This window comes from Sprattus sprattus (assembly GCF_963457725.1).
Source record: "Sprattus sprattus genome assembly, chromosome: 8".
NCBI lineage: Eukaryota > Metazoa > Chordata > Actinopteri > Clupeiformes > Clupeidae > Sprattus > Sprattus sprattus.
The window spans coordinates 1,278,730-1,422,908 of record NC_137927.1 but is presented as its reverse complement, the minus strand read 5'-3'; the positions used below and the strand labels follow the sequence as shown (position 1 = coordinate 1,422,908).

Below are 144,179 nucleotides of genomic sequence, written 5' to 3'. Positions count from 1 at the left end.
AACGGACATTTGACATATGTAACGTTACTCAAACAATAACACAACTTGAAATGGATTCCTTGGAGGATGTCTCCGCGCGTTTAATTCTGAGAAATGTCCTACAAACAGAGGAAGCTAAGACTCCAGTAATTCAAAGGTAACTAATGTGGAATAGGCTAACGTTCGCTAGCAAACGTACAATATTCAGTCAACAGATAACGATAACGTTGAATTTGCTCCTCGTTCGACTTTCAGATTGACAAGGTCTCAAGCCCAGTCCGCCAAGACAAATCGAATGTCAACAAGGAAAATGGGGCGGAGGGCATCTGGAAACGGGAGCCCTCTGGTCGCACTACGACACAAACTCAAGCAACAGCTACGCGAGGTGAGCACCATGACAGAAAGACGGCCTAATGCAATATCTGGCAATGTTATTGAAAGTAAAGGCCCTTGCTTGGTCCTGCGTTAGTGTCACATTGTTGCGTAAAATGGCGCAGGCACAGATTTGCGGGGGGGCATCCTCTAGTGGGTTTTAGGAGGATAAATTAACAAATTTAGATTTAAAATATGGCACAAAAATAAACATATTGAAGACATCTGCTGAGATTTTGTTTTGGATTCGTGTGAAGCAGGAGCACCCTTACCTGGGAGAGAAAGCTTATAGGTGGTGGGCTGGACCCCCGAATTGAGAATTTAATACTTACCGTCCAGCTGTGAAGCCCATTTTTTAAGGATGGATTCATAAAAATACACCCAACTGTATTTGCTTTGTTTCCACCTTCGTTTCGTGCACATTTGGCGAACATATCGTTGTAAAGTCTCTGTTTTTTGATCGGGCGAATTTTCAGGGCAACTATTTGAGACCGTGCGTTTCAATGACAACAAGACGTAAGCAACCTCGGGTGTCGCTGTCTGGAGAAATAATTCTTGCTGAACCTTACCAAATACTCTTCTCTCCAGGGGAGATTGCAACTGGAGTGACATATTTTAGATAAGGCACATTATCTATAATATGTAATACATTATTACTGAATGTTAAAACACAATTTTCTCTACTTTAAGTCTTGGAGTAGGTGATGTTGCCTCATCTTTGCGTTTCCAATCATTTTCTATGGTTAAAAAGTAAAAACCCCTTACCTGTTCTAAAATCAGCGCAAAGCACGGACTCGCGGGGCTTATTGCTTTTCTAAAACTGTTACTACACATATTTGATATGGTTTCATAAGGCATAGCCTTAGTTCAGACCAGAGCCATGGCTCTGCTTCAGACCAGAGCCAACTTAATCTATTGATAAAAACACAAGCACACAAAATTCACTTGACAAAATTGAATGTATTTATTAAATGGGAACTTAATTTGCATTATCATACATTAAGAAAGTAATTGACTTTTTAACCATAAGGCTATGCCTACTCTAACATGATGGGTGGTCCTATCCCTTAAACAATGTAACAACATGAATTCATAACATGTATTGCATACACGTGGGAATGCTAGCAGTAGCAAAATGGGACAAAATTAAGTGCTGTATGCATTTAGTGCCTGGAGAAAAAACACCTGTAGTTCAATTTTCAAATATACTTTGGTCAAAGTTCCTGCAGTGTGCCCATTCATGGCTGAACCTGCAACCCTGCAAAGAGGGGGAAGTGGCCCGAAATGCCCTAGAGGCTTTAAATCTGGAAGAAGACCAGGACTCTGTTCCATTTTCCCTACCTACCGTACCTACCGTACCTATACTTATACGCAGTACACAGTACACACTCACTAGGTACGCAGATTCTCAGCAGGTGAGTGCTGCTCCAAATCTAATACTCCGTGGTGCACTTACCGGAAATTACGATCGCGACAAGCCCCGCGTTCGTCTTTTTCGAGCTGAGCGGCTCTGCCTGGGTCCGCCTCTTCCGCTACGTTGACAAGATGGCGGCCGTTGAGAATGGACAGTGTACCCTGCTTCCACACTCAGCGTTTTGACCGTTATGAGTACAGATACGGGTCCTTTGGGTATACTTCTTTTCGACGCGGAAATGGGAAATCGGAAAACGGAACACCCTACATACTCACACTAAGGATGGTAGGTACGGTAGGTAGGGAAAACGGAACAGAGGGCAGGAATTGCCAGCTAATATGGCAGTAGGATACCACCGCAAATGCTACATGCTGTTCACCAAAGCACACATTGAAAGAGCACGAAAGAAGAAAGAAAAGGCAGCCAAGGACAGTGAAGGTTTGTACTCGGAGTATGATTTCCTTTTCGCCTGTATTATATGAGGTCTGTGTACCCAACAGGGTTTGAGCAAGTAACTCAAGACATTGACATGACAGAGAAATGGTGTAGATGAAACTCCTTCATTACTGAGACATTAAGGTCCATGGCTTCCACACTGACACTGCTTGATCACCTCAGGGTGGAGGTTTCTGGATTTCCCCACTCAGCTGCAATGTTTTTGTTCCTGAACGTAAAGGACTTCGTTAAAAATATACAATAATATAGCAGGGGATACAACAGGGGTGAGGAACAATTCATTTTAAATGTCATTTCAATTTTTTTATAAAGCCCCAAGGGCTGTACTATGGATACAAAAGGATTTTCCCCAAGCACTTTAGGCCTATATTGAACGTGGTCACCTTTACAACAGACCCCACCTTCACTAGATCCCCTGAAAATAACTTCGTTGTATTGTAACTGCAATTTCAAGCATTGCTTTACAAACCATGTCATATTACATGTGAAACTGCATCACAGTAAATGCATTATGTTGGCATGAGTTTGTTGTCTACATGTTGTCTGTGTTGCCATGTGGTTTACTCCCAGCTGGTTGCCTCATATGCATGAAAAAAAAATAAACAATTAAAATATGAAATAGCCTACCGAGAGGAAGTGGCATATATTGCACCAGTCAGATGGGCGAGGGATCTGATGGATGTCATGTGGGGTCTTGTAGCCTAAGATGCTACCTGTAGAGATATTATTTGACATAAGTTAGTTCACAGAAGTGCTACGCAGTTGTCAATGTTTAAATTGTATGACTGTCGTAATTAAGCTCGTCGTTTGGACTAACGGGAGGAGAGACTTTGTCGGAGAAAATTGTTCAGTAGACGCCTGGCCATGTTCATATGAGGAGAGGGGATCTCGCTTCACGTCTATTGTAATCAATGTTTCACACCCTATAAATTAACAACATGTAGCCTTAAACAGGTTTCATTTATGACAAGAAAAATAGTCATGTGTTGAAATATCCACTTGAAGTTAAATAATTCTTACCTCAAAGCTGTATCTCCGCTATTTTCCAGTGGGAGATGAAGTCGATGTGCATTTCCTGGTGTGACGATACGACAACGAGAAACGCAATTGGTTGAAATACCCCAATCCGCGGTTTTGATTGGACGTCACGCCGGAAAACTTTTGATGATATTTTTGAGAACTTAATCGTAAAATACTATTAAATGTGCAACTTCCGGCGTTGGAAACAAACGGCTATATGTTTCTTATTATCTGGTTCAGCTTCCTTAAAAAAATTAGCTTCACAGCTGCAGGGTAACTATCAACTCGAGAACTAAGCAAGATAGACGGTCTCAGCCCACTGACTATTAGCTTAGTTACTACCCTTTGCCTCCACATATTTATGTGAGGCCTCATTCTCTGCAACAGACTGCGTTTAGCTTTACGCTTTGCTGGATCCATGGCATTCTTTCAGTAGCTACTGCTAGTCTGGCTAGTAACTCTCTGCGACTGGGTGCACACATTAGAATGTTTCATGTTTGGAACATTAACATTACTTGAAGACATCTCTCAAGATCGCGTGATAACAAAATAAACATGAATAAATACCCCATTCAAATCGGACAGCTTCTTGTCTGTATTTCCAAATATATTGCGTGCAAAATGTGCATTTTAGATGTTTATTTTACAATATGAAAATTCTGTACACTAAGAGAAAAGTCAGTGAGAGCACTCGAGCTGGAGCCGAGCCGCACGTCAGGTTCGCCACCCCTGGCCTGTGGTATTATAGTACAGGTAAACATTTAACCTATAATCCAACTCCGGTACAAAAAGGTGACGTACTGTATTATTTAGAATATCACAAGCTAATAAATAAGCCAGCTAAGCAGGTAGCCAACCTAGCCAACTAATAATACAGTGACACAAATTTTAGGATGGATGGTAACAATCTAGAGAACAGTAACGTAACGTAGCAGTGGGGATACCTGCTAGTAACGTTATATTTCAAGGGATGTGTGTGCATGTTGCTGCTAGTATTTCACAGTCACTGTTGACACAATGATGATCCTGATGTAATGCTATGGCTTTTGTATCAAATCGCCAGGTTATTGCGCTCAGGTTGTGCCTTGTGCATACCTTGATAGCGTATCATACCTAGCGATAGCGAATTTCGCTAGCTAGCTAACTGCAAGATGCTTTACTTTGGTGCAGACATATGTGTGTTTGCAGCTATTTAGCTGTCTAGCGAAATACGCTATCGCTAGGTATGATAACTATCTAAACTGAATGGGGTCTCCCACACTGTTTAATCCACAGCCGGCACCTTTCCACCTGTGTTTTGGACTTTAAAAATGCGGGGGGAAACGGCGCCTCCATGGTATCTCTCAGGGTAGCCTACCTTGTGTCAGATAAAAGTCCACTAGGCACACTGTTTAACTATGCTGCTCATACCTCAAAGTTGTTCGACCCTACTCTCTTAGTAGCGGTTCCTAAGGTAGGATTGAACAAGGGCCGTTCTAGGGAGGAGTTTTGCGAACGGTCAATTGTGACGTCGGTGTAGCTGTTGGGTAGTGTAATAGCAAGACATATTTGCACTCCACATAGGTACAGGTTACACTGAAGTATTATTGTGATGCATGTTTCCTTTTCATTAAGAAATGTTTTAATGTTGTATAGCCTTTTTGGAGATACACCAACAAATACAGTTTGAGATTATGTATGGATGCAGTTGAATATAGATGGCAACGTTGTTGTCTAAACTATGAACTAAATGTCATAAAGAAAGAAATTATTTTAAATGAAGTTATGGTTGAAATAGGATCACTTCTTTATTGTAAGGGTAAGTGTAGGGTAAGAATGGTCATGCAGTTGGACTCAAATGTAGGTTAATTTTAATGAATGTACTGTACTGTATGTATGATCCACGTCTCATATCCACAAAGAAATGCTTTTACACACGGTCCAAAATACAAATATAGTTGACATTATGTGTGTGATTCAAAGGTATACAGAGACCATAAATGGACATGCAGTTGGACTCAAATGTAGGTTCATTTTATTGAATGTATGTAATGTACTGTACTGTGTGACTTCGATGATGCTAGCTTTGACAGCCCACTCTCAGACAGATCGTAATCTAATTATGTCCTTACAATGGGAACACAGTTTAAATACTCTGACTGGAGATGGCGTTACTATCCCCCACCCGAATTCAGTGCAGGACTGGGAGGATAACATGACGACGTGGGCCCAACATAACTTACAGCGACATTTGTGCGTATTTCGTGGACTCCGTTGCCTAACGCAAACGATAAAATAGAAATATCTCGCGAACTATGAATTCAGAGAGAGAGTTGTATAGAGTAAAATTCATGCGTTTTGCATATGCCATGAATAAGTGCTGTAATCGCAGTTACATTTCAACCATGCTTATGAAATGAGTTTGCCAAGTTGTAAGTCAAATAAGTGCAGAAATGTACTGTAAAAATACGCTATACTAATAAACTATATGAATATTTTGATGGATTACTATTCCCTGTCTGTTAGATGACTGTACAACTCTAGACATTACTTTGAAACTTAATATAAAGAAGCTTATATAAACGAATAGATCAAATCAATCACTGTCTTAAGATTACCTGAGCAAAAGTCTGTATCTGTTCACCAAGAAGAATTTGAATGCGGACCTCCTTATCGTATCCAACGCTATTCTGAACTTTGAGTGAAGGCAGGATAGTTTTAATACCGCTAATATTGTTTGTGACGTAATTTGTGACGTCATTTCGGTGCTACGGGAAACGATAACCCATTAGTGCCTACGGGAAACGGTAAAATACAAATATCTCGCGAACTATGAATTCAAAAATCTTCAAAATCAAGGAGGCACAGGTTCATGACATGCGTAAGCTACATGCGAAATCTCATAACTAACGTAACTACCGTCAGGGAGATACGCCCTAGACCAGGGGTCTTCAACAGGGGGTCCGCGGAGGTACTGCAGGGGGGTCGCGAAATCTTTGGTTGATAAGACAATTTTTTTTAATATTTCAAAAAAAATAAAAAAAAAAAATTCAACCAATCCCTTTAAATTTACATTTACATAAATCCAACATACTATAACGAACGTATAAAATGATCGAGAAGACGTTATCTTTCAGTCCAATCGACACATTCAGCTACCCACAGGAGCTCTCTCAAGCTGGGCACCGGTTCACTCACAGCACCTTTCATGCAAATACGACAGCACAGGCACTAGCCAATCAGATTGCGTTACTGCTCAAGTCTAAAGAGCGCAAGATCAAAAATAAAAGATGGCGGACCAAACTCCATAGCTGGTCTTGTTTGTACCTAGAAATTGTTAGTTTGAATTTTTTTTGCTTAGATTTAAAAAAAAATAATAAAGAGAAATAGACAATGTACAAGGTCAAAAAACATTAATTGTAACTGAAAAATAAGTCTGAGAGGATTTGCGAGGAGTATGAGCCCCCTAGCTAATGTTAGCATGCTACTACCTACAATCTTAACAACTTGCTAGCGGTGTGATTGGTTTGTTGACCTGTCAATCTCACTATAACATCTCCAACACAACTCCATGCGCCAGACTCCTCCTCCGTCATCCGTTGGATCGTGTCAGTCAGGAGTTATTGAAAAGAAGATACATCTCACTAATGTGGGAGGATGTGTGCCATCGACAGATGCTTAAGGATTCACTGTCCCTTGTTTTATTTATGATGAAATAAAAACATATATCTGTGAATTATTTTAATAAGTTGTTATTTATTGTTAGCTCAGAGTTGTTTGCAAGATGTATGTTTATAAATGGCAATGGCACGGCCACCCTGTACCTTTCATGTTGTTAAATGTTAAATTCAATTCAATGTTAAAAAATGTTAGGTTAAATTCAATCTTAAAAAATAAAAATATTAATTCATTAACATTTTTATTTTTTAAGATTGAATTTAACCTAACATATTTTAACATTGAATTTAATTTAACATTATTAACCTTTGTGTTATTTGAATAGCTTAGTATTGAATACACAATTACAGGGTCGCTATGTTTATTTGGCACTAGGCCCAGTATATTATAAACAAAATGTTATGCAATTTATATTGTAGGGGGTCCCTGCTCATCTCGCCATCAGTTTGGGGGACCCTGGCCTGAAAAACGTTGAAGACCCCTGCCCTAGACTGACAGACTGACACACAGAGATTCCTGGATTTATAGATAGATTCCAAGTTGCTCGAAAACTCACCAAATTTGGCAGGGACGTTATGCCGGAAAATCTAAGATCTTTCGCGTTGATGTTTTTTTTTTTGGGGGGGGGGGGGCTGTACAAAAAATGTATTGACGCCATGGTGGCAGGTCAACAGGAAGTCGGTTATTTTGAGTGGAATATGCGGTTTTCTGCGTTTTGACTGCGTTTTTGTCTGTTTCCACACCTCGCATCTGATCGAACTTCTCCTACAGATTTAATGGTAATGTCTTCAAACTTGGTCAGGATACTCTTAAGCCATGGGGGATCAAAAGTTAGTATAATCTTTTCCAAAATCTGAAGGGTGTGGGCGTGGCAGACCCTCAAACTTTTACGACTCGCCAGTGCTCGCCACGAAACACAGACACTTATAACTTCTGCGTACATTGTCTGATCCTGACCAAAAGTCATAGGGTGGACGCTGGACCCGGCCTGAACGCGTACATATGCCCATAGTGACATTCACCTATAGCGCCACCTCTTGGTGTTTGGAATCGTCACTTTGTTTCCACACCCCGCGTTTGATCGAACTCCTCCTACAGATTTAATGGTAATGCCTTAAAATGTGGTCAGGTTACTCTTCAACCATGGAGGATTAAAAGTTAGTAGAATCTTTTCCAAAGTCTGAAGGGTGTGGGCGTGGCAGACCCTCAAACTTTGCCAACTCGCCAGTGTCAGCGTTTTTTACTGTTTCCACACCTCACATCTGCTCAAACTCCTCATACATATTTAATGGAAATGCCTTCAAACGTGGTCAGGTTAGTGTTCATTTATGGGGGATTAAATGTTAGTAGAATCTTTTCCAAAGTCTGAAGGTTGTGGGCATGGCAGACCCTCAAACTTTGCCGACTCGCCAGCGCTCGCCACAAACCACAAAGCCACTTAGAACTACTGCTTGCATTGTCCGTTCCTGACCAAACGTCATAGGGTGGTCGCTGGACCCGGCCTGAACGTGGACATATGCCCATAATGCCACTCGCCTATAGCGCCACCTGTTGGTGGTTGGAAACGTCGCTTAAATTCTTTGCAGTGTATTGTTGTGATGTTTTGATGTACGTGGCATTCTCACGGCTTGCTCTGCGCTTGACGGACGGCTGTGCGGTCCACGTCAGCCGTTGACCAGCGCCTTCCCCGACGTGCGCACGTGCTCGGGCCCGTTCATCGCTGCTTGCAGCTTTAATTGTCATTGTTTTTCGCATAAAACTAAATTTGGAGTGCTGCTCCTGTTGGTGCGACGAGGGACAACATATAACACAACAACAACAACATATAACACAACAATATTACAACTATCTTAAAACGGTACGAATAGCTTAAATATATCTATATCTATATTTAGAGTTCAACAAAGTGATGTAGCAAGTAATGGGTTGCTACGCAACACCTGAAACTTTAAAGATCTATTTGCCTGAAGAACAATTTTTTCTAGGCGGAAATCACTAAACGACAACAAAATCGTTAAAGAGGTATTTTGGAGGAATGTCTTCTATCGTTTTGGCGAGTAACTGTATAATAATCCGGATGATGTATAGTTTGGAGGTCATTATCTAAAAATAAATGATTGGATTTCAAAATAAGAGTATACCGCGGTTGAAACGGTATAGCCAAATCTCTCCCGGTAGACACATTTCTACCGTTGCTCGGTATATACCGTCATACCGCCCAGCCCTAGTTGGTAGCAGTGACCGCTATCCACAAATTATCCCAGATTCTCAACACAAAAACATTTCCAGAGAGGGCCCCTCTGCACTCTGATCTGATTTTTGCGGTGAAAGTCTCGCAACGGCCAGCGGAGATTGGGAGAATCAGTATCATCTCAACTTGTTGTAGGTGATTCTTTAAAACAGCAAAAGGAGGTTTAGCTGAATACATTAAATTCATCCTGAATGATCAAACAAATACTTCCATACAAAGAAATACAGAAATAGAATTTTTTACCATGTAGTCGGTTTTGTTGGGTTCTTTAGTTAGAAGTGTTTGCCATGAGCTTCTCTGCCTACGACCTGCACTCTCTCTCTCCTCCTCCTTTCTCTGCTCCTCTCTAGCTCATCCTGCCCTCTGCATCTCGCAGTGATACCTGACCAGCCCTGACTTTATCACATGATACCTGAACTTGAAGTTCCCACTCGACTGTGAAATGGCGTAACACTAAGGCAGCATGTTATGTGCAGCTAATGCTACTGCAGGGCTATCGGCCCAATGGAAGAAACACAAACGTGTGTTGTTCTCGTGGCTTGAGGCCCAATTCCATTAGACCCTGTTGGCCTGAAGATAGCTTGCACCATTAGTGAGATCACGGCTATTTTGAGATTGTATTGAAACCAAGAAGTGCTGATCCAGATACTCAATTAGCCCCCCAAAAAACTCTTATCACATCTTTAAACACCACAAGTCTTTTTTTAGCTTCACAACTTAATTGCAAATGGGTTTTCAACTGATTAACTTTCTAATTATTTAATTTACATAATTATGTGTTAGCCAACATATTATACCACAGCTCTAATGGTTGCAGAAAATGTGGTTAATTTGCGTATTTGGCTATGAAATGTTTAATACAATGTGCTTTTTGTTGTTAACGTATTAATTTTTTTTTATCAGCAGTTGCTTTTTTAATTTTATTTGGCGTCGGGATCTCTGCACAGTCTTCCTTTGAAAGGGAAAACGTATCATGAAAAACTATTTTGCGCATCCCTTCGACACGAATAATAATAATAATAATATAATTCTGTTGTCAGCTTTTTGCACACTGTTAAACAGGTTAATGTTTGTTCCCAGGATGCATCGAGTTCCTCAGCCCCTCGCAGCAAGCGGAAAGAGGCACCAGCTGCCAAGCCTCCGCTGCCGCCTCTAGAGGATCCGGGTGCTACACCTCGTGTTTTATTGAGATGCATCATGCAAACACGTAAGGGTTAAGAATGGCAACAGTAATACAAAGATGTCTTTGCTTAGATATGTATGCAAGTAATATGTGTGATTGTGTAAGACAGAAGTCGACAAACCCATGGTGTCAAACCAGCCAGTTGCAAAGAAGGTGAAGTCATCACACGGCCCAGCCACAGAAGAAGTTAAGCTACCCCCCACAGAGTCCAGTATTTATTATGACACTCAGAGGTAAGATATCACACACGCCCTCTCCACAGAGTCCAGTCTTTAATATGACATCAATAGGGCCAATAGTTTTCCGCGTCAAAAAAAAGCGAATTCCGTGTCACGTTTTTGGTGATTCCGTGTTTCCGTGTTCCAAAAAAAAAACAGCCGTAAAATGTCTTTCTGCACGTTAACTGTATGAGAAAAACTGTTGATAGTTATGTTGCCTAGAAACGCTGTCTGCGTGCGTGCAGCCCCCTCAGTTAAGTTAGTGACATGTTCAGTTTTACGCCAAGTAGTTGACCATATGTGCCTTATACATTTCCAATGCTTAAATCATCATTGTTTGACCTGTATGTGATGCATTATGTGCATAACTAATGAAAGTAAGGGTTTTCATGAAGTTGCTACTGTGATAGATCGTGTATTAAATACCAAATTTTGGGCTACCTGCTATTGCTATAGTGGTGATTAGCATGCTAAGCGGAGATTTAGCTATGTTCTGTTCTTATGTTGATACGCTGTAATAAAGATGGGTTCAATCCTGTTAAGATTTCGACTGGATGAGATATGAATGAGATCCATGTTGCCTAGTGTAATGTCCACTATTATATGTATCTAGTAATATTAGTTGTGTAATTGTTATTGTGTAGCAATAACTCATGTTAATGTAATTCAGTGCAGTGCTTATTAGTCCCCATAAAGAAGACTGCTTTGGTAACTCAGTGAATAATACGTGCCCTTCTTAGATTGTTGTTTGCCAGCCATCAACAGAACAGAAGACTTAACATTTTTTGTTTTTAATGTGATTGGGAAGATGAGCAAATGAACGTGACTACCGTTGAAAAGGGGGGCGTGGCCGGAGCAGAGTTCAGCGCAGACGTGACATTTTCTGACTGCTTTTGTTCTTTAATTAATGTTTGTTCATTGTTGCGATCGTTGTTGTGTTTATTTGACAGAAATTCAGTCTTACAGGGTAAAATACAGGGGGTTTTGGGCGATTTTGATGCACAAAATTATGTTTCCGTTTGAAAAGTTGCAATTCCGTTTTCAATGGTCCATTCCGTGTCAGATGGTCCATTCCGCGTATTCCGTCCATTTTCCGTTTTCGCGGAAAACTATTGGCCCTACATCACACACGCCCTCTCCACAGAGTCCATTCTTTACTTTTTACACTCAGAGGTATGACATCACACGCCCTCTCCACAGAGTCCAGTCTTTATTATGACACTCAGATATAAGGCAATTATTGAAGCAAGAGTGATCAGACCGAGCAGTCTATTATGAATGTTAGTCAGTGAATAATGACCCGTTTTGAAGGCTTTTGATGTAGTACCTGGATAGGCCTTTCCAATAGCCGGTGATTAGTACAAGGTGACCTCGCAGTTTCACTTCTGGGCATTACTAGCCGCTAGCCCTGGGTGAAAAAAACATAACGATACATACTGCAATAGATATTTACACATTAATGATAAGATCATATAATTGATACATGGTTAGTTAGATACTGTGCCCCCTGTTATTGTATTATATTGAATCATGGTTGATTTTTTTCATTTACATGTTTTATCTTCAATTCAGTTCAGTTTTATTTGTATAGCGCCTAGGGCTGTAACGATACACCTACCTCACGATTCGATTTGTATCACGATTCTTGACCCACGGCTCGATACACCCCACGATATTATTATTATTATCATTATTTTTTTTTTTTATTTCACATTAGAATAAGTATGAGCTATAAAAAAAATGAAGAAACAATTTATAACCAAATATTGAGGTTTTTATTACTCAAAGCAATGCTGTTGAAAAACATTCAACAAACTTCTGAAAAAGTAGGCTTGAACATAGCCTAAAAATATGAGGGAAACAACACATAAATAACCAAATAACTTAAATAACTTAAACTATGATGGCAGTGTATGGCCAAATGTGACAGACCCTAACTGCCACGTATTTTATGAACAGGTCCCAGGCTAATCAAATGAATGAATATCGAGGAGGCAAGAGTTTAGCAAAATAAAACGTTTTATTTCTGTAGTTTAATAAATATCTGGTCACTGGTATTTAATGACATGACAAAAACAGTTCTCACACACGCACACCCTCATACACTGCCATCATAGTTACCCACGATTACCCGCGATATACAGGCTACTGGCAACAGTAACACGCCCACCAAAAAGAGCTATAAGATCTGGAATAGCCCAACTCACGCACACGAACCAGAGCAATCAAACGTGTTACAATGTTTCAGAACACTACACACATTAGTGAATAGCCGCCACACTACTACACCACGTATTATGGTATGCACTTCCACACAATGCGCACACTTGGGAACCACTACAAACTGAACGTTAGGGTTACACAGTAACCCCGTACATCACAAGATGGCCGTTAAGTAACGAAAGCACACACACGCATTCATACAAACAAAATATAGAAAGATCCAAAGAAAGTAACATAAAGTACTGGTGGCTCTCTCGCAGCCTATTAACTCAAAACAATTTAAGTACGGGAAAACAGTGGTCAAAACACGACGCAGTGTACGTCTTTCTTCTGAGGGAGCGTTAGACCATCCGCAACCAAAACTCCGGAGAGGGAGAGACAGCTACGGAGCAATTAACGCACACACTTCTATTCTCCGTGCAGAGCAGTCCTCCAGCGACAAACAATCCGGCAACCACGCGCCAACAATTCATATGGCCGATTCAAATGTCATCTGAGGTAGCCATTGCGCACAGCACACGTGTAGGCTTACTAGCGAACCAAACTTTTTGTATCACGTGACCGCTGAGGGCATGTCGCGGTTCTGCCTCCTCGCATCGCGATGCAGGTTCGTGGCCCAGAGTGTCGCGATTTCTCGGTTCGATCCAATATCGTTACAGCCCTAATAGCGCCATAACAATACAATTGCCTCTAGGCGCTTTACAGAGCCCAGAGCCTGAACCCCCTTAGTGCAAGCACAATGGCAACAGGGGCGAGGAAAAACGTCCTGTTAGGCAGGAAGAAACCTTAAGCAGAACCACGGCACATAAGGGGGGACTTATCTGCTTGAGGTCGGCCAGGTGGAGATAGGAAGGGGGGAAGAGGGAGGGTTGTGTGGCAGAAGGAGAAGGGAAACAATAGGGCTTGTACACAGCCAGCATTTGGTCGATGTACGTAGTATACATACAGACATCCGGTGGTAAATACATGATACAGGCAAGACCAATTTAGTGGGTATATACTGTACTCATAGGGTTACTGTTACAGGGGTAAGGGATGTAGGGACACAGAAACATTTCAGTGGTGGCAATAATGTATATTGTATATAAATGCTAGCATAGGGTATGGGGTAGAGTAAGTGTACGGCAATGCGGTGGCGGTGGGTGCAATTGGCTGAGGGTTTCTACAGGTAGACCAGGTGGAGAGACCACAGCAGCGTCCCATGGCGGAGATAGTCTAGATTAGGAGGGAAAGAAAAGGAAGAAAGTGAGTGGGTAGAGTTCAGCTGTCCATATGCGTAGATGAGGAGTGGTGAGGGTGTTTCCACTTCCAGCAATTGGAACATGCTATAAGGGAGAGAGAACATTTATGTTAGTAGACATCAATTTCAGAAACAGATAGGGAGATACCTGCAGGGTACCCGCGAGGTCTTAAAAACTTGAAAAAGTCTTAAATTTAGTATTCATAATTTAAGGCCTTGAAAAGGTATTATATTCTGTCAACAGGTCTTAAATTTCGTCAACAGGTCTTAAATTTCGTTCATCAAGTCCACATTTGTTTATTGTTCGTTGTGACAACGAATCTTAGTACACCCAAACGTCGCATCCAAAATACCAGGCAACCTGTATATGACTCTAAACTGGCTGAAATGCTGACACGATATAAAGGTTAAAACTAGCTAACGTTAGCTATTCACTAGCTCCGCTAGCTAGCTAGACAGTTATCTAGGACACTGCCCTGTCAGGGACAGGGTAATGCTAGTTAATAAGCTTCTGCTATCACAGGCAACAGTGGAGCGGGGCTTTTGGGTGATTAAAGAAATTGAAACGTCTAACATTAAAGAACACACTGTTGTACAGGGATGCAACAACAGTTTCAGCGACTCCCGTTTTTTTTCACGGCAGTTTGGGTGACTTGATTATAATTTCATCAACACTAATTCTGGATTGACTCCACCAAACATGTAAATAAGATGTAAGCAAATCAGCAGCGATTATTTCCCAAACCCTCGAAAGCTGTTGCAATTGGGATTTTAACTTTACTTTCTGTTTGAAGATAAGGTAGCATAGTGTTGAAGAATGGGTTAGTTGAAATTGGACAACTTTAAATTAATATATGAGATTGAACAACATAAACCCCTATACAGATAAAATAAACTAACAAGGATAGCAAAACCGATTGATAACGGCAGAAAGGCGTGCAGGACAGGACGTCAGATCACAGTGACACAGGCAGTTTTTTCCCCATTATATGTGAAGGCTGAGATATTCATAACACTTTATTCAGTCTTACTGGTGATCCTTTTGTAATACCAACAGGTGCACTTCGTTGTTACCTATGTACTGTTCTCACTACGTGTTTAGCATTACATCGCATTACTATGTTTCTTGATAACAGCTGTTGCCATTTCCATTTCCAGGAGAGGAACATTTGAATGATGTCAAAGTAAAAGTCCAATACTAAACAGTGTTTGTTTCAATAACAACAATACAAGTAATATACTTTTAACAGCCTATTTTGCTACATTTTTGTAGTCCCGGTAATCTTTTATTTGGCATGTTGGTGAGGTAATTTAGAGGACCATTTCTCAATGGTTTTGTTATTTAATGAATGTTTGTTTATTAATAACTTATTTTTAACAAATAACTCAATTATAATTACAAAGAGGGAAATTCGCAACTCTATCACAACTTCCACTTGCTCCCGCAATTTAATTGCAACAAACACCTCAAAAACACAGCAACTTTTATGGAAAAGCTCCCGCTATAATAAGTTGGCTGAACTCCTCATACTGGATGAACAGATTGCTGCCAAAAGCGCAGAGCTCCAAAGGCTGTAGGATCTGTTGTATTACAACCACACACAGGTTCACCCACAAACGTATCCAGACACGCATGCACACACACACACACACATGTACACAAACACACACTCACACGTCCACCCCTCACAGTTATTGTTTTAAATGGTTCTGTCTTATGATTACATTTTTTGATTTTATTCATATGCATATCAGGAAAGGTGCGATGTTGGTCTTAAATTTCATCTGAAGTGGTCTTGAAAAGGTCTTAAAAAGTCTTAAATTTGAGATGAAAAATCCTGGGGGTACCCTGTGTTTGTGCGACTCGAGTCCGAGTCTCAGACTCGAGTCCCCATCTCTGGGCGGTGCTGTAGGCCAGTGTGTCACCTGACTTGAAGGCAGCATCTCTCGTCCTGAGCAGCAACCTGACATTACCGTCAAACCACCTTGATGGTCAAGGGAACACCTTGATGGTTTTGGTGCTCAGTATTGTCTCGGTAGCCTGACGATGTCATACTCATAATTCTAGTTAGAATATGAGTCTGAGACTGAACCATTGGGCTGTGATTATGGGGCGTGTTTCAACGAACCAGGAAAGAAAATTCCTTCTTGAATTGGATACCTAGAACCAATCAGAGCAACAGTATTACCATCTGATAGATTAAACTTTTACCTGATCCCGTAGGAAGGTACGGCAAAAACATCTTTTCAATCGACAAATGCCTTGATTGCGTTTCTCTGTTCCTCTTTCAAAATGAATGCGCTGTCAATATCTGTTAAGATATGCCTTCTCACGTTACTTAATTAGCACTCAAGGCTAGAAGCTACCATTTGTTTCAATGTTTTTTTTTGTCTACGCGTTAGCATAACCTATCAATAATGGTCTAGAGTGCTTCAGTTAAGACCTACAATCCTCGGCAACATTCGTGTTGAACATACACAACTAACCGAGTCAATGTAGACATAAAAAAAGTCTTGTAGATAGCTTAAATCATATAAAATATGTCACACTAAGCTCCCGAGACGGCGCCATCTTTGTTCGATGTATATTCAATCTATCTAATCAACTCAAGCCTTGGTTGGTCATCTGTCCACCAACGTATAAAGCCCGCCCTTACAATTTGATTGGTTTAGATTGCTTTCTCAACTTTTTCGAAATCTTAAATCTCTCCCAACTAGCTCGACTCCAGACTGAATCTCCCAGACCAAAAATTTTGTGGGCGGAGTTCAGGCTGGTATCCAGGCTACTGTCTCGGCGCAAAACTGAATGTAATTCAGGACGTTAGAGGTGTACTCCTTCAGGTTGGCTCCCTGCGAAAATACCTCCCATACTGTGCTCTCAAAACAGTCCTGTAATGATGTAGCAGCCTCCTTACTCCATACCTTCACAACTGGTTTGGATCTACAGACAACTGGTTTATAGGATGGAATCAGTGTCAAGGAGATATGATCTGATGATCCGAGGTGTGGGGATGGTGCAGCTTTATATGCCCTCTGTATATTTGTATATACTTGGTCCAGTGTGTTTTTATCTCTGGTTGGAAAGCATACATTTTTGTGGAGTTTTGGTAACACTTTCTGGATGTTGGTTTAGTTGGCCGTGTTCGTACCTTTGTTAAATTACATGGAAAATCCTATTGGTTTGTTAAGGTTTACTATGGGCAGGGGCGAAGTTTGCCACCCGGAAGTAAGATATTTGTTATTGTGACGTCATGCTGAATTGTCGTATAGTTGCCCCATTTTGAGATCTGACAAACATCTGATGGATGGATTTTTTTTTTTACCTTTTATTTGCTTGATGGTAAATTTTAGATTTCAAAATGTCTTGTGTTCCCTTTTGCTGTTCTGTAGGTGTCACATTGTTCATACCCCATTGTCCACTAAGGCAGGGGTTCCCAACCTTTACGACTCCGAGGCCCAACTTTTCGTATTTGTAACAGGTCGGGGCCAAACCGGCACCCCGCTTATTTTAGCAAATCTACAGGTGCATCTCAATGAATTAGAATATCATCAAAAAGTTGATTTATTTCAGTAATTCTATTCAAAAAGTGAAACTCATATTTTATACATGTTCATTACACTCAGACTGATATATTTCAAGTGATTATTTTTTTAAATTGGATGATTATAACTGACAGCTAATGGAAACCCCAAATTCAATATCTCAGAAAATTATAATATTACTGAAGACCAATAGAAAAAAGGATTTTTAACACAGAAATGTTGGACTACTGGAAAGTATGAACATGTACAGCACTCATTACTTGGCAGGGGCTCCTTTTGCATGAGTTGCTGCAGCAATGTGGCGTGGCATGAAGGCAATCAGTCTGTGGCACTGCTGAGGTGTTATGGAAGACCAGGTTGCTCTGATGGTGGCCTTCAGCTCTTCTTCGTGGTTGGGTCTGTTGTCTCGCATCTTCCTTTTCACAATACACTATAAAATATATGGGTTTTAGGTCAGGCGAGTTTGCTGGCCAATCAAGCACAGGGATACCATGGTCCTTAAACCAGGTACTGGTACCTCTGGAAGTGTGTGCAGGTGCCAAGTCCTGATGGAAAATGAAATCCGCATCTCCATAGGATGGTCAGCAGAGGGAAGCATGAAGTGCTCTAAAACTTCCTGGTAGACGGCTGTGCTGACCTTGGACCTGAGAAAACACAATGGACTAACACCAGTAAATGACATGGCACCCCAAACCATCACTCACTGTGGAAACTTTACACTGGACCTCAAGCAACTTGGATCCTGTGCCTCTCCTCTCTTCCTTCAGACTCTGGGACCTTGATTTCCAAATGAAATGCAAAATTTACTTTCATCTGAAAAGAGAACTTTGGACCACTGAGCAACAGTGCAGTCCTTTTTGTCCATAGCCCAGGTGAGACGCCTCTGACGTTGTCTCCGGTTCAAGAGTGGCTTGTCACAGGAATGCGGCAGTTGAACCCATGTCATGGATACATCTGTGTATGTAGGCTCTTGAAGCACTGACTCCAGCTGCAGTCCACTCCTTGTGAATCTCCCTTGAATGGGCTTTGTTTCACAATCCTCTCAAAGATGTGGTTATCCCTGTTGCTTGTGCACTTTTTTCTACCACATTTTTTCCTTCCATTCAACTTCCCATTAATGTGCTTGGATACAGCACTCTGTGAACAACCAGCTTCTTTAGCAATGACTTTGTGTCTTACCCTCCTTGTGCAGGGTGTCAATGATCGTCTTTTGGACAACTGTCAAGTCAGCAGTCTTCCCCATGATTGTGTAGCCTACTGAACTAGACTGAGAGACCATTTAAAGGCTCAGGAAGCTTTTGCCGGTGTTTTGAGTTAATTAGATGATTAGAGTGTGACACCATCAGTCTTTAATATTGAACTTTTTCACAATATTCAAATTTTCTGAGATACTGAATTTTGGGTTTTCATTAGCTGTCAGTTGTAATAATCAAAATTAAAAGAAATAAACACTTGAAATAGATCAGTCTGTGTGATCAATCTATATAATATATGAGTTTCACTTTTTGAATAGAATTACTGAAATAAATCAACTTTTTCATGATATTCTAATTTATTGAGATGCACCTGTATATTCCATAAGGCTAATTGAATCTATAATCCATTCATTCTAATTAATAAGCAATTGTTATGTGTGAGAAAAAGCAACATCAGCACCTGCCACAGGTGGAAGCCTATAAAATAAATAAAAGAAAATCTAACTCTAGATATTGCATCAAAATTGTATTGTGCACCAGAAAACAACATAAATACACACAGAGAACTTATTTGCAGTAGGCCTAGGCCTATTTGTGCAAAGCAAACAAGCAAGGTAATCAAACCAGAAAAGACCCAAAAGATAGCATGTACTCAAAACAAGTGATGGGACATGCAAACAAGACCACTCAGCTAGGCCTAATTCAAATAGGTGATGCTTCAGACATGCAAATAAATAGGTTCAAAAAGGGCAATATAATGATTAGAATAATTTAAATAATGATTTAAATCTGTGGCTGCAATCTATAATCAACATAAATAGCACCAATCATTCCTGGGCAGTCGTTTGAGTTGGTAGCTGTCCACAGAAAAGAACAACCACTCCAATGATAACGCACAAAAACAGCACTAATGCAACTTTACTTACGTCCGTCGAATCCTATACATTTACAAGTAATCCCTTCAGACAGCGTGTATTTTAGGCACTGTTGTTTTAATGGTATTTTTTTCGTGCTCTCGCCGTCAAGCAAGGAATATATGCGAAACACAATGCTGCCACTCAACGGTAAATCGTAACAATTATCCCCTGAAGCAATTCGGAACACCTCAGTCAGCCCACCGTCTTCAACTATGTTGAAGAGCCGACAGTCACCACCACCAACCCAAACTGATACAGCCTTGATAACCTTTTTACGGACTGGTCTAGTTATTTTCCTAGAAACGTCGTGGAGTGTGGGATGGCAACCATCTAACCTGGGGTTGCTTTCTGTCGGGTGCTTTTGCATTAAGGTGATAACTTAAAGACGAGTTGCTTCTGTGACAGCTAAGTTCAGCTTGACAAATGCTACATACAACTTTAGATTTGTCGATTGCATCTTTCACTACCGTCTCGGTCACTCCTGCCTAACTGACTGCAGGCACAACCTGGTTTAGTGTCAGTGGTCAACGCACACCGGAAGTAAACAAAGTTGCGTCAACTGCATTCAAATATTTGTAGATGTACGCGTTAACTTTGACGCCCTCAATTTATATTGTTCTCAATTTAAAATAAGTTACTCGCTCCGCGGCCCACCAACGGGGGAAAAAAAAATCTGAAACCTTTTCGCGGCCCATGGATAGTGCTCCGTGGGCCGCGGCCCATGGGTTGGGAAACCCTGCACTAAGAGATATTTGCTTTGGGTGCATAAACTAGTATATGAAGACATTATGATGATGTAGACTAGATCTTGTCTTGTAGTCCCAGCTGGAGCCACCTGTCAGATACTGCCTATGACCTTGACCTATAACCTCCCCTCTCCTGAGTCCTCAGGTGCTACTACAGTTAGTGACCGATGTATAGCAGACAGCACACATACTCATACTGCACATCCAATGTATGTGTATACCAATCATGTCTTGACTGCAGTGTTGAGGGCATCCATTGATGGTGGTGTGAAAGAGTTTTCAAGTGTTGAATAAATAACATGTGTGGTGTCTGTAGCTATCTTTGCTTCCTATCTTATGATTGTTTCTTGGCGTATTATTTGAACTGTGTGGTGTTGTCTGCATAAGCTTTTCTTCCAGGTGGGTGTTGGATGACAGCAGAGTTGATTTGAAGCTTGTCTTTCACAGAGATCCAGAGGCCCAATCGGAGCTGGACTTGTCAAACGTTACCTTGGAGGTGGTGCAGCCTGTCACAAAGGGCTTGAGCCGCAAAAGAGACCCGCCCCCATTGAGTGTGTCCTGTTTTGAGAGACAGCTTGAGCATCTGACAGGTAGATGCAAAATACATCACAAACAGTGATTCCAAATTGACCAGACACAGTGACATGCAATGTACAAATGGGGACATCTTTTCTGAAATCTTCTTACTCATTGCAGCATACACAAAGACTTTGATCACTTGGTGCACATATAAACACAAGTGTTATTCTGTATTGTTATTCTGTATTTATGTATGTCAGGTTTTCCTAAGATGCACACACTGCACACATTTCACAAAAGTTGCCACCCATATCAAAATGAATAGCAGGGTTTATAATTTTGGACAATGTTAATTGCTAATCTGCACAATCAAATATGGTGGAGTAATCAGTTTTGAAACTACAGCAAAGTTCGGTGTTGCATAATAAATGCTATTTTACATACACACTCTTTTTTTTTAAACCATTGTTTTTGATTTTTACCATTGTAGCAAACTACAATCTACACGAGTTGGTGTTTGACTTTATAGCTACAACTCCTAACATTTCTAATGAAGGAACCCGTTCAACGACAGACTACTAGTATTGTTCGGTGTTTGGCAGGAAGAAACGCTTCCAGGGAATCTGATCGTATACCCCAGTTGTATAACTGAACAGCTCTGCTAGCACCCTTTCTTTACCAACATTACTGTCAAAACTCCTGAGAACTGCTGGCCATAGTTTCAGTGACCCCAGGGCAATTCTGTTCAATTGTATTTATATAGCGCCAAAACCATAAAATTGTCTTACATGTAGCCAAAACTTGCTTTGTTAATAAACAGATGTTACTCGCACTTCACGCTGAAACATCAATTGACCGATCGCGAAACTCCTCCCTAGAACGGCCCTTGTCCAATCATACCTTAGCAACCGCTACTAAGAGAAGAGAGTCCGACAACTTTGAGGTCTGAGCATTATGGTTAAACAGTGTGCCTACGGGACTTGTAGGTATGACATAAGGTAACCTGAGAGATTAGACGGACACGTCGTTTTTTTCCGCTTCCCCAAAGCCCAAAACACAGGCGCAAAGGTGCCAGCTGTGGAATAAACAGTGTGGTCACCCCACGCCCAACTCAATGCATCGCAAAATACACATATGTCTGCTCCAAAGTAAATTAAGTTGCTTGCTGCCAGCTAGCTATCGCTAGGTATGATGGCTAACTATCTAGTTGAGAGAACATCGCCACACAGTTATGGTTCATGGCAACTAGTATTATTACCATCGGAACTACATAACTTGTTTGTCCAACCAATGTGTTAATGTTTACATCAAATTGTTAATGTTACCGTCAAAATGCTAATGTTACCGCCTGTAAAATTGCACGATGGAGCTATCGTAGCTGCCATAGCAAACGCCAGCTAGTTGCCAGGAGCTTAACATACTGTATCAATGTTGAACAAAACGTACCAAAAGGCCATTATGAAATGTTTTCATTTAAATCTTTGTAGCATTTTGTGAATGGGCAACCTACTCCTGGGTATCTCAAGGTCTGCATAAGGCACAACCTGAGGGCAATAACCTGGCGATCTGATACTAAACTGCTACGTTGCTGTACTGTTCTCTAGATTGCCACCACCCTAGCTAGCTAGATAGATAAATACCGCCCGAGAGTGAATAAATAATAATAATACAGAATCTTTGTAGGTTATTAGCTAGCTTGAAATAGTATACAGATCTTACCCAGTGGTGAAAGAACATGACTAGTTTACAAGGTTGTGTTGGTTGCATTTCATGAAGAGGTTGTGGGGGTTTCTCATTTTTATTGAGACCTGTATGCTTTTGCTTCGATTATTGTTGTGTCCCCCTTCGTTGTTAATCTTAATATTTGGATATATCCTTCCACTGCATATTGCAGTCCCTTTTGCCTTGATCAGGAGGATATGAGGATATTGCGGAGGTATTACTGCAAAAATCATGACTCCGACTGACAGCTATAGCGCTTGTACCCGTACTCGCCATGGCTTTTAGGTTGAGAGTTAAGGGAATTGTGTCGGACGTAGCAACAATAACTAGGGGGGGGAGCCCTGACGATCGGTCAATCATACGGACATGGACATACTTTGGTCAGGGGCTTGTGTTTTATCCACACACGATCAGCATCGTTATCACAGTCCCCCCTTTTCATTACCTTAGTAGGCAAGCACTACTAACAGGTCAGCTAACCAACTTGAACCTTAGCTAACTCGATGTCTGTGAAGACGTCAGCAGTGTTGGTCTTGCCTGTAAATGCTTCATTAAATTTGGCATTGAGTCCTTGGATAACGACAGTATTTTCACGGCGGAGAGGCATAAGGTGCACTGCACTGTTATGTTCTTCCCACTCTCAGCTTTGAGGACAAAATAGTGTCGATATTTACCCAGCCAGGGAAAGCATTTTTTTAACTCAAGGTCATCATACGGACTTGTGGTTTTCTCTGTTGTCTTCTTGTGACGTGTTGTTAAGTGTGCATGTGGAGGAGTTTGAATAGGTACTGTCCAGGGTGTGAGGGGTCTGCAGTGAAATTTACTTCTCGTTTCCTGACTCTGGAGGTGGGCAGGTTGGCACCGATGATCTTTCCTGCAGACCTGATTGTCCGTTGGAGTCTATTCTTATCCAGTTTGGTGGCCGATCCAAACTAGACCGTTATTGAAGAGCACGGAACAGACTCGATGACTGCAGTGTAGAACATGATCAGCGGCTCCCGAGGCAGGTTGTACTTCCTAAACTGGCGCAGTAATGTGTAACTACACAGTAATTTGTATGTCAATCTGTCAAGATATCAAATCAATTCAATTTTATTTGTATAGCGCCATAACAATACAATTGCCTGTAGGCGCTTAACAGAGCCCAGAGCCTAAACCCCCTTAGTGCATGCACAATGGCAACAGGGGCAAGGAAAAACTCCCTGTTAGGCAGGAAGAAACCTTGGGCAGAACCACGGCACATAGGGGGGGACCCATGTGCTTGAGGTCGGCCGGGTGGAGACAGAAGGGGGGGAAGGGGGAGGGTTGTGTGGCAGAAGGGGAAAGGAAGCAACAGGGGTTATACACAGCCAGAATTCGGTCGATGGACATAGTATGTATACAGACATCCGGTGGTTAATACATGATACAGGCAAGACCAGATTACTTTACCAATAGGGTTACTGTTACAGGGGTAAGGGATGTAGGGACAGAGAAACATTTTCAGTGGCGGCAATAATGTATATTGTATATAAATGCTAGCATAGGGTATTGGGTAGAGTAGGTGTACGGCAATGCAGTGGCGGTGGGTGCGATTGGCCGAGGGTTTCTCCAGGTGGACCAGGTGGAGAGACTACAGCAGCGTCCCATAGTGGAGATAGTCCTGATTACAGGGTACCCGCGAGGTCTTAAAAACTTGAAAAAGTCTTAAATTTAGTATTCATAATTTAAGGCCTTGAAAAGGTATTATATTATGTCAACAGGTCTTAAATTTCGTCAACAGGTCTTAAATTTCGTTCAAGTCCACATTTGTTTATTGTTCGTTGTGACAACGAATCTTAGTACACCCAAACGTCGCATCCAAAATACCAGGCAACCTGTATATGACTCTAAACTGGCTGAGATGCTGACACGATATAAAGGATAAAACTAGCTAACGTTAGCTATTCACTAGCTCCGCTAGCTAGCTAGACAGTTATCTAGGACACTGCCCTGTCAGGGACAGGGTAATGTTAGTTAATAAGCTTCTGCTATCACAGGCAACAGTGGAGCGGGGCTTTTGGGTGATTAAAGAAATTGAAACGTCTAACATTAAAGAACACACTGTTGTACAGGGATGCAACAACAGTTTCAGCGACTCCCGTTTTTTTCACGGCAGTTTGGGTGACTTGATTATAATTTCATCAACACTAATTCTGGATTGACTCCACCAAACATGTAAATAAGATGTAAGCAAATCAGCAGCGATTATTTCCCAAACCCTCGAAAGCTGTTGCAATTGAGATTTTAACTTTACTTTCTGTTTGAAGATAAGGTAGCATAGTGTTGAAGAATGGGTTAGTTGAAATTGGACAACTTTAAATTAATATATGAGATTGAACAACATAAACCCCTATACAGATAAAATAAATTAACAAGGATAGCAAAACCGATTGATAACGGCAGAAAGGCGTGCAGGACAGGACGTCAGATCACAGTGACACAGGCAGTTTTTTTTCCCATTATATGTGAAGGCTGAGATATTCATAACACTTTATTCAGTCTTACTGGTGATCCTTTTGTAATACCAACAGGTGCACTTAGTTGTTACCTATGTACTGTTCTCACTACGTGTTTAGCATTACATCGCGTTACTATGTTTCTTGATAACAGCTGTTGCCATTTCCATTTCCAGGAGAGGAACATTTGAATGATGTCAAAGTAAAAGTCCAATACTAAACAGTGTTTGTTTCAATAACAACAATACAAGTAACATACTTTTAACAGCCTATTTTGCTACATTTTTGTAGTCCCGGTAATCTTTTATTTGGCATGTTGGTGAGGTAATTTAGAGGACCATTTCTCAATGGTTTTGTTATTTAATGAATGTTTGTTTATTAATAACTTATTTTTAACAAATAACTCAATTATAATTACAAAGAGGGAAATTCGCAACTCTATCACAACTTCCACTTGCTCCCGCAATTTAATTGCAACAAACACCTCAAAAACACAGCAACTTTTATGGAAAAGCTCCCGCTATAATAAGTTGGCTGAACTCATCATACTGGATGAACAGATTGCTGCCAAAAGCGCAGAGCTCCAAAGGCTGTAGGATCTGTTGTATTACAACCACACACAGGTTCACCCACAAACGTATCCAGACACGCATGCACACACACACACACACACACACATGTACACAAACACACACTCACACGTCCACCCATCACAGTTATTGTTTTAAATGGTTCTGTCTTATGATTACATTTTTTGATTTTATTCATATGCATATCAGGAAAGGTGCGATGTTGGTCTTAAATTTCATCTGAAGTGGTCTTGAAAAGGTCTTAAAAAGTCTTAAATTTGAGATGAAAAATCCTGGGGGTACCCTGTGATTAGTAGGGAGAGAAAAGGGAAAGAAAAGGAAGAAAGTGAGTGGGTAGAGTTCAGCTGTCCATGTGCATAGATGCGGAGTGGTGGGGGTGAGGAGCAATAGTTCCACTTCCATCAGCGATTGGAAGTTCCACATCTTATTGCTCTTAATTCTGTTATTCAAGTTTAAGGAAAGAGTACAGAACACAGGACAAAAACATGAAGTAAAAAAATAAATAAAATAAAATAAAGCATATTACTACTATTTAAACTTCACTGCACAGGTTTCATGCTTCTGCTGTTCACTCGTAAAGCTCTGCATGGAACCAGAATATATGAACACACACACACACACACACACACACACACACACACACACACACACACACAAACACACACACACACTTCTGCTGTTTACTCATAAAGCACTGCATGACACCAGAATATGTACACACACACACACACACACACACACATACACACACACACACACACACACACACACACTTTTGTTGTTTACTCATAAAGCACTGCATGGCACCAGAATAGATGTCAGAGCTTCTCCAGTCCTGTTGTATTATACATATTCCCTTAGGACAGCTCAGCTGTTTTAATCAAAGTCTATAATATAACAATATACATATTACGTATATTATTATACATATTCCTTTAGGACAGCTCAGCTGTCTTAATCAAAGTCTATAATAATATACATATAACATATATTATTAAACATATTCCCTTAGTGCTGCTCAGCTGTCTTAATCAAAGTCTATAATATAATAATACACATATTCAGGGTTTTTCCTGCAAAGAGAAAATTTGGGCGCGTGCCTAAGCCGTTTTCCCGAGCGCCTATGAAAAATCCCGAGCACCTAAGCAAAAAAAAAAAAAACTGTCATCCAATTCAGCTTAATGGTGTTTTGAGCACTCACGTTGAATTCAAGACAGCAGCAGATCCCGCCTCCCACCCCCTCAGCCAATCATTGAACCGAGGCTTCTCCAAGTTTGCCAGACGTTAGTCACGTTAGTTTGATTTTTTTTTTTTAAAGCAGCTAGCGAGCAGTTGCATACATTATCTAGCCAGCTAGCAGTTGCCTACATTATCTTAAAAAAAACAATACTTTGATAGTAAGCTTAGAGTTTTATTTAAGCAGTGTGTGTGTGAACCTATATATCCTATGTGTGATGGTAAGAATACTATTAATGTCATATATACAATAACTGACTTGTGAGAGCTATCCAAAGACTGGTGGCTGCCGATTTAGCAGTCAACCTACCTTACTCTGTACGTTTAGATGCTTTACAGGTAGCTGTAAGCCATAAGATGCCTGGGAAATATTTATTATCTATAAATAACAGCTCACCTTTATCTTTTTAACCAGATTTGTAAACAGGTCGCGAATCAACAGGCTCAATAGGTGTAATATGCTACCTTGGTTAAAAATCGAATTACGGTAGAGTCATGCTAGCATTGCGCTAAATAATTAGGCAGCTAACATTTAATAAGTGGTGTTTACATAAAGTCACTTATTGTATATGGCATAAATATTATTCTAAAACACCTTCACTAGTTGTTTTAAGCAGATTTGTGAGCAATTCATCACGTATGCAATGCACGTCAGCGAATATGTTCTGAATAGTATGTTTCAAGTAGGCTACAGCCGAACTCTCGTTCTGTTTTGATCAATAGTAATCGAGTTGATAAGTCTGATCTATACGCAACTGTGAGGTGCGCGAATGGACAGAGCGGCCAGCTTCCAATCACTTAATTACTCAACCTGCGGATGCATCCTGACTTCATCAGTCGGCAGTTTCAATACTCATGGCTTTCAATTTATTAAAATATCTGCTATGTTGAGAACTTACACAGGTGTAGGCTATTACTTGATTTGTCTACGCGTTTGAACGAGTACCAGTAGAACGCCGGGCCTCGGGAAGGCAGACAACAGCATTGGTTTATCAATGAAAGCTCAACTCGTTTGTGTTGCATCTCGAATATAATAATATTAATATTATTATTGATAAACCGGTGCGGTTGAAAACTGTCGTTCCACTGCGAGGGCCAGCTCGACGTGCACGAATACACCTGTACAAATGCACATTAAATTTCCACTCAAAATGCTGTCAAAAGTTTGATTATCGATTTCCAACGCAGCCTCCATTGGTGAAAATAATGGTATGTATAATAAACATGAATAGTAATAATAGATACACTTGACTTTCATAATTTGTGTGTTCAATTTCTGACCACTGGTTAGTTGTAGATTCTATTGATATAGATTTCAGTAATTTGCATATAGTATATGAGGTAGCCTAAACCTTGATAATCTTTGAACCATACATGATAGCACCATGGGGCTTGGACTATTGTCAATATATTAGCCTATCTATTTAAATTTAAGTGGAAGCAAAATGATAACCTCAAGCATAGCCTCCATTATTTATGAAATGTATTTTTTTTTTTTTTTTTAAACATTGATTTCTGCTGATAGGGTACACAGACTGTGCATGCGTAGCACCGAAGAGCCATTTTGACCCAGGAAAAACCCTGATATTACATACATATTAATGTCCAATATGGAATAGCAAAGATTATTGCTTTGCAGCATTTGCAGCACCATTATTTTAGTTTTTTTATGGATAAAAATAGAAAACATTTAAAATGTTTATATCCGTCTTTTGTCATACATCTTTTTCTCACAAAAATATGCCGAGAAAAATATGTGATAAATCATGATTAATCCACAGAAACCTGTGTTTAATTTGATTGAAAATTGTAATCGTTTCACAGCCCTAATTATTATACATATTCCCTAAGTGCTGCTCAGCTGTCTTAATCAAAGTCTATAATAATATAAATATTACATATATTATTATACATATTCCCTAAGTGCTGCTCAGCTGTCTTAATCAAAGTATGCTAGCTGTTCCAGAGTCCAGATTATAATCCAAGGTGTCCATTCATTTGCCGTTCTAGCTCCTAAACTCTGGGACTTCAAATCCCTAAAAACTGATTTTTATAAACTGCCCTTATTTCCAGATCTCTGTTAATTAATTATTTTATTGACTGCATTACTTAATTTTGACTCTTACATCAGTTTATATATCCAATATGTTCTCGTATATTTAATTCAATTCATTCTAGTTCTATTTCACATATATTCTGTGAACAATGGGCCTTATTCTCGACAGCAGTTGAGAAGACTTTGAGAAGGACTTTCTTCTGATCTCCACCTCGGTAGATTTAGGAAAACATTTGCCATTCTCCATAGTTTTCTCATCTGGGATTTCTTCTGAACTTCAGAAGACTTTCAGATCGCGAAATAGCAGTCGTAACTCTGCCGGAATCTTCTCAAATGCGATTCTTCAAATAACCGCAAGATGGCCGACGTGGCCATCTTGTGGTTATTTGAGGAATTGCATTTTTAAAAACTGGGTTAATGGATGAATTTGTGAGAAACCGTTGGTGATTGCGTTCACGTCAACTCTACAGACATCCTCGGATTAAAATAATTATAATAATAAGTACGAGAATATTTGTATCATTAACAATTACGTTCATTTATAGTCATGATTCTACGAGGCATCGTGATGTCATTAAATAAATAAAAGGACTACACCAGAATGCTTATCCAGACTATTCTCAATTGTAGATCCACGTTGGTGGAATGAACTGCCTCGTTTTTCTATTTCTTATGTAAAGTAGTATTTATTGTTACACTAGGTCTCTATAGCTTAACTGTTCTCTCCCTTGTACGTCGCTTTGGACAAAGGCGTCTGCTAAATGACTGAATGTGAATGTAAATGTACACGAAACACTGCACATGTAAGTGAATAAATAAATACACACTTAACCGAATCGGGTTAAAATAGCCATAGTGGAATAGAATGGACACATCCTGCAGTACCTCCATGTCTGCACCGGTTAAGTTAAACCTGCGTTTTCTGCTTAGACATGACTCGCTTTACGAGGCTTTCGTTTGGATTCGGGAGATTCCGACGGCAAACGTTTCTACGGTTGAGTGCCCTAATAAGGAGCTGGCGGGGCGTGTATGTATGCAAATCCACTTTCACGAGAACGCGCATCAATTTAAGAAACTAATCCGGAGGAACCCAGCTGAGAAGACTTCGGCTGTTTATGAACGCATTTTCAAGCGTGCGGGAATGCAGCGAAAGCGTTTCCCTTACATTGTTTTTACGAAGTCGTGTAAGAAACATTTCTGAAGAATTACAGAAAATGATCGAGAATGAGGCCAAATGTTTTGGATTTACTTTTGTTTCCATTCTGTATGTATTATGTAAAGAAATTTGGGTTACTGCCAGAAAGGAGTCATATATAACATTATTATAATAATAATAATAATAATAATATTAATATCTTCTGTTCCTGGAGATGAAAGCCATTCTAGCACAACTGCTTAAAAGGTGTTGACCCTTGCTATATGGTATTCTTATTACTCTGTCACTATTTATTTCCCTTTGTTTGCAGAAGAAGAAGCAGAGCCTGATGTATTGCAGGAATCCTCTGCCTCAAACAGGTAGAAATAATCCCTTTCATGATGCACATTCAGAGGCACTGGAGAATAATATGACGTTGGGATGTTTCTTTTAAGATTATATTTACAAAGGTGTTTATCTCTTAGACTCTTTTCTCTTCACTTGATTATCCAAGCAGTGTTTAAATATTAGTCATCTGTGACTGTTGTGGCAGTTGGCATAATGGATGCACTGTAATGACATCATCAATGGCTGTGTACAGGGATTGTGAAAGTCTGCCCATAGGAGCAATCCTTGAATAAATTGAAGACAAACATTTCCAAAGAATCATTGTGCTGTCTTATGAACCTTATAAGATTTATGAAATGATAAAATTAATACAATTGATAGATGGTGAAATTATAAAAAAAAGTGCAAATGGTACATTTGAAAACCTGGAGCGTACAAGTCTGTCTAATCAAGCCAATGCAGCAGGTGATTCATCTCTAATCATTGTGCAGTTAGCCAAGTCAGAGGTGGCCAACTAAACACGTGATGATCATCGTACATAAATTACAATCATCATCACTGTTTATCTGGGCGTGTAGAAGCTATGTTTGAGGCTTAGACCGAACAAACGCAGGCAAAACACCCATACTGAGTATGACCCATAGACTTCGTAAAAAACAAATGAGAAAAGTCTAAAGCCTGCTTTATCCTACCTCTGGGGTCTGTGAGGATTGCTGTGAAAATGAACTTTCCATTGTCACACTCTGTCATACAAATGTATTTCTTTATAGGAAATGCACCGTTCATTGATCAAGAAGTAGTGCACTGAATTTCTTTTTTCTTTTTTTTTTTTTTTTTTTTTTTACTGTTGAGTACTGTCACTTATGAGATAAACAGACTGAACTGAACCTCATTCCCCAATATTGAGTATGTAGTGCCTTTTGGTCATACTCCCCTGAGGTCCGTGAGATACAAGAACATCTCTGTCAAAGTTCCTCCATATTAGAGTACAAGCCTACAATGTCCCTGATTTTTGTGCCTGATATGGGAAAACATTTATTTCTGTGTTGGAGCTCTCAAATAGATTGTCCTCTAATGCCTTTGAATAGGATAATTCAGCTCTAGATTTGGAGCTGGGTACGTTATGATGTAAATTGATTTCAGAATGCACTGGAAGGGTATGAAACTAAATTGCATTTTATATTCATCTTGGTACCTGTAGCTACCTAAAGTGAAATGAACAGATTTTTCTTTAATTGCGATTGCTGACATTATGTTGGTTTCTTTATTTTACTCTATTGTCTTTATTTAAAGGTCTTTTTATGTCTTGAACAACATTAGTCTGAATGAATTTCCTTTAAATTTAGTCTTATACTTGAGGTTTCATGCACATTATCTGTGGCATTATTTGCTTCTTCCAATCTGTTGTAGTTCCCTCAGTCTAACTCTCAAGACACCAGTCATTCTTGTGAGCTCTCAGAGAGGCCAATTCCAGCGAAAACCAACCAATCTGAAACTGGTCACTGAGGAGGTGTTTGATGAAGCTCTACAAGTCCGTTTGCAAAAATATTCTGGTAAGTCCATCTTATGGTATTGTTACGTGCCCGGCTAGGGTCAGGCAATGTAAACAAAAACAAGTTTGAGGGAATAATGAAATGGCAGACAACGTCGGATAAGGGAAAAATAATCGATAATTTATTATTATTAAACTAACTAAAAAAAATGTATTGAATAATGGAAAAATATTGAATCAAGGAAAAACGGTGCGACAACAAAATAGAAACAACCAAAAGGCAAAAGTAACAAACGGGCCTCCCAAAATAGGCCGCAAGGAATGCTGGACCTCCCTCTCGGACTCTCACTCCGAGACTGGTAGATTTTCTAGGCGAGGCACCGAGGCTCCCTGCGCAACAACACTGGTGGCGGCCAACACATCAATGCTTCTTTATTCCGGAATGGTCTCCCGGGTGACATCACAAAGCCTCTTTAAAGGGCCGGCTCCTATCGCGCACCTAATAAAGAGAGAACGGCAATTAAGCCTTCTGCTGGGCTGTCTGTAAAACACGGAAAAACATACACAAGCAGTATACCTAGGCCACAGAAGATATCCAGGGACGTAACAGTATGGTACAGTACGAAAAGGTTTGTGTGTTAGTTCAAATATGTAATCTGCAGGGTTTACTATGGTTATTATGTCAAGCATTCGAGCGATCTTGATTAAGGCAGTCATTCGCATTTGGTGAACATTTTCTTTCTAGTGTTTTTTAGTTTTTGTTCCTTCCCACATTTCTCATTGTCACCTCTGGTCCTTTCTGTGTCCTGCAGAGACACCTGGGTTACAAGCAAGCAGAATGGAAGAAGATTCCTACTGGCAGGGATTCACTCTTGGCTTGACTGATGTCACTGTTCCCGACCTCACCACTGATATAATAATGAGCAACACTGCGCTCTACCACAGACCAGAAACAGCCGACAATGTGAAAGAGTTGCAGGCAAATTCCTCTCAGAAAGAGGAGTTTAAAGATCTAAACGAACAGACTGGAATCAGAGGAGTGAGCCGTACACATCCTGAAGAGATGGTTCCTGAGACCCAGGAAGAGGAGTTTAAAGATCTAAACCAACAGACTGGAATCAGAGGAGTGAGCCGTACACATCCTGAAGAGATGGTTTCTGAGACTGAGACCCAGGAAGAGGAGTTTAAAGATCTAAACCAACAGACTGGAATCAGAGGAGTGAGCCGTACACATCCTGAAGAGATGGTTTCTGAGACTGAGACCCAGGAAGAGGAGTTTAAAGATCTTAACAAACAGACTGGAATCAAAGGAGTAAGCAGTACACATCCTGAAGAGATGGTTTCTGAGACCCAGGAAGAGGAGTTTAAAGATCTTAACAAACAGACTGGAATCAGAGGAGTGAGCCGTACACATCCTGAAGAGATGGTTTCTGAGACTGAGACCCAGGAAGAGAATGAGTTTGTGTCTAGGACAGCATCTCAGACTGCAGATATGGATTACATAGAACCTGTGAAGGGAGAGTCAGAAGAAATAATTGAGGATGGATCTGCAGAAGAAATAATTGAGGATGGATCTGCAGAAGAAATAATTGAGGATGGATCTGCAGAAGAAATAATTGAGGATGGATCTGCAGAAGAAATAATTGAGGATGGATCTGCAGAAGAAACAATTGAGCCTGGATCTGCAGAAGAAATAATTGAGGATGGATCTGCAGAAGAACAAAAGACTGGGGATGGATCTGCAGAAGAACAAATGACTGGGGATGGATCTGCAGAAGAACAAATGACTGGGGATGGATCTGCAGAAGAACAAATGACTGGGGATGGATCTGCAGAAGAACAAACGACTGGGGTTTTTCCTCAAGACGAGGAGATGGAAACCTCTCAGCCTCTAGAGCAGGTCGATGGTTGTAGTGCTTACAAATCTGAACATGGGGTCAGGCCTGCAGTGTCTGCACAGACACAGGAATGCCACAGCAGGTTTGAGACCGGAACAGAAGAAGGTAACAGATTCATTCAATTATTATTACCTGATGTATATTAGTTATATTCACTGAGGTTGGATCAGATGTATATTAGTTATATTCACTGAGGTTAGACCTGATGTATATTAGTTATATTCACTGAGGTAAGACCTGATGTATATTGGTTATATCCACTGAGGTTAGACCTGATGTATATTAGTTATATTCACTGAGGTTGGATCAGACTCACCTCAGCAAACTTAGCAGATTTCAGGAACAACCTCCAAGCTCTCTGGCCCGAATAGGGTAGGAACTAAGCGGAGAGAGGGTAGCTTCTTTGACCGGAGGAACACAATGGGGAGATGGACCATAGAGCTGACTAATGGAAGCCAGATATCTAGCCTCTGTAGGCAAGTATTGTCAACATAGGCAAAATAGTGTCACAGAAGGTAAAGACATGAGCAGGGCCTGTGAAAGGAGTTGGGCTGCTTATTAAGTCAGACAGGCCTGGATGCTTTTTTTATTTAAGCTTTATATATGGGCTTTATATAAGTATTTTGGACAGGAAGTGAGGAGGAGTGAAGGAACGACAGCAGGCCGGAATGGAACCTGTGTCCCCGCAGGCATTGTGGCCCCTCTCCCCAGGCTTGATGTTGGTTATGTCTGTCTTATTTCCTTCCACCTGGTTTAATAGAACAAACATGAGTGAAAGGAATAAATAGATAAGACATTATCAACTCAGTCTTTGAGAGCTACCAGGTACCTCTTAAGTTTTGACACGGTAAACCATGAAATCCTCTACGCTGTCTCCTTGTAGTTTGGGGAAAACACTCAGTTTTGGGGGGAAATTGTTGCATTAATCATAATTAATTTCTCACTGTTGTTGTATTCTCACTAAAAAAAATGGTCTCTCAAATACTTAAAACTAAACCTAGGATGTCATTTTCATAGCAATGATAATAGATCCCATCCAATGATAATAGATCCCGTCCAATGATAATGATCCCATCCGATGATAATAGATCCCATCCAATGATGATAGATCCCGTCCAATGATAATAGATCCGATCCAATGATAATAGGCTTGATACCCACCAATCGAGAGGTCCTGCAGTAGTCTTAAGATGTCGGTACCTGCCATGACACTTTAAACTAATACCATTTGAATACACTTGATCAGAAATGCCCAGATTCGAGAGTGTGGATAGTAGGGGTGGGTATCTCTTGGCACCTCACGATTCAATTCCGATTCAGAGGTCAACGATTCGATTTTAAATCGATTATCGATTTTAAATCAATTTTACACATCAATTTTATGTTGAAATGCAAGCTGCATCAATTATTGCATTGCTCATAGAAAGTCAAAATTGTGACAAGAAAAAGTCGAAATGCATCGATAATCGTTTTATCGGTTTCAAATTGATAATCGATAATCAATCTATAATTGCATTTGAACATAAAATGGATGTGTAAAAAAAAACGATTATTGATTATCAATTCTAAACCGATAAAACGATTATCAATCCATTTCGACTTTTAAAACATTTGAGTTTGCTACTCAGAGTCTTTGCTACACTTCCTACTTTGTGTTTGATAATTAAAAAAAATTAACAGATGAATTACCTTCTCTATTTTTTATTAGAGAAAAAGCTTTTCCTTGTCACAATTTTGACTTTCAATGAACAATCCAATAATCGATGCAGCTTGCATTTCAACATAAAATGGATGTTTTTTTTTTAATTACAAAATCGATTATGAACTTTTCTGAATCGAGAGAATCTTTTTAGAGAGAATCGAGAAAAATCGAATAATCGTTTTTTTCCCCCACCCCTAGTGGATAGTGGATAGTACTTAACTTGCACTTACAGCAGTTCCATTCCTGCACTTTTTTCTATTTCTTATGAAAAATATAATTTATTGTTACACTAGTTCTTTATTGCTCATAGCTTGACTGTCTCTCCTTTGTACGTCGCTTTGGACAAAAGCGTCTGCTAAATGACAATGTAAATGTGAAATGGATAGTAGGATTTGGTGGCTCGCCGTGTCAAAGGCTACTGGTTCAGCAATATATAAGCCCATGTCTGAGCGGTGGCTCTTGTTGCCCTAAGAACATCCCAGTCTCAGACAACAGAGCAGGTTAGTGACATGAGCACTGTTCAATACTGGTCACGATCAAGCAGGTTAGTGAAATGAGCTCTGTTCAAACTATACTGGTGACCATCAAACAGGTTGGTGAATGAGCACTGTTCAAACTATACTGGTGACCATTAATCAGGTTGTTATGTTGAAATGAGCTCTGTTCAAACTATACTGGTGACGATCAATCAGGTTGTTCTGTTGAAATGAGCTCTGTTCAAACTTTACGGGTGACCATCAAGCAGGTTGTTCTGTTGAAATGAGCACTGTTCAAACTATACTGGTGACCATCAAGCAGATTGTTCTGGTGGAGGAATTCAGAGACTTTCATGAAGTTTGCATAGAAAAGAAAGGAGAAAGACTAAATCTAGCGTTGTTGGGCTGTGGGGTTGCCTGAGTGTTTTTAAATTAAGTAGGAAGAGTGAAGGACTCACTACAGATTTGAATCCAAAGCCCTGCCTCTGACATTCTCTTGTTAGTAGATCTGACATTTTTGCATTAAAGTTAGCTAGCTACGATCATTTTGGAGGTTTATTTATTTGTTTTGTTTTTAAAACCACCTATGTTTTAAGTGGAAAGTGTTTTTTTCGTCTTGCCTTCTTAGCCATGCTTTCTGACCATTACTTACTGTTTGGAGTTTATTGTCGTGGTTCTAGGCTGAATAATAGCTTTGAGTTAATAAGGAATTTCCTTTCAAAGATAATGCTGAATTGGAAATGGAAACTGGAAGTCAATCTAAACATGCATTGGCTCCTGACTCTGATCATGCATTGGCTCCTGACTCTGATCATGCATTGGCTCCTTACTCTGATCATCTGTTGGCACCTGACTCTGCCCTGCCTAACATGCCGTCACCGAGGTATGATGAGGAGGAAGATGAGGATGAGGAGGAGGTGCAAGGTAAGATGCATTCCACAATCGTTTGAACTGGTGAAATCTAAAGGGTATAATGGGAGCATCATGGTATGTTCCAATCAAATGCTGACAGCACTAACACCTTCTTAAAATGGGTTTCTAACTCCTTTTTCTCAATGCTGCCATTTCCTTCGTTTACCACAAAGAGCTGTGGTGACTGCATTTCAGTGTGTTGTCAATTAGAGCAGTCGTCACCGGCTGGAAAATGCTCTTGGTTCTGAACATAGTGTTGAAGATCTTTGTCCTGCAAGAGTGCTTTTTCGTTTTATCTATTTACGTCCACGAGATGAAGGAAAAAGTAACAGTACATTAGCCTGGCCATTACCAGCCTGTGACTCCATTTCTTTCCGTCAGTCAGTCTGGCAAAACCCCATGCATTTTCGTTTCCGAGATGGGCGGGTGCTTAGCTTGAGGTTTAAAATCATTGGAGTTCCCTTAACCAATCAGCAATGTTTGGTAAGCATTCGGTCTCCCCACTCTCCATTACTAACGGGGCCATCTGGTAGATTAAACTCTTCCCAAAGCCAGTTGGGAGAAGAGCTATGACGTCCTTTCCAATCATAAAACTTACAAGACAATCCTCTTGTTCTCCTTTTAATTTTCTGACGTTCTCGAGAGTTGAGACAATGCTGGTAAACTACAAACTCCGCTGGACTACATGCACCTCGGCAAGGCGAGTTTTGCGTCACAGCTCTGAACTGTTCGCTGATTGGTGCGGTTGTAGGGTGAAGCCTGGAAACGATGTTAGGCGGGGCTGGGCCAGACTACGTATGAGCTTGAAATCAAATCAGGCGGAAATACATAGGCTGGTGTCACCAGGCTAACAGTTGATAGCCACGTACAAAAATGGAAACAAGCAGGCAAATAAATAAATAAGAACGAGTGAAAAATCCGAAATGCATCAACACAACTAGTTTAACTCAAACCCTAACCCCACTCTCCATTGAATTCAGATTGAATTAAGTGCCAGTTCTTTCATTAGATTCTGATACGAACCAACCTCTAAGATAGCTAGCTATAAAGTAGCCTGTTGCCTTCCTATCCGTTTGTGTTTTGGGGTTTTAAAGTACAATAACCACAAAGTACAAATGTGGATTGAAATACTTCCCGTGAAATCATTCAAGAGATACACTTCACCCTATCTAAAGCTAGTTAGCCGTTACATTTTTATCAATGGGAAGATTGCTCACATTGCTATCTCTCCCTTTAAAAATATCTTTGGCCAAATCTGGTTCATACAGATTTTGTTAATCGAATATAAATGTCATGTTTTGATTTGTTATTACGAGTCATTCTTTTCAATGTGAGTGCTTCAAATACAGGAGCAGTCGAAACAACTGTTACCAGTTTACCATGATTCAAGCTATTTCTCCCTTCCAAACTAATTTTCCCTCCATCCTGAATAGATAAACTAACTCATTGATTATATTCTGGTGTGAAAACACCATGTGGATGGACTAGGAAAACTAGCTGTTCAGTTTGTGTATCAGCAAAACATTTTCACCAATCCTGTGATCATACTATATTTGAACAATACCGTGATCATACTGATAACCGTGATGATTATGATCATCTAACATTTCATACCGTTTCATCTCTAATACTGACCTTTCATTAACTAATGTGATTTTACAAATGGTATATCTTTTTGTGTGATATAGATCCAGACTTCTAACTGTGTTTCTGAATGTGTGTAGAGTTGGGTCAACAAACCCCTGCTTTTGTGAAACAGAGGAAGGAGGAGCAGACGATTCTCCGGTCCTCTCCAGTCTTGAGCACAGATCCCAGGTAAGGTCATCCAATGAGACCCCTCACAAGTGTTAATAACTCCTTACTAACATTATCTAAGTAATCCGTGTTTTTGTTTGTCAGACCGGTTGCTGGTAAATCCAAGACTCGCCAAGCAAGAACACGTGCCGCTGATCACACCCTTCCTAAGAGTTTTGTTCAGAATATGTTCAAACACTTTGCAAGGACCCAAGTCTCCAAGGATGTCTATCCTGTGGTCAATGAGATGTAAGTATTTCACAGAGTAGTAGTTTTCATTTTTATTGTCTGTTAGTTTGATTTATTTATTCATTTATTTTTACATCCATCTGGTCCTGTGACTTAATGTCCTCTAAATACCTATTTTCAGCGGACTAAATCGGACTAAGTGTTTGGTAACCATTCTGCTATTCTTACTCAATCCAGTTTTTGTCAAATTCAGCAAATTACATTTACATTACATTTACATTTAGTCATTTAGCAGAGCAAATTGCTCCTTGTGGTGATCAACCTGTCCGTTCCATGTGCACTAAACAAACCTATGTTTCATACGTAACGGGGAAACAATTAAATTGGCTCATACCGAGCGATACACTATTCCATCAACAAATGTGTACAGGACCACAGAAAGTGTGACTTGATTGCTATTTGAGGGAAAGGTTGTTATTTGAATTCAACAGCCAGTTTCTTTTAAACGGCTCTATTCTGCAACTTGTAGGATAGCCTTTCCAGAGTTTACAGGATTACAGGTCTCTTTGCTCAGTAAACTTTCAAATAGCACAGGAATTAAGAATGTCTTCTGAGTATCCTTGAGAGAATTATTTTGCATGTGTTTCTAAGCCTGCAGAAGTATTTTGAGCGCGTGACTGAGGACTTGGAGGCGTTTGCAAGCCATGCTAAAAGAAGAACCATAGAGAAGGAGGATGTTGAGTTGCTGATGAGAAGGTCAGACACACAGAAACTTAGAGGATTGTTAAGTGTGAGATGCTATAGTGTAATTGAATGGTGTTTTCATCACCTGAATATAACGTGTTTTTAATGATGTTTTTCTCTTCACAGGCAGGGGTTCATGACGGACTGTTCCCAGGTCAATGTTCTAATCGAGAAGTTCCTACCTATGGAGCATCGGAAACTTCTCGTTCCGATAGCAACCAGTGGCAACAAAGTTATTCCCAAACAATAGTCCTGTCTTTGTCATTTTGCTGTCCTGTCTGCACCTTTTACTTTGTTTTGCCCTTTGAATTTCTTTGTTTCTTATATACATTTGAAATATATATTTGTAACATTTGTACAAGCCTTATAGGAAATATGATGTTTGATGTATTGACACCCCTTACCAACACTGTACCACACAAAGAAAATAAATAAAAAATTCCAATCAAAATTTTTGAAAAATATTTAAATTCTTGATGGTAGTTATGTTATATTTTTATATGAACACATCTCACCGGTACTCGCCTCTTTGCATTGGCTCCCCGTCAAAAGTAGAATCGATTTCAAAGTACTCCTGCTAACATATAAAGCCCTAAACGACCTGGCTCAAAACTACCTTAAGGAATTAGTCGTCCCCTATTGCCCTCCAAGGCTGCTCCGTTCCCAGAGTGCAGGCCTCCTGGTAATTCCAAGAAAATCAAAAACCACAATAGGAGGCAGAGCCTTTAGCTACCGAGCCCCTCTCCTCTGGAACAATCTCCCTGCCTCCATCAGAGCTGCAGACACCGTGCCTATATTCAAATCAAGACTTAAGACATTCCTCTTTAGTGCATCCTATAGCCAAAAGTAATCGCGTCAACAAACCCATCACCTGCTGTGCCAGCCACCCAGACATATCTGAACACAAATATTGTTCTAATAAAAATCAAAATTAAAATGTGTGCTACAGACAGCACACGTTGTACCGTGTAGGAAGGCCTTTACGGTTCCCGGGTACAGCATACGGCGCGTGTTGCGACTGTCACCAGCCAAATGGGCACTGCTGCCCTGCAACCCCCTTATGTGCCGTGGTTCTGCTTAAGGTTTCTTCCTGCCTAACAGGGAGTTTTTTCTTGCCCCGTTGCCATTGTGCATGCACTAAGGTGGTCTAGGCTCTGTTAAGCGCCTAGAGGCAATTGTATTGTTATGACGCTATACAAATAAAAATTGAATTGAATTAAGACTGAACCTTTATGAGGTCATGTTTGTGTAGAACATTGATATGAGACAAGCACTGGTATTCGATTTGTTCTTAAGCCTATGATACAACAACATTGAGTTATTTAGCCTATGCTACAACAACATTGAGTCTTAGCCCATGATGCAACAACATTGAGTCTTAGCCTATGATGCAACAACATTGAGTCTTAGCCTATGATGCAACAACATTGAGTCTTAGCCTATGATACAACAACTTTGAGTTATTTAGCGTGTGATACAACATTGAGTTAATAAGCCTCTGATACTATTAACAATTAAGCTATTATAAATCATGCTGGTATGATAATTTGGGGTGAAGATTAGATTAGAGATTCCAGACCAAACTGATCTCATCTTTCTCTGCATTGGGGTCAGTGCGTGGTCCATAGGGGGTTAATCACCTGCATAAATGGTCAGTTCATGTCACTGTTTAGCAAGGGCACATCACATGTGGGTCCACCTAAACACAATTCTTGATCTCCTGTAGTCCACTATTTATTTTGGTTGTGTTATGCATCACGTTGTTGTCTTGTCATTGTCACGGATGAGTCCAGCTATAGTGGTGTCATCAGAGAACTTGTAGAATTGTGGGTGAAAAGGGCTGGATTGAGCAAACAGCCCTTCAATAATCCTGTGTTCAGAATGAGTGTGGAGGAAGCTGGAGTGTGATTGAAGACTCATGCCTGGTTGCAAGGCTTGGCAACCAGTTTTACAATGTAATGTTCCCTTACTATACATTATACATTTCCATTATACTTCATTTTGTCACCCCTACTAAGCCTTTATGCAGGTGATTAACCCAGAGGGACCACACACTGCCCCCGATACAGAAAGATGAGATCAGTTTGGTCTGGAATATCTAATCTAATCTTAACCCCAAATTATCACATCAGCATGATAAACGCAAGGTTGTTGTATCAGAGGCTAAAGAACTCAATATTGTATCAGAGGGTAATTAACTCAATGTTGTTGTATCATAGGCTATAGAACTCAAATCGAATACCAGTGCTTGTCTCATTTTGTAGATTTAACTTTTTAAAATTGCATGGATAGCAATTTTGTCTTCAACACTAAAAATGTTCTTTACAAGCACTAGTATATATTTTAAGTAATAACCGTTGTATTTACTTTAATCTGATGTTACCTAATATGTATTTTTGTTTCATTTTGGATAAATCCAGCCAAATACTAAAAACTTTAATCCTAACATAATTACTACAGATATGCAAATTATGTACAATTAATAATGCCAACTAGAAAATGCATTTCCTGAAGGAAATACCAGTGCATGAAATGCAAAAGTTAGGAAAGGAAGAAGAAAAGAAAGAAGAGTGAAAGAAGGAAAGAAGAAAGGAGAGTGGAAGAAGGAAAGAAGAAAGGATAGAAGAGTGAAGAAAGGAGAGAAGAGAGGATGAAGGAAAGAAGAAAAGAAAGAAGAGTGAAGAAAGGAAAGAAGAGTGGAAGAAGAAAAGAAAGAAGAGTGAAGAAAGGAAAGAAGAGTGAAAGAAGGAAATAATAGTTGAAGAAGGAAAGAAGAAAAGGAAAGAAGAGTGAAAGAAGGAAAGAAGAAAGGAGAGTGAAGAAAGGAAAGAAAAGTGAAAGAAGGAAAGAAGAGTGGAAGAAGGAAAGAAGAGTGAAAGAGAAAAAGAGAGTGAAAATATTGAAAAAAGGAGATAAAAATTGAGTGAAGAAGAGAGATTGAGTGTGAGAGAAAGTAGACTGAGAGGGATAGAGAGAAAGATGGAGAGATGGAGAGAAAAAAAGTAGAGAATGGAAGGTGTCTTAATGTTCCTAGTTACAGTTAAATTGAGAGGGACAGAGAAGAGGTTGCTGTCAGTGAAGCACAGGTGCAAGCCAGTTTAAAGACCCTATTATGATGTCATAATGGCCCAATGTAAGTCAATGGGAAAATTTCGATTCGTTTTTATTTAATATCTTAAAAAGTATAAAGTTTAGAAAAGTGAAAAATACATAGCATAAGTGACCTTTACAAGACCTACGCGACAAAGTTTGAATGAAGTTTCTACGTTAAGCGGTTCGGGCTGAATTAATCGCAGAAAAAGGTAAGAAGAATAAGAAGAAAATGCCTAGGAATAACAATACAGGGCATTTCATGCACTGTAATTATCAGTTCCAATAATCTGCTGGACTAGTAACTGTTAACTTTCTCAATACTTAAAACTGACAAAAATCAGTAAAACATGTAATGTCAACAGTTCTTTATGAAAAAACAAAGATATCATGTCTGGAAAATAGCACATATATTAGTGAATCAACATACTGTAATACCACCTCCTTAAAACAAAAATAAAAGCAACCTAAGGTTAAAAAACTGCATTGAGTTTTCCGTCAATAAGAGAGCATTATACGTAAACATTAAAACCATCCCATTATTGCCTCAACACACTTCCTTTCTCTGTGAATACAAGACCATGTCTGTGTCAAAATAAAATAATGTAACATTTCTAGTGTCTTTAAACCCACCACCAGTCATGTGTCTTTAAACCCACCACACACCCATCCAGCAAACAATTATGCAAATTAATTTGAAACTTTAAAACTGTGAGAGCAAACCTAAAATAGTCTGTATATCTTAAAATTATATTATGCATCACATGTACACAATCAGGCAATATGGAGGTCCAAAGGTTCCTCTAAAGCTACTCCTATTTGCTGCAATCCATTTTTAAGTCCAGCCTTTAGTTGAGTGTAGTCCGGTGTCTCCGAGTACTCAAGGTCCATCACCTGTGACAGGTACTCTTGTAATGCCCCTATACAAACACAAAACATACAAGCAGTGAGGAACAGAAACCTTCAAAAGAGTCATCAGATTAAACCAATATTAGCATATTACCATTTACACTCATTTACATTCTCATTCATGAAACCTTAGTAGATTTATGAGGAGTTTGTCACATGGCTGTGGATTTGTCATTGCTGTTTAAAAGATCTGGATTGATTGTGACCTATATGCTTATCCTGGCACTTTTAACATTTGTTGTTAGAATGCCAAAGGGAAACGGGGGTATAGTTTCCATCTCACACTTATTCTACCAAATACTCTGCGTTAACATATGTTCCCTAAACTAAAGTGTCACAGAATAAACTGTCTAGGAATAGAGTCCAGTGCATGCTTTGCAAGAACTGCAAGACCTACAAATATGACATTTTAGTAAAGGGTGGATATCTGACCGGGACCCGACGGTTCAGGATGGGTTCGGACAATACAAATTGAAATGCTGTTCGCTTACGTAGATTGAACATATAATAGCTAGGCAGAAAACATTTGGCTTGAACTGCTAGTTGGGATGGGCTAGCCTACTTGACATGGTGCTTCAAGTTGTTTTGGTGAAAATAGTAACATCCTAACTCAAATCTGCATGCACCATGTCAGCCAACCATAACTAAACATAACTCATCACAACTAAACAAAAATACAATTCCCATACACCTGGCCAGGCAGCCTCTCTCCCTCCCCCTCTCTTTCTATATCCTATTGTCAATGCTTATACTGACACTGAACTCGCTTATACCTTTCCTGCATCGCAAATACTGATTGCTGTGGAAACATAGTTTCTCATCACCATATCCATCAGGTACATTTACATAAATTGGCAGCTGAACTCTACCCACTCACTTTGTCTCTTTCTTCCCCACCTAGTCCAGACTATCTTCTCTGTGGGATGCTGCTGTAGTCTCTCCACCTGATCTACTGTAGAAGCCCTCTGCCTACACTTACCCACCCCCACCATACTGTCATACACCCTTTCTACCCCTCTCTGGGCTGGCATTTTCATTTAATGTAAACTATTGCCACCATCCACATTGGTTTCTGCACCTACTCTACTTACCCTCTTGTTATTGTGTACATTTACTACATCTACCCACCTGGCACCTTTTCTTTTCCAAAACAGTGCATCAGAAGAGAAGAGAGATCTTTCAAGCACCTACACACACACACACACACACACACAGAAAGAGTCATGTTAGTGTATCTCCAAGGGTGAGTGTGCATGTCACTCGACTAAAACACTACTCTGAACACAAAGGGTGTGGACCAAACATACTTCCTGTTGCTATGCATCAAACATACAGTCTTTCATTCTGGTGACGGTTGTTCATTTTTGACACCAACCAAGCCAATCAAATGTACAACCCTCCCTTCCGTGCTCCTGAAGCAAGTGTGTTGGATTACAAACACAAACTGAATCTTTAAATATGGCGTTCAGCGTTGAGTCTAGAGCTAAACTGCAGTCACAGGTGCTAGTAAATCAGGGATTCTAATGTGATTTTGAATCGCATCTCAACCTCATATTTAAGGAGAGGAATTTTGTTTGGTAAAGGCAATGTGTCAGGGATGCAAACACATGTATGGAAGAGAGAGAGGTAATTGAAGTTGCCCTGCGGCAAATATCCATATAACTACATTGCCACCGACCCCCTGACATCCCCGGCCCACCCCTATAGGCATATAGAGTCAAATGAAATTCTGAAATATCAACATACACCAACACTAATTTGGAATATTCATTTTCATTTTTTATTCCGAAATATAAACTCTTATTGAAATATCTGGCACTTCTTCTTGCTTTACTCCTTCTTCCTCGTCTTCCTGGCCATCTCCTGCAATTCATTGCCTTCCGTCTGGCTGCATTTATTTTCTTAACATGTTTGAGACATGTCTGCCTCTCTTTGGCCAGTAGTCTTGGCCTTCTCGACACTTTCACATGTAGCACAGCAGCCCTACTCCGCCTGCCTCTTCTGCTTTGCCTCTGTCCTCTTCTCTCTGTCAGTCTTGTCCCTTCTCCCTGCAGCCCTAATGTTCTGGCCCCATGTTGATGTCATCTCTTTTTAACATGCCAATGCCCGTCTTGCCCCTAGACCTCAGCACATATTTCACAGTCTGCACTGCATCGAAGGTGGAGATCTTCATGCTTGATCTTTTAGTGTCAATCACATCTCCCATGAGACTAAAGGAGGACTCTACCAGTGGCCCATGAAAGATGGAGAGCTGGATATTTCCCCAAACTCATGACATGGGCCCACCACTTCACTTCGCTAAGCCCCTATATAAAACCTATTCTTTTTCCTATGACCTAGCAAAACTAGGGGGGTCCGGGGGCATGCTCCCCCATGAGACATTTTTGAAAACATCCTTTTGAAATATGTCCTCTAGTGGGTTTTAGGAAGATAAATTAACAAATTTAGATTTAAAATATGGCACAACAATAAACATTTTGAAGACATCTGCTGAGATAGGTGCTAATTATACTGTAGCATGGTAGGGATTTACAGCTCAAGTGAGTAGGTTAACATTGTAGCCAAAAATTACTGATTTCGTGGGAGCTTTTCCAAAAAAGTTGCTGTGTTTCTAAAGAGTTTGTTGCAATGAAATTGCGGGAGCAAGTGAAAAGTTGTGATAAGAGTTGCGAATTTCCCTCTTTGAGTTATTTTGAGTTATTAGTAATCGAACATTCATTAAAGAACAATACAATTGAGAAATGGTCCTCTAAATCAGTGGTCCCCAACCACTGGGCCGCGGCCCGGTACCGGTCCATGAGGCATTTGTTACCGGGCCGCACAGAAAGAATACATTATTTATATAGTTTCCGCTGTATTAATTATTAGCGTCTGAAAGGTGTTATATTTTGAAAAACTACCGGATTTTCCTGGACGCAACATTCGCCTGTGCCTCTTGTCACGTCAAGACGCTTGTCTCGTTCACGTGATACGTCACTCCAAAAATAAGCCCGCAAACTAGCGAAAATGAGTAAAAAACAAACGTCTTTGGAGAGCTTCTTTGTAAATAGGAAAAGGCCAACTGAGGAGCCAGAACAGGAGCCTACGACCTCCAAGAAAGAAAGCTTCTTTTAACAGACAATACCAGGAGTCATACTTAAAATACAGGTTTATCGCAACAGGTGATTCTCAAGCACCAAGTCCGCTCCGTATAATATGTGGCGGCAAGCTAGCAAACGCCGTTAAAACTGCTTCAGCACATGGAGACCAAGCACTGATTCATCGTTATGGTGAGTTGTATTTTTCATGCACTTAACATTCGATTTCATGCAGGCGGTGTTATTTTATTTTTGCTCTATTTATCTGCCACACCTTGAAGCCGGTCCGTGAAAAATATTGCGTGCATTAAACCGGTCCGTGGTGCAAAAAAGGTTGGGGTCCCCTGCTCTAAATAACTTCACCAACATGCCAAACAAAAGATTACCGGGACACAAAAATGTAGCAAAATAGGCTTTTCTGCCCTCTGCTTATTCAGGTCAGCATATGTATATTGCTTGTATTGTTGTAATGGAAACGAACACAGTTTAGTATTGGACTTTTACTTTGACATCATTCAAATGTTCGTCTCGTGGAAATGGCAACAGCTGTTATCTAGAAACATAGTTATGCTATGTCATGTTAAACACGTAGTGAGAACAGTACATAGGCTTTACATATCCAACAACGAAGTGCACCTGTTGGTATTCCAAAAGGACCACCAGTAAGACTGAATAAAACGTTAGGAATATCTCAGCCTTTACATATAACGGGAAAAAACAGCCAGTGTCACTGTGTGATCTGACGTCCTGCCTGCCTTTCTGCCGTTCTCATTCTATGCTGCTTATCAATCGGTTTTGCTATCCTTCTTGTTTTATTTTATCTGTGTAGGTGTTAATGTTGTTCAATTTCTTATATTAATTTTAGGTCGTCCAATTTCAAGTAACCCTTTCTTCAACACTATCTGCTTCCTTATCTTCAAACAGAAGGTAACGTTAAATCTCCATTACAACAGCTTTCGTGGGTTTGGGAAATAGTCGCTGCTGATTTGCTTATTTCTTATTTACATGTTTGGTGGAGGCTGAAGGGACCGGTTATTTATTATTCATAGTTTATAATGGTATGCCATAGTCAATAATTCCACCTTATTTATACCTAGTATAAGTATATTACTTTTATTGGCATTTCTTGGTGAGGGCTCTTTGTTCATACCTGGGGATGGAGGTGAGAACTCCCTTCCCCCCAGGTTGAGACAAAGGTGTCTGCAGCCATGGCCTATTTTGAATCAATGGTAACACCCCTTAAACATTATGTATATAAGAGCCTTTCTCACTAGAGATAGGTAGATAAGCTAAGGTGAAGCGCTGTGAGTGAGTGTGTGACTTCAAGCCTCTATCTCACGATGGTAACCACCATCGTTCAAGAATAAACCTGAAACATGACTGACAAAATCCATGACTGTGTTTTCCAATATATAGTAGAAAACTAATTTCTATCAAGGCACTCTAGAATTACTGTTGATGAAATTATAATCACACCCCCCCCCCCCCCTTACAAAAAAAACCTCTTCGGATCTGCACGATTCACACAAGTCACCCAAACAGACGTGAAAAAAGCACGCTGTTTGCATACTTGAATGTGTACAGTCGATTAGGCCTCAATGTAAAACCACTGTAAAACCATCACATTCATCATTAGTCACATTATTCAGCATCTCTCTGCTTATTTCAGACCTTGTTGCCAGGATTCAACTGATTTTCACTTGCAAATATTACAACCTTTGCTATGGGGTTGTGTGTTGAGTCATTGACATGACTAGGTATGTGTTTGTAGTCTTCACTACCTCCGTTTCTCTGCCGCAATAGCGTTGGGTTTGTGAGTTGTGGAGCTCCATGGAAGCACTCCAGTCATCCAGTGGATCAGACAGTAACCAAGTGTCTGCAGATCACTCCGCCGAGATGGAGCTATCATGCACACACAAATACATTCATATCAGTTCTAAACATAAAGAGAGGAACTAAGACTGGATCCACTGCACTTCAGGGTTCACCGAGAGGAACTAAGAGTGGCGGGACAACTCACCTGCACCGAGGTGAACATCCAGACTGATGAAGTCATGGTGGCCAAGGTGTGGTGCCCTGCTCCCCTCCCGGTATTCAACATGCTTACCACTGGGGCAAAACCGGAATGCTCGACCAAAGCCAGACAAAATCACCTGCACAGATACAATCATATTCACTTTATGTTATTGTCTTTATAATACTGAATCCATTCAAAATTGCTTCTTAAAATCCATACTCTGTTCAACACAGTCAATCCCAAATGGATTTAATATACATGTGTAACTGCATGAATGATGATTTTCTGAACCACAAATGATACAGACAAGCAATGGTGGCATGGGGGAAAAACCTTTAAGCACCGGAGTTTCATGGAATCATGTATATACCACGTACATATGTCACATGTGTGCAACTATGTTACATCCTCTGATGCGTGTATGAATCCATCTGCTTGCTCCTGATTCTCTCTTCTCCTTCTCTCTTTTCTTCCCTTCTGCCCCCATGTCCTTTTCTATCTCCATCTCTCTACCTGGCTGCCCCCAAGCAGATGGGCCCCCCCATTGAGCTGAGGTTCTGCTCAAAGTTTCTTTCTGTTAAAAGGGAGTTTTTCTTGCCCCAGCTGCCTTAGTGCTTGCTCTAGGGCAGTGGTTCTTAACCTGGGTTCGATCGAACCCCAGGGGTTCGTTGAGCCACTCTCAGGGGTTTGGCAGGGGTCAAGACACACGCAGTATAGCCCGGTTCACACTAGCAATGTCGGGCCGTTTTTATACATACCTACGTTTTGAAGAAATCATATTTTATTTTTCAAATTACGAAGGGTTCGGCGAATGCACTGATGAAGCTTGCAGGGTTCAGTACCTCCAAAAAGGTTAAGAACCACTGCTCTAGGGGGTTAAGGCTCTGGGATCTATAAGCACCTGGAGACAATCTCAACTGTTACTGGCGTTAAAGAAATAAATAAAAATGCACTGTATTGAATAACGCAACCTGATCAGGTATTCAATTCAAATGCTTGAATGTGGACCGAAAATTAAGTTCAATGCTCAGTGTATCATATCACAACTAAATAAGATGTGTTGCAAAACGTTTCACCTGAACCTACCCGGTAAAACCTTGGTATGAAAGGGGTGTAAGGGTGTAAATACCGGGGATAGGGAACGGTGTTGTTCAAGGCTGTGTCTGTTTGCATTCATGCACCCTCAGGAGAGTGGGAGAGGTGAAACATGAGATTCATTTAAGGGGGTGCCACTGAATGTATGTCTTCTCAGCCTCAGCGTTGGTTCACAAGTGCACTTTTGCCTTGTGACTGGTTATGAAAAGATGACATTTTTAAAATGCTATTGTGAAATGGTTATATATTGTTTGTTGGATTGACAACAGTCCAGCAGAAACCACCATAGCGGCAAAAGCACTGCAACATAAAACTTTTAAGAACTCGGGCAGGTTTAATACTCTACCAGTAATGTGTTTAATACTCGACCAGTAATGTGTTTAATAATCGACCAGTAATGTGTTAAATACTCGACCAGTAATGTGTTTAATAATCGACCAGTAATGTGTTTAATACTCGACCAGTAATGTGTTTAATACTCAACCAGTAATGTGTTAAATACACGACCAGTAATGGCCCAACACATTTAGGGCCCAGTGTGTTTGATGTGGCCTAACACAATTAGGGCCCAGTGTGTCTGGCTCTTACCTTAGGGTGGCTGCCTGAGCTCACATTGATGTTCTCAGCATGTAGGTCAGCATGTGTGTACTCATTCTCATGGACAAACTCTAATACATCCAGCTGAAACAAACACAAACACAGGAGCATGGGATCTAAGGCTCAGAAGAGTAATGCCTTTACATTATAAGATCAGAAAAGACTACGTATCACATTCACTGCATCATATCATCATATCACCAACCATCCATCATACTCACTATTCGACAGGCAAGCTGGAGGACTACTTTTTGTGACTGAGGTTTGGTCCCACCCTGTAGTATGGAGTTAAGACTCTGGCCCATGTCTTGAAACACCAAAAACCTACAAACGTAGGACAACACAGACAAAAGAATGCATGTAGAAACCTATCCACCAACGCAATCTGAATTTGAACATTTGCTATGTAAACAATCCAGTTGTTAATGGATGAGGAAACACAGCTGACCTGTAGGTCTCGTGGAGTCCAAACCCCAAACAGATGGGCATGCCTAGGTAGTCCAGCTTCATGCGTTTCACCCATTTCTCCACTAGGGGGCCCAATGCACACAGAGATCAATGCCAGAGCCAAGTCATTCAGTTTGATTACTTCTACACAAATGTCTTTATTAATGCCACCAATTGTGATGACTAAGCACATTTGAATATATATATATAGTCGTGGCCAAAAGTTTTGAGAATGACACAAATTTACATTTTCACAAAGTTTGCTGCTTCAGTGTCATTAGATATTTTTGTCAGATGTTACTAGTGCTGTAGCGATGCGTCAATGATGTTGACGCGTCGATTGTTTTTACGTCGACGCTTCGCCACATACGCGTGGGTGACCCAAACAGAAACAAACATTGCGCAATTAGAATGGAGATAGAAAAGCCAACCACCTCACAACAGGATGCCCATAAAAGCCTTGCAAAAAGCCCCATTAAAAGAAAAAGTAAAAAAAAACTACCTCGCCCTAAATCATCGAAGGTATGGGAATACTTCAAATTCAGTCCCAAACGTAAAGGTGTCGTTATTTGCAGTCTTTGCCAAATGGAGTTGGCATACCACACCAGCACAACAGCGATGTGGGAGCATCTAGAGCGGAGGCACCCCTTTGTCTGTCGTGAAGGGGACAATAAGTATTTTCTAACGTTGGTTACATTCATTTAACGTTTGTTCAGTGTGTTGTGTAGCTTGAGCTGTGCACACTTCGGTGGTGCTAGCTAACTATCATCTTAGCTCTCCGTGCAGTTTGTTCGTGCTTGGTTGCTAGTTGTCAGTGATGGGCAGTAGCGTCACTACTTGTAGCGTCGCTACTAGCTTAACTACATTTGTCAGTAGCTTGGCAGTAACGTCGCTATTTACAAAACCAAGTAACATTTCAGTAGCTAAGCTCTTATATTGATCAAGTAGCGCAGTAGCGTCCTCGAAAGCTAATTTATCCTGGACCTTTCTGATGTTCATTCATAACAGGCTTCCCTGCAGCCATTAAACACAAAAATTAAGCAGTACGTCACTTTAGTCGAGACGAGTGAAAATAGATAGATAGATATCGTCATTTTAAGTACACCAGACGCTGCTCATACATTTAAAATGAATTCTCCCCTAATTTTAAATGGGTCGTTTGCATGCAGATTCTAGACAACCGGATAACTAGAATGCTGTTAATATTTAGATACAGCTGAAGATGATGAAAGTTAAAAAGTGAAAAGTTTGTGCTGTCTGCTCAGGGAGTCGAATTGCGAAAATGCACGAAATAGACGAAAGATTAAGGTAGGCGAGGTCTTCTGCATTCATTTGTTTTCATCTGCGTTTGAATACCTGACTCAACAGCCATACCTTCAAAAGTACGTCTCTTTATACGAGACGAGTGAAACTAAATATGTTTTCAGATGCCTTCTTTGTAATCCAAAGAAAAAGTTCCTGTCAACGTCAATGACACCCAACACAAACATACGAACACGCGTTTAGGTGATTGAATTTCATCCATTCAACCGTTTTTATCTGACTGACAGTTGTGTTGATCACTAAAATTGCATTGACTTGGTATGCAGTTTGTTTAACTGAAAGAAGCTTCTAATGTATACTTTTGACAGGTTTATGTAACTTAGCTTGCTACTTTTTTATGAGTGGTAGCTTCTGTGTAGTGAAGCTGAATTTATTGTAGAGTAGCTGATAGCTTAGCTCACTACAAATATCAAGTAGCTTGCCCATCACTGCTAGTAGTTAACGTTAGCTAACTACAGCTGTGTCAGTTTAGTTAACGTTAGTTAGCATCTAACTTACGGCTGCAGAACACAGCAACCAAGCACGAACAAACGGCACAGAGCAACACGTTCTCAGGTGGTAATTTACGAGTCAAACACATAACATTAGACTAACGTTGGCCAGCTTATAGTATGTATCATGATTCACTACGTTAGATCGCCAATGTCAACTAGGTTTCATGTTGGGACTGTTATGTTAAAAAAAACTCAGGAATGTCTGTACTGTTTTTGTTTTTGCACTGCATTTGATCGTTTTGTACAGGAGATATTTTAGTTGGTCACACAGGCTGGCCTTTCATTTTGTATACTTTTATTTATTTTATTTTGCTGTGCAAAACGGTGCTCAATAAAGTATATTATTACGATTTTTTTGGTATTTATTTGAGATATTATGGTTTTAATCAAGCAACAGAAAAATAATCGTTAGACTAATCGTCCAATTAGTCGTTAGATTAGTCGACATATCGTCCAATTAGTCGTTAGATTAGTCGACTAATCGATAAAATAATCGCCAGATTAATCGTTAAGAAAATAATCGTTTACCCCCAGCCCTAGATGTTACTTTGGAAGACTGAAGTATAATTACAAGCATTTAATAAGTGTCAAAGGCTTTTATTGGCAATTACATCTATCTATAAATCCAGGAATCTCTGTGTGTGGGTTTGTGGCAGTGTCAGTCTGTCTAGGGCGTATCTCCCTGACGGTAGTTCCGTTAGTTATGAGATTTCGCATGTAGCTTACGCATGTCATGAACCTGTGCATCCTTGATTTTGAAGATTTTTGAATTTATAGTTTTCGAGATATTTGTATTTTACCGTTTCCCGTAGGAAACAATGGGTTAACGTTTCCCGTAACACCGAAATGACGTCACAAATGACGTCACAAACCGTATTAGCGGTATTAAAACTATCCTGCCTTCACTCAAAGTTCAGAATAGCTTTGGATACGTTATGAGGTCTGCATTCAAATTCTTCTTGGTGAACAGATACAGACTTTTGCTCAGGTAATCTTAAGACAGTGATTGATTTTATCTATTCGTTTATATAAGCTTCTTTATATTAAGTTTCAAAGTAATGTCTAGAGTTGTACAGTCATCTAACAGACAGGGAATAGTAATCCATCAAAATATTCATATTGTTTATTAGTATAGCGTATTTTTACAGTACATTTCTGCACTTATTTGACTTACAACTTGGCAAACTCATTTCATAAGCATGGTTGAAATGTAACTGTGATTACAGCACTTATTCATGGCATATGCAAAACGCATGAATTTTAGCGACGTGAATTATGTCAGTCATAGAACAGTCGTCGTCATAGATGTTACCCCAGCTGATGCGTATGGGCCTGGCATGTAACCAACTCTCATTACCATGTTAAGTAGTATATTGTAGTTTGATGTATTTGTATAAGAGTTAGCTTTCTATTCAACGTTGCCGGTTAGCCTAGACCAGTGACCATAGACATGTACAGTGACCATGTGTTCATGGCATGCATCTATTGACGCAATGAGAGAGGTTTTCCGATGTATATAGTGTCCCGATGTATCTGTTATAATTCGTGTGTACTTTGTTTTCTCATTATTGAAATACTATAAACCTCTGTCTAAAAGGCTGTCATTCCGAAGATACCGTGTGTGATCGCCTTTGCTCTGTGTTCATTAAACCTGTCAGAGTGTATGAATAAACGGCTCGGTGCCAATCAAATCACAACGCAAGAGTGGAGTACTACAACGCTACAAATAGTCCAGGCAAAATAGCGTTTTACGACAGACTAATTGTAATAGAATTTTTTTGAGCATAGATCATTTCTATGAGGTGTCCAGAACAACATACTAAAAGTCCTAAGAAATCCAAGTTGAGGAAATATGTTTAATTCTCATCAATCTGAGATGTGTGCTAATAATGCATGGTAAAAATATGCCTCAAAATTTAAAATTTTTCCTTTACTCCTATCAAAATGAAACTTTACACAATGAAAGTACCCATGAAAAGTAACATTTTTTGTATTACAAGTTTCTTTTTAAATGAATTTGAATATGCACATGAGCTCCACACTTATTGAATATGTCCATAGGCAGAAACACCATTCATATGTATGACAAATACATCGGCCAAATCTTCATCCTATCATCCTACTGCCAATGAGAGATGGCAATGTTGCTTTTAGACTGGCCTCTAACCTGAAAACTGCCTGGCTTGGTAGTACTTGCCAGGGGTATGGTGTTTCTGACTATGCAATCAGGACATATTCAATAAGTGTGACGCTCATGTGCATATTCAAATTCATTTCAAAAGAAACTTGTAATACAAAAAAAGTTACTTTTTATGTATACTTTTACTATGTAAAGTTTTACTGTGGTAGGAGTAAAGGAAAAAATTAAGCCCATTGGGTGTATTTTGGGCATATTCGATTAGTGTATAGCTCATTTGCATATTCAAATTCATTTTCAAAGAAACTTGTAATACAAAAAATGTAAATGTTCATGGGTACTTTCATTGTGTAAAGTTTTATTTTGATAGGAGTAAAGGAAAAAAATATTTTTTTGAGGTGTATTTTTGCCATGCATTATTAGCACACATCTCAGATTGATGAGAATTAAACATATTTCCTCAACTTGGATTTCTTAGGACTTTTAGTATGTTGTTCTGGACACCTCATAGAAATTATCTATGCTGAAAAAAATTCTATTACAATTAATTCCATTTTTGGCTCCAAAATGGGCTATTTTGCCTGGACTAAAATGGTAGATAATATTGATAAGCCTCGGAGGCTTTCAGATTGTTCATTGCTTTCCCATCTGTTGCTATGGAGTCCACGAAATACGCGCAAATAAATATGAAAAGGAAACATGCATCACAATAATAGCCTACTTCAGTGTAACCTGTACCTATGTGGAGTGCAAATATGTCTTGCTATTACACTACCCAACAGCTACACCTACGTCTGCTAACATTACAGAATTCCTACGGGCACTGCACTAGTGAAGTTAATGCAAAAAGTCAATATGTGCAGTTTTGACCCTTCTCTTTCAAGACCTCTGCAATCCGCCCTGGCATGCTGTCAATTAACTTCTGGGCCACATCCTGACTGATGGCGGCCCATTCTTGCATAATCAATGCTTGGAGTTTATCAGAAATAGTTTTTTTTTTTTTGTCCACCCACCTCTTGAGGATTGACCACAAGTTCTCAATGGGATTAAGGTCTGGGGAGTTTCCTGGCCAATGGACCCAAAGTATCAATGTTTTGATTCCGAGCCACTTAGTTATCACTTTTGCCTTATGGCAAGGTGGTCCATCGTGCTGGAAAAGGCATTGTTCATCACCAAACTGTTCCTGGATGGTTGGGAGAAGTGGCTCTCAGAGGATGTTTTGGTCCAGCAAACGCCAGGACCGTCTCCTAAACATGATTCAGCTGCGGGATCGGGTCACCTCCAGCACAGAGCTTGCTCAGGAATGGCAGCAGGCAGGTGTGAGTGCATCTGCGCGCCCAGTGAGGCGAACACTTTTGGAGGATGGCCTGGTGTCAAGAAGGGCAGCAAAGAAGCCATTCTCTCCAAGAAAAACATCAGGGACAGACTAATATTCTGCAAAAGGTACAGGGATTGGACTGCTGAGGACTGGGGTAAAGTCATTTTCTCTGATGAATCCCCTTTCCGATTGTTTGGGGCATCTGCAAATAAGCTTGTCCGGAGAAAACAAGGTGAGTGCTACCATCAGTCCTGTGTCAAGCCAACAGTAAAGCATCCTTAGACCATTCATGTGTGGGATTGCTCCTCAGCCAAGGGAGAGGGCTCGCTCACAATTTTGCCTAAGAACACAGCCATGAATAACGAATGGTACCAAAACATCCTCCGAGAACAACTTCTCCCAACCATCCAGGAACAGTTTGGTGATGAACAATGCCTTTCCCAGCATGATGGAGCACCTTGCCATAAGGCAAAAGTGATAACTAAGTGGCTCGGGGAACAAAACATTGATATTTTGGGTCCATTGGCCAGGAAACTCCCCAGACCTTAATCTCAAGAGGCGGGTGGACAAAAAAAAAAAATAAAAATTCCGACAAACTCCAAGCATTGATTATGCAAGAATGGGCTGCCATCAGTCAGGATGTGGCCCAGAAGTTAATTGACAGCATGCCAGGGCGGATTGCAGAGGTCTTGAAAAAGAATATATTGACTTTTTGCATTAACTTCATGTAATTGCCAATAAAAGCCAGTGACACTTATTAAATGTTTTTATTATATGGCAACGACAGTACGAGCATTCTGATTGGCTAATGGGTAGTCATGCCAGCCGCGTATTGACGTTCTAGCCGGTCTGCGGTCTGTAAGTATTGTTATTGCACACCCCATCAATCTTAAAAATGAGTGATACCATGTACCAAGTACTAAACATTACATCCTTAAAAATTAGCGATATATCAACAGCCATGAGCATGTATTGATAGAATCAGGACTCCTATTATGAAATTATCTGAGAACAGGAAACCAGTTGAATGTCGTGGTAACATGACAGTTGATGACAGTTGAAGAATAAAGACTCAAGAATTCGCGAACATTTTGATATCGGGTAATACTTTATACAGGGTACCCCCAGGATTTTTCATCTCAAATTTAAGACTTTTTAAGACCTTTTCAAGACCACTTCAGATGAAATTTAAGACCAACATCGCACCTTTCCTGATATGCATATGAATAAAATCAAAAAATGTAATCATAAGACAGAACCATTTAAAACAATAACTGTGAGGGGTGGACGTGTGAGTGTGTGTTTGTGTACATGTGTGTGTGTGTGTGTGCATGCGTGTCTGGATACGTTTGTGGGTGAACCTGTGTGTGGTTGTAATACAACAGATCCTACAGCCTTTGGAGCTCTGCGCTTTTGGCAGCAATCTGTTCATCCAGTATGATGAGTTCAGCCAACTTATTATAGCGGGAGCTTTTCCATAAAAGTTGCTGTGTTTTTGAGGTGTTTGTTGCAATTAAATTGCGGGAGCAAGTGGAAGTTGTGATAGAGTTGCGAATTTCCCTCTTTGTAATTATAATTGAGTTATTTGTTAAAAATAAGTTATTAATAAACAAACATTCATTAAATAACAAAACCATTGAGAAATGGTCCTCTAAATTACCTCACCAACATGCCAAATAAAAGATTACCGGGACTACAAAAATGTAGCAAAATAGGCTGTTAAAAGTATATTACTTGTATTGTTGTTATTGAAACAAACACTGTTTAGTATTGGACTTTTTCTTTGACATCATTCAAATGTTCCTCTCCTGGAAATGGAAATGGCAACAGCTGTTATCAAGAAACATAGTAATGCGATGTAATGCTAAACACGTAGTGAGAACAGTACATAGGTAACAACGAAGTGCACCTGTTGGTATTACAAAAGGATCACCAGTAAGACTGAATAAAGTGTTATGAATATCTCAGCCTTCACATATAATGGGAAAAAAACTGCCTGTGTCACTGTGATCTGACGTCCTGTCCTGCACGCCTTTCTGCCGTTATCAATCGGTTTTGCTATCCTTGTTAATTTATTTTATCTGTATAGGGGTTTATGTTGTTCAATCTCATATATTAATTTAAAGTTGTCCAATTTCAACTAACCCATTCTTCAACACTATGCTACCTTATCTTCAAACAGAAAGTAAAGATAAAATCCCAATTGCAACAGCTTTCGAGGGTTTGGGAAATAATCGCTGCTGATTTGCTTACATCTTATTTACCGTAATTCCCGGACTATAAGCCGCTACTTTTTTCTCACGCGTTGAACCTCGCGGCTTATACACTGACGCGGCTTATTTATGGATTTTTCCCACTTTCACAAGCTTAATGTCTGAGGGGAGGCAAACAGTAACTCTGCCTAAATGAGGGGGGCGTGCGAGAGCCTGAAACTGGACTTTAAATCGAAACGTGAATGTTAAATAATGGAAGATCAATGCCGGAGCTAACAGGTATGCTTCAAACGACGGGACAGAAAATAACTTGATCGACAACTCACATTTAAAACCAACTTGCTTTTGAAAAATGTTGGAACCTCAAGAATAGATTTGGCTTTAGACCAAGAGCGGAGACTAAAGCATGAGCAATATTCGCTAACATTACATTGATATCAGAGTGAGCCCTTGCTCTATCGATTTCCCATTATTTCTCTTAGGTATGTTTATATCTATGTGAAGCCATTTAACATTCCACAAGTGGTTGTAATCACGTACAACCCAAGACTGCTTTTTCAATGGTGAGATGATTTTGAAAAATTAAACTCTGCAGCTTAAATTGTGTTTCCTGGTTGTTAGGCCTACTGGTTATCGAATTGCTGTGCTAGCTAAGGGAACTTTAAATAACCTCAGCATAAACGATTTCAATGGAAGAGTTACAGTTGCATAAAACGATAGCTAGTCATCTAGTATCCTCGATTTAACTCATAAAATTATAATGGGAAGGGGTATAAGCCCTCAGGGTGCCTGTGCAACTTCGTATGAAATAGTTCATATTCACACATATTAATACGAGTTCATCACAAGCTAGCAGCTGCCAACTGTATGTACCTTACCTATGTGTGTGAAAATGATAATATGAAATATGATAAACAATAGACAATGTTCGAGCTGCCAATTGAATGATGGTTTTACGTTGCTTGTGCTTACACCTTTGGCTAAAACAACACGGCGACACACTTTTATTCTTTTATGGTCGAGATCGGATATTTTGAACTCAAACCGGTTCCAAACAGAGGTGCCCCCTTTTTAACCAAATCGTCATCATCCTGCTCTTGAGCAACATCACTTTCTGCGTGTTAACTTATCCTCGATTGTTCACTTTAGCACTTATAATAAGCTATATATTTGTAAAATATTAATACGTTGCATGCCTACTAACTGTTCTTGTCATGCCGAGTTTCGTTAAAGCCTGTGTAAAGTTAATTTGTTTTCAATGTACCGGTAGGAACCTGCGGCTTATAGACAAGTGCGGCTTATTTATGTTCAAAATAAGTATTTTTTTACATTCAGGTGCGCTTAATAGTCCGGGAATTACGGTACATGTTTGGTGGAGTCAATCCAGAATTAGTGTTGATGAAATTATAATCAAGTCACCCAAACTGCCGTGAAAAAAACGGGAGTCGCTGAAACTGTTGTTGCATCCCTGTACAACAGTGTGTTCTTTAATGTTAGACGTTTCAATTTCTTTAATCACCCAAAAGCCCCGCTCCACTGTTGCCTGTGATAGCAGAAGCTTATTAACTAGCATTACCCTGTCCCTGACAGGGCAGTGTCCTAGATAACTGTCTAGCTAGCTAGCGGAGCTAGTGAATAGCTAACGTTAGCTAGTTTTATCCTTTATATCGTGTCAGCATTTCAGCCAGTTTAGAGTCATATACAGGTTGCCTGGTATTTTGGATGCGACGTTTGGGTGTACTAAGATTTGTTGTCACAACGAACAATAAACAAATGTGGACTTGATGAACGAAATTTAAGACCTGTTGACGAAATTTAAGACCTGTTGACAGAATATAATACCTTTTCAAGGCCTTAAATTATGAATACTAAATTTAAGACTTTTTCAAGTTTTTAAGACCTCGCGGGTACCCTGTTTATAGGACTTAGTACAGGTCAGTACAATTCAGAAGCAGCGAAAATGTGTTATTGAAAGTGATGATGAAGACTTGACTACTATAGTTTGAAAACCTTGTGTTTAACTGTAAATTAAAGCCATTTAAGCTGAGCCCTGTTGTCCGTTTTCTATTGATCATTGTAACTTGAAGTTAGCAATTCATTGTTTGCTAGGCAACACCTGAAACACTGTGTCGTGAGAAGACTTGAGAGCTGAACAAAACGACATGTTTTCTATTTACAATTACCATTTATTTTCAAAATGAAAAGAGCTTAAATGCCATATAATAAACAACTTACTAACCTCGACCGTTCGGTCATGCAGGTATATCAGACTTCGGCCCCGCCACATCGACCGAGCGATACGTTACGGCCTCTGTCTGATATTTACCTGCATGACCTCATATCTAAAGACACTGAAGCAGCAAACTTTGTGAAAATGCATATTTGTGTCATTCTCAAAACTTTTGGCCACGACTGTACAATATATATATATTATGGCATGCCGTTCAGGAAATTAACATTTGAATATATATATACAAAAGTCTTAATATATATACAAAAGTCTGAATATATATACAAAACTCTGAATATATATACAAAAGTCTGAATATATATATATACAAAACTCTGAATATATACAGTACTGTGCAAAAGTTTTAGGCAGGTGAGAAAAAATGCTGTAAACTAAGAATGCTTTCAAAAATGGAAGTGTTAACAGTTTATTTTCATCAATTCTTCATAAATTAACAAAATGCAGTGAAGGAACAGAAGAAAATTCTAAATTAAATCAATATTTGGTGCCACCACCCTTTGCCTTCAAAATAGCATCAATTCTTCCAGATGCACTTGCGCACAGTTTTTGAAGGAACTCGGCTGGTAAATTGTTCCAAACATCTTGGAGAACTAACCACAGATCTTCTGTGGATGTAGGCATCCTAAAATTCTTCTGTCTCTTCATTTAAACACAGACAGACTTGATGATGTAGAGATCAGGGCTCTGTGGGGGTCATACCATCACTTGCAGGACTTTCTGTTCTTCTTTAAGCTGAAGATAGTTGTTAATGACATTGGCTGTATGTTTGGGGTTATTTTCCTGCTGCAGAATACATTTGGTGCCAATCATACGCCTCCCTGATGGTATTGCATGATGGATTAGTATCTGCCTGTATTTCTCAGCATTGAGGACACCATTCATCCTGACCAAATCTCCAACTCCACTTGCAGAAATGCAGCCCCAAACTGGAAAGGAACCTCTACCATGCTTCTCATTATTGTACCTCTCTCCAGCCCTTCGGCGAACAAACTGCCTTCTTCTACAGCCAAATATTTCTAATTTTGACTCATCAGTCCAGAGCACCTTCTGCCATGTTTCTGCACCCCAGTTTCTATGTTTTCGTGCTTAGTTCAGTCACTGGGCCTTGTTTCCTTGTCGGGGTAGAGCTTTTTGGCTGCAACTCTTCCATGAAGACCACTTCTGGCCAGACTTCCCCGGACAGTAAATGTCTGTACCTGGGTACCACTGGTTTCTGCATCTGCTGATGCCACTGCTTGAAATCTTCCGATTTCGAAGGGTAAATAAGCTTGATGTGTTTTCATCAGCTGCATTAAGTTTCCTTGGCTGACCACTGTGTCTACGATCCTCAACGTCTTTTTCAAAAGAGCTTGAACTGCACATTTTGAAACCCCTGTCTGCTTTGAAATCTTTGTCTGGGAGAGACCCTGCTGATGCAGTATAACTACGTTGTGTCTTGTTGCTGTGCTCAGTCTTACCATGTAAATGGATAAAAAATAAACATTTGTTGTTTACATTTTTCAAAGCACATTCTTAGTTCATAGCATTTTTTCACACCTGCCTAAAACTTTTGCACAGTACTGTATACAAAAGTCTGAATATATATATACAAAAGTCTGAATATATATACAAAAGTCTGAATATACAGCCGTGGAAAAAATTAAGAGACCACTTCAAAATTATCAGTTTCTCTGGTTTTACTGTTTATTGGTATGTGTTAAAAGTAAACCTCAGGGACCAAAGCAGGAATAGAAACAGATTCAGGGACAGAGAAATGGCTGAGGTTTGGAAATGACCATAAGGATTGAACCAAAGCGGACTGGAGGTTCTTCTAAGTTCGTCTTCTCTGATGAGTCCAATTTTCAGCTTTGCCCAACACATGGTCGTCTGATGGTTAGACGGAGACCTGGAGAGGCCTACAAGCCACAGAGTCTTGCACCTACTGAGAAATTGGACTCATCAGAGAAGACGAACTTAGAAGACCCTCCAGTCCGCTTTGGTTCAATCCTTATGGTCTTTTACAAAACTCAGCCAGGCAAAGTACAACGTTGTCCCTCAGCCAGGCAAAGTACAACGTTGTCCCAGAAGAAAAACTTGCTTCCTTTTGCTCTGACAATGTTCCCCAACTCTGAGAAGTGTTTTTTCCAGCAGGGCAATGCTCCATGCCACACAGCCAGGCCAGTAAAGGTGTGGATGGAGTACCACCAGATCAGGACCCTGTCATGGCCAGCCCAATTTCGAGACCTGAATCCCATAAAAAACCTCTGAAATGTGATCAAGAGGAAGATGGATGGTCACAAGCCGTGAAAAGAAGCCGAGCTGCTTGAATTCTTGCGCCAGGAGTAGCATAAAGTCACCCAACGGCAATGTGAAAGACTGGTGGAGAGCATGCCAGTCTTCCAAAAAGTCTGAAGTCTTCCTAAGTTAAAGCATTAGTATTGTGTAGTTTAAAAATGAATATGAGCTTGTTTTCTTTGCATTATTCGAGATCTGAAGACACTGCATCTTTTTAGCTATTTTGACCAATTGTCATTTTTCTGCAAATAAATGATCTAAATGACAATATTTGTATTTGAAATTTGGTAGGAATGTTGCCAGTAGGTTATAGAATAAAACAAAAATGTACATTTTACTTTAACACATACCAATAAATAGTAAAACCAGAGAAACTGATAATTTTGAAGTGGTCTCTTAATTTTTTCCGCGGCTGTATATTCAGAGTTTTGTAAATACATTCAGACTTTTGTATATATATATATATATATATATATATTCAAACGTTAATTTCCTGAACGGCATGTCATAATATATATATATATATGTTTGTGTGTGCGCATGAGTGTGTAGTGTAAGTATTGTATATATTTAGAAAGGCATTTCCTACTTTTTTTTAAAAAACTTTTTATTTAAAGTTTTAATTGTATTAAACTGTGCTTTTGCTGAGAGCTGTTTTTAGCACTCTGAGATTCTGCTGGAATGAAGAGTGCACTACAAATAAAATGAATTATTATTATTATTATTATTATTGTTGGGGGATGGACCTGTTGCTGTTTTGGCTGCTCTCTGAAGGAAGTTCTGCTCATTGAAGATCTGTCCATGTTTGGCTGCCTGGAAGCAGAGGATGAGGAGGAGAACATCATGTGTTGGTTATTCACAACATGTTACTGACTCACTCTATTCACAAGGAACAGATAAGGCAATAATGGCATGCTGTTGGAACAGTATAAAGTTGTCTGGACATTGATGTTAACTGACATAAAAACAGAGCTCATCCAGTCAATGAGGGCGTGTATAACTCCTTTGAGACTCATTCTATCCAAATCCAAAACTAAGGGAACGTTTAACAGTTATTCTTGTACAGAGAAGATGAAATGGCAAAATATGCAAAAACTGTTCAGGAGATCTTAATGGCTTTTTATTGATTAAAGACAAGAGCTATTGACAGGGGACAAGGGAGAATGTTGCATAAATGTTGCACAACCAGCCAAAACGACATCAAAGCCCAACACGCGCCAGCGGAAATAGTGTCATTCTTGGAGCGCACCCCATCTCTGTCCCCGTCACATCTCATTAGTCACTGTCCCTGTTACCATCCATTTCTCTGTCCCTGAATCTGTTTCTATTCCTGCTTTGGTCCCTGAGTCCAAGTCTGTTGACGCCAGGCCTGCCTGTCTGTCCTGCCACTGGGACGTCCTGCAGAGTGATCCTGTCTGTCGGTCTGTCTGTCTATCTGTCCTGCAAATGGGACGTCCTGCAGAGTGGTCCTGTCTGTCTGTCCTGCCACTGGGCTAATGACCTGAGCGGCCTCCAGGAGTCTGCCTCCGGTCACCTGGACTATGGACTTTAACCACTGAAGCAGTGCTCTTGACCACTGGATCCTTAGACTGTGACAGTCATCTCCAGGCTGGCATATCTAAACTCCTCCACCAAGCTGGTCATTCGTGACAGCAAAATCCCTTTTCCATTCAAAGCTACAGTATTTAAACAACATGGTACCTCAAGCCATTTCCTTCCTAGCTTATTCATGACTCTCTTAAATGTCTCCACCTCTGAAACAACCACTTCATACACAACCAAAGGCCACCTCGTGCGTGGTGCAAAAACCCAAATGGCAAGCACCACAATTTCAGTTTGGCAGGCAAGAAGGTCTTATCAATAGTACTAATAGTTTTAACAATTAATCCTCTAAATTCTGAAACCTGTCCTTAGCCACTCAATGTTGAATTGCACCACCTGCCTAAACTATTCACAGGTTTTTATACAGTAGAAGGACTCAACTCAGCATCAATATAAAACCTCTTTTCCACCAGAAACCTCTACATTTGCTAGATTTGACTTTCATCCTTGGACCACTTTGCTCATAGTGTAGGTCTCCTTGTAATTGGAAGAATATCAAAAAGCACAATAGGAGGCAGAGCCTGCATTGTATTCTTGCCATTCTTGGCAGGTCTTTTCTTATAATTTCAGGTTAGGTTAGGTTGCTAACAAATTTGGGTAGTAACGTGCTATGTTCACTCCGTGTATTTTATTTTTTTTTCAAATAAATTGTACGTACTGGAGTAAATTTAATGCAGAATAATTCTCCTTCAAAATCTACTTCTACTCCATGATATCTTGCTATTTTAATATAAAAACCTTTTTATTCACACACACATAGATTCAAGACCTAAAACGTTGAGTGATTAGTCTACTTCTTGTAAACAAGTCCGAGCGGACAACAAGATGCGTCAACTCAACTCTGCCACCTTGTGGACACAGGAGGGAATTACAATTGAAAGAATGCGTTTCAGACAGACCGACCGACCGACCGACAGACGGACGGATATACCCTCTTATAGAGATGCCGGACGCATCTAAAAAGCATTGTAAAACAATCTGATACAGTAATCCAGAGGTCATATAGTGCAGGGCAAGTAAATGTCAGTTGAAAACATTGTAAATACTGAGCTATGAAATCCATAGAATATGAAGCTTTTGTCAGTCAGCTTATGAAGCTGACTGACAAAAATGACTTAATACTTGGTGGAATAACCCTTGTTGGCAAGCACAGACGCCAGACGTTTCTTGTAGTTGGTCACCAGGTTTTCATACATCTCAGGAGGGATTTTGGGGCAAGTAAATGTCAGTTAAAAACATTGTAAATACTGAGCTATGAAATCCATAGAATATGAAGCTTGTGTAACACCTGATCCAGACCTGAGAACACCAACCATCTGACCTCCCTTTTGCTGTCAGGTTCCTGTAACAGTTGGATAGCTATTTACAGTGGGGAAAATAAGTATTTGAACCCCTGGCGATTTCACAAGTTTGGCCACTTGCAAAGAAATGTGTGATCTATAATTGTAATGGTAGGTGTATATTAACAGTGAGAAACAGAATATCAACAAAAAAATCCAGAAAAATGCATTTTATAACATTTATGACTTTATTTGCATTTGATTCAAAAAATAAGTATTTAAACCCCTAGCAAAACTGACTGACAAAAATGACTTAGTACTTGGTGGAATAACCCTTGTTGGCAAGCACAGACGCCAGACGTTTCTTGTAGTTGGTCACCAGGTTTACATACATCTCAGGAGGGATTTTGGTCCACTCCTCTTTGCAGATCCTCTCCAAATCTTTAAGGTTGCGTTTTCAATGGGAGGGAATGAGGGAATGAGGTTCAAGCCCAATAATCCACGTTACATGGCCCCATCCATAGTCCCCTTGATGCGGTGGAGTCGTCCTGTACCCTTGGCAGAGAAACAGCCCCAAAGCATAATGTTTCCACCTCCATACTTGATGGTGGGTATGATTTACTCTTGGGGTCATATTCAGCATTTCCCCCCTGTCAAACACGGCAAGTCGAGTTGATGCCAAAGAGCTTTATTTTGGTATCACCTGACCACATTCTGTCTCCCAATCCTCCTTAGAATCATTCAAGTGTGCAATGGCAAACTTCAGATGGCCCTGTACATGCGCTTCCTTGAGCAGGGGGACCTTGGTCTTGCCCATGGTGGTGAGGTTGAAGGTGTGAAGTATGATTCTTTGGACAGGTTTCTTTCATAAACGTCACCAGTTGAGATCAGGTGTACCTTGTTAGACCTAATGAGGACTAATCTGTGTGCTTCTTGGGCACATAACCCAAAACCAGGCACGTGCAGAGGGGGGGGGGGCTAAGGGGGCTTGAGCACCTGCCCCTTTTGCCCTTGATGCCCAAAGTGCCCTTTTGTCAGAGTGTTTTTTTATTATTATTATTTTTATTATTATTATTTTTATTTTTTTTTATTTTTATTTGTGTGTGAAAAGTCCGTCTGTGCGGCCCAAAATCTATCTATAAATCCAGGAATCTCTGTGTGTCAGTCTGTCAGTCTAGGGCGTATCTCCCTGACGGTAGTTACGTTAGTTATGAGATTTCGCATGTAACTTACGCATGTCATGAACCTGTGCATCCTTGATTTTGAAGATTTTTGAAATCATAGTTTGCGAGATATTTGTATTTTACCGTTTCCCGTAGGCACTAATGGGTTATCGTTTCCTGTAGCACCGAAATGACGTCACGAATTACGTCACAAACAATATTAGCGGTATTCAAACTATCCTGCCTTCACTCAAAGTTCAGAATAGCGTTGGATACGATAAGGAGGTCCGCATTCAAATTCTTCTTGGTGAACAGATACAGACTTTTGCTCAGGTAATCTTAAGACAGTGATTGATTTTATCTATTCGTTTATATAAGCTTCTTTAAGTTTCAAAGTAATGTCTAGAGTTGTACAGTCATCTAACAGACAGGGAATAGTAATCCACGCGTAATCCAAATGCAAACGATAAAATAGAAATATCTCGCGAACTATGAATTCAGAGAGAGAGTTGTATAGAGTAAAATTCATGCGTTTTGCATATGCCATGAATAAGTGCTGTAATCACAGTTACATTTCAACCATGCTTATGAAATGAGTTTGCCAAGTTGTAAGTCAAATAAGTGCAGAAATGTACTGTAAAAATACGCTATACTAATAAACAATATGAATATTTTGATAAGCCTCGGAGGCTTTCAGATTGTCCATTGCTTTCCCATCTGTTGCTATGGAGTCCACGAAATACGCGCAAATCTCGCTGTAAGTTATGTTGGGCCCACGTCGTCATGTTATCCTCCCAGTCCTGCACTGAATTCCGGTGGGGGATAGTAACGCCATCTCCAGTCAGAGTATTTAAACTGTGTTCCCATTGTAAGGGCATAATTAGATTACGATCTATCTGAGAATGGGCTGTCAAAGCTAGCATCATCGAAGTCATACAGTAGCCTACAGTACAGTAGGCTCAGTGTTAGTTAGCCGGCTATGGCCGGACATAGGCCGATTGAACGCATGAATGGCCGGTATAATAAGATGTAAACGGCCCAAATGTCCGATAGAAAATATGTATGTAGGCTATGATTAATCAGTAACATATGAAAACAACAAAACAACTGTAACATAAACCTGAATATAATCAGCCTGCTATGTCATTAAAAAAAAGTTCTAAAGCAGATTTGGATTGCATTCGGAACATGAGCTGGTCGAAGTTCCGCAACACACGCAGACTGGTTTCCCCGCTAAAAACTGTTCACTAAAATAAACAATAACAAAATTTCAAAATGGCTAAGCAGACGTCTCTCGGTCAGTTATTCAAAAAGACAACTGATAGCCTTGATAGGCCTAATGATTCGTCAAGAAATGATTCGACTCCAAGTACATCATCCGAGGCCCCGACGGATTTAGGAAATGCGCCTGCCAAAAAACTTAAAAGGAGTTTTAAAGCTGAATGGGTCGAGCAATTCCGTTGGCTAAGGTCGGAAAAGGTGGATGGTCGAGACACAATGTTCTGTAGCATTTGTGAGAGAGCAGGCAAGTTAAACGGCTTTACGAAAGGCTCCATCAATTTAAAAAGATCTGCCTTAGTTGACCATAGCGAGTCGTCTGACCACAGAGCCGCTACGTCTCTAACACCGCAGCAAAGTGCAATGAGAGTGCACTTCGATAACGCCACTAAATCTAAAAGAGACGCACTCGCGGCACAAATGAAAGTGGTGTATCACATGGCTAAACGTGACATCCCAAGTAATCAGTTTTGCGGATTGACAGAATTACTTGACTGTTTGGAAGCTCCTGATTTTCAATGTGGTGCTTACCTCTATCAGCACAACGAGTCTCTAAATGACATGGAAATTGCAATTGAGAGGACGCTAATGGAGGAACTTGAAGGGAAACTGAAAACCAGTGAATTCCTCGGCTTAATAATTGATGAAACTGTTAACATAACAGTTGACAAAAAGCTTATAATGTACCTGAAATTTGACAACAAGGGGAAGACAGAGACCGTTTTCTTGGGAAATTACACGATTCAGTCAGGGACCGCACAAAGCATCTTTAATAAGGTGGTCGAAGCGCTCAAGGAGAGGGGTTTGGACATAAGCAGAGTGACAGGTCTAGGGTCTGATGGAGCCAGTGTCATGATGGGTTGCTGTTCTGAAGTTGGCTCCTTGTTGAAGAGAGAGAGCACTTTTTCTGTGCAAGTGCACTGTGTCGCTCATCGTGTGGCATTGGCAGCATCTGATGCATCTAAGGCTGTCCAAATGGTTGCAAATTACAAGCGCACGGTCAGTTCTGTATATTCGTTTTATAAACATTCTGCAACCAGAACTGGTAGGCTACGAGAGCTCAGTGCCACCCTCACAGAAGAAGACATGACCAGCTTAAAACAACAGTGCGCAGTGCGCTGGCTCTCCCTGGGCAAGGCCGTGGATGCCATCAAAAAGAATTGGCCAGCGCTGATAATGGAGCTCAATGAAGAGGCGGCCACTGGCAATGCACAAAGTCATGGCCTTTTAAACCAGATCCAGTCGTACAAATTCATTGCCCTGACACACACTCTCTCTGATGTCCTGCCGATCATGAACAAGCTGAATCTGTGTTTCCAGAGGGAGGACATGAATTTAGGCTGCATTCTGCCAATGGTTCAAGCGTCTATAGCAGCGCTGACCAATCTTAAAGACACCCCAGGCCCAGAAGAACACGTTTTTCAGCGCGAGTTCGTGGATTTCATGTTCAAAGATATTACAGTGACACAGAACTCCGAGACACATGTGCGCACGTTCAACACTTCGAGGAGGCAGTACATCGAACAGCTAATTGATGCTCTTGAGAAGAGATTCCCCAGTGATGACCTGAATATTCTCAAATGCTTCGATTTGATGTTCAACCCTGATAGATACCCTGCAGGTTCCCACGGTTTCAATAGGTTTAGCTCTTTTACTGGCAATTGAAAAGGATATTCCAATCAACCTCAGTGAAGTCATTGACATTTTTAAGAGCATGGGCAACAGGAAGTTGCTGTTATAACCAGGGATTAAAAACAAAATATTTTTCATTTCGTTTCGTTCGTTATTTTACTGTTCCGTTCCAGTGTTCCTATGCTTCTCTTCATGTTATTAACCGGTTAGAACCTTATAAAGGAACGGTTAATAACGTTCCTTTCAAAAATGTCATGGGGGGGGGGGGGGATGCGCCCTTTTCCAACGTTGTCGAAACAGAGTTTGCCTACAACTTATAATAAATAATGAAACAACATTATATCACCTTGCAGTTCAATTTTATTTGTTTCCAGTCGGCAACATGAAATTAGGCTGCAGGACCATTTAAATGCAAACATGGCCATGTCTTCCGAACTGAAGTCCGTAAAAAAAAAGGAAAGCAAGAAAATGCAGGAGCTAAGACCCATGGCTATTCAAAACAAAATGACAACAAACTCAGCCGGTCACATTTAGGCCTACATTCAAATTCGGAAAGCATCTCCAACAAAACGTTCTCCATTACGCGAAAAATAAACACAACTCATGTCCATACCTAGAGGCCTATGCCTACTCTCTTCTATTAACTCGAGAGCTAGCCTATTTGAAATGGACAACAGATAGCTTACATACCAAATTGCTTATTCAGTTTAAGGAAAAGTATGTCCTCCAAAACATTCTCCTTCAGATTGCTGCGCAAAGGAGACAGGATATATTTGAGAGACGAAAAGGCACGCTCTACACTGACCTGGGGAACGGGCACAGGCAGCACAATCATTGCAAGTTTGGATTGATCTGTTAGGCTACTCGCAGCTCGCTAGTGTCAACAGTAGTTTCACTTCAGCCAGGCGGTCTGGGTAACATTTAGCGGGCAGGTAGCCAAGCCCATCACTTCCGGAATAAACCTTTATTTCAAGATTTATTTTAACAATAATTTTATTTCCACAATATTTCAAGAAAAGTTATTTGGAACGAAAAATAACGTTATTAACCGGTTATTTAAAATTGAAAATAGTGTTTTCACTCCGGAACAGCTGAAATTGTTTTTGTTCCCGTTTTCGATTACGTTCATCACAAAATTTTGTTCTTTACCGGTTTTCGTTTTCTGAACCGTTTCTAATCCCTGGTTATAACTGCAACAAAGAAAAATGCCACTGTGATGTGTAAGACAATAACAGACAGATACAGACACAGACAGACAGACAAACACAGACAGACAGGTATAGTGACTGACAGAGACACAGACAGACAGACAGACTTCTCTATTCTCTTTCTCCAATTAAAAATGTTCCCCTTTCAGTTACAGTTATACAGTATGAATACATGGCTGTTAATAAATACAGGATGAAACATTTAATGTTGAAGTCATGTTTGTGTAAAAACACTTGGTTGCATTTGGTTTTACTGAGATTAGAAAACAAAAATAAAGCTGTGAAATGAAAATAAAGAGATGTCATTATTTATTAATTTTTGTCCTCTAATTTGATTAAAACTGAAAAGCATGGACTCCAGTAAGAGTAGTCAGAGTTAAACAGTCAAGTGTCTAATGGTGATCTAAATTGTATCTAATACATTATCTTCATATGTCCTAAATTAATGCACAGCTTGAATTATGGCTTTGAATGAGCAACTTGTTTTCAAGCAGTCAGCCTTGGCTGCAGCCTCTCTCAGCAAGTAGTCTCCTCCAAACTGTCAGCAGTATGGCGGGTCAGTCACAGTGAGCCACTTTCAATGTTAGTTATCTTTGCATCTTGTCATGATCACATACCACTTGTCATCTGATAATCACATCAGTACAGCCCACCTCCAGCAATATCAGCAGCAGCAGCCTCCTCACCAACCCCCTCAACAGAAGCTGTTCTATGTACCCATGAGGTAAAACAGACTAATTTTGCTTTGCACTGACCTCTAACAAATAAAAGAGTATGTACAACGATATGGTATGTTGTGATTCCATGCTACATTCTTTATGAATATGGGTTGCTACAATTCAAGGTATGCTTTTGTATCGTGTTACAAATCCGTGCTACATGTGCCCCCTTTTTAACTTTGAGCACCTGCCCCTCCAAAGGTCTCTGCACGGCCCTGCCCAAAACCCAGAATTCTTGCTGTTTGTTTGGGGGTTCAAATACTTATTTTTTGCATCAAATGCAAATAAAGTCATAAATGTTATAAAATGCATTTTTCTGATTTTTTTTTTGTTGATATTCTGATCTCACTGTTAAAATACACCTACCAATACAATTCTAGATCACACATTTCTTTGCAAGTGGCCAAACTTGCGAAATCGGTAGGGGTTCAAATACTTATTTTCCCCACTGTATGCCATTAAGTCTTGGCATTGGCCTAACTGCTCATGAGGCTCAAATGGAATGACTCATTTACTGATGTGTATAAGGACATTTCCCAGATCATCAGAATGTTATATTGAATAATGATTAACTCACCAGCCTTAAAATGTATTTCTGATTGAGGCCGCTTGGGTCCGAGCCCCCTACCTGCACTGGAAAGAGAAATCACAGATTAAAGCTCAGGGTCATTATTGACATGTTCATGAAGAAAGAGGAACCATTACACATAAACAAAACATTGACCAATATTTTTATGCTTAGCAGATTATTCTAAAACAGGAGATCAGGACATTTTTTCTTTTTTAAAAGCCTACCAGGATGTGTGTGTAATTGCACGAACCCATAACACAGGTGAGCTCCTGATTTCTTGCTAAGGCCTAGGAAAAACCGACCGACCCTAAAAAAAACTGCCGAACGTAGCCTTTTTTTTGGGGTGGGCCGCGTTTCCCTGTCGATCTAAAAAAATTTCGTTTTCTTACGGACTTCGGAAGACCATAGTCAGAAAATATCTCTGAACGCAGCTGAAGTGTTCTCAGGAGGATTCTTAAATTTAACTTGAAATTGAATAAGGTGCCAGATTTCTAGAGACGTCCAGGCGAAAAACACATTGTTAACAGCCCTGTATCCAGGTTTGCCCAAACAGTAGATGCTGCGTGTGCTTTCTATTACTATGTACCCATGGCAAGTGTGAGAGCGGCGAAGTTGCGTAGTGGCCGCGAGCGGTATTGCAGACAGATAGACATTTCAAATTGGATATGAAAATGAAATCTGACACATAGTTTCAGCGTTAAACTAATACAATAATTGCTGTCTGTGGTTCTATATGGGCTGTGGAAATAATTTAGATAATTGATATAATTGAGAACCCCTGGTTAAATGTGTTCTTGGTCACACCAATTTGAAAGCTGGACCAAAGTGTTTGATTTAATTCAATTACAACTAGGCCCAATACAAAGTTAAGCTGTAAGTGCAGTTTGGAGTCTGGACAGTCTTTTTCTCTCAACGCCTCAATAGGTAGATCTTGTCTTCACCAAGGCTAAGGTCGGTGATCTTGGGCCTAAAACGTTTGGGGACCACTGCTTTAGAGGCTTAACAGAATTATGTTCTTTGTGAGATTTGTGAATGCCTGATGGAATGAAATAAATTAGTTTGTGAAATTCCTTTGGATACGGACTCTGAGCTTGTGGCCATACCCACGGATAGACGGTTACCGGGGGCCCATCACAATTGTATAAAAAAAAAGAAATCCCTACCTACGTACTCTAATTTTTTCAGGGCTGAAACAGGAAACACAAAAAAAAAATTCCTAGGCCTAATACAGAAGTATGCAGGCGTAATGCACAACTCTTCCAGTAAAGGATATGTGATATTTTTTGGCACAAAATAAATCTGATGTCAGTGATTGGTGGATGCAAATGTCCCCAATCAGAGAAGAATGTCAACTTGGCATTGTGCACATACATTTGGGTATCTGGCGTACGAGAAAGTGAGTTATGACTGTCGAGCAAGGAGACGTGTTGCCGCTGGAAAACGTATTGAAACCGGAAGTCGTCACTTCTCTCCGGTATCTGGTTGGTTAAACCGTGTTATCTGACCAGAACAGAAAAAAAAACAGGACCTTTGTTTTATTCTTGTGGAGATATGTCGATTGCCTGACGGTTAATGTTGTGTCACGCTGTTACAGTTCAATTGCAATATTAATAGCGGTTGAATTACCCTTGTGACGGTGTAATCCCTAGCGGTAAATAAACGTTAACACCTTGAATGACTGATTAAGGATATATGTTACACATCACAAATACACGTAATCGATGTTTTTTTGGACAAATTAGATAATTGGTAACTAAGCTTATTTACAGTAATTCACGCAAGCTAATTGACCTAGCTAGCTAGCTAGCAAATTAATTACTTGTGTGTCGGTGTAATCGCTAGCGTTAAATAAACGAAAACGTAAATAACATAAATGACTCTGATGACTGATTAAGGATATATGTTACACATCAAAAACACCTGTAATCGATGTTTTTTGGGGGGAAATTAGATAATTGGTTAGCTCAAATTACAGTATCTTAGGCGAGCTAATTGACCTAGCTAGCTATATGGTGTTTAGGAAGCTCAGGCTAGCTATATGGTGTTTTGGTAAGCTCAAGCCAGCACTCTCACAGACACACAATTGATGTTCAGCTTTGCCCAACACATGGGCGTCTGATGGTTAGACGGAGACCTGGAGAGGCCTACAAGCCACAGAGTCTTGCACCTACTGTGAAATTGGACTCATCAGAGAAGACGAACTAGGAGACCCTCCAGTCGGCTTTGGTTCAATCCTTATGGTCTTTTACAAACCTCAGCCAGGCAAAGTACAACGTTGTCCCGGAAGAAAAACTTGCTTCCTTTTGCTCTGACAATGTTCCCCAACTCTGAGAAGTGTTTTTTCCAGCAGGGCAATGCTCCATGCCACACAGCCAGGCCAGTAAAGGTGTGGATGGAGTATCACCAGATCAGGACCCTGTCATGGCCAGCCCAATTTCGAGACCTGAATCCCATAAAAAAAACTCTGAAATGTGATCAAGAGGAAGATGGATGGTCACAAGCCATGAAAAGAAGCCGAGCTGCTTGAATTCTTGCGCCAGGAGTAGCATAAAGTCACCCAACGGCAATGTGAAAGACTGGTGGAGAGCATGCCAAGACACATGAAAGTTGTGATTTTAAATCAAGGTTATTCCACCAAATATTGATTTCTGAACTCTTCCTAAGTTAAAGCATTAGTATTGTGTAGTTTAAAAATGAATATGAGCTTGTTTTCTTTGCATTATTCGAGATCTGAAGACACTGCATCTTTTTAGCTATTTTGACCAATTGTCATTTTTCTGCAAATAAATGATCTAAATGACAATATTTTTATTTGAAATTTGGTAGGAATGTTGCCAGTAGGTTATAGAATAAAACTAAAATGTACATTTTACTTTAACACATACCAATAAATAGTAAAACCAGAGAAACTGATAATTTTGAAGTGGTCTCTTAATTTTTTCCGCGGCTGTATAAGGCGCTCCGGATTATAAGGCGCACTGTCGTTTTTTGATAAAATTAAAGGCTTTTAAGTGCGCCTTATAGTCCGGAAAATACGGTATATGCATCCTCATTGAAGTATGACTGCATTTCCACCATAGCACAATATATCGTTTTTTCTCGGTAAATAGTTTGCATTTTACCACACTGAACACAATGCATTGACATTTAGTCATTTAGCAGACGCTTTTGTCCAAAGCACAAGGGAGAGAACAATCAAGCTAAGTACAAGGGAGAGAACACTCAAGCTAAGAGCATTAAAAACCTGGTGTAACAATAAATACTGCTAATTTTTTTCAAAAAAATAGAAAAAGACATAGAAAGAATAAAAAGAAGTGCGGTCCTGTTACTGCTTAAGTGCAGGTTAAGCCAAGGTGCCAGTTAGGAAGGGAGGTGCTCTCTGAAGAGTTGGGTCTTCAAGAGCTTCTTGAAGGTACAGAGGGACGACCCTGCTCTGGTAGTGCTAGGCAGGTCATTCCATCAACGTGGAACTACAACTGAGAATAGTCTGGATTGCCTTGCTTGCACTGGGGGCAGTGCCAGACGACGCTCACTGGATGAGCGCAGCGTCCTGGGTGTAAGATTTGCCCTTACAAGAGCATTTAGGTAGGTGGGAGCAGACCCAGTAAGCACTTTGTAGGCAAGCATAAGTGACTTGAATTTGATGCGAGCAGCTACCGGCAGCCAGTGGAGCTCAGTGAGTAGCGGGGTGACATGTGCCCTCTTTGGTTGGTTGAACACCAGACCCGCCGCCGCGTTCTGGATCATCTGTAGTGGTTTCACCACGCATGCCGGCAGGCCCGTTAGGAGGGCGTTGCAGTAGTCAAGGCGGGAACTCACCAAGGTTTGCAACAGCAGCTGGGTGGCATACTGGGTTAGGTACGGCCTGATTTTGCGGATGTTGTATAGCGCAAAGTGGCATGACCTCGCGACAGAGGCGATGTGGGCTGTGAAGGTTAGTTGGTCATCAATAATGACCCCGAGGTTTCTTGCTGTTTTGGATGGAGCCAGAGATAAAGAGTCAGTGTTGATGTTGATGTTGTGGTGGATGAACTGTTTGGCTGGGAAGACCATCAGTTCTGTTTTGGCCAGGTTCAGCTGAAGGTGGTGGTTTTTCATCCATGTGGATATATCAGCAAGACAGTCTGTGATCCGTGCCGAAACAGTGTTGTCCTCAGGAGGGAAGGACAGAACCAGTTGAGTGTCATCGGCATAACAGTGGTAGGAAAAACCATGCTAGGACCCAGCGAGGTGGTGTAGATGGCAAAGAGAAGTGGTCCCATTACCGACCCCTGGGGCACCCCAGTGGTAAGGTGGTTGGGTACAGATAGATGACCTTGCCATGACACCTTGAATTAGCGCCCGGAGAGGTACGATTCAAACCAGGAGTGTGCCTTGCCTGAGATGCCCATACTTGATAGTATGGACAGAAGGATGCGGTGGTTGACTGTATCAAACGCAGCTGATAGATAGATGTTGGATGGGATAGGGTCCAGCGGGCATGTAGTTGGGCGGCTACCTGCTAGGATTTTGGAGACCTCACTCTCAGTGAGAGGGGTGAAAGAGGGAAACGATGAGCTATTGATGGTAGCGCCCTTAGGGGGGGAAGACAGTTGGTCGAATTGTTTCCCAATGGCTGCCACTTTCTCTGTGAAGAAGGAAGCAAAGTTAACGGCTGTGAGGTTAGTAGCTGGGGGAGGAGGAGGAGCCTCCCATGTCTCCCTTGATTCTACTCAATATTAGGCCTACATCTACGACAGATTGACGGAGGTCTGCTGATCTAGCCATGGCAAGTAGCCTAATAACAACCAGTTGAGACCTTTTTTATTTTTATTTAGAGTGTAGTATAACATTAACAATCTGTTTTCCAATGCAAAGGATCCTAGTGGATTACAGATCTCTCTTTCATCCGTGTACAAAACAATCTGCAATTTAGCATTGCTGTGTCTAGCCCTAGTCAAGACTTTACATTGCCCACCCCCCTCCTCACACTTTGCTTTACCTCCAATTCATTGTCTATGTTGTAAGAGCTCCTCTTATGCTGTTACCCAAGTACTAGCTTTGAGTCTTTGCTACAGTGCAATATTAAATGTGTTTGTGGATAATACAATGTAAAACTACACTCCATTGCTTAAGAGAGGTGGCCAATCAACTGTATGGACATCTTGGGGGATGATTAGACACAAACGTTATTTAAGCCCAGCCCCACTGATTGGCATGGGTTGGTCAAAATAATAGAAACACTCGTCAGTACAACGCAATACAATTCAATAGCACTACAAACTGCAGCCTCTTTGTAAAAGGTCGGGATAGCCTTCGCGCTTAGAGCAAGATGTTACTCATAGGAGGACTCAGGAGGGAGAAGATGTTGAAAAGATGGGCATTTTTATTATACCCAAATAAGGCATAAAGGCTAGTCTGGGAAGTCCCGCCCCTCTTCTCCGGCCAATTTGATTTAGCCTCTGAAGGGGGTCTGGCAAACTTAGGATAGCAGTTCACTTCAAGATTTCCAGAATCCTTGGAGCCAATCACACACTGGCTTTTGGCTACCTGGCGTGCCATTGGCGGATTTAAAATAACCACGTCTACCGTAACAAAAGCGAAACTTAAGAGAAAAGCACAGTAAACTATATACTGCTCTCGCGGCTGTCTTGGATGATTTCAAAGGCAAGTTTTCTTTGAAAATAGAACAGAAATCTGCTCTGGAACAATTCATACAGAAAAAATATGTGTTTGCTTTATTACCGATCGTTGTATCGTTGTATAGTATCGTTGGTCTGATTGGTTCAAGGCGTGTCCAATTACGTGAGTGAAGTGGACCTCCATTGAGGAGTTGGCCAGACTAACTGAGCAAATGAAATGCAGTGAAGGGGCGGGGAATTCCCAGACAACATAAAGGCAGTAAAAACAATGACAATACTAAATCAATATAAATTAAAGTTTCCAAAAAGACAAATAAATAGGCATCATAGCCTTAATACCAATATACATAACACCAATATACATAACACAAGTCGACTGTATCACAATGACCACATTAGCTGGCCAGTGAGAGCTTGTAAGGCTTACGCCTTATTAAACACAAACACTCTCGCAAACAGAAAAAGGCATGTTAAAAGGACCATTGTAACTAGTCCCTGAGAGCTCCAAAGACTTACGTCTTGTTACACTGGAACTCTCCTGAACAAAGGAAAAAGGGGAGTTAAAGTAGCCTAGACACAAACCTTAATTGGCTCAAACCAATCAAAACAGCAGGTGTGACATCGGCACAGGAACCAACACCTGTGGCTCACAGCAGCCCTACCTTAGCAATCAATGTCCCAATCAGCTGGGAAACACAGGCTACACATGGTAGCAATTAGGCTCAATGACGGCATAGCCGACACATATTAAAGCAGACAAAATACAACTCAGGCATATCGCGCCCTCTTCAAAACACAAACTTAGAGACACTAAACACCGGTAGACAAACGGTATGAAATATGACAATATGATGTATGATTGTTAAACCACATAAACTGAACATTTCAGAGACAAGACATTGTATGTTTGCTGACTTTAACTGAACAAAGACCTGAACATCAAACATGCAACACACACACAAAACACCTGCACCCAGTCCACAAAAGCAGCAGCCTACAGGCTGCAGTTGCGGGTCACACAGGTGCCCCGCAGTGTTGTTTTTGGCAGGCATTTTAGATTTAGTTTTAGTCTTAGTCTTTTTGACGAAATGCTTCTTAGTTTTAGTCCCATTTTAGTCATTTCTATCTTTGAAAGTTTTAGTCTTGTTTTAGTCCGACGAAAACTCCAAAGGTTTTAGTCTAGTTTTAGTCCGACGAAAACTCAAAAGGTTTTAGTCAAAAATCAAATATACATAAGATGCGTGTATTTATTTAATAGGCCAATACATTTATCATAATGAAACACACTGGCCTTCAGGTGCCTTTTGAGGTTTGTGGTATTTTTTTCCTGTGAGTTTGAAGCCGCAGCATGAAGTTGTGGTCGTGGCTTCGTCTCCGTGACCGTCGTTCGACTCGGCTCCCTGTCCCCATACTGCCCGTACAAGCAGGGCTGGAAATTAACTTTTTGGCTGGTAGATGAAATTTTTTACCAGCCAATCATATTTTTTACCGGCCAAAATGAAACCTGCCATTTCAGACCTACTCTGACATTGTTTGATCTAAACAATCTTTGCCTATGATTTTAATATTATGTTAATCACTCTCAGAATGGATTAAAAGAAATCAACCAATATTGCCCAATTGGCTGGTGACTGCCGCAACACGCGCTGTATGCTATACCCAGGCATCCTTAAAAGCCCTCCATAACTATACATTCATTATTTAATTTACTTTTGCATGACCACAATTTTTTAAAGCACATTCAAGAGTTGGCTATTAAAAATGTACTTCAGATGAATTAATTTAACCTCATAAGAAGCGCTGCATTAGGTCTACTAAAAAAAAATCTAAATTAAGCTTTGAAATGACACCTATATGATAGATAAATATTGTCCAACTAACACTACAGCATGGATATTCAAAAGCTTATCATACTATAGTCTTACTGATCTGACAAAAAACCGCATTGAAAAAAACTAAGGGAAGGCAAACATTACCTCTGCTTCACTGAAGGGGGCGTGCGAGAGCAAAGGAAAAAAACTTACCGGAGCATGAAAGTGTAGTGGGCGAAAGGCTTGATGTTTTGAATACATGTGTTACACAAAATACAATGAGCCACCTACTGCAACATGCCCTTGGTGTAGCTGTAGCTGCTGTTGTGGCTGTTGTTTCTTCCTCCCTAGATGTTCTCTGCACCTTTGCTTGAGGTGATGCAACGGCAATGAATCAGCACATTATTTTAGCTTTCGTTTAACTGCGTTAACTTGCGTGTGGTCAACTAAGTCGGTTTTAACTTTAAAATCGCTCTCGAAATATTAGATTAGACTTTAGACTTTATAACCTTTGTATTCGCCGGCAAAGTATTAGAACTTTGTATTCGCTGGCAAAATTGTTGTATTAAAATTTTAAGAACTTTATGTTACCCCTTCCCGTCTCCCACCGTTCGTGTTGGCGTTGCAAGCTATTTTTAACCATGACGGGCGCAATAGTCGGGAGATTTGCTCCGTAATGCTAGCCTGGCCATTACCAGCCTGTGACTCCATTTCATTCCGTCTTTCAGTCTGGGCCAACCCAATGCATTTTGGTTTCCGAGATCGGCGGGTGCTTATCTTGAGGTTTAAAATCATTGGAGTTCCCTTAACCAATCAGCAACGTTTAGTAAGCATTCGGTAGATTAAACTCTTCCCAAAGCCAGTTGGGAGAAGAGCTACGACGTCCTTTCCAATCATAAAACTTTCAAGAAAATACTCTTGTTCTCCTTTTAATTTTCTGATGTTCTCGAGAGTTGAGACAACTTTTCCGATAGCTTTTCGTGTCTTTTCCTCCAAGGCGAGTTTTGCGTCACAGCTCTGAACTGTTCGCTGATTGGTCCTGCAAAATTTTGAGTTCTGGAGACGATTGTCAATGGGGTTGGGCCAGACTGAGTATGAGCTTGAAATCAATTCAGGCGGAAATACGTAGGCTGGTGTCACCAGGCTACCGTAATGCCCCCCCCCCCCCAAAAAAAAACCGTGCACATTAACACTCACGCGCAGATAATGGGTTACAGCCTAAACGTATTGCCCTTACAATTTAAGTGAATTCTCCTTCTGCATATTGTTTTTTTACTTTTTCACTGTCGATTTCCAAATCTGTGTGAATATTCATGAGAGCAAGTCCGGTCAGTCTTTTGTCAGTCATCGTACTTCGTAGATATGTCTTAAGATTGTACTTAATGACCGCTCAGCAGACGTTGTTTAAACGGGCATTGTCAACAAGACTCAATGAATGTTTGGGTGGAAATTTGCCGAACTTTCCAGTGCTTGACAAGGCTCACTGCGATTTGGCTGTAACTCATTTAGCTGTTTCCACAGCTCCAGCTCTGCATACTCAACGGCCATTAGTTGTCCGTACACCGATTTTATTTGCTGCCATACATTGTTGGATAAGGAGGAGGGGTGTAAGATACTGAAGCAAACCCTGAATATGCTGATCATAAAGTCAAATGACTCCATTCATTTGGACAGGGAGATCGTAGTACTGCATTTTTTTTGCGCGCCCCACTGTCTGCAGTTTACCTATTGTAATATGCGTTCATAGTATTGAATTACAGTGGCAATGCATGCGTCGTGCTGGGAACAGCGTGTGTCAGATAACTTTTGTAAGCGTTTGTTTGTACTTTAATCACTATTCGTTTGTTTGTGCTTTGTGCACTGGCCAGGCTCAGCGCATGATTGCAGACTCTCTCTCTCTCTTTCTTCTTCTCACGTAGCAGAAGGTACGCACAGTGCGTACAGCCGTACGGCAGCTGCGCGTGAGCGAGGCTTTTAGTGTGTGATGGGGTCGTGACTGTTAAGACAAGCAGCTGGCTCCATTTCTGATGTCTGAGCTCTTGATTGACATTGCACGCATATTATAGTTGGCGGAAAAAAAGCATGTTTTGAAACTTTGTTCGTCCACTCACTAACAATTGAGTCTCGTCTAGTTCTCGTCTGACGAAAATGTCTAAATTTTTCGTCACATTTTAGTCTTTATATGGCTTTGGTGACGTTCGTCTTAGTCTCATTTTCGTCATGGAAAAAAGGGGTCTGACGACGTCATTTTCGTTTTCGTCTTGCCTGACGAAAACAACACTGGTGCCCCGTCACACTCTTTAAAAGTAAAATGGTCTTTAGTTTATCATGAGAACCATCTTTTCTATTAAGTAGTAGTTTGGGGTGTCCATTATGTGTGCTAACTTCTGTGCGCATGCTTCCAATCCATCAGGTACTGACGCAACAGATCCGCAATGCTGAAGCCAACAAAGACCCGGTTATGATCAGCATTGGAAATTGTCGTGCTATGTTTCGTGACTTTCTGGCAGGCCAAGATTTCATCTGGCAGACCGATGATGTAAGTAAAACTTAAATACATTTTTATTTTATTTTTTTCCAATCAGATTTCTTTTTCTTTGTTGTACATTGTGAATACGTGCGTTGCAGATCATACACAACGTTCCACTGTAAGTAGGTTCTATTTTCTCTGACAACCTACCAGAATCTGTTATTGTTTTGTAGAAGTTTTTTTTGTCTTCACAGGACAAAGCAGTGTTCCACGCCCTTACTACAGACGCATACATGTTGTAGTGTCGTGACTGGACAGCACGTCCAGTGACGTGCTGTGTCAATGGCGTGGTGCTACTGCCCCATTTCGTTGGTCTTCACTCTCCTGACCGTGGCTACTTTGTGTTTTCATTAACCTGGTCTTGTCTTTTCTCACTACCACCCCACCCATAACATGTACCTTTCAACTAAACAGCGTCGTACTGTAGCTGTACAGGTTTGTCAATGCCAGCCACTTGGAGTTAAAGGTATGTAAGCATAACTTGTATATTTCCACAGGCCTACAGAATTAAACACATCAAGGCTCCGTTAATTTTGACTGACCACAGCATAAAAGATCCTCCACCTGAAGACTGGCATCTACCTGAAGAAAGATCCTCCACCTGAAGACATGACTATCTCCCTTTAAACACCAGACACTAAATAAACACACATTTTAATTAACAGCTCCCTAAATTAATTAAACCAATACAGAATAGTATGGTGTATTTTTGTTGTCTTACAGGTGTGGTCAGCGAGCAGTGTGTGCGCTGCGCTTGTAGGAAGTCCTTTACGGTTCCTAAGTGCACATGCAATCTGTCGGTTCACACCTGGGTTAAGAAAGATGTGCCTTATTTTTGTTGTCTTACAGGTGTGGTCAGCGAGCAGTGCGTGCGTTGCGCTTGTAGGAAGTCCTTTAGAGTTCCCGAGTGTGCTTGCAATCTGTCAGCGCGCACCTGGGGCTAGTTGCAGGTTTACTGTTTAGATATGTTAAATGTATATCATGTTCTATGTATGTCCCTGTGAAGTTTGTATGTCTTTGTCACATGTCCTTGTGACATATATATATATTTGTCACACAATAAAGGTATGTAAGGATGCTTTTTATTTTTCATTAACCGTGTCTCGCGTCTTGTCCTGTCTCTCTAACACCCCACCCATAACCTGTACCTTTACGCAGTTGAGTGGGCTTTCAACTAAACAGGTCTTGCTTTGAGTAGTGTTAGTTAGCAGGTTTTTAAAAACAAGTTTATGCTTTGCAGTTTGTCTTGTATATCTCCACAGGTCTCCAGAATTAAACACATCAAGACTCAGTTAATTTTGACTGACCACAGCATACAAGACCCTCCACCTGAAGACTGGCATCTATCTTCTTTCAATCACCTACACTAAATGTCTTACATTGAAATAAAATATAAATCCTGTACATTTGCATAGTTCTGCAATTATTTCTACTGAATTTTAGTTAAATTGTGCATATGGCATCAGCTACTGTGCTATATGAACATTGCTTGTTATATCTGGGGCACTGTGGTTCTCTCAATTTCCCCCTTAAAAAGCAAGCAAGCAACCTGTCACTCAATGTGAAACGTATTTATTGATATATCTACTGATGGCTGTTATGTTTTAGTTGTCAGATGTCAGTACATTACTTCAATTTCAGAAAGATTATGGCAAGATTAGATTTGTTTCAAAGACATCAATTGAAAACTGTTTGATAATAATTTCGGTCTCTGACAAGCTGCTGCTGGGAAGTGGACAGCCAGATTGTAAACCAACTTTACGATGTAAACATCCAAGATGAACAAAAATTGTGAGGAATAGTGCTGTTTTTTTGTAACAATTTCTGAAATAAAGAAACGTCAACATGCTTCAGTGGTCTGCTTGTTAAAAAAAACAAAAATTTTCATTTTTTTTTTTCAATAACATGATGCATACGAGGAGGTGTTACGCTACCTTGTAACTATTAATAGCTTATTTGACACGGTGTAAACGTTTGATTAGCACGCTAGCTGAGTATTTTGGCCATATAGCTTCGTAAAAGTTCGGTTAACAAGTAACTTGTGTGTTTAGTTTTATGACTTCGTAAAAGTTCGGTCAACAAGTCAGTTGAGTATTGAGCCGTATAACTTCACAAAAATAATAAATAAATAAATAAAACGTTCGTATAAATGTCAGGCGATCAAGACAAGTTCTCAACGAAAAATTCAAGGTCCTGGTATTAGCCAATCAAACGGAGTAAATCACCCACTTCCGGTTTCAATACGTTTTCCAGCGGCAACACGTCTCCTTGACCGACAATGACGTCTTGTAGTCTGTGTAAGTGAAGGTTAGTTATTGCATCTTGTAGACTGTGTACGTGAAGTTATTACATCTTGTGGTCATACGTGAAGTTGAGTTATTGCATCTTGTAGTCTGTGTACGTGAAGGTGAGTTATTGCATCGTGTAGTCTGTGTACATGAAGGTGAGTTATTGCATCGTGTAGTCTGTGTACGTGAAGGTGAGTTATTACATCTTGTAGTCTGTGTACCTGAAGGTGAGTTATAACATCTTGCAGTCTGTGTACGTGAAGGTGAGTTATAACATCTTGTAGTCTGTGTACGTGAAGGTGAGTTATTGCATCTTGTAGTCTGTGTTTGTGAATGTGAGTTACTGCATCTTGTAGTCTGTGTACGTGAAAGGTGAGTTATTGCATCTTATAATACGGGTAGATGACATCAAGCATTCTCATTGGTTGAGTGTGAGCCACAGGGTGTACTGTATTGAGCCATAATGTACTGTACCACCTGTTTACATTTACCTGAGCGTTCCATATCAGTGTGCACTCAAAATAACAGTAGATTCGAAATCGAACCAAGATGGCGGCTTCTCAGGAGCCTGTTAGTGGGAAACATTTTATGTGAATTAAAGCTATCTACTAGGGCTGCAACTAACGATTATTTTGGTAATCGATTAATCTATCGACTTTTTTTTCCGATTAATCGACTAATCTAACGATTATTTCCATAAATTTAAAAAATGATTCAAAATGTTGGAATTTGAATTTCAAATGTATTTGAGTAACAAGTACAAATGTAACCATCATAATAAATACATTAAATAGTAATACAAATTAAGAGTGCAAATATGCTTATAAAAGTAAAGAGAAAGAGAAATAAAGTTTAAAAAGTAAAGAGAAAGTTTTAAAAGGAACTCAAAATAGCAATCAAGCCTCTGCAAGTGCAACATAACTGAGCTGCAGGTGACATTCAAATTCAACATATGAAAAAAAAAAATCCACAATCTTTTGTTTTTTAAGATTGCTAAGTGGAGGAGGTTATCTATTCAGAACAAACGAAAATACAGGCTACTCTGATAATTCACTGATTTACCGCATTGCACTTAACATAACTGAAATAGCGTTAGCAAGCATCCTCCATGAGACGTTCTGTTTTCAAACATTTAAGAGTAAACCTTACAATAAGTTATAGATATATGTCTATGATAATTGCTGCTTACACTGCAAGACACTTACTGTTCTTATGCTCCCACAGCCCGTTCTCTTTGAAATACTGTAGTAGTACTTCTTAAACTACTAATAATTGACCATCATTGAGAAAAACTTTTCTGTTAGCCATATCTGATATGCAGCAGCTGCTAAACCAAGCTTTGTTTATTGTTTCCATAGTAACATCAGCCATCTCAGAATAATTCGCTTTTCGCAGCTATTTCGCACTTCCTATATGCAATTCCGAATTAAAAGTACCGGTAGCTCTGTTAGGGTCTGCAAAGAAAAAAAAAACATTTTTTTTTTTTTTTTTTAAATATTAAATGACGCGTCGACGACACAAATCCGCGTCGACCATTTTTCACAATCGACTTAGTCGATTTCGTCGACTAATCGTTGCAGCTCTACTATCTACACAAGTTTTTATATGTCTACATTGACTCGGTTAGTTGTTTATGTGCTGCACGAATGTTGCAATGTATTGTAGGTCTTAACTGAAGCTCTCGACCATTATTATTAGGTTGTTGCTAACGCTTAGACCAAAAATCCAATGAAACACATAGTAGCTAGCTAGCCTCACTGCTAATAAGTATAATGTAGCATGCTGATATTCTCTCACTCATTGAGGCAGAGGTACTGTTTGCCTCCAGTCTCTGGGCTTTTTCACTGCCGTTTTATGTAAGGTCAGCCATTCTAAATAGGTTCTACACATAAGTGAAATACGTTCCCTATTTAATGGATAGAGAGCAACGCTCCCAGCATATTCCATAGCAAATGAATTACGAAGGGGACATGAGGAACGTGCACAATTAATACATTTATGCACAATTAATGGAGATATCCAAATCAACATAAATAAACGTTAACAACAGCTTAATGTTGTCTATCGAGTCACAAGTCACTCTATTAAGGTTACGTTTATTAACCTAACGTTGTTATGCCCAGTGCCTAGAAAGCATTTATGATTGATTTAGAATGTTTAGGCCTGTTTAAATTACAATATAATTTTATTGAAAGTGTCCTATTATCATTTTTGTTATTTTAATGGAAACTTTTATCAAATGAGCAATGTGAATTAATTAGATGGTACGCGATCTAGCAAGGAGACCTGGGATGTTTTCAGACGACGCACAAATTAATGTCGATCTCATAGCTAATCATCAACAAACTTTTGGTGCTAGACTAACAAACATGATGTTCCCAATGTTGTGTCTGTTGCATAGCACACATAGGGGGACTATTTTCTCTAGGTTACTGAAATGCAATACACAACATTTGGTTGCTACAACTTTTTTGTGCTAAAAGGCAGCTTACTATTTACTTACTATTTATAATGTCGCTGGCAACCGTATTATAAAAGCAATAAGGTACTCGATGCAGTAGTGTATTGTCAATAATGTACTGTTTGAGGGTGTTGTTAGGCCTGACGCGTAGCGTAGCTTACATTATAAGTTGAAGCAACCAAACGTTGTGTATCGCATTTCAGCTTAATTGTAGTCTGTGTACGTGAAGGTGACATCTTTTAGCCTGTGTACGCGAAGGTGAAGGCTACGCGTCGGCTACGCGTCGGGCCTAACAACACCCTCAAACAGTACATTATTGACGATACAGTACTGCCTTGAGTACCTTATTGCTTAATTGTAGTCTGTGTACGTGAAGGTGAGTTATTGCTACAAGTGGCTGATTTGTATAGTGGCATTTGTGGTCCACGGAGGTCATCCAGTTTGTCAAGTGTAATCCCAAACCATAAGCACACAAAGGGTACACATGGAACTCAACAAAACCATAGCTTTGGCAAAGAGTCTTACCTTTATATATGATCTCGTTGTCACTCTGCTTGAGCAACTGCAAAAGCTTCCACTTCCCCCCTGACTGGTCATTCAGTTCGACTCCTTCCTGTAGAGGCGTGACCACACCCGTACCCTTGGCATTCTTCCCTTTGACTAAAGGGAAATGAAACACACACACACACACAAACAACGGTCATCTAACTTAGCTTTTAGATAGCTTTGAATGACACAGTTGACCAGCAATTGCCATGATGTTGTGGGTCTGTGTACTCACCTGGAGGAGAGGTCCGAGGGGAGGTATTCAGTGGAAAAGCAGAGCATGTTTCAGACTCCTCTTGACCAATGACCTTGCGTTTACGAGGCAACTTCAGAACTCTCTGACCTACCAAATAAAATATTTGAATTTATTATATAGTTGAAGTTCTAGATTAGGGATTTAGCAGATGCTCTTGTCCAAAGTTACTTTTGATTTGATACAAATCAGAGTAATGAGCAACAACTAAATAAAGCAAATAATAAAATGCAACAAAATGCATATAACATTTAAATATCATATTAACGTAAAAACATAAATTATTATTAATGTGACAAAAATAATAATAATAATACCAAAAACAAAAAATATGATCATATAACAAAATGTATGTCTGAAAAGAATTAACTAGTCAGTCAAATGCTGCGTTAAGCAAGTTTTTCAATAAAATAGAGCACTTTCGTTATTATGACCACTCTTTAAACGAGACCGCTTAGGATCCAGTAAATTATTCTGAAACAGACGATCAGACACAAGCTAAATAGGAGATGTGTGAGGTCCCTGACGAGTAAGATAGATGAGCTTGAGTGCTGGCAAAACAAAGCAGATACAGTATATCGGGAATGCAGTGTTTCACTAAGGCTTGGCTGCAGGAATATATTCTGGACTCTAACTCCACTGCCCCCGACTCTTATACTGACTGACAAGCACTGTAGACAGAGTGGTAAGAAGAAAGTGGAAAATCAAATGGTGGAATCCATCTGAGCAAACGCTTGAACATAGACTACCTAATTACATTTTGTCTGATCGTGGCCCCCAAATCACAGCACTTTAATTAATTTTTGCAAGCTAATTGGTGCCTCTCCTAGGTGGTCTAGGGTTTCCACCCCCAAACAAGTGGTCAGACTGAAAGGTGCAATAAGAGGTTCGAGGTGGTTCATGACCGCTCAAGACACTGCTTGCTGGAGTAATATCTTAATCTGGGTAGAATACATCCACAAGCCTCTCATCTCTTCATCCAAAAGCCTCTCCCCTTTTCACTGCTATCTAGGGATTTTCCCTTTTTCCTGTCCAGGAGGAGGAAGTGGCAGTTCCCCCTGCCCCAGCCTTCATTCATTGATGTTGCAGAGTATGTGTCCGAGCCCTTTCTTGTGTCCTACCTACCACCCACTGCCAGCGTTCTGCTCCTTAATCACTCCCCAACCATCAAACCTGAGTAGCAGGTTACAACAGCATCAACCAAGCTGCCTTTCTAAACTTTTCACTGAGTTTTTCAAGCAGCCAGCCACCTTCCAAGTTCATCAGTGTTTAGTTGGGTTAGGCCATCAACACCTGCAGAAGACTCAACTCCTCCATACTCAAGATGGGTTAGAACACATGCCACTAGCAGACAACAACAGATACAAAAATAGTATACCATATGTTTGAACGATTACCGTCCAGTGGCATCTGCAGTGATGAAATGTTTCGAACTCAAGGACTGAGAGACTTAAGAGAAGTTTTAATCCACAGGCAGTGAGACACTTGAATTCAAAATTTTAATTCAACACCTTATTTTTATTTATTTATTTGAAAATGTTATCTTAATTCATTAATTTATATTTTATTTATTTTTGCACAGTTTGGAGCATAGACCCTTTGACACTTCAATGTATTGTTTGTGACAAATAAAAAACTTGAACTTAATACAACTAAAGACACACCTAGACAAGTACTCTATGCTAGCCTATTTACCCACAATGTAAATGGTCAAAATTGTGACCATTAAAAGCTTTTTCTCTAATAAAGCAAATAGAGAAGGTAATTCATCTGTTGATTTTCTTTAATTATCAAACACAAAGTAGGAAGTGTAGCAAAGACTCTAAGTAGCAAACTTGAATGTTTTAAAAGTCGAAATGGATTGATAATCATTTTATCGGTTTAGAATTGATAATCGTTTTTTTTTGTTTAAACATCCATTTTAGGTCAAGGTATAACTCTGCACTCTCAACAGGTTTGGTCTATGTACCCATAGATATCTTAGATAAAGGCTAGATAAGTGGCCCGCGTTGCTGGCCGACGGAGTCAAATGTCCGCACAATTCGGCCATTTTGAGACGGAATAGCTCGCTCAGATAGGTGCCATAAATAGACATGCACAAGCTATTTATGTAAAATCAATAGGCTACTAAAACTCAGCATACAGAATGGCAACAGGAGATAAATGTATACTTTTATTATCACCGTTTTAAAAGCAATATTACTGATATAATAAAATACAGGTGATCCCACGGGATCTCGTTTCAAGGGAACGTTCAATAGAACAGACTGCACAAAATTCTGGCATCTTCATTGGCAATAAAGTCAGCAATTTCCTGTGGAAATCATAATGTAGATGTTTAACAAACCAACCCGATTGGAAATCATGTGCAACTTCAGTTTTATTATGTGCAACTTAAGTTGTATTGAAAAGAAAGAACAATTTGCCTCGCCAATTGATGTAAAATGATTGAAACACAATAGCCGTGATACACAATAAAGCTGCACATTTCAACATGTTCAAGCATCCAGAATTATTACCAAGGTAATGACGTTTGTAAATAAAGTAATTTGTAAATCTGTCAAGATATTCGCGAGATAAGAGTGTAAACGATTGTGAAGATCACTGACGTTACCTAACGTACCACTGATCCCTTCCGGAAGCTATACCGTCCTTAAAATGGCCTCCTGTGCGGACATTCGGGAGTCCGCCGTTGCACCCCCTTGTATGTCCCTGTTCTTGCAGCCTTTCCAGTCATGCCTCCCTCAACAATAAGGTGCACCTTTTAACAAGGCCCAATCAGTCCCAATTGGACCCATCCGCCGATGTGGGGGAACCCGGACCCAACCATTCTGGTGGGGGAGTCTAGCCCTTCTCCCCTTTTGGCCACAGTGAGAAGGGGGAGGGACTTCACCAATAATAACCAATAATAATTGAAATCCCAGACTAATCTTTGAAATTGAAATAGTGACTAGTGACTGTTTACGGCAGAGATAGTGACACACATACACACTCTGAATTTTATCTCTGCATTTCACCCATCCAGGGTAGTGATACAGACAGTGAAGCACACTAACCCAGAGCAGTGAGCTGCTTTTGAGCGCCCGGGGAGCAGTGATTGGGGTTAGGTGCCTTGCTCAAGGGCACCTCAGCCGTGGATGTGGGCCCGAAACCCTAACCAGTAGGCCACGGCTGCCCCTACAATGTTGACATGTTGATTGAGGTATCAATCCACCTTAAACCCATACCTGGAGAAGGAGGAGTTGCAGGGATGCTTTGAGCACTGCGAGCTGTCTGACGGGTCTTCTTCACTGGTGAGTTTATCGGAGATGAGCAGGATTCTAACTTTTCCATATCTGAATGTAATAAAAGGATGAGGTATAAGCAGGAGAACAGGAGAAGCCTGAATACATTTTGTGGGATGCTGCTGTAATCTCTCCACCTGATCTACTTGCAGAGACCCTCTGTCTGCACCAATCCATCCCCACCACACTGTCATGCATTAATTCTACCCTGCTCATAATACAGCTACATACTCTGTTCTAGCCTATTTACCCACAATGTAAATAATTGCCACCATTGACATAGTTTTGTTTTGTTGCTCTCCTTGTAATAGTAGCCTTACGTGCGCAATGTACACCCACTAAGTTATTCTATAAAACTTGAACAATGCTCTCTCCCCATTTTATCCACTATCAATTTTGTTTGCATCATGTACAATATCTTTATGTGCTGTGTACATTTGCTACATGTACAGTATGCTAGCATGCTAATCCTGATCCTCCTCCCTCCCTTCCCTTGCCTTCTGCCCCGTCGAACCCCCTTTTTTTCTATTTATGCTTCTCTCCCCGGCCGGCTCCAATCAGATGGCCACTCCCTCATAAACTGAGCCTCTGTTCAAAGTTTCTTCATGGGAGTTGGTCCTTGCTCTTGTCGCCTTTGTGCTTGCGCCAGTGGTGTTCAGGCTCTGGGCTCTGTAAAGTGCCTTTAGACAATTGTGTTCTGGCACTTTATAAATACAACCCTATTGAAATAACTCTACTGATAAATCTGCGAATTCAGACTTAAGTCGCATTTTTATTCTAAACAAACTTGTGAAGCATTATCAAACCAATAATAATTAAATAAAGTGGACCTCCTTGATATATCTGTACTAATAATCAATAGAGTGTGAGCAATCCCAGACTAATGCTTCATTGTAAGACAATCTGTTATCTCTTTAACATGTTGATTGAGGAATCAATCCACCTCAAACCCATACCTGGAGAAGTAGGAGTTGCAGGGATGCTTTGAGCACTGCGAGCTGTCTGACGGGTCTTCTTCACTGGTGAGTTTATCGGAGGTGAGCAGGATTCTAACTTTTCCATATCTGAATGTAATAAAAGGATGAGGTATAAGCAGGAGAACAGGAGAACCATGAATACATTTTCCTCTGCAAATCTGACAACTACAAAAACAACAAACATGTGTATTTCTGACAGGCTGGCTGTTGACTATTTCATTTACTGCAAGGATGCCAACCAACCACTCATGTCGGCACCTGAATAGACCGGATACTAATGGCTACTTTATGTTAACAGTTAAACTATCTGGATCCAGCTTGTCTTGTTTAGCTAAGACTTCACCCCTGTTGTGACTCATGGCTGAGATGGGCTTCTATGACTGAGTCACTGCGTGGACACGCAATCACTCCTTCTACAGTTCTCCAACGGTTGGTGGGTGTTGCAAAGCAGTTCACGGCCAGAAGAGTAGGTCAAGCTCTCTACACATCTATTTTCAAATTCTATCTTCTCATTGGCATTTAGCTCCCTAACGAGGGGAACGGCAGCTTCTATCAAAGTGACTCTTTTATCATGCAGCCTCATCTCCTCCTGAAGATCCGGTAGTTCCTCCTCCTCATCAAAAACTGTTTGAGGATATTGAGAGTGTGCATGTTCAGAAATGTAAAAGGTATTGGATATGAACATTTTGCTATTTGTTCATTTCACGTCTTCCCTGTTTCAGCCTACTAAATAGCCTATGGTTTCAAAGCAAGATTGTGTGAATTTGTATTCGGTGTTTCAGTAGGTATATGATATGATATGAGGTAATGAAACCGGAAATGTGAGACTACAGAAATTATGTAGATAGCGGTCCAATCACAGCCCTGCGGTACCCTCCCCCCCCCCCCCCCCCCCCCCTCTTTCCTATCTATGCTTCTGTACCCGCCCGGCTCCAATCAAATGGCCACTCCCTCATAAACTGAGCTTCTGTTCAAAGTTTCTTCTTGGGAATTGGTCCTTGCCCTTGTCGCCTTTGTGCTTGCACAAGTGGTGTTCAGGCTCTGGGCACTGTAAAGTGCCTTTAGACAATTGTATTGTTTTGGCACTTTATAAATACAACCCAATTGAATCTGTTATCTTTTTAACATGCTGATTGAATCCACCTTAAACCACCTAGTTCACCCAGAGGTAGAACTTGAGCGAGTTTGAATGTGCATGTGTTGTACTGTCTTTGTCTTGTGTCTTCAGGACCCCTCGAAAACAAAATATTGCATCTCAAGGGGTTATCCTCCAAACAATACATTTGAAACCCATACCTGGAGGAGGAGGAGTTGCAGGGCTGCTTTGAACACTGTGAATTGCCTGACGGGTCATCTTTACTGGGGAGTATATCTGAGATGAGCAGGATTCTAACATTTCCAAATCTGAATGAAATAAAAGGATGAGGTATTAGCAGGAGAACCCATCATACAATTTCCTCTGCAAATTCCTCTACAACAAGTTAATGTGTAATACTGACAGAATGGCTGTACATTTCATTTATTACATGGATGCCAACCAAAAAATACTGTGAAAATTTCAATATTCCACATTCAATATTTTTTCTATAATTACTTTTAATGTATTTGTTTAATTACTACATATTTGCTATTTATGTGTATGTCTATTATGAGAACAAGGAGTTTGGGTGTAATTGACAGAAGTCTATTATGAGAACAATGACTTTGGGTGTAATTGACAGAAGTCTGTTAAGAGAACAATGAGTTTGGCTGTAATTGACAGATGTCTGTTATGAGAACAATGAGTTTGGGTGTAATTGACAGATGTCTGTTACCATCCACTGTATCAGTGTTGTCTGAGCATGTTGCCCCAGCATGGCTGTCAGGCTCCATGACGAGGCAAGGCAGCTTCACTCCACAGGATGGGCAGAACTTGAAGCCCGGTTGGAGCCGGGTGCCACAGTGAGGACAGAAGTGCATCGACATCCTCTCCATCACTGGATTGGACAGAGATTAAGAGAAGCTTAGAAAATGTCAAATTCAATACATTGTCACGGACATCAAGCAATCTAACAGTTAATAATAAGGGAGCAATAGGTAAATTACCTATAGTATAATGATATAGTATTTTTGAAGCAACAATATTAGCAAGATATGATAAAAAAACATGAACCTTAAAGGCACCCAGTGCAACTTTATGTAAACATTCAATGAAAAATAAACATTCAATTTCTAGTCTTTTTTACACGTAGTAAGTTTCAATAACTCCATACCATTACATATCGACATTCAAGGAGCAATGATGAGACGTCGTTGTGTGGTGAGAACTGATAGAAAATCGTAAACAACAACAATCGCCGGTGGGGAGAGGCCATTTTTCCATTGACTGGAACAAAAAATAAAGAAAATGGCGGCGATTGTTGTTGTTATCGATTTTCTATCAGTTCTCACTACACAACGATGTCTCATCTTTGCTCCTTGAATGTCGATATGTAATGGTATGGAGTTATTGAAACTTACTACGTGTAAAAAAGACTAGAAATTGAATGTTTATTTTTAAGCCTCGAAAGTTGCACTGGGTGCCTTTAATAATATGCCTTGTTTTGCAAAACATTTCAGAACCTATAATAAAACCTCATAAGAGCTCACAATTAACTTTCAAGCATCAGGATGAAAAACAAAACAACACACAATAACACAAAACTGGTCAGCAAGAGCCTCCCTGTCTAACATTAACACCTTTCATATCTAGGTAGACCCCTTACTGTTCCCCTTTCTATTATGTCCCCAGCTTACACCTTAAACTAGGCCCTTCCTCCTGACCAAATTAGGCCCTCCCTGTCACAACCATATGCATACACCTTCACACCTAGCACATGAGGATCAAACTCCCCTTAAGCCGACCTATTGGCCACACTCCTTCTCCCCCATGGCAGAGTGACACATTTACATCAATGTAAGAACTGAGAAAAACTTACCCCTTTGCCAAGATGTGTAGATCGAGGAAAGTGTATGCAGTAGATGATGACGTCACAGATCAGCAAGCAAAACTGTTTGTGGGACAAATTAAAATTGGAGCACAAATAGGTCAAATGGAAACTCAATACTGGTGCACAAGCCAATGTTATTCCATACAGTCTATTGCAAACAATAGCCACAAAGAACATAGAACATACAAATGAGAAACTTTCAACGTACACTGAGACAAATACCTGTGAATGGAAAGTGGTACTGCATAGTGAATTACAAAAAGAAAGCATTTGTTTTGGAATTCACCGTGTAAAATCAAATGCAAACCAATACTTGGAATTCAGGCATGTGAAAAATGGGGCTCATCAAGAGAGTGATGGCACTAAATAAAAGTGACAAAATGGATATCTTCAAGGAGTATGCTGAGGTGTTTGAGGGGCATAGGTTGGAGTTAGGACACTATTCGAATTGATGAAAGCGTGACACCAAAAGTGCACCCACCTAGGACAATTCCTGTCACTTTGAGAGAAAAACTAAAAACAGAGCTAAACAGAATTAAAAAAATGAATCAAAGCGCCTACTCAGTTGGTCAATCCTATTGTAATTGTTGAAGAGCCTAATGGAAAACTAAGAATCTGCTTAGATCCATGTGATTTCAACACAGCAGTAATGAGGGAACACTACCAGCTACCAACGGTTGAGGAAATAACTTGCAAACTCTCAGAAGCAAAATACTTTACAGTGCTGGACGCAAACTCAGGTTTTTGGCAACTCAAACTAGACGCAGTCAGCACTGGTGTCTGTACTCAACACTCCTTTTGGTCGTTATAGATTCCTCAGACTTCTTATTAGAATTCATTCAGTGAGACAGCTGTTTGAAGGAATGTATTCATGTAAAGCTCCCTGTAACACCGTCAGCGGATGCATCAAAAAGTGGACTTGGAGCGGTCCTACTTCAAGAGCACAAGCCATTAGCTTATGCATCGTGCACATTGACTGAAAGTCGAATGAAAATAGAAAAGGAGATGTTAGCAATTGTGGACGGAGTAGAAATTGTCCATCAGTACGTCTATGGAAGAGAAGTGGATGTGCAGTCGGATCACAGACTGCTTTAAGTGATAATGACATAGCCACAGAGCTGTGCTCCAGCTAGAATACAGAGACTCTTACTGAGACTGCAGAAATATCACATCAAGTATCAAGAACTAAGAGGAATTCAGAAAGGAAACAAAAAATGATGTGATATTGTCACAGTAAGTGTAGTCAGTCCTAAATGGATGCCCAGAAACAAAGAGCCAAGCTGCACAAGAAATTAGAGCGTATTGGAACTTCAGTAAAGACATTTCAGTTGTGGATGGAGTTCTGTATAAAGTAAACGGCTCCTCTTTCCTGCAGCAATGAGAGTGGAAATGCTAAAGAGCATCCACAAAAGTCACTTGGGCATTGAAAGCTGCAGGCAGAGAATGAGAGTGAGAGTGTGAGAGAATTCCAAGCCTTTTCAAAAGAGTTGGAGTTAATTCACAACACTTCATGCCCCCCACCATGCGCAGTCGAATGGAATGCCTGAAAGAGGAGTACAGACCGTCAAACTCATGCTGAAAAAAGCTTAAGCTGATGGAAAAGATCTGTCTTTGCTGAATCTGAGGAGCACACCTTTGGAGGATATCGGAGTGTTAACAGCCCAGCTGATGATGGGTCGACGTGTGAGACTTCTGACATCACAGATGCTGAAACCTCAAATGGTCACAAACACAGCTACAGCAGTTGTTCGAAACAACAAAACAGAAGCAAAAGGAAAACTTTGATCCAAGATCCAGAGCACTTCAGAAATTTCAGGTTGGCGACAATGCAGAATAAGGAGAGATGGAGTATGGAACCAGGTAACTGGACCTTCTGACCAGCCAAGATCTTATGTCGTACAGACAGCCGATGGACAGGTGTATAGCAGGAACCGAAAGTTTCTAATGCAGTCAAAGGAACCGAGTAACACACCAAAGGACATGGAATTCAAAATGGGACTCAACAGGATGTGCCTCACAGCACAGAGGAAAAACATGAAATGGACATTTAAAACATTTGAAACATCAACAATAAATGCTAGTCCTGCAGAGTTTTCAAACCGTCATAAGAAACGCTAGTTAGCGATCAAACTAAAAGCTGTCACACTTGGTGTAACGTTGCATTAATAGTACCAAAGATTCACTAACATTGCTCTCAGTGATAAACTGGTCAGTGATCCGCTTCTTCTGATATTTTGAACATTGGCGCAAGGTTCAGTCGGTATTGATTTTATGTAGAGCGAAGTTAGTCTAGCTGCCTGTGACCAGCAGCAGCGTGAACCTAGCGGGAATAGAACGTTCAAACCGGATATTAAAACTGTTAGCCAAAACGGCTAAAAGTTAGCCAAAATATAAAAATAAAAGTCCCGCGATTTATACGGATCCACAGCGGTTAACAATGGGAATCCCTAACAATAATGATAATGAATTCCATGCAGCCACCGAACGGTCGAAATTTCGCCTTTTAATGTATAAGAATGAGAAATTAATGAAGATGTTTGGTGGAAACCTTCCAGATTGTTCTAAAAGTAGCCTACTATTTTTAAATAGCTCTAAAAATGGCTCTATCTTTTTCAGGGGGATATATATCATTTGGGATACATATCATTTGCCTTATTCGAGAAATAACTTATTTGTTATTTGAAGACCAAAGAAACTAAGAGGGTTACACTAAACACTACAGCTAATTGATGAAAGCCATTAAACAAGGCATTATACAATGCACACAATTAGAGTGCATGCATGACATTCAAATACTTGAAATAGGACAACTAAGTCTTGTGCACCCTCAACATGGGTGTAAAATGAAATCCTTACAACATGACCTTTGAAATGATATATGGATTATATGTCCTGAATCGCTTTTGTGGCATTGGCGGGGCATCTTGTGCCAACTGTGCCATTCGCCATAGACACGAATGGAGAGCACACCTAATATTTAAATAGCTGAAATAAGAAAACTAAATCTTGTGCACCTCAACATGGGGGTAAAATGACATCCTGACAACATGACCTTTCAAATGACATATGATTTACAGGGCCTGAATCGCTTTTGTGGCATTGGCGGGGCATCTTGTGCCAACTGTGCCATTCGCCATAGACGCGAATGGAGAGCACACCTAATATTCAAATAGCTGAAATAAGAAAACTAAATCTTGTGCACCTCAACATGGGGGTAAAATGACATCCTGACAACATGACCTTTCAAATGATATATTATTTACAGGGCCTGAATCGCTTTTGTGGCATTGGCGGGGCATCTTGTGCCCGCTGTACCATTCGCCATACACATAAAGGACACAGGAGGAAGGGTAGGAAGGTAGCAGGTGGACAGTTGGAGGAAGGGTAAGTGGTGTGTTTCCACTTAGTCAGCCTACTCTTTATGCCACTGTGTCTGGAGAGGATGTGGGTGTGTCTCATGTCCGTCGTACTGTGTCTGGTGGCGTGGATGCTGTTGTGTCTGGAGGCGTGGATGCTGTTGTGTCTGGTGGCGTGGATGCTGTTGTGTCTGGTGGCGTGGATGCTGTTGTGTCTGGTGGCGTGGATGCTGTTGTGTCTGGAGGCGTGGATGCTGTTGTGTCTGGTGGCGTGGATGCTGTTGTGTCTGGAGGCGTGGATGCTGTTGTGTCTGGAGGCGTGGATGCTGTTGTGTCTGGTGGCGTGGATGCTGGTGTGTCTGGTGGCGTAGATGCTGTTGTGTCTGGTGGTTTGGATGCTGTTGTGTCTGGTGGTTTGGATGCTGTTGTGTCTGGTGGCGTGGATGCTGGTGTGTCTGGTGGCGTAGATGCTGTTGTGTCTGGTGGCGTGGATGCTGGTGTGTCTGGTGGCGTGGATGCTGTTGTGTCTGGAGGCGTGGATGCTGTTGTGTCTGGTGGCGTGGATGCTGGTGTGTCTGGTGGCGTAGATGCTGTTGTGTCTGGTGGTTTGGATGCTGTTGTGTCTGGTGGTTTGGATGCTGTTGTGTCTGGTGGCGTGGATGCTGGTGTGTCTGGTGGCGTAGATGCTGTTGTGTCTGGTGGCGTGGATGCTGGTGTGTCTGGTGGCGTGGATGCTGTTGTGTCTGGTGGTTTGGATGCTGTTGTGTCTGGTGGCGTGGATGCTGGTGTGTCTGGTGGCGTAGATGCTGGTGTGTCTGGTGGCGTAGATGCTGTTGTGTCTGGTGGCGTGGATGCTGGTGTGTCTGGTGGCGTGGATGCTGTTGTGTCTGGTGGCGTGGATGCTGGTGTGTCTGGTGGCGTGGATGCTGTTGTGTCTGGTGGCGTGGATGCTGTTGTGTCTGGTGGCGTGGATGCTGTTGTGTCTGGTGGCGTGGATGCTGGTGTGTCTGGTGGCGTGGATGCTGTTGTGTCTGGTGGCGTAGATGCTGTTGTGTCTGGTGGCGTGGATGCTGTTGTGTCTGGTGGCGTGGATGCTGTTGTGTCTGGTGGCGTGGATGCTGTTGTGTCTGGTGGCGTGGATGCTGGTGTGTCTGGTGGTGTGGATGCTGGTGTGTCTGGTGGTTTGGATGCTGTTGTGTCTGGTGGCGTGGATGCTGGTGTGTCTGGTGGTGTGGATGCTGGTGTGGTAAGTCTGTGGATTCTGCCTCACTCAAGATCCTCCCTTGCTGATGCTCTGTCCTGACATTCAGTGTGGTCTCATCTTCCCCTGTTTTGCCAGTTTGTCCTGATCTCATCTGGGTCTGGGTCTGGGTCTGGCTCCGGCTCTTTGGATGCAGCTGATGTATTGGGCTCATCATCTGTCTGATTATATATTATTATTGTTACCATTATTATTATTACCATTATCATTACTATTATAATGTCCACTCATCTCACATCTGGTGATCAGCACTTAAGCCTACCGAATGGTGCAGCGGGCACAAGATGCGCCGCCAATGCCACAAAAGCGATTCAGGCCCTGTAAATCATATACTATACTGATATAGACCTTTTAGTGTTAATTGTACTTTTATTTTGACTGTATATTCTGCCGTTTCGGACTGACCGGACGTCTTATTCCCGCTACAGAAATCCTTAAATCCGCTAGCTTCACGGAACCGTGACCAGCAACATTAACGGACATTGCAGTATGGCCACCATTCGTTTTTCATTCCCTTTAACATAAAAGTCGCGTTGAATTGATTTCTGGTTGACCTGGTCGGTTTCCGTCAGAGTATGAAGACAACCGTAAGTTTGTAGTTTTTACTGTTGGCGTTTTAACTTCATGGTTCTAAAAAAAAATCCTTTTGAAAAAAATAATGGATTTTCGAAAATTTGTCGAAAGTAAGGTGTGAGTGAAAAAACACTGTAAGAAAACCTAAGCAAACGGTTTGGTGGGTTAAAATGTAGTCATCAGTCAGTCTTTTGTAACACACTGTTGTCTCCTCCTGTAAAAAAAATAAATACTTGGCTACGGATATGCTAAAAAATAAATAGGATGGACTACATTGTGTCGCTTGTCTCAGTCAACATGAGGGACTCTAGAGTGCTATTCTTGGTTACAAATAATAATAACCTCACCGTTTCTAATTAAATTTAACTTTACAGCTCAAATGCCTAAAACATCCGACTCAACAGACTGTCGCTATCAAATCCTTATCAATGTGTTTACTTAAAGTAACAGTATGCAACAATTATACTTCAGGATTAGGGTTAGGATAAGCAGTTTTACCTTAAAATAACAGCTTGAAAAAAATTGGGGCGCTGCAATGACTTTTAATATGGAGAATCGCAGTGTTGCCAACTTTTCTGTGAGAAAAGTAGCTGTTAGCTCTCTGAAAGTCGCCAGAAGTCGCTAGATGACATAATAAACTAATTTGCATAATATGCAAATAAGCTGCGCATGCACACTATATGCAATTCTGAGCGTGGTATCACTAATATTTTTCCCGCGAATACAAAGTTCTAATATTTTGCTGTTATTTAGTCAGACTGGCCGTGCAGGCGCTGTGTGAGTGGAGAGGAGACCATGACAGCCCTCCCTGTTCTCAGCTCTCGTGAGATCAGTTGTAATGTGAACTGCAGAACAGGATATGTGAGATGCTTTTTCAGTGCTTTGTCAACACAATAATCCACCAAATGACAACAAAAAAGTCTCTAGATCTTTTTGCTAATAAAGTCGCCAAGGGGGTCTGAAAAGTCGCCAGATATAGAGACAAAGGCCCTCATTCTCGATCATTTTCTGTAATTCTTCAGAAATGTTTTATACGCAACTTTGTAAAAACAACGTAAGGGAAACGCTTCCTCTGCATTCCCGCACGCTTGAAAATGCGTTCATAAACAGCCAAAGTCTTCTCAGCTGTGTTCCCTCGGATTAGTTTCTTAAATTGATGCGCGTTCTCGTGAAAGTGGATTTGCATACATACACGCCCCGCCAGCTCCTTATTAGGGCACGCAGCCATAGCCAATTCTGCTGTCAGAATTTCCAAAATCCACTCGAAAGCAACTCGTAACAGGTGTTCATTAATAAGGTGATCTTTTCTTACGTTGAACTTCCGAAGTCCGTAAAACACATTTAAGAAGTCACTTTTTTTTTTTTTTTTAATCGAAAAATAGCCACCATAAGTGTGAAGACAGGTCACGAGTACCAGTATAAAATGGAGTGAATGCATATCACAGTTCTCAGAGATTGGGTTTAATGTTTATTTATTTATTCACTTACATTTGCAGTGTTCGTGTACATTTACATTCACATTCAGTTATTTAGCAGAAGCCTTTGTCCAAAGTGACGTACAAGGGAGAGAACAGTCAAGCTACGAGCAATAGAGACCTAGTGTAACAATAAATACTACCTCGTAGAATCATGACTATAAATGTGAAATGTAATTGTTAATGATACAAATATTCTCGTATTTATTATTATCATAATTATTTTAATCCGAGGATGTCTGTAGAGTTGACGTGAACGCAATCACCAACGGGTTCTTACAAATTCAACCGTTAACCCTTTTACATGTAACACAGAGTTTTTTCAAATGTTATTCCTCAACACAATTCCTCAAATAACCACAAGAGGGCCCTGTGGAATCGCATTTGAGAAGATTCCGAAAGAGTTACGACTGCTATTGCGCGTTCTGAAAGTCTTCTGAAGTTCAGAAGAAATTGCAGGTGAAAAAACTATGGAGAATGGCAAATGTTTTCCTAAATCCACCTAAGTGGAGTTCCTTCTGAAGTCCTTCTGAAAGTCTTCCCAACTGCTGTCGAGAATGAGGGCCAAAGTCGCTAAGTTGGCAACACTGGAGAATCGCCTCCGTGCCATTGCCATACCAGGGTCCATAGGCATATAACTGCTAAATGTAAGGTTGCCTGACGCCGCCCCGGCTTTCTACTGTCTGCCGAACTAGTAAGTAGCTTATTTGCCATCTTGCTTTGTCTTGTGTTGCACTTGCTTGATGTTTGACTGTGTTAGGACAGTTGTTGAGTAACTAGTTTGTCATAATGTCAGTCAGCACATTTCAAGAGATTTCGTTAGTTTTAGCCGCTAGCATATCGTTAGCTTATAGCAATTGATCCGGAATGCTTCTTTAAGATAATGTGAGAAGCATTAAACTTCACAAATAATTCTGAAGTCGCGAAAACACTTTCTTCCAGAGCAATAAACAGCTGTTGAGGTTGTCCATGGAGCATTTCATTCAATCTAAACTAGTGATGTGTCGTTCGTGAACGATTCGTTCATTTTGAACGAATCCTTACAAGGACTCGAGAGTAACGAGTCCTCTCAAAAAAAGATTAGCTCTTTTTCTCATGACCGCACATCAGGACTATTGCATAGGCTAAGCCAAGGAAACAGAAATGATTCGTTGAATGCAGGTCACGTGAAAAATGATCCAAAGACCCGTATCCGAAGACCCAGTCGGAAAAAGAACGAATCATTTCTGTTTCCTCTACTAGTACTGAGCCTATGCAGGTCACGTGGAAAAGGATCCAAAGTCCCGTATCTGGCAGATGAACGAATCATAGATCCAAAGACACGGTTGGCAGAAGAACGAATCATAGATCCAAAGACACGGTTGGCAAAAGAACGAATCATTGATCCAAAGACACGGTTGGAAGAAGAACGAATCATAGATCCAAAGACACGGTTGGCAGAAGAACAAATCATAGATCCAAAGGCACGGTTGGCAAAAGAACAAATCATTGATCCAAAGACCTGTGTCCGGCAGAAGAACGAATCATAGATCCAAAGACCCGTATCCGGCAAAAGAACGAATCATTGGGCCTCATTCTCGACAGCAGTTGAGAACACTTTAAGAAGGACTTTCTTCTGAACCCCACTTCGGTGGATTTAGGAAAACATTTGCCATCCTCGATAGTTTTCTTATCTGGGATTTCTTCTGAACTTCAAAAGCATAGTAAGACGACCTTGGACATCAGAGACCCACCATGTGGTTATCCCTGCTGACAAAGTGTTTCGGCATCAGAGAACGCTTTAACTTCTTTCTTTATACACCTTGTGTGATGTTTTTTATTTTGCTTCTTTCTCGTCTGCTGCAGTCTGAGAGTGGGCCAGTGCCTCTTTCTGGCCTGCGAGGATGTGGTGAGCCAGACAAGTTTGTTGTTGTTGTTAAATAAATATACTTATATGCAACTCTAGAGTCCAGAGATAACATGTACTGTGTGTCATTTGCATAGCAATGGAAGAACATTTTGTACTTTTGAATAATTTGGCCAAGGGGAAGCATGTCAATAGAAAACAGAATGGGACCTAGGATGGAACCCTGTTGCACCCCACAGGAAAGACTAGCTGTGGGGGAGGAACATAAATTCACAGCAAAACATCTATTGCCGAGGTAGATGAGAACCAGGTCAAGGCAATACCACCAACACCCAGGGTGCGATTTGCCGGGGGGGATGGTGGGGATTTAACCTCCATCTTTTTGTTCACTGAATTAGCGAGTTCTGTCCAAAACAGTTGCGTTTCAGTTTCAAAGTTTCAGTTTCGGTTTCAGTATTTCAACGTGAATGAGAGGGAGCACAAGAACTGAGCGTCTAGTAGCGATTATCATATCATAGACATATATGATGCATGTATATGAAGAGAATTAGGCCTATGTATTGTTTTTTTTTTTTTGATAAAAAAACATCCCCCCCTCTGGTTTTTGGACAAATCGCACCCTGCCAACACCAACCACGCACTGGGTCAATTAACCTCTTAAACTCTGTTGGCCCATCCGCGGGCCGAGATTCTATTTAAGGCGAGACACGGCAGGCAAAAACATCTTTTTTTTGAGCAGTGGTCAATTTTGAGATTTTGAGCTAGTTCACTCCCTAAACATGTAATCTTTCATACTAGCATAAAGAAAATATCCTAATTATACATTAATGTGTATATTTATTCACATTTTGTCTGTTAGCGGCGTCAGTATTCTCATAGGTTTCCAGGAAAGTTAGCATTCCAACGTAACGTGCAGTATATCGGCTTTCTAATGCTTGTCATCTTTGGTATCGTTGGAAAGCCCTGTATCTCACACACAAGGCTATGTTATCCAAATAAGGACATTTCCTTTCCAGCAGTAACCAATGATGTTAGTAAAAACGTGGGTTTAAACCTAAGGACGCAATTGCATTGGTTTGCGGTGGTTTCTGACAACGTGATTCGTTCAGACGCATCACGTGGTATGGCTTGACACTTCCTTGAATCTTTAAATGCGATTTTCTCCAAGGAAAAAATCTCCACTTCAGTTCACCCTATATACACCAAACTTTCCAGTCTTGTACCCAACTATATTATGAAGACATTTACAGAGGGATTTGTAAATATATTATTCCTAGCCTGAATTATATAACATTATATCCCCAAAAACATGGCGAAAATCGTTTTTTTAAGGGTATCGACAGTATTTTCTGATTTACAGGAAAACTAAAGTAGATATCCATAAACCCCTTTGTAATTGTCTTCCCATCTAATATGCCAACAAAAGGGGAAAGGAATTTTTAACCTGGCTTTATCCCATGATCAGATTTTTTCTTTTAAACATTATGCAAATTGGCGCATATTTAACAAGATAACACCTAATTTGCATATTCAAACATCAAAATACAATAAACTTGTTATACATTTTTTTCTAATCTAAACATGAGTAATCAACTGAGAAAGTTTCATGGTGATACCTATTATTTAAGATTTTTACCCTATTCACCTGTAGTGTCTCGCCTTAAATCTTCATGCTATTACTGTCAAGCTAGCGTAACATCAAAGTTCGCTAAAGTAAACAAACTATATGTCAAATGAACGACATGGCTTTACGATAGTGCATGTCAAAATGATGTCAAACGAACCTAACTAAATGTGGAGAAGTAGAAGAATAAAAAAAATTAAAAAACATTTTTCGTCAGTTCAAAAGTTTATAGCGTGATGTATCTTCATGTGCAGTCAAATGACTTTGGTGGAAATAAACGGTAGAATCACTTACCCTAAAGTATAAACTGTAAAACATCACCATAATTATCCACATTAATCCATGTTTTTATTCGTAATTCCCATGATAAACCCACACAACTAAAAAGAGTACAGGTACATTTACAATTAAATGGAAACTACTTCTGGTTCAGGTGTCTTCAAGTCTTGTGTTATACAGGGTTAAAAGCATCGTTGTTTATCTATGGTTGAAAGGCCATCATCTAAGCTCTTCAATGACCCCTCGCTTATCAGGATAATCCAATCATCTTTTGAGTGGGATGAGATTTCTGTTCCAAATTTGTTCAGGTGATGGCATACCCTTGGGGTCACACAATTATCTGACAAAACTGGCCCTTTCAATTCATTTGCCCACTTACATCCATAGTAATATAGACCTAAAAGAAAAATAAATAGGGAGCGCCTTCATTTTGGGAAGGTTATCAACATCTTACTAAAATTTTAGATAACATATATGGTACTCTAAAGGTATTTTATCATAGCTTGAGGGGTACTCTGTAACATCAAATTGAAATTTGCCACCATACTATGCCTAAGACTCAAAAGTAGGGCTTTTAATTTGGGCATGGAATTTTAGGTAGAATTTGCCAAAAAACATCAAGGTTCTAACAGGTTAAAATGTTGTGATCCACCCAGAGAGCTTTGTGTTCAGTGAGATGCCCTGATGTTAAACTATGTGCATTGTGGTGATTTTGGGTTGCAGCACGTTGTAGTTGCAGATGAAGACCAGTTTTCAGTTTTCGTGGTTGTGCCTGTTCCACTTAAATTGAATATTGTTTGGACACTGGTGTGTGTCTTGTCAAGCTTTGTTCAGGATACCAGTTTTTGGGAATAAATGGAGATATTTGCCACACTTTAATTAGTGTTCATACTGAGGCGTTTAAACAGCAGTTGTTCCGGTGTGGGAATGAGGCTTGTGGTGGGCTTGAGTTAAGACTAGAAGGATGGTGACTTGAATTTGTTTAGTATTGTATGATAAGTATTGACTAGCAATCTAGCAGCGCAGGTTCAATCCTTGACATCCAGATCCAATGGATCTCATTCTCGAACCCAGTTTAGAAAACATTAACCCCGCTTATGGGGTTTCCGGGACAATTCTGGCATTCATGAAAGTTTTCCCATCTGGGATTTGTTCTGAGCTAAGAACAAAATTTAAGACTGCTGAAAAGCAGTCGTAAATCGGCCATATTGGTGTGTGCCAATGTTTTTACGGGCTGAATTTGTGAGAAATCGTTGGTTCACATCAATTATACATAAATCCTTGGATTTTAATAATTATAATAATAATAATTACGAGAATATTTGTATCATTAACAATTAACAATTATGTTTCACATTTAAACTCATGATTCTACAACGCATTGTGATATCCTAATATAAATAAAAACATTTAATGAACACTGCAAAGGTCAGTTAATAAATTCAATTACAATTTTATTTATATTAGTGCAAGCACAATGTCAGCAGGGGCAAGGAAAAATGGGGCCCCATCTGCTTGAGGTCGGTCGGGTGGAGATAGGAAAGGGGAATGGGGGAGGGTTGTGTGTGTAGGATAATTTCAGTTCAGTATAGGTTTATTAGAAAGAATAGATACAATCCTTGAAATGTCTTGTTCAGAAACCAGAGTCCTTGAGTGGGAAAACAGGCCTAGGTAGGTCAGGTCACTGCAGGCCTAGACCTGGAAAGGTCAGGTCACTACAGCAGTAGCTTTTAGCTGTCTAGGACAGGAGAGTGCTGTCCAGGACAGGAGAGAATGTAGCTTTTGATACATTGAAGGACTCTCGGGAGATAACATGGTCAGCTAATCCCTGAGAAGCAGAGTGCAGGGGTTTCACACCAATAGATGTGACATTAATGTCCCTTCCTACGAATAACAGATACACCAGGGTAGGGATCCCATGACCCCCACCTGTTGACCACGAGGAGCCCACAGATGACATCGGTAAAAGATAGACTATAAGAACTGGACTTTCTCTGTAGCAGACCATAGGCTCGAGCTCTCAGGTTGTGTTCACTAGGTGAAATTGATCATGTAATCTCAACTGTATTTGTGCTGCAATTTATCAAGTAAAGCTCTCTTGTTACAACAAACTTTGTACTGGCGTATCTTCCAAGTCCTAAACCATCACTCAGAGAGTACAACCAAAAATACTCTTACATGTGGCAGAAGGGGAAGGGAAGCAACAAGTGTTGTACACAGCATGCATTTAGATGCTCATAGGGGTACTGTAACAGGGGTAAGGAGGAGAGAAAAACATGTCAGCGGAAATCTTTTTTTAGGGTTGGTCTTACGAATTTCGAAAATGTTCGAGATTGAGGTCCATTATTCTGATGTAAAACTCTGTACATGTCATTTCAAACACACAAGTGATCATTTTTCAGATTTAATTTTTGTGTATGTGTGTATTCAAAAAGGCCTTTCATGGTGTTATGTAACACAGCTTGCTAGATGCTGTGCATTTTTCAACACTTTTTGTTGACGTTTGGGAGCACCGATCTAAGCAGACTACGTTAGGACTTTTATTATGACAAATGAAGGAATGACGGCCATATTGAACGTGTCGCTGGTTACACGCACGTTAGTATTCGTGAATTAACTAAAGGACGAGTTTACTTCTGTATAGTAGTGTTTGCCAGCAGTCTCTGTTTGTAGGAATGAGTTGCAAACGCAAACAAAATGTCCGAACATTACCTGACGATATGAAAAAGGAGAAACGCTGGCATGTTGATATCAACAACTCTCTTCTCAACGCCACAACCAAGACAGCTTTGCAGGGAGCATGGAGGGACCGCACGAGTTACAGACACGGTCAGTGACCGAACCATGATAAACACAGGTAAAGCGAGTCGACTGTCAGATAGATGCCAGTTAGACAGCTTTAGTGACTGAACGATAGTGGCAGAGCGAAGCAATGCAAAACACTTAGGTCGATACGTATTTACCCCTGAAATGATATCGACGTTTTACACGATTTGACATCAATCTCCATAGTTCGATACAGTTTGCAGCTCTTTCACAATTCAGTAAGTTTTTTTTTAAATAAAAAAAAACATTGACTGTCATTAAGTATTCGTCAAAGCTGCAGTAGGTAACTTTTAAACCGGACAGACAGTGCGACCTTCTGTCGCGAAATTGGAACGTAGAACTACTCACTGCATGAAACTCACTCTGCTTACTCATACTAGTCCCTTGGCTGTACTCAGAAAAGCATTTGATGTTGGAGTCAACAGAATTATTTTAAAGGGGGGGTGCATATCACGACAGGCCTATTTTCACACCGGTCAGAATAAGCACCCCCCCCCCCCCCTCCCCTTTTAAAATAATTCTGTTGATCCGATCATCAAATGCTTTTCAGAGTACAGACATGGGACTAGTACGAGTAAGCAGAGTGAGTTTCATGCATGTGACACCTTCCTAGTAGAATTGAACAGGGGGGTGCTTATTCTGACTGGTGTGAAAATAGGCCTGTCGTGATATGCACCCCCCCTTTAAAAGAATTATATTGATCCGATCATCAAATGCTTTTCAGAGTACAGACATGGGACTAGTATGAGTAAGCACAGTGAGTTTTATGCATGTGACACCTTCCTAGTAGAATTGAACAGGGGGGTGCTTATTCTGACTAGTGTGAAAATAGGCCTGTCGTGATATGCACCCCCCCCTTTAAAATAATAATGTTGATCCGATCATCAAATGCTTTTCAGAGTACAGACATGGGACTAGTATGAGTAAGCACAGTGAGTTTCATGCATGTGACACCTTCCTAGTAGAATTGAACAGGGGGTGCTTATTCTGCATGGTATGAAATTGGCCTGTCGTGATATGCACCCCCCCCCCCCCCCCCCCCCCCCCCCTAAAAGAATTCTGTTGATCCGATCATCAAATGCTTTTCAGAGTACAGACATGGGACTACTATGAGTAAGCAGAGTACTGTATCATACTGTATCTTATACTATCTCATTATGTATACCACTGCCATTCATATGCACATATTCTGCACTTTCTGCTTATTTGCACTTCCTGTTAGATACTAAACTGCATTTCGTTATTTAGTCTTGTGAAACACCGTGTCAAATTCATTCAACTTGCTCATTCAAAATTACATTAATTCATTTTGTAGTCATGGCTGGGGTAGGCTATATATTTCCACAGAACAAAAAGGTGTTCTTTTGCGTTCGCTATTATCCGAGGCTTTTGGAAGAAAAACATCGGTTGTTTGTACTCTTTAGAACAGTTCTAAAGACTGTAATCACTTGTGTTCTTCTCTTCCATCTCTTTCACAAATAATGAAATCGGTAGTATAGTATTTTTCCATGCGTTTATTTAGGCGAACTGCTTTCCTTTCCGATCAAGCGAGTGGTGCGTCAAGGGGGTGCATAGAAAAACATCGGTTGTTTGTACTCTTTAGAACAGTTCTAAAGACTGTAATCACTTGTGTTCTTCTCTTCCATCTCTTTCACAAATAATGAAATCGAAGTATAGTTTTTTTCCCCTGCGTTTGTTTAGGCGAACTGCGAGTGGTGCGTCAAGGGGGTGCATATTCTGACGGGGGTGCTGAATCGGGTACAACACCGGCTTCACCATAGACATATAGAAAATCGTCGCGGCCATTTTGGGAGAGGACTCAGTGACGTAATTTGCGCCTGTCACAAACGCAAGTTGCCGGGAGCAGCTGGGGTTTTTTCTTAACAAAAATCACGATAACCTTTTCCACCTCGCAACCGATTTCACGGAGTCATTTCTATATTCATGGGTTTATGATCGTATCCCCCAGAAGATTTGTCTCCATGTTACTTTGAATTCTCGCTACTTAATCTACAGTCTTGCACCCACAGCTCGTGCATCTTGAAAATACTGAGTGGATAACTGAACTACCGGAATAGTGCTTCTTTAGGTACTGTGTTTTGACCATAATTGAGAGAAATAGCATTCAAATCAAACAGTGAGAAACTGGCAGTCAGTACGTTTTTTATAGTTAAAACCTGCTGCTCTATATTGCTGTAGCAGAAAAATATACATAGGCTATCTCAATATATTTAGTTTATCTCAAAAATAAATACCGTCATATATATATATATAATGACTCAGTGCCTATACCTCAAAGTATGAATACCATAATATTTCAATAGTGTCATTCTAATACACATACCAGTCCTGGTTGCTGCTTTCTAAAATAAAAGAACAAAGAACTTTAAAACAACTTGAAGAGGTGTACATATCGCACAGTGTAATACACACACACACACACACAAACATTTTCAGCAAAGCTTGACGAATCGTTAGTGATGCACCTACTTTTTGGAGATGCGTTGGGAAACTGAAGACTGATGGTTTAGTTCCATCCCTGAGCATCCTCCGAGAGCAACTTCTCCCAACCATCCAGGAACAGTTTGGTGATGAACAATGCCTTTTCCAGCATGATGGAGCACCTTGCCATAAGGCAAAAGTGATAACTAAGTGGCTCGGGGTACAAAACATTGATATTTTGAGTCCATTGGCCAGGAAACTCCCCAGACCTTAAGCCCATTGAGAACTTGTGGTCAATCCTCAAGAGGCGGGTGGACAAACAAAAAAAAACTATCTCTGACAAACTCCAAGCATTGATTATGCAAGAATGGGTTGCCATCAGTCAAGATGTGGCCCAGAAGTTAATTGACAGCAAGCCAGTCTGCATCGGGAAAAGCTGTCAGTGTGTCTGGGATGAAGCAGTTTGTCCGGGCTGACATCGGCACAGATGATGTGTTTCTCCTCAAGGAGCACATTCAGGACACACAGTTCGGCATTGACAACCACCACTCTGAACTGTTGTCATTGGTTGTGTAGACCTACGTTCCACAAAATCAGGCTGCACCACATAGCCAAACTCAAAACACTGAAATTACAGAGTGGCAACAGCAGGAAAAGGCTGAGCAAAACCATACTTTTTAAAGGGTTTTAGCTTATATGTACAAATATATATATATATATATATTTTTTTGGTATTAAATTATTATATTATATTTAAGCAATAAGGTTCGAGAGGCAGTACTGTATCGTCAATAATGTACTTGTTCGAGGGAGTTGTTAGGCCCGACGCGCAGCACTCGAACAAGTACATTATTGACGATACAGTACTGCCTCGAGTACCTTATTGCTTTTATAACACGGTTGCCAGCGACTTTATAAATATTAAGTACAATTAAAGTAAACCGTAAGCTGCCTTTCAGCACAAAAAAAGTTGTAGACACCAAACGTTGTGTATCGCATTTCAGTAGCCAAGAGAAAATAGTCCTCCTTTGTGTGGCTGTTGCTATGCAACAGACAAATAGCATTGGGAACTTCACGTCTGTTAGCCTAGCACAAAAGCTACGTGTGTTTCAATGGGTTTTTGGTCTAAACGTTTGCAGTCACCTACAAATAATATTCGAGACTTTCAGTAAAGACTCACAATACTCTGCAACATTCGTGTAGCACAGAAACAACGAACCGAGTCAATTTAGACATATAAAAAGTCGTGTAGATAGCTTCACATGAAACATTCCCCACTACATTAGCCACAACACGCCGCCATCTTGGTTAGATTTTTTTTTTTTGAGTGCGCACTGATATGGAACGCTCAGGTAGATGAAAACAGGTTGTACAGTTACTATATCGTTGATTAAGGCACACCCCGGAACTCACTCTCAGAATGGTGGATTCCATCTACCCGTGTTATAATTGATATTACTATATGTGTATTAGAATAAAACTTCTGTATCAGAAGTGTTTGTTTGTGAAATTACCTTTTATTGTCAAATAATGTTACAAATATAAATATATGAGTCATTATATTATACTATGGTATTTATATATATTTATATTACATTTTATATTACATTTTATATTACTATATGTGTACTAGAATGACACTATTGAAATATTATGGTATTCATACTTTGAGGTATAGGCAATATTTTACTGCTATACAAATACAGAAAGCAGCAAGTGTTTGTTTACCTTAGTCTTCTGTATCATTGCACTATATATATACAGCCGCGGAAAAAATTAAGAGACCACTTCAAAATTATCAGTTTCTCTGGTTTTACTATTTATTGGTATGTGTTAAAGTAAAATGTACATTTTAGTTTTATTCTATAACCTACTGGCAACATTCCTACCAAATGTCAAATAAAAATATTGTCGTTTAGATAATTTATTTGCAGAAAAATGACAATTGGTCAAAATAGCAAAAAAGATGCAGTGTCTTCAGATCTCGAATAATGCAAAGAAAACAAGCTCATATTCATTTTTAAACTACACAATACAAATGCTTTAACTTAGGAAGAGTTCAGAAATCAATATTTGGTGGAATAACCTTGATTTAAAATCACAACTTTCATGTGTCTTGGCATGCTCTCCACCAGTCTTTCACATTGCCGTTGGGTGACTTTATGCTACTCCTGGCGCAAGAATTCAAGCAGCTCGGCTTCTTTTCATGGCTTGTGACCATCCATCTTCCTCTTGATAACATTTCAGAGTTTTTTTTATGGGATTCAGGTCTCGAAATTGGGCTGGCCATGACAGGGTCCTGATCTGGTGATACTCCATCCACACCTTTACTGGCCTGGCTGTTTGGCATGGAGCATTGCCCTGCTGGAAAAAACACTTCTCAGAGTTGGGGAACATTGTCAGAGCAAAAGGAAGCAAGTTTTTATTCCGGGACAACGTTGTACTTTGCCTGGCTGAGGTTTGTAAAAGACCATAAGGATTGAACCAAAGCGGACTGGAGGGTCTCCTAGTTCGTCTTCTCTGATGAGTCCAATTTTCAGCTTTGCCAAACACATGGTCGTCTGATGGTTAGACGGAGACCTGGAGAGGCCTACAAGCCACAGATACTTGCTGTGAAATTGGACTCATCAGAGAAGACGAACTAGGAGACCCTCCAGTCGGCTTTGGTTCAATCCTTATGGTCTTTTACAAACCTCAGCCAGGCAAAGTACAACGTTGTCTCGGAAGAAAAACTTGCTTCCTTTGGCTCTGACAATGTTCCCCAACTCTGAGAAGTGTTTTTTCCAGCAGGGCAATGCTCCATGCCACACAGCCAGGCCAGTAAAGGTGTGGATGGAGTATCACCAGATCAGGACCCTGTCATGGCCAGCCCAATTTCGAGACCTGAATCCCATAAAAAAAACTCTGAAATGTGATCAAGAGGAAGATGGATGGTCACAAGCCATGAAAAGAAGCCGAGCTGCTTGAATTCTTGCGCCAGGAGTAGCATAAAGTCACCCAACGGCAATGTGAAAGACTGGTGGAGAGCATGCCAAGACACATGAAAGTTGTGATTCTAAATCAAGGTTATTCCACCAAATATTGATTTCTGAACTCTTCCTAAGTTAAAGCATTTGTATTGTGTAGTTTAAAAATGAATATGAGCTTGTTTTCTTTGCATTATTCGAGATCTGAAGACACTGCATCTTTTTTGCTATTTTGACCAATTGTCAATTTTCTGCAAATAAATGATCTAAATGACAATATTTTTATTTGAAATTTGGTAGGAATGTTGCCAGTAGGTTATAGAATAAAACTAAAATGTACATTTTACTTTAACACATACCAATAAATAGTAAAACCAGAGAAACTGATAATTTTGAAGTGGTCTCTTAATTTTTTCCGCGGCTGTATATAACCTATGGTATTTATATTAGAGATAAACTAAATATATTGAGATAGCTTATGTACATTTTTCTGCTATAGCAATATAGAGCAGCAGGTGTTTTGATGCTTGTTTACCATTGTCTTTTTGTAGGCTACTGTTTCTTTTTTAATTTACTGTTTATTGTTGAATAACTATAAAAAAACGTACTGACTGCCAGTTTCTCACTGTTTGATTTGAAGGCTATTTCTCTCAATTATGGTCAAAACACAGTAGCCTACCTAAAGAAGCACTATTCCGGTAGTTCAGTTATCCACTCAGTATTTGCAAGATGCACGAGCTGTGGGTGCAAGACTGTAGATTAAGTAGCGAGAATTCAAAGTAACATGGAGACAAATCTTCTGGGGGATACGATCATAAACCCATGAATATAGAAATGACTCCGTGAAATCGGTTGCGAGGTGGAAAAGGTTATCGTGATTTTTGTTCAGAAAAAACCCCAGCTGCTACCGGCAACTTGCGTTAGTGACAGGCGCAAATTACGTCACTGAGCCCTCTCCCAAAATGGCCGCGACGATTTTCGCCGCGGCAATGGGCTGAAGCAGTCAAGGGGGCGTCTATCTATATATGTCTATGAGTTTACCAGCATAGCAAAAATGGTGACGGAGGAAGAGACACGAAAAGCTATCGGAGAAGTTGTCGCAACTCTCGAGAAAATCAGAAATTTAAAAGGAGAACTAGAGGATTGTCTTGTAAATTTTATGATTGGAAAGGACGTTGTAGCTTTTCTCCCAACTGGCTTTGGGAAGAGTTTAATCTACCAGATGGTCCCGTTAGTGAATGCTTTAATCCCGTCATTACCAAACGTTGCTGATTGGTTAAGGGAACTCCAATGATTTTAAACCTCAAGATAAGCACCCGCCCATCTCGGAAACGAAAATGCATTGGCTTTTGCCAGACTGAATGACGGAAAGAAATGGAGTCACAGGCTGGTGATGGCCAGGCTAGCCCACTGCAGCTTTAACTTGAGAATGTGCATTTACCCCATAAGTTGTCACCTTGTATTAGTAAACAAATAAGAATTTGTATTTAATTGTGAACATTTTTGACATTACAACCCTTTCCTGTGATAGCCTAAATGCAGGATGCTACATAACCGTAGTTGATCAAACTTTTAACCTTTCTTTATTGTTTTTACCTTAATAACAAAGTAACAAATCAATGCAACTGCAGTCTAGTCATCAGACAGTAGATCACTCATTCCTTGTTCAGTTCCTTCTTGGCATTTAGCTAAATGTATTTGACCCTGTTAACATTATGCTGAATGGGATATGACAGAAGAATACCACTGCAAAGTATGAATAAATATGTTGTCTTATTTTGTGTGCATTCAGGTAATGTAGAGTTGGACTGCAAACCATTCCCTCATTGTGTGATTAATCAGTTCCTGCTCACTGAAGAGTTTGTGTCCAGCCTGGAGGAGGAGCTGTCCCAGCTGAGCTTCCACAGCAAGAGTAACGATCTCTACAAATTCAAACAGGTATGATCACATATTACATACACACTCTTAAGGTCAAACATCACACAAAGTCATTCATATTTCAGAGTCAATATTTAATATTTCAAATAGATATGCAACCTCTGCTCTGATTGGCTAACACCTTCAAACGTGGACTTTAAACGTGAAATCTACAGCCTTCCCACAAAGAAAAATAAAACATTACATTAACGATGACTGGAAGTAACCTATCAATATAACATTACAATAACGCTGCCTTGAAATAACCCAACAATCCAATATTTGCTCTCAAGCATGAGTCCTACTAGCCTGGCCATTACCAGCCTGTGACTCCATTTCATTCCGTCTTTCAGCCTGGGCCAACCCAATGCATTTTGGTTTCCGAGATGGGCGGGTGCTTATCTTGAGGTTTAAAATCATTGGAGTTCCCTTAACCAATCAGCAACGTTTAGTAAGCATTCGGTAGATTAAACTCTTCCCAAAGCCAGTTGGGAGAAGAGCTACGACGTCCTTTCCAATCATAAAACTTACAAGAAAATACTCTTGTTCTCCTTGTAATTTTCTGATGTTCTCGAGAGTTGAGACAACTTTTCCGGTAGCTTTTCGTGTCTTTTCCTCCAAGGCGAGTTTTGCGTCACAGCTCTGAACTGTTCGCTGATTGGTCCTGCAAAATTTTGAGTTCTGGAGACGATTGTCAATGGGGTTGGGCCAGACTGAGTATGAGCTTGAAATCAATTCAGGCGGAAATACGTAGGCTGGTGTCACCAGGCTAGAGTCCTACTCCACTTTGACTCAAAAAAACATGGCATAGCCTTGATGTAGCAGTTTCATTGCATTTGCAAAACGGAAGTTTACATTTCCTAGATGGCCTGTATTGGTATTGAATGTTTTAAGGGGGCCCTTGCGGTTGTAGTATAGATTGAGTAAAGTACTCTTAGCAACACACACAACATGCTTGCTTCAAGCAGTGTTATTTCCTCTAGCTTCCAGCATTCTTTTGCTCTGTTCTCAAGCACATCTATTCACCCCGCAAACTATTCCAAGTAGTATGCTCAGTTCTAGGAAAACAGAATACACACCTTATCATAATGGAATAAAGTCTTTGGGTTGTCTTTGGGGAAGTGGTTTGGGTACATGGCAGGAAGAGGGGACACCTGGGGTCTATCAGGCCACGCTTGAAAAGCGTAGGGGAGACAATCACATGGCTGATACATGAGATAAATGTACACGATACACAAACATAACATACATTATATACAGTACCAGTCAAAACTTTGGACACATTTTCTCATTCAATGTTTTTTCTTTATTTTTATTATTTTCTACATTGTAGATTAATATTGAAGACATCTAAACTATGAAAGAACACTCCTGGAATTATGTCGAAAACAACAAGGTCTTATCAAGCCAACACACCGGTTCTTTTATCGTGTGGAATACTGAGTGTGAATGAAAAAAACATTGTTATATCCCATGTTGTTTTTACTTGATACATTAATGAGATTCATATGTGAAAGAGGGAGAGAGACCCATTCCACCTGGCAGAGTACAGATTGTGGGTTACTAACTTCCAGGCGGAAAAATGTATTAACCGCAGGGCTTCAGAAGTTTGACAAAATCAATGTACAAACCGTGATTAATAGTTGGGAACAGTACTACAGTACAGTACAAATTACAGTAATACTTAGCTCACTGTCCTAGCATATGTCACTGTCTATGTTAAATCTGATTGTTATTTTATGTTTCCTTAGATCAGGGGTGTCAAACTCAAATACACAGAGGGCTGAAATAAAAAAAATGGGTGTAAGTCGAGGGCCGGACCGTGGGGCAAGCACTCCCTAAATTGACGTATGTTACCAACGCGGGGACAGTGCATTGCGGGACTTGCAGTATTTGTGGTGCGTTCGACATACCAGCGGCAGCAGCAGACAAGCTCTGATAGATAAATAGATGGAAACTTTATTAATCCTGAGGGAAAATTAGGCAAACCAAATGAAATGTCACCGTTGCTCATTCAAATCAATGGAACTTTTTTGCAACACTCTGAGGAGCTGGAGGGCCAGATTAAACGGCTTGTCGGGCCTGATCAGGCCCGCGGGCCTTGAGTTTGACACATGTGCCTTAGATTAACTGATTCTAATAGATAAGAGAACATTTTCAGCCACATTATGAGTGAACAGAATATTTTTTTGTCCTGGCTACAGGATATCTACTTTTTTGCATGGAATTTGAGAGCTCAAAAATAAAACTTAACTGACATGCTCAAAGGTGTGAAATGATTGTTGTGAGTGTGACAGCCAACAATATTCAATCAAAATGCGAACATTGGCATAGAATGTGTTCCACAGTTTGAGTTTCTCTGTTCCCTCCAGTCAGATGATTTGAAGATCAGGGTGGAGCCATGTATCACAGAGTTGAGGTGTGTTTGTGCATTACAATTCTTATATTTGTCATATCCTTATGCTTGCTGTTTGTAATTTCTTATATTCGTCATGTTCTTATAATTGCTGTTTGTAAATTATTACATTTGTCATATTTTTTACGCTTGCTGTTTGTAACTTTTTGTATGCGTTGTTAGGTCAGTATTGTTTGGCCAATTCCGCTCCTGGTTAAGTGAGCTATTGGATGTGGAGCTGGAGCCAACAGTGGACATTTCCTGTGCCAAGTATGAACACACAGGTCAATAAACCCACAAGTTTCTTATTCTTCTGTATTCCTAAATGTCTTCTTCCATACATACCTACCATATCTTCCATTCCTTTATGTTGCTGCTTTTTATTTGCCTTTTGGCACCTCAGTGTAACGCCCCTCACTCTATTCCACCTACCGTCTCCCACTCACTCCCATCTGTCGTTCCCTCTCTTTGTAGATGTCCTGTTGTGCCATGATGATGAGCTGGAAGGCAGGAGAGTGGCCTTTATCCTATACTTGGTGCCACCATGGGACCTTGGTGATGGTGGAACATTAGACCTCTTCAGCACTGATGGTGGGTATTAGTGGATGTATACCTTAGGGCCTTGCACTCAAGGGTCTGGTTTGATTTGATGGTTGTCTTCTCCATTCACTAAAGTATTTACCTGCAGGGTATCCACCAAGGCTAGAAATGACAATAAAAGACGCTATTTTATTTGATGAGTGATGTTATTTGACTGAATGTAAATGCAACAGAGGAGACACCCCTCTGCTCTGAACACCAAAGGGATAATCCCAGTCTCTCTAATCCCAGTCTCTCTAGCACACCCCTCTGCTCTGAACACCAAAGGGATAATCCAAGTCACTCTAATCCCAGTCTCTCTAATCCCAGTCTCTCTAATCCCAGTCTCTCTTGCACACCCCTCTGCTCTGAACACCATAGGGCTAATCCCAGTCACTTAAATCCCAGTCTCTCTAGCACACCCCTCTGCTCTGAACACTATAGGGCTAATCCTAGTCTTTCTAGCACACCCCTCTGCTCTGAACACCAAAGGGCTAATCCCAATCACTCTATTTTACCTTTGACACTACTAAGTGGGCTGTCTTGCATGACCCCCCTTAAACTCCCACTATCTTGTGTTAACGTTCAGTTTAGGGTCTATGCACCAAGTCTTGTCATGGACTTCGTATTGTTTTTATTCAGTTACATTTCTTTAATGTTTTTGGTAGCTGTGCAAAATTAAAATGTATTTAAAAAAAAAAAATGTGGTGCCCCAGTTGCTGCTCTGACTCCACATGCGTTTGACATCTCCAATAGCTCAAATTGTATTGGATTTGGCTGAAGTTATAGCTGGAAATAAATAATCTTCTCTATGATGTCCAGTGAATTTGAACTTGAACTGTGTTCCAGAATTCATATAGCTATAAAATTTAAACAGAACGGGGAATGTTTCTGAAATGCGTATTGCAATTTTTTTTTAAACAGGCTTGATGCTAGAGATTCTTGACATTTTTATAAATTATCATATTGGAAGAAGTTCCACAAGTATCTCTGTGTGCTTAATTATTTTCTGTGTGTGTATGTGTTGCAGAGCAGGGGCACCCATCGTGTGTAGTGAAGTCCCTTCTGCCAAGCAGGAACACACTGGTCTTCTTTGAGGTGTCGCCTGTGTCCTTCCATCAGGTATCTATCTCTTCTTACTAGGGATGCACCGATACCACTTTTTTACAAACCGATACGAGTATTTTTATTTGTGTACTTGCCGATACCGAGTACCGATACTTCTCAGATTTGGTCTCCATGAAAGTGCAATTAATTTGGAGGCAGATTTTATTTTATCCACTGCAGTGGTCCCTTAAAAAAGGGGGGGGGGGGGTCCACATATAAAATGTGTTGAAATTCCTACACCCTTCACCTGATTTGGATGTAAATACCCTCAAATTAAAGCTGAAAGTCTGCACTTAAAGCACATTTTGATTGTTTCATTTCAATCCCATTGTGAAATCCTATGTGGTGTTGTACAGAGCCAAAATGATGAAAATTGGGTCCATGTCAAAATATTTATGGACCTAACTGTATTTCATACAAAATCAACCATTTCCAATTACTGTAGTCTTTCACAACATTGTCAATGTCAGCATTATATTTCTGATTCATTTTAGGTTATTTGAAAAGAGAAAGTGTGATTTCTCTTTCAAACACAAGGAAATGTATCGGTGCCTGTGGAATATAATACACAGTTTTATATTATAGTAACACAATATGGTGCATTCTGGAGTTGATCTTTTCCACAAGCTTTGACCAGCAGTTTTAATCAAAGACATGTTTAACTAGAGCCTTAACAATGTTATTTTCATTTAAAATAATAGGATATCATTTAGAAAAACAATGAAATGTCATGGTGATTGCAAACTTTTGAGTAGGAGTATGAGGTGGTTTGCTTTCCTTGATTCTGAACATTACTGTACACAAGTACTGAGGGATTCTGTTTAGTCAGTAATGTGTAGTTGATTCTGTTAAGTCAGTAATGTGTAGTTGATTCTGTTTAGTCAGTAATGTGTAGTTGCTGTGCCCTGATGTCTAGCCCTGCAGGTCACTTCTGTTCATGTTCATGTCCATGTGGTGTCTCAGGTGTCAGAGGTGTTGTCGTCTGAAAAGTGTCGCCTGTCTCTGAGTGGCTGGTTTCATGGCTCTTCTCTTCCAAGATTCCCCCAGACCACGGACCCTCCTGCCTCTCGTCACAAACACTTCCCCAGTGATGTACGTGGAAACAGTAGATTATCTAATCTAATCTTTAAAGTTCTGTCCAGTTGTGTGTTTGTGCTTTGGAATGGTACCAGGCTAGGCCTATTGCAGTGGGCCTATTGTAATTGTGTGTTTGTCTTTGTAGGAGAAAATATTGTACAAGTGGATCAATCAGGAGTACCTGAATGATCGTTACCAGATTCAAGTCCACCAGGAGTTTCAGGAGAGTTCGGAAATTCGTTTACCAAACTTTTTACAGGTATTTCCGAACACCTCAAAGGAACAGCATTATACATGATTTAAAGATACACAGACATGTTCAGTATCACATGAAGGAGAGTGTTAATATTCAGTATCACATGAAGGAGAGTGTTAATATTCATTATTATATGGCAAAGACAGTTTGAGCATTCTGATTGGCTAATGGATAGTCATGCCAGCCGCGTATTGCCCTCCCCAGCGGTCAATACGGATCCGTATTGCCCTCCAGTGACGTCATCTTAAAAATGAGCGATACCATGCAATGTTCCCTCTAAGCTGTGCGCCCGCACAGGCCAGTCGAAGAGGCCGCGCAATACATTTTTCAGACTGCATAAACGATTTTTTTTTAGGGTTTAAAAATCTGAGCATCAAAGGGGATGTAGGCTAGGTAATAAACATTTAAAATACTGATATGTCTGACAACCAAGCCGGATGTGCGTTAGAATGTTTACATACAATATTTCCTTTAGCTCTCTTGCCGGTCTCTGCTCCAGCAGTTATAGGCTACCATGGCGAAAAGAAAGGCAGAGCAGGTGCCCCAGAAAAAGGTCTTCCTAACGTCTAGACATGAGCGGCTAGATGAAATAGTCCAAACTGGCTCAGGTAGGATAAAACTTTCAGACATATTTACATATGCTCGGAGGCAAACGCGAAAAGAGTTCCATGCAGTACCATGCAGTGAACAAAAGTGACATTATTCTGTTTGTCCTTAAAGTTTGTACGCACTTGGATGCCCGCTTCCCTGAGCTGAGTGGGCTGCCTTTGAGCCGGACACGTTGGATCGTGCAGTTAGTAAATTTGATCATTGGCTGAATGACGTGACCAATCTGGCGAAAAGGTTCGAAGCGCTTCTGGAGGAAGCATAATATGCGGTCCCGGGACGCATTTGTCGAATTCAAGTTCATGGTTATTGAAAAAAGGTGGTCGCTGAAAAGTGAGCATTTTTCAGATCTGGTACAACTTCGACATTTGTGGCACATTCCAAGCATTTAGCGCCGACTGTGCACGCGGTTTCAGTTTAATGAATGCCACTAAGACAAAATCGTGAGGCGAGAAGATTTGAGGTAGAAATTTCCAATATTTTCAATTAAACCTATTAGGCCCTATTCAAAGTGATCTTGATAACTGCAACAACATTTTGACATATGTTAAGTCAGAAAGGTGTGTCTTCCATAGGCCTGCAGACAAGATGAGCCAAACAGCCAGATAGGCCTAGCTCCCTCAATGTAATTCGAATTACTTGTTTTGTAGCTTAGTTTGTTGCAAACCACTCCAGTTATTACATTTTTTATAAAGGCTACCTTTAGGAAAAAATACACCGTAATTACTATATTTATTGTAAGTCACTGCATTAGCATTTTCCTTTCCATGAAGTTCTACTTAAATGTTGTACCTGCTGAAAAATGACTAAACACCTTGGATACTTTTATTTTGTGTATATATACAGTCCCGCTCAGCAGTATTGGCACCCCTAGTGAATATGAGCAAACAGGCTATGAAAAAATATGTCTTTGCTGTTTATCCTCTTGGTCTTCCACTCAAAATATTCATAAAAATCTTACCTTTTCATTGAGGTGAAATAATTGAGAGAAAAAGTTTTTTTTTTTTCATTAAATAAATATTATTCTTCAAAACATGTGTGCTCAGGTATTGGAACCCCTTAATTAAAGGTTTTGTGCAGCCTCCCTTTGCCAAGATAACAGCTCTGAGTCTTCTCCTATAATGTGTGATGAGGTTGGTGAACACATGGCACGGGATCTGACACCATTCTTACATACAGTATCTCTCCAGGTCCTTCAGATTCTGAGGTCAACGCTTGTACACTCGGCTTCAGCTCATCCCACAGATTTTCTTTGGGGTTTAGGTCGGGGGACTGTGATGGCCATGGCAAAACCTTTATTCTGCGGCCGGTGAACCATTTTTGTGTTGATTTTGAGGTATGCTTCGGATCATTGTCCTGCTGGAAGGTCCAACCATGGCCCATTTTAAGCTTACTAGAGGGGGCTGTTAGGTTTTCATTTAATATCTGCTGGTATTTGATCGAGTCCATGATACCATGTATCCTATCAAGATGTCCAGTAGGGGTGTGTTCAAAATATCGATACGGGGATACATCGTCGCGGGCCTCTTTACGATGCGTGTATCGATACGGAGGCGTCAGTATCGATACTTCACGTGTAAAAAAAAAAAAAAAATAAATAATTTTTTTTTTTTTTTTTTTTTTTTTGTCTGTTTCTTTGTACAGCGTCTACTTGGTTCATGTGCCTGCCTGCATACTTTGCCCATCATCCAGTTGATGGTATAATTTGAAAGCAGAGTTTCTGTAGAATCCACATGAGGTGAGAAATATGTTATGATGTACTGTCAAGGAGTTACAGGCAATTTTTTTTTGTTATAAGCCTAAAATATCGGGATACGTATCGTATACGTACGTATCGCATGTATCGCGATACATATCGTATCGCGACCCCTGTATCGGGATGCGTATCGTATCGCGAGGTGGTTGGCGATACCCACCCCTAATGTCCAGGGCCTTTGGAAGAAAAACAGCCCCACAACATCAAAGATCGGCCACCATACTTCACAGTAGGTATGGGGTGCTTTTCTGTATGGCTATCTTTCTGTCTACGCCAAACCCACCTTTGTTGTTTTTGCCAAAAAGCTTTATTTTGGTCTCATCTGACCATTTAACTCAGTCCCATTGAAAGTCTGACTTCCATTGGGCAAACTGTAGGCACTCTAGTTTGTTGTTGATTGACAGCAGAGGCTTTTTTCTGGCCACCCTTCAAAACAACCTGTGGTGATGTAGGTGGCGTCTGATGGTAGTTTTGGAGACTTTTTTAAAACCAAGACTCAACTAATGTCTGCAATTCTCCAGCTGTGATCCTTGGAGATTATTTTGCCAGTTGAACCATCCTCCTCACGGTGCGTGGGGTCAATGTACACACGTCCTCTTTCAGGCTGATTCTTAACATCACCTGACGCTTAAAAGTTTTTTATTATTTCCATGATAGGGGAAATGGGTATTTTCAACTGGTACGAGATTTTCTTGTGTCCATTTCTTGATTTGTGCAGCTCTACAACTTTTAATTGCACATCGTCACTGTGTTCATGGGTCTTTCCCATTGTGATGAATGACTAATGGAATTTGGCCTGTGTCATCTCATATTTGTACATCAGTGGAACAGGAAGTCATGGTTAACCTCTTAACGGTGAACTTAAAAATGTAAAACATGACTGGAAATATACTTCAGTTAGATTTCAATTATAAGATTTTTCTAGGGGTGCCAATAATAGTGGTACACATGTTTTTGTAAAAAATATTTATTTAATCTCAACCGTTGTTTTCTCTTACAATAATTTAACTTCAATGTAAAGGTAAGATTTTTGTGAATATTTTGAGTGAAACACCACACCAAGAGGATAAACAGCACAGACATATTTTTTCATACCCTGTTTGCTCATATTCACTAGGGGTGCCAATACTGCTGAGCGGGACTGTATATCATTATCATTCATAACCAGTAGTGTTGCACCGATACCAGTATCGGATAGGGCCCCGATACAGCACTAAAATGGTGGTATCGGTATCGGCGAGTACCAACAAATAGTGCAGATACTTTTTTTTTTTTTTTTTTTTTATCAATGGTTTGGTCCACAAACAAAACAAACACACAAAGAAACAATACAGGGAAAGAAAAAAAAAAAAAGAACTGACCAAACTTTAACTCTATTGTGTTCAAAATCAGAAAAGCCACTGTGCTGCTCAGTAAGGTAAACCATCAATTATAGAGGACTAGTCCTCAGTTATGTCTGAAGTGCTGAAACTGTCAAGAAATGTAATTTGACTTTCTTACTGTTACACTAGTATTATACATGGGACCAAACCATTGATTAAAAAAAAATATTTTTCAAATTTCAAACAGTGGTATCGGTATGGTATCGGTATCGGCCGATACTGCACAGCCAGGTATCGGTATCGGTATCGGAGCCAAAAAATGGCATCGGTGCAACACTAATAACCAGTGAACCAGTCATAACCTCCCTAAACCTTATTTATTTTCAACCAAAGATCCTTTAAGTTCAACTAAACTGACTGGTAAAACACCATCATTAAAATGTTCCAAAGTCCAGCCATTATAAAGGATATTGAATAACAAGAGCAATCCGAGATTTCTGACCTCCAGCAAGGGTTGACGTTGATAGTAAAGCAAGATCTAAAACGTTCATCTGAACAATAGCCCAAAGTCTACATTCATTGTAAATTTCATTAAAATCCGGTCATTGGTTTTCGAGAAATGTCACTTTAGGTGTGAAAACAAAGATCCAGATCCGGATCATCCTGAAATGTTAATGGGGATGTCCCAGGACCAAGATCCACCTCTTGTGAAAATTTCAGAAAGATCCGCCCAGTAGTTTCTGAGAAATCTTGTCCACAGACAGACAGACAGACAGACAAACAGACGGACAAATAAATAAATAAATTAACGGACCCGATCGCATAACCTCCTTGCTGGAGGTAAACATCAACCTTGTAGACATATTGATGCATTTGCTGTCATCTCTTTGGAAACCTATGGCTAACGCAGGCTCGTGGTCATTTTCGTAAGGTCGCGTGGTTTACGAATTGCTCACAGTGCTGATATGTGCGCTCAGAATAAAAAATATTTGCTCAGTGCTGAAAAAAATTAGAGAGAACATTGATACCATGTATCAAGTACTAAACATTACATCCTTGAAAATTAGCGATATTACAGACAGTAATAGACATCGACAGCCATGAGCATGTAATGTTCAGTACTGATAGAAACAGGACTCCTATTATGAAATTATCTGAGAACAGGAAACCAGTTGAATGTCGTGGTATATATATATATACTATAGTTTGAATCACTTGTGTTAAACTGTAAATTAAAGCCATTTAAGCTGAGCCCTGTTGTCTGTTTTCTATTGATCATTGTACCTTGAAGTTAGCAAGTCATTGTTTGCTAGGTAACACCTGAACTACACTGTGTCGTGAGAAGTCTTGAGAGCTGTACAAAACGACATGTTTTCTATTTACAATTACCATTTATTTTCAAAATGAAAAGATCTTAAATGCCATATAATAAACAACTTACTAACCATGAAGGAGAGTGTTAATATTCAGTATCACATGAAGGAGAGCGTTAATATTCAGGAAGGAGAGTGTTAATATTCAGTATCACATGAAGGAGAGTGTTAATATTCATTATCACATCAGGGAAGGAGAGTGTTAATATTCAGAATCACACCAAGGAGAGAGTTGTTAGTTCATGGATTATGTGTTCAATGAACATAACACTCGCTTTTGAAACGTGCAATGTGCATTACAGGAGCCAAATTAGACCCTTTCATTAGAACCCTCCAATTATTACTGATATTCAAAACTTCTAGCCTTGGAGTGAAGCATAGCTTTGGAGGATTCTGAGGGGTAGGCTACTGTAGATATCTGTGGTAGTACAAGTATATTTCGCTGTGCTGAAGCTATTTGGTGCATGCAACACTAAACACTTTGACTTTTGATATGATCAGATTCCATTCTGCATTATTAGTTTGGGGTATGTTGTCACAGAGTTCATTCTTCTCACCCTGTCTAAAGCCCCTGACACACCGAGCCAACAGTCGGCCAATGTGGGGCCCGTTGGTGAGCGTCTGCAGCCCTAGTCTTTGCGGTGTGTCGTGCACGTCGACACAAGTCAGTAGACACTAGTCGGGCCCCTTTTGGCTGCTTCTCTCCTTATTTTTCAGCTCCGCCTCTTCCTTTCTTTTTCCACAAGCAAAAGACCCAGGGCTGACGATGCCAGTGCCATTTGCAACTTCTTATCAGACATATTCTCAATTAGAAGTAGCTATATTACGAAATGCTGCTTTGTTTAAGATTTGGTATGGAGAGTTATTTCCTCTCACTAGTTGGTAGTTGGCTGTTGTCTTTGCGGAGTGTTCAAGTGCAACCTTGTGGCCCCAACACAGCAGTGTGAGGAATGCCAACAGTTGAGACAAGAGAAAATGTGTCATTTCAGACACACTTGCATCAGTTATTTAAAGATGTTAGACAGCCAGAACTGATAGACAGAGTCTACAGGTATCCTCTTTTTAGAAGGCTAATGTTTGGCTTTTCACCATATCAAGCAGAATAGATAGATGTTAAACTTACAAAGCCAGGCTTGCTGCCATATATCCTTGGACAGACGCTGACTGTGGCAGGTGCTCTTTCTCTCCAGCCAATCTAGCACATGCATTCTGGTCTTGTCCTCAGCTTGACCACCACTGCCATTTTGTGGCGAGGGTCTTGGGGTGACATTGAGACCTTCCCTGCTTATGGCCAGAAATATGCCTGAATCATGGACTTTACCTTCATCCGATTTCATTCCATATTACTGGTTGTTCGTACTCAAGATTGAAGGTCATAAGTGGGTTTTGCACTGAGCAGAATTCATCATATGACTGTCACAATGTCATCAAGCTTGTTTAGGATTATAACATCATTTTTGACATTTTGTTCATCTCTCAATCATTTCCATTTTCAGAAGGAGAGGTTTCTGGAAGTGAGAGCCGCTCTGAAGTCTGCTGAGATTCAGTGGGTGACCAAAGGTCCTGCCAACAAGAGGTGAGACATTAAGTGATCACCTTTCTTTGTGTGCCTTCATTTACCAGTGCTGTGCTTGGTGGGTGCTAGTGGACATTCCATTTTGAGTAAACACTCCTATGCCACCCCAACAAAATGTGTTTTGTTCATTCATATGCTTATCTTACATGACCTAAGTAAATACCCCAACTCTAGCAGTGGATAGTAGCAGTTTTGATTTATCAACCATAGATATTTCGTCTGGTTCTTATTGTTACTATCCCAACCAAGTTTCCAACCAAGGTCAACTAGGCTAATGATAGCTCTTCAGGTAATGTAGTGATGATCTTCCTTAACACACACTCACACACAAACTGCACCAAAACATTATTATGGTAATGTCATTTCTTAAAATTGTATTATTATTCCAGTAGGCTTATTTTAGCAAATTGAAAAAAAAAAAGATTTTAGCTGACAGGCCAATATCTTTTTCAGTGTGGCACAGATGCTGATTGGAGCTGCCTTTTTCACTGGCAAAATGAGTAGCTGAAGCATGTGATGCTAGGATATTTCTCAAGATTCTCCTCTCCTGGAGTAGTGTAGGGAGGAAGATCCACCCAAAGGGTCAGCAAAACAAGCTTTGAAAGATTATGTGGCATGTTAGGCTAATATAAATAGCCAATCTTAATTATTGCGAATAAGATTTTAGTTCTATTCTCCTTACAAAGTGCAAATCATTTTTTTCTAACTGTATATATTTGAAAAGTAACGGTTCAGAGTTTCTGGGGGTGTTATTTTTATGTCTGTAGGACAAAAACTTCCCACAAGACCACAATACTACCCATGGGACAACGTTGTCAACATTCCCTGTTATTCCCTGATTTGAATTACAAATTATTCTATCTGAGGGGATCCACAAGATGAAATTGTTCTCACCTGTGTTGGTTGCCACGGTATCATTCCAGTAGACATTTTTCAGCACAGGTCCAACTGCAAATGCTAAATGCACCTTAATCTACAGGAAAAATTATTTAATATGCAGACAAAAAGGGCTGATTGGTTTTTGATGCATAATTCTAGTGAAGTATGTATACGGGGCAAATGAGTTAGTCACCTGTTGGTTAAATTTAGTTCTCAATGTTGAAATATCCATTTGACACACATTGCATCTGTATCTAGCACCAGTTTAACATTATTATAAATATGTGCTGATAGAATCGAACAAAGTTGTTTGGGCCCTGACTTCTTGTTTTTAAATGAGCTGATTATTGAAATGAATGTATTTGTTTAGGCGCTATGAATATGCTGAACATTCTTCACTGCCACCATGTGTCCAAGAGTGTTGGGAGCTCTTCTCCTCTGAGGCGCTCTTCCTCCTGCTGTCCAACTTCTCTGGATTGAAGCTACACCAACTGGCCAAAGACAATGAGAGTAGTGATGATGATGACGATGATGACGATGATGACGATGATGATGATGGAGTAGATGAAGAAGGAACCGAGAGAAGACGAAAAGATCGTGAGGACAAGGAAGGAGAAAAGAAAAAAGGTGTGTGTGTGTGTGTGTGTGTGTGTGTGTGTGTGTGTGTGTGTGTGTGTGTGTGTGTGTGTGTGCTTTGTAATCCAAAATGAATCATGCAAAAGAAAAGTTAAAGCAGCAGTGTAAAACTCTGCTTATAGTAGCTTCTGCTTTAGCAGGAACTGCTCTATTAACAAATTAGTAATTTGCTGATTCATTCATGAGTTTAAGCAGAATTAAACCTAGAATGCATGCAAGAATGCAAATATTTTCATTACATTTACATGAGTCTGTGACCTCAATTGACACTGACCTGTAAATTACCCCATAATTGATTTATAAAGGGAAATGACAACACTCAAAGCTTGTCACACACAGCTCTCTTAGAACATGTACACATCCTTAGCATTTTCAGCGTCAACGTCATCGATGACGTCGACTTATTGCGGCAGCCCTAGCGGTGTTAGATCTATTCATGGCGTGTTGTTTCTCAGAGAAGTTATTTCGATTATCTCTATACAAAAGCCAAACATGTTTAATTAATATTGCTCCAAAATATTGGGGAAATATCGGTTATCAGCCATCGTGAGCCGTTAGATATCAAAATCGGTATTGGGCCTAAAAAATGCAAAATCAGTTTTAATATTAGACTCTGTGCTGTTAAATATACATTGAAGTCAACTGGGTGGGATCCCTTGCCATGCAGCATGATCGCTGTGTTGAAAGCTGAAGTTGTGACCATATTGAGCCTTCAGACAAAATGTTTGCAAGAATTCCTGTTTGCTAGGTTATTGAAACCTTAATCGTTTAGCCTTCTTGCATTACGGTTAGCTCTTGGTGTGGCCAGTCTGAAAATGACAAGTATAATGCGTGTGCCACCTTGAGACTTAGCACACAGATATGCATGCTTACCCATCAGGTAAATACTGTTTTATGTGGAGAAAAGTTCTCAGCACTGTTTGAGTGCAAAACTACATTAGTATTTTGTGACATAGCAGAGGAGTTGACTGGCCTCAAGTCTGTATTGTGACCTTCACTGACCTCAGGTCTGTAGTGTGACCTTCACTGACCTCAGGTCTGTAGTGTGATGGCCACCTTCACTGACCTCAGGTCTGTAGTGTGACCTTCACTGACCTCAGGTCTATAGTGTGATGGCCACCTTCACTGACCTCAGGTCTGTAGTGTGATGGCCACCTTCACTGCTCTCTTCATTGGATGAAAGGAAGCTTTGAGAAAAGCTCGGCTATTTTGTATTTGTATGAGTCAGGTTGCTGCATTTGACGTAGCACTACTAAACCGAGTTGAAACCATGCCGGAACATGTGCCGGGTGGGTAAAAGAATGCATCCATGTTCTTTTCTTTCTGACCAATAAAAACCAAATTAATGCAGGCAAATGAAATGTGGGACTTTTTGGCAGTATTCCAGATGTGGGACAAAAGGTTAAAATGCTGTACAGTACAATTCAAGGCAGGACATTCACCTGCTCATCCTAATCAACAAACATATTTGTCAAGTTTCTCCCTTTGATAAATCAGGGTCTCACACATAGACCACCATCACCAACGGCATAATAGCTCATCCCTTGACTCACTTCATCATTTCACACTTATTTTCTCTTTGTGACGGGATGTTGGATGTGTCTGATGGGAAACAAACTAATTCTGTTCAAATATAATGTTGCTGAATTGAAAACACAGAATAAGCGGTTACATGAGGTGGCTTGTAATACTTTTGAGCTAGTGTATAGATTCCTGGTGTATTTTTTCTGATTGTGTGTGTGTGTGTGTGTGTGTGTGTGTGTGTGTGTGTGTGTGTGTGTGTGTGTGTGTGTGTGTGTGTGTGTGTGTGTGTTTGTGTGTAACAGATGGCACCACAGCTGCCTATGTGGGTGAGGTGAGGAGGTGGAGGAAGGGCTCGTACACCCTACTGCATGACTCTGAGAACAGCAGGGAGTTTGGTCTGGACCTGCTTCTGTCACTTGGATGTTCAGGTAACATTACACCTACTGAACATTATTACAGGATTCATGTCTGCATACGTGTGTTTAACAGTGTTCACTTTCTGAACATTATTACAGGATTCATGTCTGCATATGTGTGTGTGACAGTGTTCACTTCTGTCTGTGCATATGAATGTGTGTTTGACAGTGTTTACTTCTGTCTGTGCATATGAATGTGTGTTTGACAGTGTTCACTTCTGTCTGGGCATATGAATGTGTGACAGTGTTCACTTGTATGTGTGCATATGTGTGTGTGTGACAGTGTTCACTTCTGTGTGTTAATATGTGTGTTTGACAGTGTTCACTTCAGTGTGTTAATATGTGTGTGTGCGACAGTGTTCACTTCTATGTGTTAATATTAGGGCTGGGCAAGTTAACGCGTTAATCTCGCGTTAATCCATCTGCCATTTAACGCCGACAATTATTTTAACGCTCGTTAACGCAGGTTTTATTATTTATTTTATTATTCTAAAAGTCTGTTGCTTTCCGGCTTTTATTTTGTAAATGACTAGTGGCTGCTGTGGAACCGGAAAAGGAAATAATTCGCGGTTAAAGACCTGAAACGTGTAGTCCGGTACAGAGATTTTACATGGTACTACTAATGCGGGTGCAACACACCACAATGGTAATCTCACTTAAACATATCGGGTAAACACATTAGAGTTAGGCTACTAATAGAGACACCACAGTACCGAAAACATCCATTATCACACGCTCACTAGTAGACTAACTAACATCCATGTTGCCAACTACACATTTTACACATAACATTCACACACGCAAGGCATTCTGGGAAGCACACACACGCCAATGTCGCAAATGCAGGGCTCCCTTTCATTCATTCAACACTGCTCTACATGCAATGTTAGCCAATCAAAATTAAAAGAAGACCTAAGTTCACCTTTCTAATAAATCTTATTATATCATATATCTAATAAAGTTCTCAGACCTGATGTCAGATGTTAAAGTTTCGGCAACTGTTGAAATGCAATTCCATGCGATTTTCTGCAAAATAAAGAACGACATTAACCTTGATCTTTCAGTTTCTTTGTTGTTGTTTGGTAGGCCTACTTAATCTTTCATGAAATTGTATCACAATCTCTACTGCGAATCTAGCACAAGGCAGTGTTTTGAATGAGTTCTCTATATTTTCCATTTAGGTTCCATGGCAATATGGATTCACTGTCGTTTTTTCTTTTCTTCCGCGGGTTGGGTCGGGTTTGATTAATTATCAGTGCATATTTTTGCGGGCTGGGCGTTCAGATCTCCTCACGGGTTGGGTTGGGGCGGGTGTAAAAAAAAAACCTGACCGGCGCATCACTAATGGCCAGGGTAGAAGGGTTTCATCGATATAATGCACTGTAACTCCGAGGTAATTGTGGTTACCGAGTTTGCTGTTGGTTGAGTTAATCTGATTTAACTGTCAATCTTGCTCATAGCCTACTGCAGGACTTTACAAAGGGAAAATTATGTTAGAAAATTAAAAAAATTCTTTACAATTATAAATACAGAACTTCCTTCTATGTTTGCTGTGTCTGGTTTACGTAAATGTAATCACATTTTTGGTGCTTCACCACCCTCTAACATTAATTCAGTGGCAATAAGCTTTAGTTTTGTGTTTGATACAATTGTTTAAATTGAAATTAACACCAATTATTTATTTTATTTAACTGCTACTATATACAAATGCTGATGTTAAGTGTTTGTTTGCACAACCAATGGAATGGCACTTCAGTTCATATGGCAGTACATTTAATATATCGCTATACGCTACTTTTTAACTCATTTTTCGGAATTTGCGTATAAAAATGCGATTAATCGTGAATAATCAGGGAAATAATGCGATTAATCGTGAATAAAAATTGTAATCGTTGCCCAGCCCTAGTTAATATGTGTGTGTGTGACGGTGTTCACTTCTGTGTGCATATGTGTGTGTGACAGTGTTCCCTTCTATGTGTCCCTAGGCTGGCAGCCAGCTTCAGGGGGGTTCACTTCCTATATTGCACATGGAGAAGACGAGGAGGTTGGTGTACTTGCCCTGAACACTCAGAATACACATGCACAAATATCACCTGCCTCATCTCAGTATTGCCTTAATTTCACACATCATAGCCTTTTTACTATAGCACTATAGTCACTAAAGCAGTCTATCCTCATTTATTGTTGCTTCATTATTCGAGGTGGGTGAGCCATCATCCATTGGTGAACCTCTCTCTCCTATTGGAGGATTGTCAATCAATATATACATTTCATCAGTGTCTGGACATTTTTTCGATCTTTGCCTTCAACATTCAAGTATGTGATTCATGAGAGTGGGACTATCCAATAATGTCTCGTTCTCCGTAAGCTTAAGTCTGATCCCGTCCTCCAAAGCCTTCACTGTGTCTTCAGCAGTGTCAGTGAATGAGGGTGACCGTTAGTACTTTAAAACCAACTAATTAGCAATATTACGTAATCCATGCATTTCCTCTATACTTTTGTCTAAAAATACTTGAAATGTAAACGTTTCAACACTAAATCATTTCTCCAGGGATGACACCCCTGAAACCCTAGTTGTCATTTTCTCCCACAAAACCTAAATGCTCATTGAATGCCTAACCATAAAAGCCACAGTCTGCCACTGCATGTTATGCAGGGATGAAGGCAATATGTTGGAGTGTAATTAGTGAAACACAAAGTCTATGTGTACGTGTGGCCTGAGGATGAATAGGAGATGAAAGCAATACTATTACAGAGAAACGCTTTTAGCCAGCGCCGAGCAGCGTGACTCAGTCAGAACTCATTTCGGTTTGAAACCCACCTACCTTTGCTTTCCTCATGTTTCTGTCATAGTATGACCTCTACACACTCTTTGCAATATGATGCATCCTGACCATATTATTTTAGATGATCAGTTGCATGTTTTTGTGCTTCACTCTTGGTTTGGTTTGTTGTTAGTTTGAGTCTCATTGGGCTTTTTCTTACCTCTCATGCAGGGTGAATAACATGGCACCACAAAGAATAGTCTTGTTCAGTTTGTCACTTCATACATTTGAAAGAGGGTGGTTTGTACAGATAAATATTAGATATTAAATATTACAGATTTAAACATTTCCTTTAGCTGAGTTATTTGTAAGGTTTTCAGTGCATCATTGTTGTGTTGATTTGTTGGTTCATGAGAACTCTGGCAGATTTACACCCCACATTTCCCTGTAAAACATGTTCAGTTCAGTTCTAACTTGAGGGTTTCTACTGGTGGTTGTTTTTAAAGTGACTGTAGTGTGTATAATTAGTGCAGATATTCGGACAACAACTAACGTATCTAATGTGCCCTTTGTTGTTCTTGGCTAATTTAGCTATCTGTTGGCTGGCACTTACTGATGCTTGCTTGCTAGCTAGCAATGCAAAACATGAGAAGAACTCTGCATGTATCAGGATAACAACATAAGATATATCCCAGCGTAAATTAAACTTTTGGTACTGTTGATGTAATATTAGCGTGTCATTGTGTGTTTTGTTTTTGCAGCTTTTGACTGTGAATCCTGAGGAGAACTCTCTGGCACTGGTCTACAGGGACACGGACACTCTTAAGTTTGTCAAATATGTCAATGACGGAAGCTCCTCCCACAACCACAAAGAGACACCTGGAACCTTCTATGACTTCTCCTTTGTTTATTATGAGTAAATTTGATGTTGAAATAATTTGATTGTTTATCATTTCAAAGGTATTCCCTGTCCCCTGGTCTGCAGATGAATGTGCTAGTAAGGCACAAAGTATCAGAATTGGGTCCATACAAACACCCCCCATCTTATTTGTTCTTAATCTAGCTCCATACAGCTTCATCTATCTCCATCATTTCATTTAATGTCTACATTATGTCGTATTCAAACTAGGTAGACATACTGCATACTGGACTCAGACACCAATTGCCATATTGTAACATTACACATAAAAGCAAAGCCCACTATTCCAGTTGTAAAATATCTGTAACATTTTACATAAAACTATCCCAAACCATCCCAAAATACAACTTAAGTTGTCCTGAAGTTAATGCTGGCCATCCCATTTTAATAAGAAATGAATCTATATAATCTACAAACTGCTTTGATAATTAAAAGTGATGTAGCATTGATAGCACACAATAGAAATAATGCACAGCTGGACACCGCTGGGAACGGCAACCTTATGAACAAATCCGACAGGTGGAAATTGGTTGTGTGTATGTTGTCGGTATGATATAGTTAGCTAGGCTAGCTCCATGATATAGCATAGGCAGCAGGGGCGGACTGGGACAAAAAATCGGCCCGGGCATTTTGAACCAGACCGGCCCACTAAAGTCGATAACACACCTTTTCAGTCTTTTTGGTCTCTTTAATGTCTACACCAACCAGGCTTATAGCTAGCAGGGCGTCTGCCCTATAGTCTACTAAAAAATAAGAAGAAATGGGACGCCCTACTTTTAGGCAGGACGGCCTAAAGACGCCCTATTTTTCTCACGTTTTACCTGTTAACTTCGCTGAATGTGATCAAAATTCACCGTTTCAGTCGCTTCAGTGCTTAGCGAAGTCTAGAATCATACATATGCCCTGCCAATTACAAAAAAGCATTGCTGTATTCCCGCTACAACAACGTTACATCATGATTCCAACGAAACATTGATTCACGGGCTCGCAGAAGCTACAGAAGACAGTCTCACCGCACGTCACTGAACCTACTACTTTATGAGTTCAACAAGACTTTGTGTGTTAAGGTGGTGGTCTTAATTAATCTAAATTCAATACAATACAATATACATCATACACTTTAAAGCTTTGTTCAGCATACGGAGGTATAAGATCGGTCAATATTTTCCGTCCTTTTTTGGAACCAGAAAATAGCGACTGAAGAACCCTCTGTTCTCGTCTCCGAGAGGACAGGCTGTATTGCTCCCTTTTCTAGAAGGGAGTCTATTTCCTCCTGTAGGAAACGCGCTTGATGAGGTGGCACTAACGTTTGAACCACGCCCCTGAACTTCGGGGGGGGGGACGGGAAAACTGGAGTGTATAACGGGCTATCATTATTCGGTATCTTGACAAATTGGCATATTTTCGGAATACCAGGGTTTGGGAATACTGTGCTTTCGGAACGTTGACATGGCAACGCGCACCAATAGGCTAACGGGCTAGCCCACCACTCAAACACACAACATAGAGTGTAGGCTAACGGCTGGCTGTTTCAGAGTACAGTAGGCTGAGGGCTAGCAACAGCTACAGACTTGTCTTGTATTTACAATGCAAACGAACTTGGCCATAGAACATAGGTCCTAAGTCAAACATATTTTAGAGACGTTTTAATTCATGATCAGTAAGCTTACCGAAGGTCGTTGTATCGTATCTCCCTGGCTGTAGCCACCAGCATCACTGTCATCCACGGGAGCTGATGATGGCCCTGCCGTGGCAAACATTTCCGATATTTTGGCACATTTGGCAGCGTTGGCTTGAAGAGCAAGCCTCTTTTTATCTCACAGTTTCTCTGCACCCCCTTTTCGCTTTTTCTCCATTTGGACTGGAGGATTCTAACGAAACGTGCGTTTCTATGCACCGACCAAGCTAAAGGTAGAAGGTGTTTGGTGATATGATTGGACGAGCCCCTAGTCACTCAAGAAGACAGCCAATGGGCCGCAGACTAGCGTGCGCGTGTCAAGCATGTCAAGGCCATGGGCCACGCTGCCTACATAATGCATTACCGTCCTAATGCATTATGTAGGCAGGTCCAAATTGAAAGGGGTTGGTGTTGGGTCAGCCCAGGGGATGTGATTGGGCCAGCCCAGTGTCAATAGGGCCGCTGATGAACTACTTTCGTGGGCCAGCCGGTCAGACCATTAAATGGGGAAAAAAATAAAAATTCGGGTTATTGCACCTCGGCCCACCGGGCAAATGCCCGGTATGCCCGACGGCCAGTCCGTCCCTGATAGGCAGTTAGCTCAGCAACAACCCATCCTTGAAAAAACATGACTGCAAACTTTTTTCTTTACTTTGAGCACCAGTCTGTTTGTGCCTCGCAATGGTCTAGCTTTTCCCTAGTTGTGTCAGTCTAAAGAAAGTGTCTATAGAAAGTCAATTGGAAATGCCTGGAGGTAAAAACAGTGTATCACTGTGATTATAAGTGATAGACCTGCATCCCAATTAAAACCCATTATATCGGTACGCCCTGTAGTCGTGCCACATCCACTGAGTGCAGGACCCTTTCTGAACCCTTGACTCAAATAGACCTGATATGGGTTTCCCTTGGCTGTGCTCTCTACAAAGCGGATTTGGGAGTTACATGTATTTTCTGTCATCCCAAACTGCTTGGAAGGTGACATTATATAGCCATGACAAAAGGAATGTGCCTTTTCAGATCAGCTTTTTGTATATTACGGGGCATAATGGTGCACCCGTTCCTAAGAAGCGCCTTACTGCTAACAGGAGGTAAGGGATAGTATTGTTGGTTTGACCATGCCATGCCACATGGTTATTTGCCCTGACAATGTCATCTCTGATTCTGCATGCCTCACCAGGGCAGGGTTAGGGTTAGACACCTGGGGGTGTACTGCACCATCTGGGGAAACAACCAGGGAGGCAAAGCAAGAATCCACTTAGGGCATTTGATCCAGCCTGAACTGAGAAGCATCGCCAATATTTTCCATGACACGTGCCATGGATGAGGAGTGGGTGTTGCGTTTATGGATGCGGTGGGCGTGTCTGGCGCCAGGGGTTGTGTTGATAACGGAGACTCTAATGCTGAGATTGACGGGTAAACAGCCAATCACGCCGCTTGCTAGCTGTTTACCTTGTGGGTAGTTAAGACCATTTAAACTCCTCAAAAAAAGTTCGGAAACCTTTCTTCAGTCGATTATCCCTCCCCTTTAATAATACCAATTGGTATTGTATTGTATACCGTTGGAAAGCCTGATTAGTCACCTTTACAACGAGGTACAACTTGTAAGGATCGTGATTTCGTGGAATGAGCAACACAGCTAACCGTGTGGGTAGCGGCCCACATTTTTTTGCCAAAATCCCCTGCAATATTCTTCTGTTGGTATTCACTCTTGTTTTGTGTTGTTTGGTGGATTGGATGATTCTCCCACAGTATTAAGGAAAAAACAACACATATTGACCATTTTTACACTTTATTCATTTTACTGTCAGGGACCTCAGTAGCATGTGGAAGATCCATACGCAGCCACAACAGCTTGGCACCTCCTGTGGGATGGCATCCCATTCCTGAACCAGAATTTGTAGCAAGTCAGCCAACATGGTTGCGTTGGTCACTCTGGCACGTACTGCACGCCCAAGCAGATCCCACAAGTATTCAATTTGGTTTAGGTCTGGACTCACGGCAGGCCTTTCCATCCTCTCCACTCCCAAGTTCTTGAGGTACTCTGTGATGATCCTGCCTCTGTGGGGGCGAGCGTTGTCAATTGTTAAAAAAATATTATTTTGTTTGCATTTATTTAAACCCACTGGTTTCGTGAATGTGTACTGCCCTTTTAAGAGTTTAGGTTCAGGGCCTCTTGAGTTCTCTCCCCCATTTACACGCAATTTTGTTGTTGCATATGCTGCACGTCGCGTCGTTTGAATCTTTTTGTGCGAAATACAGCCACACTTTTGATTGTTTACCTTTCGGCATTTTCTCCGTTATATTGATGGCTAGCTCTGTTTGTGCTTGCTCTGTGCAAGGCTCCCTGCTCTTCACTGTCATTAGACTGTTGCAATGTTATTGTAGCGTCCGAGTTAGTGCTCTCTTAAGAACTCACATTGAGAAGAAATATCTTTGGATGAGACGGTAGCTCTCCGTTTAATAAAGCGTATCCAAGTTCTGCTTAGAACAACCACACTTATCTTGAAACCGAAACCACACACAAGTCAACCCATTACCATGGCAACTCCTCAACACAAATCCCGTTTCCACTAGTCCCATATGGAATGCTACATTATCACCAATGAGCGTGAGCGACACAGGCGAGAGTCTACATTGGGAGCAGTTTTATATGTGCCCCACGAAATCTGTTAGCAACACAAAAAAGTATACAGATCGTACTCAGAAAGATCTGCGCCACTAACGTTACTTCGCTAGTTTTGTTAAATTATTAATTAAAAAAAAATAAAATAAATAAAAAATCTGCTCAGGCACCGAAAGGAAGCACCGAAATCTGCGTTGCATTTCGGTCCGTGTAGGTATCGGTTGTATGGAACCGGTGCCGTATTGGTACCGGTTCTCGGTACCCAACCCTAGTCTTGAATTCTTCATATCGCGTTCATGGTCATATCCTGCCTTAGCGGAGAAAAAAATTTGCCTTTTTCTTTGAGTTTAGACTATGGTGCCGTTATAAATGTCATGGTTTTGGTGATCGACCTCTCCTGCCTTTTGAAGAGGGACGTGCACGCGCAATTTAGCTGATGACTTTAGCCTGGGACAAATTAACGTGAGGTTAAAATAAATTAGCGCCCGTCGCCAGACGGGCTTGGCCTGGTCTCAATTAGCGAGCTAGTTAATCTCCAGTCGCGAGCTAAATTAATTATCTTAGCTTCAGTTGTACGCCGAACAGGGCCCTGGAGTGACACCTGTTGGTTGTGTACTGGATTGCAGGTAAACATGCTGGGGCTGAAGGTGGAGCAGCAATGCTGGTAAATGCTGTGGGTAGATGATACCTTATATTCATTGGATGTTTGACTCTGAAACTTAAAAATGGGTCTGTTTCATAAAATGTTATTACCAGAATAGAATTTTGTCAACTTCCCTTTTTTAGTTTGAAAGTGAAAGTGACTATGGCAGAGGTGGTGTAGACACACACACTCTGAATTCCACCTCTGCTTTTGACCCATCCAGGAAAGTGACACACACCCGGAGCAGTGAGCTGCCTTTGGCAGCGGCCGGGGAACAGTGATCGAGGTTAGGTGCCTTGCTCAAGGGCACTTCAGCCGTGGATGTGGGCATGGGAGAGCAGTGGTCTACCACTTCCCCCGCCCACATTTTTCCTTCTGGTCGGGGATTGAACTGGCCACCCTATGGTGACCAGCCTGACACCCTAACCAGTAGGCCACAGCTGCCCCGACTAAAGTGTCTAGTGCTAGTGTCTAAAAAAGCTCCTCAAACACACCAATCCAAAATGCAAAATTGAGAATATGTAAATTAACCGTGAGGGTGCACACTGTGTGACATAATATACAGCAGGAATCTCGGAGGACAGGATAAATATGACAGGCAATGTTCTCACTCATGTCCTACGGAGGATTCATAAGGGAATCACACATACTCTCACTTTATTACAATGAGGCATACAGAGTGGGTACGCACCACAACCTGTATTTCATCAATGCCATCAGGAGGGCTATAAATCATGGTTGATATGTTTTTGTGGCGTTAATGTTGTAGTATGTACACTTTTTTTTTTTTTTTTTTTTAAAGGTTACTTTATTTTTTATAAAGCATAACAAAAAAATTATAATTCCAATGTAGTACAATATGATCAGGATTTACATTTACTTCATACTAACATGTTGTCCTACCGTAACCATTTTTAGTGTGACCCTGAATCCCAATAGCACCACATTTAAAGTGTAACATTAAACACATGACAGACAGACAGGTGACAGACGAACAAACGGAGAGACAGATAACCAGGCAGGTTGGCAGGGAGCAAGGTGGGGCAAAGACAGAACAGACAAGACAGGACAGGACTGGACAGCTAAACACATGGGATGCATTAGTTATTGAAAATAATGTTATATTGGGAGGTTACGGAAGAATGTTGAGAATGTTATTTGTAACTTGGGTGTTGGTGCGCTTGAATGTTGCTAGTGAGTGCCTATGTGTATAATGGTAATGCAGGAGGGTGGGAGGGGGGGGAGTTATAAAACATTAAAAAGTGGTGTCTGTTGATATATGTGGCTTATGGTTAGGTTTTGGTGATGTTTCCGTTTAATTTAGAAATGATAGAAATGGTGACCAGGTATTTTCAAAGGCTGGCATTTGCCTCCCTCTATGTGCGTTGTGTTTTTCTATTGCAATGTTTTGTGTGATTAGATTTTTCCAGTGGTTGATGTGGCAAGATTTCTTTGACTTCCAGTTTTGGAGGACTACTTTCTTAGCGACAGTTAAAGAGATGAGCAAGGGGTTCTTGAATTTGTTGCGGGATGTGGACTATGGAGATGTCACCAAGGAGACAGAGTGTTGGGGTTGATGGGATTCTGAAGTTCAGGATGGTAGAGAGTGCTTCAGTGACCGTGATCCAAAAAGAGTAGACTGGTTGACAGAGCCACATGGCGTGTAGATAATCGTCTGTGCTACCCAAAGTGCATTGTGAACAAATACCTGTGTTGGTTAAGCCCATTTTGAACATTTTACTTTGGGTGATGTGAGATCTATGAATGACTTTGTATTGTATAAGCTGTAGATTTGTGTCAGTGGTCATGGAAAATGTGTTTTTGCAGATTTGTTCCCAATAATCGGGGTTGGGAGTGAAGGCCAAGTCATTTTCCCACTTGGTCGTTGGGAGTGTTATTGTTGTTTTTAGGTTTGCTATTATTGTATATAGTTGGGAGGTTAATTTTTTGAAGTTATTAATTTTCATGAGATTTTCTATCAGTTCAGAAGGTTGTAATGTGTTGTTGGTTAGTCTAGTTTTATCTTTAATTTTATGCTTAAGCTGTTGATATTGAAGAAACTGTTCTCTCCCAACCCCATATTTCTGGGTCAGTGTGTTGAATGACATTAATTGGTGGTTCTCAAACAGGTGGGGAAGATGTGTGATTCCTTTTTGTGCCCACGTGGGAAAGTGAAACGGTTTGTTCTGTAATGTGAAAGCTGGGTTGTGCCAGAGAGGGGTGTACTTGTTTAGTGCCAGTGATGATTTTGTGATTTGGTTCGTTTTCCACCAGGCTGTCAGAGTTGAGTTGATGGTAATGAGCTGGCAGAAGTTGGATTTTTTTATTGATAGTTGGATTTGTACACTTAGAACGTTTACAGTACCTTGCGTAAGTATTCACCCCCCTGGATGTTTTACCCTTTTATGGCTTTTATAAATCAGTCATGGTCAATATAAGTTGGCTTTTTGGACAAAAAAATTCACAAAATAGCTCTCTTTAATGTCAAAGTGAAAATATATTTCTACACAGTCATGTAAATTAAATACAAATATGTAATGAAAATAAGTGATTGCATAAGTATTCACCCCCTTTATCACCCCCTTTATATAGACTGACCTAATTCAACAGAGGTCCAGCCAATTGGTGCTAGAAGTCTCACAATAAGTGATATGGGGATCAGTGTGCAGTAAATGTGTCTCAAGTGATTGTAGTATAACGACACCTGTGTCTGGAAGGTCTATTCACTGGTCAGTATTCAGTAATCAGTATTCCTGGCTACTGTTACAACATGAAGACCACAGATCACCCTAAGAAACTCAGAGAAAAGGTTATTGAAAAGTACAGGTTAGGGGAAGGATACAAAAAAATGTCCAAGGCACTTAACATCCCCTGAAATTCTGTTCAATCCATCATCAAGAAATGGAAGGAATATGGCACATGTGTAAATCTGCCTAGATCAGGCCGTCCTTACAAACTGAGTGACCATGCAAGAAGGAAACTAGTAAGAGAGGCCACCAAGACACCTATGACTACTCTGAAGAAGTTTCAAGCTTCAGCAGCTGGTATGGGAGAGACTCTGCATACCACCACTGTTGCCTTGGTTCTTCACCAATCAAAGCTTCATTGAAGAGAGCCACTGTTGAAAAAATGCTCCACTTTGGTCTCATCAAACCACAGAACCTTCTTCCACTTGACCATGGAGACTTCCACATGCCTTTTGGCGAACTGTAGTCGATCCTTTTTTTTCAACAGTGGCTCTCTTCCATAAAGCTTAGATTGGTGAAGAACCAAGGCAACAGTGGTGGTATGCAGAGTTTCTCCAATCTCAACTGCTGAAGCTTGAAACTTCTTCAGAGTAGTCATAGGTCTATTGGTGGCCTATCTTACTAGTCTCCTTCTTGAACGGCCCCTCAGTTTGTGAGGACGGCCTGATCTAGGTAGATTTACACATGTGCCACAATCCATCCATTTCTTGATGATGGATTTAACAGAATTCCAGGGGATGTTTAGTGCCTTGGACATTTTTTTGTATCCTTCCCCTGACTTATACTTTTCAACAACCTTTTCTCTGAGTTGCTTAGAGTGATCTTGGGTCTTAATGGTTTAACAATAGCCAGTAATACTGATTACTGAATACTGACCAGTGAATGGACCTTCCAGACACAGGTGTCGTTATACTACAATCACTTGAGACACATTCACTGCACACTGACCCCCATTACACAAATTGTGAGACTTCTAGCACCAATTGGCTGGACCTCTGTTGAATTAGGTCAGTCTATACAAAGGGGGTGATAAAGGGGGTGAATACTTATGCAAGCACTTATTTTCATTACATATTTGTATTTAATTTACATAACTGTGTAGAAATATATTTTCACTTTGACATTAAAGAGAGCTATTTTGTGAATTTTTTTGTCCAAAAAGCCAACTTATATTGACCATGACTGATTTATAAAAGCCATAAAAGGGTAAAACATCCAAGGGGGTGAATACTTACGCAAGGTACTGTACATGTCAGGCCTGATTTAGGCTCTTAAGGTGGAAGTAATTGAGCTGTCTTCAGACCGGTCTTCTTTCTTAAAGAGGAAGTTATGGACCTGTCTTCAGTCTGCAGTCTTCAGACCTGTCTTCTTTCTAAAAGAGGTGCACGTAACCTTAATCCCACCCCCTATTATGCTGTGCACATCATAGGAAACCAAATAAATACATCACACACATGCTTATCATGGTCATTTGATGGTAGGCCTGAATAAAAATGATCACCTTTTCAAAAGGGATTTTACTTTATATGTATAAGCATTTTCATATGGTCTTGTTAGCATATGGACATGATGCCTTTACAGTTTACAGAAGTGAGTG

General features: G+C 40.4%; 2 protein-coding genes across 4 annotated transcripts; one reads left to right on the top strand and one right to left on the bottom strand.

The window, feature by feature from the left end:
- Positions 1-43,148: 43,148 nt before the first annotated feature.
- On the bottom strand, positions 43,149-97,455 carry vrk3 (VRK serine/threonine kinase 3). Its single transcript, XM_080844080.1, has 17 exons — positions 97,328-97,455; positions 95,129-95,200; positions 93,986-94,147; positions 93,468-93,575; positions 92,151-92,258; positions 91,138-91,245; positions 87,893-88,000; positions 87,637-87,771; positions 72,407-72,462; positions 63,694-63,760; positions 50,939-51,020; positions 50,712-50,814; positions 50,482-50,574; positions 48,802-48,934; positions 48,563-48,683; positions 44,833-44,891; positions 43,149-43,715 (listed from the first exon to the last, which is right to left on the bottom strand). The coding sequence occupies exons 3-17, from the start codon at positions 94,143-94,145 to the stop codon at positions 43,570-43,572; spliced, it is 1,587 nt and encodes a 528-aa protein (XP_080700206.1). The 5' UTR covers positions 94,146-94,147; positions 95,129-95,200; positions 97,328-97,455; the 3' UTR covers positions 43,149-43,569.
- Positions 97,456-108,147: 10,692 nt separating this feature from the next.
- ogfod1 (2-oxoglutarate and iron-dependent oxygenase domain containing 1) lies at positions 108,148-135,122 on the top strand. Of its 3 annotated transcripts, XM_080843447.1 has the most exons (14): positions 108,148-108,383; positions 109,280-109,312; positions 115,581-115,726; positions 118,078-118,124; positions 118,284-118,384; positions 118,575-118,691; positions 119,710-119,801; positions 120,750-120,878; positions 121,009-121,122; positions 127,673-127,752; positions 129,002-129,258; positions 131,094-131,219; positions 133,193-133,251; positions 134,734-135,122. In XM_080843447.1, exons 1-14 carry the CDS (start codon positions 108,230-108,232, stop codon positions 134,890-134,892), a joined length of 1,614 nt encoding a protein of 537 aa, XP_080699573.1. In that variant the 5' UTR covers positions 108,148-108,229; the 3' UTR covers positions 134,893-135,122. The 3 variants fall into 3 exon arrangements, with proteins under 3 accessions (XP_080699573.1, XP_080699574.1, XP_080699575.1); XM_080843448.1 differs by lacking the exon at positions 109,280-109,312; XM_080843449.1 differs by lacking the exon at positions 109,280-109,312 and having other exon boundaries at positions 108,296-108,411.
- The last annotated feature ends 9,057 nt before the right edge of the window (positions 135,123-144,179 follow it).

Coding starts and splice junctions, on each gene's coding strand:
- vrk3 (XM_080844080.1), bottom strand. CDS start 94,145: ATGGAGAGGATGTCGATGCACTTCTGTCCTCACTGTGGCACCCGGCTC. Junction 93,576..93,985: donor CAACACTGATACAGTGGATG/GTAACAGACATC, acceptor TATTTCATTCAG/ATTTGGAAATGTTAGAATCC. Junction 48,935..50,481: donor GCTCAGGCAGCCACCCTAAG/GTAAGAGCCAGA, acceptor GTATCTGTGCAG/GTGATTTTGTCTGGCTTTGG.
- ogfod1 (XM_080843447.1), top strand. CDS start 108,230: ATGAGTTGCAAACGCAAACAAAATGTCCGAACATTACCTGACGATATG. Junction 118,125..118,283: donor CCATGTATCACAGAGTTGAG/GTGTGTTTGTGC, acceptor ATGCGTTGTTAG/GTCAGTATTGTTTGGCCAAT. Junction 127,753..129,001: donor AAAGGTCCTGCCAACAAGAG/GTGAGACATTAA, acceptor GTATTTGTTTAG/GCGCTATGAATATGCTGAAC.